General features: G+C 36.4%; 1 protein-coding gene, 2 non-coding genes and 1 pseudogene across 6 annotated transcripts; 2 read left to right on the top strand and 2 right to left on the bottom strand.

Moving 5' to 3' along the window:
• Positions 1 to 7,801: 7,801 nt before the first annotated feature.
• Pls3 (plastin 3) lies at positions 7,802 to 100,701 on the bottom strand. 4 transcript variants are annotated; one of them, XM_063246299.1, is made up of 17 exons: positions 100,549 to 100,701; positions 44,132 to 44,212; positions 33,043 to 33,206; positions 26,412 to 26,541; positions 25,837 to 25,969; positions 23,867 to 23,948; positions 22,960 to 23,125; positions 19,601 to 19,743; positions 16,021 to 16,047; positions 15,655 to 15,750; positions 13,988 to 14,183; positions 12,348 to 12,426; positions 11,706 to 11,820; positions 11,367 to 11,500; positions 10,823 to 10,946; positions 10,483 to 10,607; positions 7,802 to 9,036 (listed from the first exon to the last, which is right to left on the bottom strand). In XM_063246299.1, exons 2-17 carry the CDS (start codon positions 44,202 to 44,204, stop codon positions 8,904 to 8,906), a joined length of 1,920 nt encoding a protein of 639 aa, XP_063102369.1. In that variant the 5' UTR covers positions 44,205 to 44,212; positions 100,549 to 100,701; the 3' UTR covers positions 7,802 to 8,903. The 4 variants fall into 4 exon arrangements, with proteins under 4 accessions (XP_063102369.1, XP_063102370.1, XP_063102371.1 ...); XM_063246300.1 differs by lacking the exon at positions 100,549 to 100,701 and adding an exon at positions 58,874 to 59,012; XM_063246301.1 differs by lacking the exon at positions 100,549 to 100,701 and adding an exon at positions 58,895 to 58,913.
• LOC111756146 (small nucleolar RNA SNORA5) lies at positions 36,379 to 36,509 on the bottom strand. Its single transcript, XR_002790627.1, has one exon. It is a non-coding gene; the product is annotated as a small nucleolar RNA SNORA5 (small nucleolar RNA).
• Positions 40,649 to 40,778, top strand: LOC111756145 (small nucleolar RNA SNORA3/SNORA45 family). Its single transcript, XR_002790626.2, has one exon. It is a non-coding gene; the product is annotated as a small nucleolar RNA SNORA3/SNORA45 family (small nucleolar RNA).
• LOC111756161 (small nucleolar RNA U13) lies at positions 46,450 to 46,571 on the top strand (annotated as a pseudogene).
• Positions 100,702 to 116,746: the final 16,045 nt, after the last annotated feature.

The raw sequence follows: 116,746 nt of genomic DNA, 5'->3' as shown, positions 1-116,746 counted from the left end.
TGTGGTTTTATCAAACTTCTCCTAAGAAGTGGAGTCAGGGGTAATCCACGTCCTAGGTGTTTCCTCCTGTCCCTGTCAGGCATCCCCAGCTGCTTTATCCCTCAATTGGTATTTCTTCCTGTTAACCTCCATTGTTCCTAGAATTCATCAATTTTACAGAACACAAACAGGTTGAGAGTTATAATATTGCCCTTAGATTATATTTGGAGGTCTTGTTATCATTTCCTATATCAAAAGTACTATAACCTTGGTGGCTAAGAAACAACAGAAATTTATTTGTCACAGTTTTGGAGGCTGGGATCTGGGATAAACATGCCAGCATATTTGATTCTGGTGAGGGCGGTCTTCCAGGTTCCAGATTGTTGCTTGTGTACCTCACAAGTCATAAAAAGGCCAAACAGCACTGTATGTCTCCTTTAAAAGAGAATGATCCCATTTATGAGTGCTCCTAGAGGTCCCACCTCCTAATAAATACTGTCTCATTGAGAGCTATGATTTCATCATATGAATTTGAGACCGTGTATATGTGGGAGGGCACAAACATTTAGTGCATTGTTATAGCCTACTGGATTTTTTAGGAAACCTAGAGACATTTTAGGTATAAAAGACTTAATAGTTGCATAGTTCTGAATTTGCTGCCTGGATTTGAGAAAGGCAGAAGGGCAAGAATAAGTGTTAGAAGAGACAAGATATAAGTCAGAAATATATAAACAGGTCTATTTATAATTGACTGGGTGTTTAGATCAACAGTAGAGCATTTGCCAAGCATGCACAAGGCCCTGGGCACTTCCCCAGCCACAACAAACAAAACAAAAATGAAATCTTTGTTGTGGCTTATATCTAGATGTGCTCCCAAAGCCTAAAGTGCTCATAGTATTATATGCAGCTAAGTTAGGTAAATATATGATAGTCAGATAGGGCTAGTTGCAAAAACTGAAAACACATTGCAACTGTACCTGGAGGCTCATCTGTCCTAGGCCAAGTCACAAGATAAAGATAGAATGACCAGGTCTGTATGCCTCCCCAAGGAATAAGCAATAAGTTAAAGATTGTACTATTGGTTTTACCTGGTCCAATAAAATCTAGCTAGACATCAGTCACTCAGATGGGTTTTAGTTACCCAGGAGGCTGAAACAGAAAGATCCCAAGTCTGGGTATTAAGTTCCATTCATCTGAGTGACCATCACTTTGCCAATATCAAACTATGTTATAGTTAGTTACGTAGCAGGCCTTAAGTAGTTCTTTCCACTTTTCCTTTTTCCAAATTGTTTTAGCTTTCCTAGATTCTTGAACTACCCATATACATTTTAGAATAAACACAGCCCTCACCTCTGCCCTGCCTGGGCAACTTAGGGAGACCTCATCTCAAAAATAAAAAAGGCTGGGATGCAGTTCAGCCTCAGTGGTAAAGTGTCCCTGGCTTCAATCCCTAGTATTGAGAAAGAGAGAGAGAGAGAGAGAGAGAGAGAGAGAGAGAGAGATCGAAAGGACTCAATTCTCAGCAGTCCCAATGAAGTTCTAAAGTCTCTTTAACTTTACCTATTTAGTGAAGCCCACAGACTCTTACCATAAACTCATTTATACTAGGGTTTGTAAATATTTTTTCATTACAAAGAATGTATTTTCTTCTCTTTACAACCAATAATGGGGCATTCTACAACAAAACTCATCTAAACTCTTAAGGAATACCACCAGTGCAAAGATTAAAAGGCCAGGGATTGCTTTCTTATCTTAAATGTGCTCCCTCTCCCCATCCCGTGCCAGAGCTGGACTGCAGGGCCTCATGTATGCTAGGAAAGTGTTCCATCATTGAACTACACATCCAGCCTAGTGGTTTAAATCTTTTTTTTTTTTTTTTTGTACCAGGGATTGAACTCACAACCACACACTCACAAGGCAGACACTATGCCACTGAGCTAAATTCCCAGCCCCAGTGGTTTAAATCTTAATGGATAGTGCAGGGCCTTGACAATCAAATGCAATATGTAATTATTTATTGTATCATGGATTAAAAAGAGTTGGGTGTGATGGTGCATACCTGCAATCCCAGCACTCTGGGAAGCCAGGAAGGAGGATTCTAATTTCATGCCCAGCCTGGGCAACTTAGTGAGAACCTGTCTCAGAATAAAATGGAAGCTGGGGATGGAGCTCAGTGTGAAAGCCCTGGGTTCAATCCTCAGCATCAAAAAATGAAACAAACTACTATCTTTTGAATGTACCTTGTCCTCCAAGAGTTCAAGTGTTGGTTCCTGAGGCAATGAGGAGGTGGTGACCTCTTAGGGGTAGAGGCTAGTAGAAGGTCACAGGGCGTTTTGCCCTCTCCTGAGAGTTAACTGTTACAATGAACCTTGACAATCCTCTAGCTCCAGCATCTCATCTCCTATATGATCACTCTCTCTTAAATGCTCTTGCCATTGTGATTCTATCAATCAAGATGTGATACAGCCAAGAGGACTCTGGCGAGAACCAGCCCTATGCCTGAACTGAAAACTGCAAGGTAAACATTTCTTTATAAAGTATCCAGCCTCTGTGGGGAAAAAGGAACTCTCCTGCATTGCTGGTGGGAGTGTAGACTGGTACAGCCTTTGTGGAGATCTGTCTGGAGATTTCTCAAAAAGTTGGGACTGGAAATCCCATTTATTCCAGCTATCCCACTTCTAGGCATATTCCCAGAAGAACTGAAAGCATCATACCACAGTGATATATGTGCACCTATGTTTATAGCAGCACAATTTGTAATCGCCAGATCTTGGAAACAACCCAAGTGTCCATCAACTGAGGAATGGATAAAAAAGTTGTGATATTTGTATACAATGGAGTATTATTCAGCTATAAAGAAGGATCACATTGAGATATTTATCAATAAATGGGCGCAGCTTGAGACCATACTCATAAGTGAAATAAATCAATCTCACATGTGTGAATACCAAATAGTTTCCCTAATGTAAGTAATGATTCAAATATATAAAAATATGTGGTAATCATGATTCCCCATTATGTGGCCTTGAAGCCTTATAAAGTTTTCACTCATTAATTAGAAAGGCTTTATTCTGGGCTTCTTGATATGGAAATATTTGAAGCTAGAGTATATGAAGTTTTATCCAAATATTTCAAGGAAAAAGACAGACACTGTGGTAACTACTATTAAGTCGGGTTATATGGTGGTGAAGTACTAGGTTGCTGAAACAGTCATGCTTTGACCTCTATTGTTATATTGTTATGTCCTGTTTTATCTCAATCTCCCCCTTATTGTTTAAAAAAAATTATTTAGTCATTTCTTATGTTTGTCTTAATTAAAGAAAAAATTTTAAAAATTAGGATATATAAATAGTAACTCTTTATGATTTCCTATTTACTTGTTTTGAAGTCCTGTAGTACTCCCACGATCTTGTTTTGACTGATTAGACTCTGTTCCATTCTATATGATAGTATCAAGTTTGAAGACATAGGCAATTACTTTGAAGACAATAAGATTCACTAAGATACCCATTCTGGTTTGACTATTGTCTTCTTTGGAAGTCCTGTAATGTTTACAATGCCTAAGTTTTATTGGTCTTGTTCTCTACTGTTTTGTCCAACTTTATAATATCTAATGAGATAGACAATTCTTTTTAAGGAAACAAGGGACAACGTTGATAACCATTGTTGATAAACTTGTACTCTGTTCTACACCATGTGCTATGTCTATCCTTGGTATTGACTGACAGCTTTGTTTTGCCATATTTGACTGAATTCTCCCCCCCCCAAAAGTAATAAGCACTAAGGTGTAATAAAATCCAAAATGTGTAAATTTTGTTGTAAAAAAGAGAGGGAAAAAAAAGAAAAAGAGCTCTAATGGATATAACAGCAAGTGTGTTTAGGGGTGTTAAATAGCTGACTATATCAATGTTTTTGGATCATTGAACACAGCTGTTTGCAGTCTCCCTGTTTGAATGTCCACCTTGTATTCTTTGATACTGTGATTTGAGCAACTATTTTCAAGATGATAATATGTAATCTACTAACAGGTGATTTCTTACTGTTGTTTTTTTTTTGTTTTGTTTTGTTTTTTTGTAGTTCCGTATTACGTGTACCCTTACACCGCTTTGTTTTGTTTTGTGTTTTTCTCTTTTTCCTCTTAAATTAAAAAAAAATAAAGTATCCAGCCTCAAGTATTTTGTTATTGTAATGAAAACTGATTAATTTTAAGAATATTTTTTGAACAATTTGAAAAATCGAGACCTAGACTGTATATTATGTGTTATGTATATATTAAATTTGGGGAATGTGACACTTTTATTGTACTTATGTAGAATATTCTTTTTCTCAGGTGATCAATGCTGAAAAGTGCTTGTTTTGTTTACTGAGACGGTGGGTAGCTTTGTAGTTCAGGCTGGCTTTGATCTTGCTATGTAGGCCAGATTGGACCCAAATTTGTGACTCTCTTGCCTCAGCCTCTCAAAGTCTGGGATTACGGGCATGTACCACTATGCCTAATTTGATGCCGAAGTATGTAGGAGTGAAATGCCAAGATGCTTGCTACTTCTTTTCAAAGTATTCAGAAAGAACATAAATAAGGCAAATATGTGCAAGTGTAAATGCTAGTGATATAGATAATGTATTAGTGTAATTCTTTTAATTCCTTGCATTTAAAACATTTTTTGTACATTATTTGCCTGATTGCAGGAACAAATTTTTGTTTGTTTGTTTTTGTTCTTGGTATTGGAGATTGAACTCTGGACCTTTGCCTTGAGACTATACCTTAGCCCTGTTTTTTTTTTTTTTTTATAGTCAGATTCTTAGGCCAGGGATTTAGCTTAGTGAAATAAGCATCTGCCTAGCAAGCCTGAGGTCATGAGTGCAATCCCTGGTACAAAAAAACAAACAAACAAAAAAAAAAAGCAGGGTCTTAACAGGTTGCTAAGTTGTCCAGGAAGAGCTCAAATTTGTAAACTTCCTGCGTTAGCCTCTCAACTGCCAGGATTACAAGTGTGTAACACCACACTGGCTAGTAGTAATCATATATTTTCATTTTAAATTTCCCTTTTTACTTTCCTAATATTACTGAAATATGTAACAAAAAATGATAAACCTTTGTTGTTTATCCTACTTTCTCTACCCTATGGATTAGCCACATATATATATTTTTGTCCTCAAGAGGTTTTTTTTGTTGTTGTTGTTGTTGTTTTGGTCTTTTTGAGACAGGTTCAGGCTGGCCTTGGGCTTACTTTCTCGCCCAGGCTGATCTTGAACTTGCAAGGATCTTTCTACCTCAGCCTCCCGAGTGCTGGGATTACAGGAGTGCACCACCATGCCCAGCCTCAAGATTTTTTTAATTTGGTAATTTTTATAATCATGGTTTGGATCTTAAATATCCCTAAAGCTCATGTGCTGAAGGCGTGGCTCCCAACTCATGGCCTCATGGTTAGGAGGTTGTATGCTCTGAAAAGGTCGGAACTAACGGGAGGGAGTGGATCCTTTGGGGCTTTGTTTGGATCCTAGCCCTTTTTTATGTCTTGCTTTCAGGCCACCTTGAGGTGAGCAGCTATCCTCCACCATGCCCTTGCACCATGTTGTACTGCCTCATGTCAGGCCCAGAAACAATGGAATCCCCTACCCATAGACTGAACTCTTTGAAGTTGGGAACCAATATAAATATTTCCTCTCTTAAATTGTTCCTCTCACATATTTTTTCACAGTGACAAAGATGAATATATAATGTCATTTTCTAATATATCTTTCCATGTTATTATATAGGGTACCACAGCAGTGGCTATATGAATGGATCCTAACTCATTTTACCAATCCTTCCTTACAATATAAAATGTATCAAGGAACAGTGCTATACTTGCTGGCTGTAATGTTCACAGTTAAACTGATTTTTGTTTGATAATGATTTTCAGTTTGCTTTTTTGTGTGTGTGTTACCAGGAATTGAACTCATGACCTTGCGTTTGCCTGTCAGGCACTTATGCTCCTGAGCTAAATCCCTGGCCCAACTTTCTACAAAGTGTAAACTAATCACTTTTCATGTGTGATGTTATGGAACACCCATGTACCTATACCTTTATCAATATTAGATAAGTATCAGTTACTTAAGTTTTACCAACTTGACAGGTAAAACACGCAACATACATGCTCTGGGTGTTGTGACACAGGCTTATGATCTCAACACTTGGGAGGCCGAATCAGGATGATCCTGAGTTCAAGCAAACCTGGAATGCACAGTGAGACACTGTCTCAAAAAACAAAACAAAGCAAAAGAAAACCAGAAATGCAGTTTTATTATCATTATTACGATTTTAAAACAGGCAGTCCCCTCCTCTCCTTTTTGTGTTTTGAGACAGGACTTTGGTAAGCTGCCCAGGCTGAGTTTGGACTTCCCATCGTCCTATTTTACCTTCCCAAGTGCTGAGACTCCTGGTGTGTGCCATTGCACGTAACAAGGTATTTTTTTTTTTAAAGGTAGTTCTGTTTCTTCAAAATGCATATTACCAAGTGGAAGAAACCAATCTGAAAAGATTTCGTAGTGTATGTTTCCAACTCTATTACATTCTAGAAAAGGTAAAACTATGAAGTGCTAAGGGGTTGGCGAGAAGAAGGGATGAATGGGTAGAACACAAAGAATTTTTACAGCAGCGAAACTATTCTACATGTTAACACAAGGATGAATGTAAGTCATCACTCGTTTGTCCAACATGGAATATAAACCATCAAGAGTGAGGGCTAGGGATGTAGCTCAGTAGTAGAGGATTTGAGTAGCATGTTTAAGGCTCTGGGTTCAATTACCATTACTGCAAAAAAAAGTCCCCAAACCAGAGTGAATCCTAATGTGAAGTATGGACTTCAAGTGAAATGATGTGTCAGTGCAGATTCATTGACTGTAACAGATATACTGCTCAGATGCATGATGTTGACAGTGGTGGAGGCTGTGCACTTGAGGGGATAGGGACAGGGCTATGTGGGGAGCTCCACCTTCTGTTTAGTTATGCTCTGAATCTACAACTGCTCTAAAACATAAAGTATGTTTCTTTTTTTTTTAAAGCGGTTCTTGCTTTAAATTGCATAACCCTGCAATTCATTTCCTTTACTCAGTTTTCATGGAATTTGTACTGCATTTGGAAATGTCTTTCCTAATTTCAGATTAAAAATAGAAAACATTTTATAGTGTCAACATGTAACCTGATCTTCAAATTACTCCTGACATAAAGATTTAAAAGGGTACCATAAACAACTGGTTGTCAGCTAGGGATGATTTTGTGCCACAAGGGGACAACAGACCATGACTAGAAATAATTATAGTCAGCACAACTTGGCATATGCTGCTGCGATACAACTTGATCTCCCACAATGCACAGGACAGCCCCTCCTCCCACTTCCATGCGGAACTATCCAGTCTAAAATGTCAGTGGTGATGAGGTTGAGAAAATCTGCCCCCAGTCATTTCTTCTCCCTGGTTATTCAATTACCCTGTTCAGTGTCTGCATATCCGAGAATACAGGAAAGATTAAAGGAGATGGAAAAGAGAGAAAGGATGAATTAGATAAGGAAAGTTTTTTATACTCTGGGGATCTAACCCAGGGCATCATCTACAGCACGCTAGGCATATGCTCTCCCCCTAAGGTACATTCCCAGCCAAGGAAATTTTGGTTAAGTTTGAAAAAAATTTTTACCTCATTTATACTATTCTTAGTTCAGTACCTCTAATTCAGCTCCAAAAACTCAAATATAACACTGTTTTGTAGACTATATCAAATAAATAAGAAAAAGGAACCTGCTAAACAATGGAATACTAATAACAGACAGAATCATGAAGAGACTAGTTATTATGTAAATGCCTTTATTTGAACCACTACATTGCTACCAGATTACATCACTTTTCAGAGTTAGAATAACATAATGATCTTGAGAACTATAGCAAACAGCTTGACAAAGCAAGAATATGTTAAGTCCTACACGTAGACTTTTACTTTTTAGTGACCACATCTCGTTGTAGGTGTAAAATTAAAAAATATATTGTACACTTAGCATACTTGGCCTATCGTGTCCCATCTACACTCTGACTTCACTCTCTCCCCAATTGTCCTGTCCAACATTATTTTAAGTTTAAAGAGAGAGTTCGATGATGCAGGTTGTAAAACAAATAAGCATGTATAGAACCAAGTGACTTAAGACAAAATATGCATTTGTTTACATCCTGGGTGTGAGAGGGAAGGTGCAAATTTAGGGTACATGGTGCTTCTATCTATAATGTATGCTTTTGACTTACTTAAAGATCCCTTTAAAAAAGTAGCAAAATCAGCAGTCTTATTGAATGTAATCAAAATATTCTTAAATGTACAAAAAAGGATCATGTAGAAAGAATACTGTAAAAAGATACTGATTTTAAGAATAAAAGAATAAGAAAAGCTCTTACATTCTGCATAGCCAGTTACTTTGGCAAATTTTCAGTACTACAAAGTAAGCAAAGGATACTCATATCCAAATACCTTCTGACCACAGTTCCCGAGTAAGAACTAGCATCCTGGATGGAAAGGAAAATGACTGTCTAATAATATTAATTTCCAATAATCTAAGCAAGTCTCAGTAGATGGATGTTCTTAGAGGGAAAAAGACATGTAGAGAGAAATAACACACAGCAATGAGAAATATCAAGGGCAGCCTTCTAGGAGGAGAGAGTAAATAGTTTGGCTACAAGCACATTTTAGGTGTGCCTGACAAATACACCTCTGACTAAGGGAAAGAAAAGCTGTTTTCATTAAAACTCTTTCCCTTGAGGGCTCTCATGATAAGCTAGTCTTGTTAATCAAAACCAGTCCTTTAAATGATCAAGAATTCCTTAAGCCATGAGGACTTCACCTGGAAATAGCTGACTTGCTAATCATGCACCTGGGAACACGGTTGGTTTTATTCAGGTTGGTTATTTTACACTCGCTTCATCCCCCTTCCCATCAAACATGCAAATACAGTCATGACCATCTTGGGTTTTACTTCCACAAGGTCTTCAGGGAGAGCATACACTCTAGCTCCAATTCTTCTAGCCATTGACACAGCATACCTATTTTTGAGGAAACAAAAATTAAGATGAAATGTTTGTCATGGACACCATATAAGACATCAGTTTTCTCTTTTACAATCATATATCTGTGTTGAAGAAATTCCATACTGAAAGTGCTAATCAGAATGATTTCTCTTTTTGTTCTGCTTTATTTTGGGTCTGAGTTCACTTTTAAATTATACGCTCTGTTAGTTTTGCACTGATGTCATCTTTGAAGTGAGAGTTCAGCCTGTGGCACTAACTTCACATGAAAAAGAATTACATAGGTTGGTGGCAAAATCAATGGTTATACTCTCTTTGGGTAGGAAGTAAGATGACAGACTTGCTGACGTCATCTCAGAGATGTGGAGAGAATTATGCCAGATGCAAAAGCCCAGTTGTTAGGTAAATGCAGTGAATACTTTCACCAAATAGTCTAGGAAGTCTAGTACATGGGCTGGACCAATCACTGTAAAGGAGAGTCAAGAGAAGGAGGAAAGAACTGACATGCCTACCTAGAGAAATTTGAGGGAATATGCTTCAACTAATCCAGAGCCATATCCAGGTGCACTGTTACAGAAATCTTTAAAGATAATTAAATCAGGTCACAGGCTGGGCCTTCAATGAGGTAGGGAAAAGACCTTCTACATACTGTTGTAATACAACAAACTTTTAAGGCATGGTGTTCTGCTGAGGGCTAGCAAAAATCCTGCCAATGTGGGAACTGATGAAGATAAATTCAACATAACAAAGCCTCTAAAGTATCATTGTCCTCGGTTTACTGATGAGGAATCTGAGGTTCAGTGTTGTTTCGCTCATATGACTGAGACTGTACAGTATTTGTCTTTCTGTGTCTGACTTATTTCATGTAACATAATGTTCTCTAAGTTCACCCATATTGTTGCAAATGACAAGATCTGTCTTTTATAGGGCCTGAATAATATTCCACTGTCATATATGGACTCTAAAAAGCTTAGGACAGAGTAGAATCAAACAAAGGTTTGGGTAGTTTGGAGGGGCACGTGGGGAAAAATTTTGCTCAAAATGTATGTAGTTACTGTTAGATGAAAGAAGAAAAAGAGTCCAGGGTAGGCAAAAGTGAAGATGGAAGGGAGATTCATGGTTGCCTGGGGTCAGGGGACGGGGAACAGAGGACAGGAACTACTAATGGATGCAGGGTGTCTTTCTTGGATGATAAAAATATTCTAAAACTGATTGTGGTAAAAAATAAAATCGATTGTGTTAATGGTTGTGTAATTATACTAAAAATCATTGGATTATATACTTTAGTCAATTGTATGATATTTGAATTGTACCTTAGTAAAAGTGTTAGAAAAGTATTATAATCTTTTAAGAGTTAGTTTTCCCCAAGATGATACTATGCAAATGTTGCAGAACGTGAATAAGAATTTAGATATGTTGGGCTGCAAAACCTGTGTTCTCTCCGAATTACGCAACCTCTCTTACTTGGCATTGCTGTGCTTGTCATCTTCTGTTAGATTGCCACTCTTAACAAGATCATAGTTTATGCAGCCTGGTTGGATGGCATCAATTAAATCCACAACTGCCAAACTGGAGCTGATCGTCTTGTCCTAGTGTAGAGGGACAACAAGTCTAAGAATTTTCGTACATACAAAATAACATGTGCTTCATTTCATAAAGAGCCTAAAGCAAAGCCCAGAGAATTAAAAGAGAATTTTGCCATTAGCCCAACAATTCCTACTTGAAACTAAACCATAGATTGTCCTTCAAATTATAGATATTTTCTAGAAAGCATAATATTTAGTAGTCAAATATGGATTCTGACCTTAAAATTCTGGATGGAAGTTGATTTTCCAGCTTCATACAATGTCCTGTTCACCCAACTTACAATAATATCATCATTAGCTTTCTGACCCTCTCCCAGATCCTCCAGGACATTGAGAGTATATCTAAGAGAAACAGCAGAAGAAAATTTCACGATCTACTTTATGAAAAAAAATGCAAACACCAGAAAGATATTTTATCTTCCATTTCTTTTATTCTTTAGGTTTGAAAGACGACAGATTTTGTGGAAAGCAATTCACACTACGTGAAAAAATGATTTCAGGCAGTGGAGTTACTTATCAGTAATCTACCCTATATAGTGGTACAGGCAAGATCTCTTAAATAAAAGACATAATAGGAAACTGGGAGACTTATTTCACTAAACATCCAATATATATTCATGATTTAAATGTATTTCAGAGTCCAAATACAATAATGTTCAAAAATATAGTCACTGACATGCTTACTTATTACAAATAAAACAAGAGTGAAATCATAGATGTGTGTTATAGTGAAACTTAAACAGCTGAACATGTGAACTATACCTTCTCATCAGCTGCCAGATTAAAGCTAAGGTCAAGGTTTGGTTCCCGTCATTCAGGTCTTGTCCTCCAATGCCAACCAAAGAGAATTTAGCAGGATGCTTTCCTAATTCAACAGCGTAGTTGCAGTTTTCTAGCTGCAAACACACAAAAGTAAGTGAATGGTTAAAGATTTTCAATTGTTTAATTCGCACACATATGTGTATGTATTGTGTCATGCTAGGAACTTGTACACAGTTACTGGCCTCAAGAAGCTCAGGATCAAGAGTTTCCAAAATGTAACCAATCAACTAGAATATAAAAAAATTGGTAACAAAACATGCAGCAAATTAATTTATCTACCTTTTTCATGTTGGCTCCAAGTTTTGGGTATGGAGGTTTATTAACCTTACTCCAGTCCACAGGAACTTTAATTCTTTCATATAACTGTAAGATTACCAGGGCATCTTGCAGGTCACTAATGATTTAAAAATAATTTGATCAATGTTATCAGACAGAAGGGCTTTTTCTTTCCTTAAAAGCATTAACTCTAACACTGCCAAAGAAGATATATAAAGTCTCATGTTTTCTACTGGTTTGTGCTGAATACTGCTAAAATTGCCTGATTCACTAAAAGTGTGTATTGAGAGCTTATTACAGGGAAAGTACAGTTCTAAAATACTAGACATTATTGGACAAAAATCCTTGTCCTATGGGTCAAAAAGATGTACAATAAATGAGAACATGGATAAACAGATAATGTAATTCTGGTGTATATGTATAACATAAAGACATTTATACATCCTATCACAGTTGATGACTATGTAAAGGAAGATTTTAGCCTTTTACGTATTTCCAAAATGATGACAGAAACCATGACTCACATTCTCTAGAACGAATAATTGCTATAAATTAACATTTAGAAAATCTTTGGAACTGTCATCATTTACATAACATCCATTAGTGATGTTGGTAACTCTTTATAATAGAAATAGGATGGCTTACGCATAGAGATGGTTTACGTGGGGATTAACACCAAGAGAGTTCATCCAGTTACGGAAAGTTCTTTCTTCCCGAGTTTCTCCTATTAAGAATATTTTAAAAATGTATTCATTCATTAAACACTTTTTATACATGCATATAGCATCAACTTATGTATTTGTTTATTTTATTTGTTCTATTCCAATTAACAAGTATTTTGCAGTATGAATTCTCAAGCATTCTTTATAGATATATCCTTTTTATATTCATGTTTTAAAAAATTTCTGCGTTTATGTTACAATTAGAAATATAATCATACTTTAAATGCTTAAACCATTTAGGCTTTTTTTTTCGTCTTTTTCCTTTTTATTGGTACCAGGGATTGAACTAACGACCGCCTGCTTGCAAGGCAGGTGCTTATGCCGCTGAGCTAAATCCCCAGCCCCAAGGTTTTTTTTTTTTTTTTTTTTTTTTTTTTTTTTGGTGGTGGTGGTGCTCAAACCTAGGGCCTTGAGAAAGCTTGGTAAAGCCCTCTACCACTGATGTATACCCTCAGCCCCATAGAAATTTATAAACTAAAAATCTGCTCTTTATCGATATTTTCCCAATAGCTCCTTAAACTTGCGTACCTCAAAGTATCTGATGCTCTCAGTCTCGTTTATATTTTTAATACTTTATGATCATATAACTTATATTCTTATTAATGTATGTATGTTTTCTTCCACTCATTTAAGTAATGCCAAGCTATGCATGATTATTACTACAAATTTGTGTTAAAGTAACAAATAACTTGAAGTTTCTGGGGCTGAAGATATACCCCAGTGGTAGAGGCTTTGCCTAGTTTATGTAAGGGCAGCTTCCTTCCCCAGGACAACAAAGAAAAAAAAAAAAGCACAAATTTAAGATTTTATAGTGATGCTAGTAAATACTCACTGAACTACAATTTGCATTCATTAATTTTTATACACTATATTAAATATAAAATTCAGAATAGTCAAACTTTGCCTGTCTTAAATTTAAATAATTGCAATAGGTTAGCATTTTTTGTCACTTTGACTGTGGAAGAATGAAACATTAATGCTAAAAACTTACAGATCAAATTAAAGGTATATGTGCATTTTTTCTGGTGAGAGATTTAAAAAGTGGTCCAGCCCTGGATATTAAAACAATAACAAATGGTCTTATACTGAGTGATCCTAGGCTACTTTTCCTTATTTTATTCTTTAACTCTTATTTTTTCAGCAGTGCTTGGGATTGAACCCAGGGCCTTGTACATGGAAGGCAAGTTCTCAACCAGTCTACTTTATTGTGAAAGTTCACTGGTACCATCTCTTTCCACCAGTTGCCAGCTTTTACTCAGTACTGTGTCTACTTCTAACAGACACTTGCTAAAGCAAAGTGGACAAAGAAATTTCTTGGGTCAAGACTATGACATCATTACGGCCTCTGTATTTCTACTCTTTAGCCCACACATCAAAATTTTTAAAACTCACTAAGTGTGGTGTTGCACACCTGTAATCCTAGTATCAAGGAAGCTGAGGCAGGATAATTGCTATAAGTGTGAGGTGAGCTTGGGCTGCACAGTTAATTAAAGGCTAGCCTGAACGACATAGTAAGGCCCTGTCTTAAAAAAAAAAAAAAAAGAATCTGAACATTTTAGTTACCTTCTAATAGAGTCCAGTCAATATCCTGGTTCTCTGGCTTAGTTAGTGCTGGGTATTTATTAAACAAGTTAGCCACAAAGGCTAAATTCAGTTTGGGATTTCCACTGACAACATCAGCAGGGGTAACGAACTGTCTGCAACCTAATTTATCTGCCTGTTGGAGCATACTTTCAGCTCTCTTCAAATCATCTGTTTCCTGTTGAAGTAAAATAGAAGACATTTTAAAAGGCCATACTAAAATATAGAAGCTTTCCCTACAATCAAAGTCTTGAACATACAGTTCTACCTTCTGTGAGCCAACACATGGTACTTATTATAAAAGTGTTTTGAATGCAAAAAAGAAAAAAATTAAAAAAGGAGTTCCGTAGGATGTGCAATACCTTTAAAATACCATAGATGGCGCCCAAGCATATGTAACTACTGAGTACATTTAACTCAACAGGGATTACATCGCTCATACCAAATTGCATCAAGAAAAAAAGCTAAATTAGAAATATGCTTTTTAGAAAGAAAAGAAAATTTAAAAATATTAAAGTGGTTCACATATGACGAGTAGGTCATAAGAGGATGTATGACTGAAAAAAGTCATTGAAAACCAAGGAAAAAGTTAACAGAGGTGGGAAGTAAATAAAATGTTTGGAGAAGACTGAGACAGCTGGACTGTGGTGGGAAGGGAGGTTTGAGGGGCACAAACTTATGAAAAATTGCACCCATTTGGAGAAATGGAGCAAGATTGTCCAGTGCTTAAATCTAAGCAGAACATTTTAGATTGAATTGTAGAGTCAGTGGAGGAATCTTTAAAGTACTCCTACAAGGAAATACCAAAGAAAGAAGTGTTTTAGGAAGTTAACTTGTGGAGGATTGGCTAGAGAAAGGCTCCATCAGAATTAAGAGTCAGTAATACTGGTGCTGCTTACCCAGGCATATGATCACCTGACCAACCAAGAGTGACCTGAGCCCAGAGTCTTACATGTAACTCACGGACAGAAATAAAAGCATTCAAGACAGGTTCAAATTTAATTCAAGTAAGAGCAGAGCAAAATGGTTAAGTCAGTATAATCCAATTAATTCTATTGCATAGTAAGATACATGTATGCATTTTGTTAATTAGTAGAATGCATTTTTCATCTAATGGGTACAGAGAAACAAAGAATGCTAAAAACTTGGGACTAAATAGTCTAGTGCAGTTTTAGTGCAGTTCCTTTACTGATAGGCAGAGTAAGATTCAATTTTAGGAAGAAACTTGTCCAAAGTCACTGAAGAAATTAGGAACAACCAGGGGACAATAATTTCCTAATTAGGTCACATAGAACAAGATTTTGTAAACATATTCAAAACAGGAATATTGCTGATACAGATATGTATATGTAGTCATTAAATCAGTTATTATAATCCAAATGGGAAAAGGCTAGTTACTAGTGCTTATTCCCCATACTTTTGTCTGTTTTATGTCATCCATATAAACCCAATACTACCATAATTATGAAACTCACTAATAAACTATCAAAATAAAGTTATTTTTCCTCTGAGTTATATGTACAGTGATATTAAAAATAATGCTTAAAATGGTGAACATTACTATATGCAGTTACAAAAATCCTTAAGTTGTTAAAAAATAGACAATAATTTTGTAAGGCTATAGGATACAAAAGAGCATCTGTACTTACATTGAATCCTGACATGTTAATATCTATCCGTGGTTCACCTTCCTTTTGTCCTTTTGGTGCAATTTGATTGAGAAGATGGAAATAGGCTTTGGAATCCTACAAATGAATTGAAAATGCCAGTGAGATCACTTTTCCAAAGAATCAATGTCCCCTATTGTATCATGTTGGGGAGGATATTTGCATTAGTTTTGGTAAAGAATATATGGCACAAGTTCTTGTTTCCTAATGTAACAAGTGATGTCTCCCTAGAAAAGCCTATTTATTGGGCCTTATTTTTGTCTCACGTATAGATGAGCTAGATTTTGACATAACTTTACAACTTATTGAAGTCATTGATTAAAAAAGTGCTAATAAACATTTCTGTACCTTCACCGAATTACTGAAGTCAACAAGCTTGAATGATACACAACAAGCATGAAAAAATAGTACAGCAGAAATCCAGGAAGCATAAGAAAAGAGAAAATAAACAGGTTATATCACTACAGAATACAACATATACCATAAACTATGGAGAAGAGATCTGCTATGTCAAAAGTTATGTTTAATTATAAATGACACAATGTCTTAAACGAGAAACACTTCAGTTGAAAAAATAACAACGCTTAACTTTTAAAAACTAGAATATACCTAACAAAACAAGCCCACTCCCACCCTCGCCCCCTGGGCCCTGGTCCTATGGAGTGCTGGGGATTGAACCAAGGCTTCACACATGTTAGACAAGTACTCTACCACTGAGCAATGTATCCATACCTCCAGACCTCTCTTTCTGTTTTAAGTCTCTGGCCTCTTGAATACACAAAACAAAGTGGAGTTGCTCATTCGGGATTGGGATGGGTGATATAGGCTGCATGGAAACTCCACTGAACACACTGTATTAGTGCAAATACTAAGTGTCTTCACAGGCATCAAGTAAAATTATGCCTGTTTGTAATAGTAGAGGACAAGCTATTAAGTCAAGATGCCTCACTCTTGCCCTGTCTAAGATCACCTTTTCAATGATGGCAGTTTTCTATTACTGGGCCTTTAAAGTACAAATAGGCTAAAAAAATGTTTCTCACAGTAAAGTCCAGAGACATTGTGCATCTACTGCCCTGGGGAGTTGGGGATTATTGCATCTCTCCCTAGACCTTTCTGGAAGCTTCCTGGAGAGCTGTACTTTAAATGCTGTGAAGGGAGTTTGAAAGTTGGTACCATAAACGATCTTAAGAATGAAGAAAATAGGGTTGGAGATATAGCTTAGTAGCAGAACATTTGCCTGGCACGTGTGAGGCCCTGGGTTCAGTCCTCAGTAGAGGACGAAAAAAAAAAAAAAACTTGGGAAAATAATTGGGCAAAAGTCTTTATGGAGCAGTTCATTAAATGCCAGTTGAAATCCTATCATTAGAGGGCACATGGATTACCTTTCTAAAGAACAGCACATTGCAGCTGTGCAGTACCTTCATGTCCACTCACTGAAGGTATATGAGTAGTTTATAATTTATTTCTACACCCTTGAGAACAACAAGTGAAGAGCAGATGCAGCAGAGTCTGTATTTACTACTCTGAAAGGCACTAGATGGGAAAATTTGAATTTGAATATGAATAAATTGGAAATTCATTTTCATGTTATTAAAACACTCTTTGCTTTATACAAATATTCAAAACAAGCTTCATTTAAAAATAGATTTCATCTTGCATATTTAAAATGTATCCCAATACACGAATTCCATTTATAAATGCTTTTCAGGAATTCATGTAATGCAAAAAGAATTAAGCATGTTGGATAAGTTAAAAGAGAGAAGAGTTAGTCTTCTAATTTGGAAGCATCTTTAATTTTCACTGATAAAATCAGTAGGGCAAGTATCTCACTGCTTCCTGTCAAGCAGTTGGACAAGTTGATATGATCAGAGGATACTGTTTTCATAGAACTAATGGCCAGAGACCTCTAATAAAGACACTTGAGGTTGCCTTGTGCTATGATGCACACCTGGAATCCCAGGTACTCACAAGTTTGAGGCAAGCGGATTACAAACTTGAGGCCAGCCTGGCTTACTTAGTAAGACCCTTTCTTAAAAAATAAGGGCTGAGGGCCCCTATTTGCCTCAGTGGCCTATGCGCCTGCCTGGCAAACTCAAGGTCGTGATTGATCCTCATAACTGCCCAAAACAAAACAAAAACCTGAAAACTTCAAGTTATTTCCTTGTGTCTTTATATCTGCAATTTCAAGACAGTTGAAAATAGAACCACACAGCCAGGGATATAGCTCAGTGGCACAGTGCCTGTCAAGCATGACATGGTGGTTAGTTCGATCCCCAGTACGCAACAAAACAAAACAAAACAAAACAAAACAAAAAACCCCACACAGTTCTCTTTTAGCATTGTAGAGAGTTGGTTCCAGAATAATTCCTTCCCCCTACCCTGAGGACACCAAAATCTGAGAAGCTCAAATCCTATTATGTAAAATGGTATATCTGGTATAACATAAGCATATCAAGCACTTCAATTTTTAAATATAGTACTGATTATTGAACCCAGAGGTGCAACCCTCTATTTATTTAAATTTTATTTTGAGTCAGGGTCTCACTAAGTAAGTAAATTTCCCAGTATGGACTTCAAAATTGTCATCCACTTGTGTCAGCCTCCTAGAGTTCTGGGATTACAGGGTATGCCATTAGACCAGGGTTCCCTACACTTTAAATCATGTATTAGATACAGTTCAAATGCAACGTAAGTAGTTGTTGTACTGTATTAGGAAATAATGACAAGAAAAAAAGTCTATATGTTTAGTACCAATATAATCCACTCCCTCATAGGCATTCTATAGATGCAGAACCCAAGGATATGGAGGGTCAACTTATTTCTTATGGCAATTCAGTCTCTTTTTGTATGAGAAGCAAAAGACACTATAATGAGTAGTGAATGCCAAAATTCAATTTGACACAAGAAATATGTGAACGGCTCTTTTTTCTTAATGGTTTATAATACTGGGGCCTTTGCACTGAATTACATCTCCAGCCCTCTTTAAATTTTCAGACAGGGTTTTACTAAGTTGCTAAGTTACCCAAGCTGGGCTGAAACTTACAATCCTCCTGCCTCAGCTTCCCAGAGTGCTGGGATTACAGACACGAACCACACAGTAGAAAGCTCCCTTGAGGGGCTTTTATGTGACAAGTATTGTGTTAGAGGTAGACTTTAGTGGGAAGGTACTGGGGCAGGGATTGAGGTAGGAGAAATAGGTACAAACAAGCTCTCAGCAGTCCCTCAAGGAATTAAGTATTTAAAATTAAGCATATATGACAAGAGAGACATGAAGTTAGAAAGGTGACAGTAAACCCAGTACTCTAGGTGGCTGAGGCAAGAAGACTGCAAGTTTGAGCCAGCCTAAGCAACCTAATAACTTGGCAAGACTCGGTCAAAGTAAAAAGTTAAAGGGATTGAGGAATGTAGCTCTGTGTGAAGGTTCCGTTTTTATCCACAGCACCATGGGGATGGGTGGTGGTGGCTGTGTGTGTGACAGGGATTTTGAGGTCTTTCTTTTCCCAGGTCTTTACTAACAGGCACAATGAAGCTTGGGAAAGACAATTTGGACTACACAGTCATGTTCTATGCTTTTATCTTCCATTTTCAGCAATAGGATATAAAAAATACCAGCACTGTAATGCTTTGACCCTTTTCCATAAAATTGAGAGATTTAGTGCTCGTGCTCCTTACTTGGCTGTACTTCTATACTAAAATTTACCATCAGCAGAGCTAGGGATGTAGCTCAGTGATAGAGTGCTTGCTTAGCATGCACAAGGCTCTGGGTTGGTACTACATCTACCTGTGCAAAATAAATAAATACCACTAAGTAAAAAAAAAAAATAAAATCTGTCATCAGGGCTAAGGAGCATTTTCTCTGTGTTAAGCTGGAATAAAATCCCCAAGCCATTACATCCCTCAAAGGAGACAGAGCACTTTGCACAGTTACCTTGATGTCAGCACTAAAGTTGTTGATTTTTTGCCAGCCTGAGTTTTCCAAATGAAAGTTTGCCCATCTAAGCAGAAGCTCTTCTGGAGACAGTTTCATAAGCTCTTCCAACGTCTCACCATCTCGAAGTAAAGCAGCCAAGGCTGGAAAGAAAAAAAGCTCCAGTAATAAATATATGATACCATAATGGTCATGGCTTGTTCTTTTGACGATGTGTTAAGTAATAGAGATACAAGAATTAGTATGGCTGGGGATAGAGCTCTGTGGCATAAATGCCTGCCTGGAAAGCTCAAGGTCCTGAGTTCAGTTTCCAGTACACAAAACAAAACAAAATAAGTATTGGTATGATGTAGCTCCTGGTTTCAAGATACTCAGTCTAATCAAAAGATAAACAGATATGTACAAAGCTACTAAACAAGGTGATACTGTGAGACATATTACAAGAATGCACAGTAAATATTATGTAAGTTATATATTTATTTATTCTTTTATTATTCTTCACATTGCAAATACCAAATAATGCTATAGATTCTAAGTTTAATATTTTTACCTTGTTCTACGTTTACATGCATTTTTTATTATTTATATTTAAGCATAATTAATCAGTTACTTGACAAGTTGAACTTACTTTAAAAGGAGGGTTCCTCAATAATTTTGCTTTTGTTGAATTGAACGTATGGAAGAAGTCAGTCTCTTTTACTTTTTCTTTTCATGGTATTGGGGATTGAATCCATGGTCTCACACATGTAAAACACACATTCTGCCACTGAGCTATATCCCTGGCTCCAAAGCCTAGCTTTATATATTTTATTGATTTTTAGTAAATCATCCAATAGGTAATGAATAAAAGCTTACTGGGTGCTCACACAGAGAACTAACTAAATTTAAACAGTGTTTTAGGAAAATGTGTAGTTCTTATGCAATGTTACCTCTCATGAAATGAAAGGGGATTGGTATTGGACAAGGCAAACTGATTTCTGAAGAGATCCAAGTAATAACTAGGTAGAAAAATGTCATCTATCGTGGATGCCTGTCATTGTAGTGCTCATAGATTTGAGCCAGTGCGAAGACAACATCACCATTAACCCAGAGCCCCAATACTCCAATGTCTATGCACTTCATTTACTAAATAAGCCAGTGTCATTTTATGTTGTTTCTCCTTTCCTTTAACTCCTTTAAGCAAGACTAGCAGCACTGTGAAGAAAACCAGCAACTAGAACAATTTTATTTTATTCATCTACATGTAGAGCATCAGTGCAGGGTGAGGAGTAGGCACCTGCCATCCAGCTATTTGAAGACCACTTGAGCTCAAGTTCAAGACCAGACTGAGAAAAATAGCACGATGCAGACTCAAGAAAACAAAAGACAAAGGAAAAAATCGTAAGATTGAAAATGTAAATGTAACAATGGATCGGATAAGCAAAAACAGAACAACTGCCCCTGCTAAAACCTTATAATATGTAAAGTTATAAAATAAGATTAGCAGATATTATGAGATATTGAAAATACTGAGAATCGGGGCTGGGGATTTAGCTCAGTGGCATAAGCGCCTGCCTTGCAAGCAGGCAGTCGTGAGTTCTATCCCTGGTATTAATAAAAACAAAAAAGACCCCCCCAAAAAAAGAAAAAAGAAAATACTGAGAATCCCAAGTATATGCTCTTTTCCAAAAGTAATTGAAGATTGAAATGTGATGCTAGAGATCTCTGGAATAAAAGCATTTAGAGTTAATATTTTTGATTTTTTTCTATAGTGCTAGGGATCAAAAACAAGGTCTTACACATGCTAAGCAAACTGTACCAGTGGACATATAAAGCTTTATAAGGAGAGAATGATATAGTACTCCTAAGAACCCAGGGAAAATTTTATTTATTACATATATGCATATATCTTACAAATCAATGTGTGACAAAAATTTATGCTATAAAAGGATGAATATTTGCTGGTTCAGGAACTGTAGAACCATCAAGAGTAGGTTAGCAGGGCCGGGTATTTGGCTCATCAGCACTTGCCTTGCAAGAGCCAGTTCGTGAGTTCGATCCCCAGTACCACAAAAAGTAGGTTAGAATCTTTGTTTTGGGCTCTTTGTTATTGTCTGTTTTGTTTCTTGTTTTCCTTGTAATTTGTTTTGTTTTTCCCTCTAATACAGAAAGGGTAGATGAACATGTATAGCCTTATCCATGCTTAAAACTTCTCCTAAAGAATTTATAAGAATTGATTTTATTATGTGGGATGGTATGAACAGCTACTTTGAAAATGAGAAATTATGGTAGCCATTGCTGATTTCTTATCATCTTGTTGTGAAGTCCAGTAATGCTTTTATTCTTTGTTTTGATTGATTTTAGTCTGTTTTGTATTATTTAATTTCGATATGTGTGAAGGTATGGACAGCTATTTTGAAGAGAACAAGAGACATTATGGTAGCCATTGTTGATTTTCCTATTGTCTGGTGTTGAAGGCCTGTAATGCTTTAATTCTTTTGTTTTGGTTGGCTTTGCACTATTTTGTTTTGTTTGAATTAGTTGTGTGTGAATATATGGACAACTATTTCAAAGAAAACAAGAGACATTATGGTAACCACTATTGATTTCTTGTTGTCTTGTTTTGAAATCCTTTGTTGATTGCCCTTTTTTGTTCTGATCTGTTTTGTTCTGATTTGTTTTGTTTTATTATCTTTAAAATAAAAAAAATTAAAAAGGGAAAAATAGTATGTTAGAAGATTCTGGACCAGGTCTAAATTTTATGGTAGAATATGAAAGGTACTAAAAGTAACTGACAAGAAAGTACAAAGGAAATTATTAGATAAGAAGAGATTAAGAGGAAGGAGGAGGAGTATAAGGGCAGGTAATAGGGTGGCTGGATATACACAAAATATATGAATTGAAATTTCCCCAAAGTGTTCCACTGTGTGGAGGAAGGGTCATGGAGGTTTATGCAGGACAAATGATCAAAGTGTGTTATGTTCATGTATGAAACCCAGTAGCCTGTGTAATCAATAGAAAAGAGTGGGGAAAAAAGTAAAAGAAACCAAGAACAAAAGTAAATAACTTAGTATACAATGGTGATGGAGCAGGGGCTGTGTGGATACTAGCAAAAATATCAAGTTTGGGGGTGAGAAAGTTCATTAACCTCTCTGTGCTTTTGTATATTTATCATAAAGTAAAATGTAAAGTGTCAAATAAAAGTTAATTATGATTAAAGAAGAGCTACGATTAGGCTGTTTTCTTGAATAACTCTATAGCATTACCTTATGTTAATTCTGGTTATCATTTGATCATGCCAATCAAGTGAAAGCATGACAGTCTGCATGGCTAGAAGAAAAAAACCAATAACTTTCAAAATAATGACTGTTCTTTATTACCTTCATTCCTGCTTAATTCAATGTCGGCGAACAAACCAATCTTAATGATCTGCCAAAGCAGTCCCAAAACCAGGTGAGGTTTCCCAGCCCGCAAATCCTCTGCACCAATATTCACAACATGACATCCAATGGCAGAAGCAGAATTCAGTGCCAAGTTCAAGTTTTCCTGTAAGACAGGAAAATTATACAGTAGCTTCTTGACCTTTCCATTTTTTCAATCTACTTCTGCCTCTGCTGAAAATAAACCTCAATGAGAAAACACTCTGTTACATCCATATATAATTCACAGAAAACAAATTCCAAACTTCAGTGCTAAGTAGCATAGCTAAAACAAATCTCCATCTTATTGCTATTATCCTTTGCAGAATTCCATGGGAAGTTGATATTTTTGTTTCTTTCTGAAATATGCTGATACTAAAGGAAAAAGCTAGGACTAAAGTAAATATATCCTTGTGAGGAGAGTGTCATGCTACTAAAAATGCACAAAGACAGTCTAACAGTATGACATATATCCAAGTTCTAAAAACTATTGTTCTCCACATGCCAAGAGGTGTTCTTTCCTTAGGAAATTTTGCTACTAGTCTAATATTTGATGGAAAAGAAAAATGCTCCATTCCATAAGTAAATCAGTAAATTAAGAGTGTAAATGTTTTTGCCAAGTTTTTCAACACTTGAGCACATTATGCGATGAGAATAGGGCTTTGGTATTTGAACCTCACTTCCCATATTAACCTTAAGCAAGCTACCAATCCTGAGTCACAGATGACTTTGTGAAATCTGGATAATAGTCTCAAATTCAAAGTTGTTGTAGGAGAATTGATTGAGAAAACAGAGTGTAGAGCTTATGTCTGTCGAACAGGCCCTTACACAATAGTTTGTGGACTAGGAAGGGGAGAACAGTGCATACCTGAATGATGAAAGGTGTAAGTTTCTTTTTGTTGATTGCTCTTTCATCAATGGTATCAGGAACTGAAAGATTGATCATTTTACTGAAATAAAAATAAAAAGAATTGATTTACTTGTAGAGACTAAATATTCATAAATATTGCAAGGCTTCTCATAAGACACTTTTCATGTAATCTAAAAATAATTTCAGTAGGTGATTTTGATTACAAATCTGTGCATACAAAAACACAAACAAAAGCAAAAAAAGACCAGGGCTGAGAATACAACAGTGGAAGAGCAATTTTCTACCATGCCTGAGAACCTGAATTTGATCCTCACTACCATCAAAAACAATATCAACAACAAACACAATCAAAATGTTCATAGTGCTTAGGCCTCAGAATTGGGGCATGTTTTCATATTTTTGTATTCTTTACAATCTGTTACGAGAATGAATAAACTACACACTGAGAAAAACTTTACTAAATAATTGTTAAAAACAGGTTAAATCCCACATTGTTAAAAAAAGGAAAAATCCCCATATATTACATTAGATAATATAAATTACAATTAAAAATATCATCTCATTTTTTGCAGATTTTAAATATTAAATAAATAGTTCTGTATGTTTATCTCTATTAAAACAAATGGCAAATTATTTCTACTGCATATAGATGGACACAAAGGGCATAGCTCACACTTTTACAATCAGTTTTTCCAACAACCAAAATGATCATATTGCGAACAGAGGTATGTCATACACTATACTGTCATCTGACATACATCTGTTGTCTTGTTCTAGGTACTTTATAGGTAGCAACTTAATGCTGCAAAGCTAGCAAACCTTCTTTGAAATACTTCAGACCAGAAAGGTTTCAGATTTTGAAATAGACATATTTACAAAATTCTTTAAGAATTACATTCATGTTAGTATAGAACCCCATGTAATAAACCCCATAATTATATGTATTGCATCACATCCCTTACAGAGACAGAGACAAAGAAAGAGAGATGGAGATAGAGGCGGGGCAAGAGATTTCGGAGACTGGATTCAATTTTAAACAAATTTAATTTTATGCATCATATACATCTCATACACATAACCTGAAGGCAATATTTATTTTAATGCTTTATGGTACTGGGATCAAACCTAGGGACTCTCACATAACAGGCAAGCACTGTACCACTGAACTACATCCCCAGCCCAAAAGGTAATTTTATACAGTATTTTTTAGTGCACCTACATTTTGACTGTGACCTATCTCAAGACGTCAAGTGTGAAATTATTTACTTGCAATGCCATGTCAGGGCTCAATGTTTCATATTTTGGAGTATTTCAGAGATCATATTTTTGTATTAGGGATGCTTGATCTACACAACAACATGGGGATTATAGTAGATGGCAGTTGAAATGCTAAGAGGGTAAACTACTGGACCACACCCACACAGCTATGGAGAGGCAAGGTCTGAATATGAACCCAGGTTCACAGATTATGAAGCATCCTCTTAATCACTGTGCTACTATACTGCCCCTGCAGATAGTAGCAGCAAAAGAGAGTGTTGATAATCTTTCTGCCAACCTACAGAACTGCTGGCTCTGAGGAAGCTGCAGTGAAAAAAGCATTTTTCAGAAATAGGTCATTGGAGAGTAAGTACTGATGGGTAGTCTCTCTTTTTTTTTTCTTTAGACAAGACAGTACTTCAGAATAAATAGATACTGACACACTTAAGTTCAACAAAGTTGTGATGTTCTGCTTGCTAAATGAGACAAGAAACTGGATGCTGAGATCTTTGCCCCATAAAAATCCCCCAATCTATGCCTCAGAGTTTTACGTTCACGGACAGACTTAAGAGATGAAATGAAAAAGGTAAAACCTGCTAATCTTCCCCTGGATTTCCTGATATGAAGTTGTCAAGCATCCAGAAACAAATGTATCAATTACATGGAAGGTTGTTTTGGAAATCTGGATGTAAAACAGGCTAACGTCTTACCAAAGCACGATTCCATCACCAACAGCTTTGAACAGATCATCAGTATTTGGGTTCATAGGAATAACGTGTCTGCAATCAGGATCATTTTCCAAAGCTTTGTTTATCCAGTTAACAAAGGCATATTTTTCTTCTTCTAAAATTGTGTTAAATAAGAAGAAATTAGTTCATACTTTAGGTTAATTTTTAATGTCAAAGTCTATAATATTTGTAAAGCAAGGTTGAAAGCTAATGTGTCATAAACAAGTGGTTATCCTCTTTAGAAAGCCACAGGACTGGATACAACACAACAATGAGGAATCAAAAAATTAATAAACAGAGCAGGTAAACTGACCGTCAGAAAAATGAGTTATAAAATTCTTTAAAAACTACATTTATAGTAGTTGCAGGCAATAAAGCCTATTGTTATGTGTATCATATGATATCACTTACAAGCTAACAAAATCATATAATAAGTGCCTACAATGGCCTTTATAGCAGTATTAGTCCCAAGCCCAATAATATGTGTACAGCACCTGTGTAAGGGCATCTCCCTTACTCAGTCCAGTGTAACAGTCTACAGTAAGTGAACCAGTTACCTGAGTATGAATGCTGTGTTCCTTCACTAGACAGCTCTGAAGTTCCTCCTAGAGCACAAATCCCTTCTTTCCTGTTGATTGCTTTGCGGAAAGTTTTAGCGATATCACTGCTCTTTACCTCTTGAAAAATCTATCAATTAAAATAATTTAGTTGACTCACAATTCATTTTCAATTAGGCACAAAAAATGTTGATTTTTTTCATATCTTGGCCACCTGCATTATTTTCCATAGGTGAAGCGTGTTAAAAGGAAAACTGGGCTTGCAGTGTTGCAGTGCTAAACAAGTACATTGCTACTAATGAGGAAGCATCAATTGCACACTCTTGTAAGAAACAGTAAGTGCTACATGCATCGAATCTATTTGAAGCCAAAAACTAGTATGGTTCAAAGGCACAAGTAAATCTGTTAATTTTCTATCAAGGACAGCTTTATTCTTTTCTTGGAGAGAGGAAGGTCAAGGATTCCCCCATTTAATAACACAACTCATAATGAAAAGAAAGATAAAAATTTATGGCTCCATCAAAAAAGTATTTTGTGGTCAGGCATGGTGGTGCACACCACTCAAGAGGCTGAGGCAGGAGGATCACCATATATTTGAGGCCAGCCTGGCTACACAGTGAGTTCAGGCCAGCCTTAACTACACAGTGAGATTCTCTCACAAAAGAAAACAAAACAAAACACCCTATTTGTGAATGATGGAGTAACTCAGTAGAATTCAACCAAAAGTTACAGAATAACAAGGTGAAAATGGTGGCTTGTGCCTGTAATCCCAGCATTTAGAGGGCTGAAGTAGAATTACAAGTTTGAGCTCAGACTGGGCGATCGTTTCTCAAAAAGTGCTGGGGAAATAGCCCACTTTAAAGCTTGGGTTCAACCTTAGTACCATATACCATATACATATATGAGGAGAGGAGGGAGGGAGGGAGGGAGGGAGGGAGAGAGAGAGAGAGAGAGAGAGAGAGAAGAGCAAGAAGAAGAAGAAGAAGAAAGAACAAAAATATAGAGAGAAGGAGGAAGGGGAGGGAAAGAGAGAGGAAAAAGAAAGGAACGAGGGAAGGAGACAGAGAAAGTGTTTCAAATCAGCAGCAATAGAGAATGACTACATAGAATAGATGTTAAAAAAATTGGTTTTCCAGTGATTGTCTTGTTTGGACATTTATGTGTCCAGTTTTTCCTCACAGTAAGAAACCTGGCCAATGAAGTTAACTTGTACAACCTAACTGTAAAAAAGCTAGGAGTAACGAAGTGAAATTCACATTCTGGTAAAAGTGTCGTTGAATGGACATTCTAAACATCTCTCTCTATACATCCTAAATACTAGAATTTGTCAAATCCCCAAATTTGTTCTTTATGTATCAATGTGTGTAGCTAAATTAGCCAGTGCACAACAAATAGAAGCAAGATGTAGCTACTTTATAAAACTTTCTTTCAATGCTGTATAAAACTCATATTTAAGGGGACTCATTAAAAGAAACTTGAGGGCTGGGGATTTAGCTCAGCAGCATAAGTGCCTGCCTTGTAAATGCGTGGTCATGAGTTTGATCCCCAGTACTGATAAAAAAATTTAACAGAAACTTGCAAGATTATAATGGAAAATTTGTTGAACAAATGCAAAATAACTCAAAGGTCTTTGGTGTTGCTGACAAATACATACTCAAGTACTCATCCTAGGACATCATAAGTTTTGTCCTGAGGCTCACAGAAGATGGGTCACAATACAGAGCGGTTAACAGATCAGACAAATGTAGTTCATGTGACACTAAGCCTTGTACAACACTGTGTCAAGGTCTTTTACTATTTAGTCTTTCTAGAAGGGCGCTTTTCTGTAATTAGTCTACTAGAGAAAGTGACCTTTTGTTACTGGTAGAAATGTTGCTAAACAGTACAAACAAATGCAGTCAGTGGATCAAGCACCAAGTAATCTTTTCTTAAATCATGAATTTTGTTGGATCTGTAAATGTGGTGTGTGTGTGTGTGTGTGTGTGTGTGCGCGCGCGCGCGCGCATATGTATGTGCGTGTGCGTGTGCGTGTGCGTGTGTGTGTGTGTGTGTGTGTGTGTGTGTGTGTTATTGGGGATTGAACTAAGCGTCTTTGTACTCAGCTATATACCAGATTTTTTTTTATTTTTTTATTTTTTAGATGAAGGTCTTTCAAAGTTTGTCCAGGCTGGCCTCAAACTTGGATTCCTTTTGCCTCAACCTTCCATAGTACTGGAATTATAGGAATGTACCATTATTCCTGGCCTATAAACAATTTTATTTAAGAAAATAGTAAGCAGTGGCTGGGGATTTAGCTCAGCGGTATAAGTGCCTGCCTTGCAAGCAGGTGGTCGTGAGTTTGATCCCTGGTACCGATAAAAAAAAAAAAAAAAAAAAAAAAGCAATATTTTTACAAATTCAAGCTTGTTTCCAAAGCTGAAATTTTGTGCTATACCTGTAATTTTAGAAGCAATATTGTAGAATTGATGTGTGTGTGTACCTATGTCTATATACATATACACACATACACATTAACTCTTCTAAATATTGCATACAACCAATAAAATAACCTTTCCTCCACTATAGATATTATGCCAACTCTTGCAGTACAGGTAACTTTACAAGTATTAAAATTTTTGTTTATAATTGATTTTTTTCAGTCTAACCTTTATTTCATTTGGTTTGTCTTACACTTCCAAGCCAAGATTATACAATGAAATAGCTATGGGAATGTAGCAAAGACAACTGTAATGCATTCTAACCCCATAATTTTCCCTTTCTTAAGAATTCATCCACTCAGGGAAAACACAGAATTTACTAGTCTACCCCATTCTAAACTCTACCTTGTTTAGTAAAACACTATCAAATAAATTAAAATCTGATCATTGTGTATTTCCTCATATTGATGTACCATAAATCACTGCAATTACAAAATGTTACTGCCTCAGAATGAGACATAAAAGTGGGTGTTTTTGTTTCAAGCATCATTTACTTCTGAAAATTAGGTGGTTTCAATAATAACAAATTCAAATTTGTATGCTTCATAGAAAATTGGAATAATTCAAATGAAAAAATAATAAAAAAGAAAGTCTTTCCTATACAATATCCCAATGTAAGTTGGGTGTGATGGTACATGCCTGTAATCCCAGCATTAGGGAGGCTGGGGCAGGAGGATCATTGCAAGTTTGTGACCAGAGTGGGCCACAAAGTGAGTTCAAGGTCAGACTGAACTGTATAGTGAGACCCTGTCTCAAAAAAGACACACACACACACACATATATATATCTCCGAATGCAAATAAACTCTTGATGCTTGGAAATAATGAATAAAATTATAGTTAAATTTGTTAACTTTCAATTGTCTTTTACATTGTGTGTGTGTGTGTGTGTGTGTGTGTGTGTGTGTGTGTGGTGGGGGGGCAGGGATGTTCTGTGATTGAGACACATCCCTAGCTCATAAAAGTCTTTTATTTTTGAAGACAGGTTCTCTTCAAGTTGCTCAGGCTAACCTTAAACTTTAAGTCCAGCTTTCTGAGTGGCTCTCATTAGAAGCATACTCTATCACATGTGACTCTACATATTTTTAAATATTCATAAATTCTTTCAGTTAAGTTAAATTTTTTTTCAGTTTCATAGTATCTTCTTGTGCTCTTTAGACTTAAAAATTTTTCAAAGGATAAAATTTGCTTGTCTCTCAAGTTGATTCACTGCATGAGAATCTGCATTTTCCTTTCTGCTGTAGTAAATACATTGGTAGAATGGATGATAAAGCTATTTGAGTATAAGTTTTTTCTTAACAGGAATCTCCGAAACCAGAGACAGCACAAGGCAGACTACTGTGCTGCAGGCTTCTGAGTTCATCTTTTCCAAAGGTGCCTCAGTGACCCTAATGAGCTCATTCTTGTGGGCTGTCTTCCCCTCACTGGGAGCACTTTTTTTGTTATCTCTGAACAAACTGCTGGTATCCTCTGCAGGCAGCAACATCCATTCTCATTCCTGACACCATTTTCAGTCTCTTTTGTGGAATATATAATTCTTATTCCTTTCATAAGTTTCACTGGCTTTCTCCCAAAGACTTTCAGCAGCAACTAGCTAACTCCTCGTGACCCCAAAGTTAGCTGGCACAGGCCTAGTGGCCAAACCAAAACAATCCAGAAGCTTATGACTTAAGAAGGAAAGATTTCAGCCAAACTTGGAAAAAAAAAATCAACCAGTTTCCACTGTTTGGGGCTTACTTCCAAAGAAGCAGGTTGGAATTTTTCCTTTTTTTTGGAATTTGTTTTAAGCCCATACTTAGAAAGGAAAAGTAGAAAAGTAAGGAGCCAGAGCTACCAGATGTGGTGGCACATGCTTGTAATTCCAGCACTTTGGAGGCTGAGGCAGGCAGATTTTGAGTTCAAGGCCCAATCTCAATAAATAAAAATAGTAGCTGGGTGTGACAGCACAGGCATATAATTCCAGCTACTTCGTAAGCTGGACAGGAAAATCACTTTAGCCCAGGAGTTTGGGTTAGGGATGGGCAATGTAGTAAGGCTCCCATCTCAAAACAGAAAGAAAGAAAGAAAGGAAGAAAGAAAGAAAGAAAGAAAGAAAGAAAGAAAGAAAGAAAGAAAGAAAGAAAGAAAGAGAAAGAAAGAAAGAAAAAAAGAAAGAGAGAAAGAAAGAAAGAAAGAGAAAGGAAATCATCTCAACAACTAACACCTATGTAGCATTTACTACATGCCTAGCACTGTTCTAAGCATTTTACTTACTCTGTATGTATTACTTAAACCTGTAAACCCAGTACAAATGGTGAAACTCCTCAAAAAGGAAAATAACTTATCACTATGCAACAGCAAGTTTCTCATTGTGAAAATAATAATTCAATAGTCATTTCTTCCCAAAGAACTTACTGCCATACCAGCATTTCACAAGTGGAAGAAAAATATGCCTATTATCTTATAAGCATAAAAATTTAGTAATTTAATTTTGAAATACTTAGAAGAGACAAAAACAAACTGTTAAGTTTTTGCATTTGAAGTTTACATTTAATTGTGGTGGTTTTTCTGCTATATGTGCTCTCCAAGATTAATGTAAACTGATTTTGTTTGTAGCTTGGATTACAAGCAACACTTCTTAAGCTACAATTTAAAAAAACCTGACACGCAAGAGCATGTTTATTTCTCATCCCTCAAACTAATATCTAACAAGATAACACACTCCTCATTTCTTGACTAAACTCTACTCATACTTTGTTTGTATCAGAGCTAATCAGTCAGCATTCATTGCTACTTGGAGCTGCTTTAAATTTACAATTAAACATGCAGTCACAAAGGGAGCAAGTTATACATCGGAGGACATGCAAGTGCTCAAATTGCAAATCAACTGCAACTTACTATTGAATACAGAATTCAAAACAAAAGCCTTTGGCCATAACTGGAGATAAAAATAGTGGGAGGAAATCAGTATTTCAAAAGAAAAATGGCAAGAACTATATCATTACAATTATAACACAAGTCTGCATTTTAAGACAATAACACTAGCACAAAATGCTGACAGCTGACTAGACATCATTAGTCAATTCTCTTCTTGATCTTCTAGAGTTGTTTTGAAGGCATTAACTCTTAATCAGAGAGAACAAACTAAAATTTCACGTGCCATACTGAGCCACAGTTAACAAGTAGGAAAATGAGTTATAATTGCAGCTGTCTTGAGGCAAAAATAAGCCATGGAAAGGGAGGATAGAGGTACTGGCAAATTTATGAAAAATATTACACACTACTTTTTAGCTTGGAATAAATTAAAAGGAGTGTCCAATAAGAGGTAGTCAAACTCAGCCTTAAGTTAATAATAAGTAAATGAATAAAATCTTAATGATGTTCTTAGCTGAGGGAAGAAGCATAGCTATTCTTTATATTCCAAATAGCTTGTCAATAAATATAAACTGAAAATGACAGAAGTCTAGAAAATATAGAGTTAAACTGTTAGCAGCTGAAAGCGGTAGGCTTTGATAGGGAACCAAGTGCCTGCCATACATAGCCTTTCCAAGTACCAAGCGCAAAACACTAAAGTAAGTACTAGAAGGAGGAGTCAGGGCGGTTGTAAAACCAACTTGGAATCTTGAGGCACATTTGATGACACTAGAGAAAAAACCGAAAAATTTAAATGCCTCTTCCAATGGACTAAAAAGATATGCTTCTAACATTTAATTATCAAAATGATCGCCCTAGAGAAAATGGTAGACTTAAATACCACTACCACAGGAGGAGAAAGCATTTTTTAATCAGAAGGTTCAACTTAGGAAACTTCTAAGACTGTGAGTCAGCGTGTATCCTTAAAATTGTGGAGCATAGAATTCACTGCAGGAAAGAGAAGGAACGCTTCAAGGATGTCATTTAGCACCTTGAAGGATGCCCTGTAATGACGCCCCTGGAGTCTGTTCACCTTATACAATGAGCACTGTATTGTATCTTTGTTCTTTTCCTCAACTCTTACACGATATTTAGTGGCTGAAAGAACTAGTCAAATTGAGTGGGCAGGGCAACATAGATATTGTTAGTTATATGATTGATAACGTGGCATATTTAGCAACTTTATGTAATGTTATTTATAAGGTCCCACTAGACAAAGGAATACTTAATTACTCTAATAACTGTGGATTCTCACATACTTACATAAACAAATTCATCAAAACTTATCTTCCCATCTTTGTTTCTGTCACCATCCAGCATGAGTTTCTGAATAATTTCTCTCACTTTATATCCAGGCAATGGCATATTAGCTTCCTTGAAAAGTTCATGAAGTTCATAGTCACAAATGAATCCATTGCTGTTGAGATCTTTGTAACAAGGGAAAGCAATAAAAAAGGGGAAAAATAGAAGAAATGTGTTGATAAAGTGAAAGTATCTTTCTCCTTCATTTCTGGCTCAGTTCACAAGCTCACCTTATTACAATCTTCTATTTTTGGTGCCCAAAGATGTTTGAAAGGGAAATGCACATTTTAAGGGAAAGAACAAGGTTTTACATCACATACCCCGCACTTAAAACAGTACACAAGAAGCTTTACATAAAAATAGCATCCCTAATTTTAAGAAAATATTGTTAGTTAATATAACTATTATTAAGCTGCAGACCTAAGAGGACATTACAAAAGCGATACATTGTACACCAACGAAACACCGGCCTGGTACAACACAATTTTTACTGTGCATATTTAGGAGTTTTATGTTTTTGTTGCATTAATCTACATACAATAAGTTTTATGAATTAGCACTGATTCTATTCCAAAGTACACCTGAAATGAAGCAACCACTTCCAGGACCATTTGTTTTTTCAAGAGTTAATGTAAATAAACACTATTCCAAGACAAATATAACGTTCATAAAGATGAATGCAGTACTCAGTAAAGCAGATGTTCAATACATCTCTATAAATAACGTTTTTATTTTTGTGCTATTGCCGTTTTAGGAGAATATGTATAGAAGTACCGATTAAATGAGCAGTGCTTATTCTGAAACTGTTAGAAATGGCAGGGGAGAAAAAAACTAAGCTAGGGCGCAGCTCCGTGATAGTATGCTTGCTTCATGTGTATGAGGCCCTGTGTTCCAACCTTAGCACTACAAATAACAAAAACAAAACAAAACAATCCCGATCAATGACCAAAGGCTGATCTATTGAAAAGGAGGGCTAATGTCCTAAGGGTTATAAGCACTTAAGTATATTTGGTTTTTGTTTGTTTGGCTTTTTGTTGTTGTTCTTTTTGAAACAGAGTCTTGCTATAGAGTTCAGGCTGATGTTGAACTCACAGTATAGCTCAGGCTATACTTACAGGGATCCTCCTGTCTCAGTCTTGTAAGTGCTGGAATTACAGGTATGTGCCACCACACCTGGCTAGTATAAATATTCAGTGAATAGATTTTTACTTTCACCAGCAAATATCAAATGCAGAAATTAAATTATAATAGGTGAACTCAGGTACTGCCACATGTTGTAGTTCCAGCTACTTAGAAGTATGAAGCTAGAGGATCGCAAGTTTTAGGCCAGCTTGGGCAAGCTAGCCAGAGCCTGTCTTTTAAAAAAAAGCGGGGGAGCTAAGAATGTGGCCCTAGGTTTCACCCTAGTACTGAAAGAAAAGTTATAACTGAAAGATATAATTTGAATTTTGAACAGATAATGACTCAAGATGACTACAGCATCCTTCAAGGGAAGGTCTTTTAACTCAGTAATGTATTTGACATATCACTTCAAAGGTCTACCAGGTTCTACTGTTGGGACTAAGGATACAACAGACAAAAGACAGTCTTGTACTTGAGCTTACACACTAATCACAAAGCATAAAATAAAATATTACATGAGACATAAATATAAAATATAAAATAACAATATAAATGCTGTCAAAAAAATAAAGCAAGTTGAAGAGTTAGAGCAGAGGCTGCATTGCCCCTCTGAATCCCAGAGTCATTCAGAAATGAGTAGAGATATTTCTGATTGCTATGACTGGGCAGGGAGAAGATGCTCCTGGCATCCAATGGTACAGCCACGGGATGCTGCTAAACATCCTACAATGCATATGCTTCCCCTTATTATGCAATTCAGAGCTATGCAACCCAAAAGGTCAAGAGTGATTACATTAAGCAATCCTGGGTCATAGAGATGATGTAGAGGAATGCGATTTAGACAGAATGGTCAAGAAAGGCCACTTCGATGGGTTACATTTGAGTACAGATATGAGGTAAAGGAGAGAATCATGTGGCTATGTAGGGGAAGAAATTTAAGGTAGAGGAAATGGCAAATACAAAGTCTGGGATGAAGAAGTGCTTCTTGGGGGAATATTAGAGATCCAGCTTGCCCTGTGTAGAGCGAGCAAAGGGGAAAGTGCAAGGCAGCTTGTGTAGATTTCTAGACTATAGTACATATTTTGGATTTTAAGTGTTATCTAAATATAATCAAATTAGCTAATTTTGTCAATTACGAAATAGTAAATCTCCTACACGAAACCTCAGCAATACTTTGAAGGCTGATGAAATATGTGTGTGTGTGTGTGTGTGTGTGTGTGTGTGTGTATTTTTGTCCTGTTTTGTTTTTGTGGTGCTGAGGATTAAACTCACGGCCTTGAACATAAAAGGCAAATACTGTACCTCTGTATCTCCAGCCCAAAAGCTGATCAAATTTTGTGTTTAGTCACAATGGAGTGTACTTCTAGAGTCAAAGAGTCTTTTTTTCTCTACTGCTTGGAACTAAACACAGGCATGTGAAGAGCCTCATGCCCCCCAGTGATCTTTTCCTTCCTTCCTTCCTCCCTCCTTCCTTCCCTCTCTCCCTCCCTTCCTTCCTTCCTTTCTTTCAACTGTCTCCTTATGGAGTAACTCAGAGTCCAGCAGGCTGATGATCATCTGTCAGCATGTCATGTGCTGGGTTTACCACCAGGCACCATCACTCCCACCCAGCTCGTCAGACAGCCTTAAAAATTACTTACCACATTTTAAAAATCTATCAGTTAGTTGGGTAATGGCACACACCTGTAATCCCAGCTAGGTACTTGGGAGGCTGAGAAAGGAAATCACAAGTTGGTGGTCAACCTGGGCAATTTAGCAGGAGTTTGTCTCAAAAATAAAATTTAGAAAAGGGTGCAGGTAGAGCTGGGCGTGTAGCTCAGTGACTTGCCTGGCATGTTACAGGCCCTGAATCCAATTCCCAGTTCCACAAAATAAAACAAAAAGATAATAACAGCAAAGAAAAATTATCAATTAAAAATAGGTACTTTGGAAATATCAATTGTAGGCTACTCTATACTTCTGAAAATTATAGTTCCTTCAAGGTAAAGTATTCAATTTCCTGGGGGGCATATATTCACTTTCTTTGCTTTGAATTTATAAAAGGTCATATATCATGCTTTTCTATGTATAAACTGTTTAGATGTAGAAATCAAACAAGCAATATCTTGTTTGAACAAAGTAATCCACATAGCATTGTGGCAGAATTTGAGCAATCCTTTGATTTTTTTCTTTCTTAAATGTCTATGACCAAATTTATCCCCAGGTCCCAGGCAGAGGACTCAGAGTCCATGAACAGTAGAACAGTAGCAGCCATCTGGGCCAGACCACAGCATGATGAAATGAGGGCTGAATTTGACTTGACCGCAGGAGAGCAACTCTCGATATATGAGGAATCTTGGGTTCGCATATACCCACACCTGTGTAATGCCAATCTGTTTCTCCCATTTACTTTGTGAAGTTAATATGGACCTCAGTACTAGGAACTGAGTGTGACATAAATGAAAGGTACATAGCATAGTTGAAGGGACACGCAATGGGAGCAGTGTGACACAGGATGCAATTTCAACTTAGTACTACTTTGTGCAAGTCACCTCTCTAGATCTTAGTGTTCCTAGCTGTAAAAGGAGTGCTTTGGACCAAACATACAGTTTCTGATGTCCCTTTTGACTCACTGATTCTAAACCAGAACATGCAGGCTTTTATAGCCTTGTCCTCCCACACACATATTTTTGAAAACCAGAGACAGACTAATAATGCATATCAAAAACAGACCTAGTGATAATATTCGGATCACTACTATACCTCATTAGAGAAATATTATACTGTTTCATTTTAACTATCTTTAAAGAAGGAAATAGTTTACTCCTTTTAACTGTCAAAACTTCAGTGATTTTTGACGGAAAAATATTTTAAAATCTAGTCTCCCTTTCTGACTTCTGAAATGGCATAGCTGACAATAGTTAAATGTTTTGTTATTGACTCCAGTTTAGACCTGGCATAACAACGGAGTAGGTAGAGATATTTTAAGTTAAATAGTGGAAAACCAAAAGGGATTAAATCTACATGAAAGTGACCAAAGCACCAAGCCTCTATCTGGCAGTTTATTTGTATTAGGTGGAAATCAAGGGCTAGGATCAGGGAGCACTACTATTTGCATGAACTCTCTCTACAATAACCTCTCTTGAGCATTAATTAGAAGACAGCTTACTGATGTGATTAAAAGATGTCAGGAAGTAGCCACCCAAAAATATAACTAACATAAATTAACCACATGTGGAAGCTCCTTTTTTAAGTTAGAGCAGTAATAACAAATGTTTTTAAGTAAAGGACAGAAAAACATGAAAGGGTGTTGGAGTAATAAGAATTCGTTATTACACGAGAGTCTTTGTTATTAGGTTGCACATCTCCTGATTTAGATTTAGCCTTGCAAATAGGAAGCAATGCAAAAAAATATGTTTTTAGAATCACTGGTTGCCAGGCATTGACTGCAGGGGAAAAAAGCCTCTAATCCTGGATGACAGTTTTAAAACCAAAACTAAACAACTGACAAAATATACAGAAATAGCCCTAAAAAGACTGACTGGCAATTCATCAGGAAACCAAAACTTGACAGAAATATCCCTTAAATAACATTCAATCTCATTCCCTTTGTTCTAATCCTGTCCCCACTGGGCAGCTTTCAGATCTGTAATTTGGTTTTCTAAGTGAACACACCCACCAAGGAGGGCCCAAGTAGGCTAGCAAGGATGGCTCTCAGGTTGGGTTTCTTTCCAAATGTAGAAACCTGCTTTGATGTTGTTAACAATACCATGTACCGCCAGAGTGGGCGCATCTCTAGCCCAGCTACTCAGGAGGCTAAGGTAGGTTTGTTTGAGTCCAGGAGTTCAAGGCCAGCCTGGCAACATAGCAAGAAAATCCTGTCTCATCAAAATTAAAGTAAAATAAAATAAAGATATACTAAATACCCATGAATTGGCTTAGCTTAAATCAACCGCCCTGGCAAGCCGAGTATCTATTTGGTCACAGGCACTTCAGACCCCAAAGATGTAGAAATTAGACAAATCCCCTGAGTCTCACTTTAAATAGTATCTTTCAAATTCTTATAAAATATTTGAGTCACTTGGAAGACCTATCTTTTATATTCCCAAAGATAAGAAGAGCATGTGACATCTTTTAAAAGTTCTATCTAGACTTATACTTTCTTGTATTTCATCAGCAGATGTTAATCCACCTTATACTATCTCCTGCAATCAAAGATACTTTAGTGTTAGTGCTAGTAAATTATATCAAGCCATTCTTAGAGCTCCTAAATCACATATTTTGAAGAAAATAATTTAAATTTCAATAAGGCGGCAGAGAGAGCCTAAAATGGCAGCTAACAATTAATTTTATAAAATGTTCTCTCCCAGCTGGTCAAAGTACTTGAAAGACAAAATAGCATGCAATTACTTTTAAAGTACTTTTTATGTTAATTTTATTTCCAATCCCCAGTTAAAGCAAAGTAAAACCAAATGCATCCTTAAGCACTATCAGGGATCTGATGTGCTTTGAGAGGACAGAAAATGAGGTGGCATAATGGCATTTCAGAAGTGTCTCTCTCATCAGTAATATTAATCAGAAGCTCAAATTTGCATTAGAAGGTAAACTTTTCCTTTTGGAAATTTTGACATAAACATGGGAATTTAATAATGAATGAATCCAGAAAATACTGACCTACATTGAAAGCAATTTGAAAAACTGGGAACTAAGTCACAACCATCAAGCAAGATAGTGACCCTTTATTTTCTCATCAAAACTGTCAGAATTCTGGAAGCCATTTCTGGCTCATTTCCCACTTCTAACTATACATTGGCACAGGGTGGAAAAGCTCTGCATTTGGAAAATACATTTGTTTTAGCATTATATTTTCAACCAGCTGATAAAGCAGACATGAATGATCACTCAACCTATATTATCCAGGGCAGTCAAGGCTTCTGTCAGCACAAATCTCAAGTTTTTTGGTTCAGAAAATATGGTCAGTATGGGCAGACGTTAACAAGCACCAAGAAAAAGAAACACCACCTAACCACTGCACAAAATGCTGGCAGAAAATAAAGTGCTGACTTTTAATAAAAAGACCCAACATCCTTTAAGAAAAAGACAAACAAACAAAACAAAACAACTTTCATTACACTTTAAAAAATTCACTAAGTGCTCCCAATACAGCACAGACAGGCCCATCTTCTGTAGTGGTTACTGAATTCATCAGAAAAGAACCAACTGTTTGCTACAAGAAATTTTCTGTCTCTGTCTTTCTCAGATGACACATGTTAAACTCACATCTGCATTTTGTTTTAAAGGAAATCTCATTTTCTCTTATGAAGTATTATTTTAAATGCCAGTTACCTCTCCCCAACACCCTCCCTCAAGTAACCTCAGAATAAATAAACTTATTATACAGCCATGTTCCTGCAGAAGTTTGAATCACACCAAGAATGCATATCCTTAAAAGGAAATGTTTTCCCTCCCCTTGCATCCTGTTATTTAAGCTATTTTAAGGACTTGTCTGGAGAAAGCTGAGCCAGAATCCAAGTGGTTTTGATTTTAGCTGCTGTTTTATTGCCCTTGTCCAGGTGGTATGTGCTGCAATCTATCACTTCAAATACATCTTTTGGGGTGCAACTTTGTCTTATAAATCTGACAGTAGGAAAGACTAGAACTTCCTTTAACCCTCAGGTTGTGTGTGTGTGTGTGTGTGTGTGTGTGTGTGTGTGTGTGTGTGAGCATGTATGTACTGCTTTAACCATCCTTGTATCTATCTAAATCTGGAGCTGTTAGTTATAAAGAAGTCACATATTGTGTGCTCTCATCTGTGACACATATGCAGCCCCTTTATTAACTTAACTCTGGACAGTGCTCATTTAAGAATAAAAAAAGAAAACCAATCCAGTGCAGATTATATCCTTTTGGAAAAGCTGAATTTAAACATTTAGTTAGTGCAATATAATTCACTAATTTTTAGCCCCCCAAAATGACAACAGGAATCTAAATGTCTAACAATGGATTTGTACACACATAATCCTGAATGCTGATGAAAGTTTATAAAATATTGATGATTTAAAAGACTCAGGCAAAAGACTTTAGCAGAAGAATTTATATTCCACCCTGAGCTCCAAACAGTGAAGTCAAGCTTTCATTAGGCATTAAAAAGCAGCTGCTAAACATCTCCAGATGCTTAGCTAAATGCAGAGTTGGCCTTTCACAGCTTTTACCTTTTGAGGTAGCTCAGTGCAGCAAATAGAAGAGACAGTTTAATGAGTCCCAGCCAAAAGTAGACTAGGGCTTGCTACAATAAGAGTTCAATTGTGGATTCCTAAAGATAGAGGTCAAGTACAGCTGAAGACTGTATCGTTTAGAGGACTAAGACCAGGTAATCAAAAATGTTGCCTATCGATACTTTTTGCAACTATTTCTAGTAGTTCAGACATCATTTTTCACTAGGTGTTACTTCAAAAAAATGTACAAGATGAAGGCTAGAGTCATGCTTGACTGCTGGCTACTGCCTTAGTGTGCTACAGTTCTCAAAAAGTAACTGCTGACCTTATTCACTGACTGTGAGCTTTGTGGCACAGTCAGTTACTATGGCAGTAACATGTTAAAAAAATATCTCCACACATACCTCCCGGAGTGCGCTCCCAATCGCATGTGTGCTCTTGTTGTCTCCCACACATGTGTACTGTCTTCCATACTGTTGGTGCATGGTTTTCAGGCCATAATGAAATATCTTTTTTTTTTTTTTTTTTTGCCATACGAGGGATCAAACACTGAGTCTTGCATATGCCGGCCAAGCACTCAATGACTGAGCTACATCTCTACCTTTTTATTTTGAGGCAAGGTCTCACTTATGTTGTCCAGACAAGCCTTGCACTTGCAATGTTCCTGCCTTAGCCTCCCAAATATTGGATTTATAGGCCACACCACCATACTTAGTTCCAATACACATGCTTCTAATATTCCAGAGATAATTAACCTGATGGCACATTGAAAGACTACTGTTCGTTTATTTATTTAGTTGGGCTATAGCTTTTATTTTTAAGGCACCAACAAATGTGCATTGGCATAGTTCTATTTGATACTAAAAGTAAATTCAACTAAACCACCATTTTTTTGGTGGTATCACTTTGATGTGGCTTTTATATACTACATATTGGAAATTGGAAAAAAAAATCCTCAATATCCTGGGATGAGAGAAATCTGGTACAGCTAAAAATCACCACTACAAAAAATTTTTTGGCTTAGTTTGATAATTCTCATAGGACTACACCCACGCTATGTTTAGCCATTTAAGAACCCCATTATTCTTATATGTCAGAAGGGATGAATTTCATGTTAAAATTTCAGTGCAAATTTTCTTAGGAGACAAAAAAGTCCACTGGCAGGAATAAAGCAAAACTGAGTTTTATTGTATATGAACTTGTCCCTGTGGCAAGTAATAACCCAACTGATCACTAGCTTCTATAGCAAAATGACACTCTTAGAGTGCAAAAGACATTTTCTATTGGGTAAAATAATCAGTTCCTAACTGTTCTGAAAATTTTTAGCTTACCCTTTAAGAAAGAAGTTGTACAGAGTACTAGTATTTCAATTAAAACAAAAATTTAAAAGAGGAAGATGAGTTAAAGTTTGTGCTATTCAAACAGGAAATACTTGAAACAATTGTTGAGAAAATCGAAATAATTACATGAGACTGGAACTTAAAACTAAGCAGGTACAGAAAATGAGTGAGAAGGGACCTTTAAATCTTCATACTCAATATATTTCTAGTAAAGAGTTTTAAAGCACTATTAATTGATTGACCAAAACCTGTGATTAGTGGTAATTACAGAGATTTTCTCCACACGTTATGACTTTGCCAAATTTCTAAGGAGATAATCAAGGCTATTATTGTTAATAGATGGGGAAAATCATATAATGATTTCCATATTTTTTCACAATTGAGCTGAGGCAAAATTGTCCTCTCCATCCCTCTCTCCACAGGAGAGTATGTTAGAGTGTGTTTTAAAAATAAAGTTTCCCTGGATGAAAAAACAAAGTTCCATAACACCTTTGACAGTTGCCCAAAGGCTCTGCAATGAACAAGAACTAAAACTACAAAGATTCTAAAAGAAAATAAAAAATTCAGCTGGACTTTAAATGAATTTTTAAAAGACTGACTATATACAAGCCTATACACAGATATGCATATACATATTTAAGCATATACATACATATATATGTATAATGTGCTACAGTGTAATGAACAAAACTTTAAGGCTCTTTTGAATGTATAGGTGATGTGACAAAATCCCAATAAATCAAGATAATGTAAAGTTCCTTGTGATTCAATCAATATCATATTTACTGAGAACCTAACGTGTGTAGCATTGTACTAAATACTGAGAAGAGAATATAAAAGAGGAATGTTCAGAAAATGCCAAAATTTTGGACTCCAGCATTCTTATTTACAGCATATACATTAATAAGGATCTGAACATAGGAATATACGTCTGGTAGAGAATTCAGTAAGACTCATTCATGGTTTGATCTCCTGTCTTTGGTCAATTCTCTTTATATTTTTATGTTTTCAAGGAACAATTATGTTCTTTTACTGATAAGAGTATCCCAAGTTTTATCAGATAGAGTAATACTGGAATTAAATTTAAGAAGTATTGCATATAAGTATTTCCAGGATGCTGCCCTTGAGGACCAGGCCTATTCAACTAACAACAAACATTTGTCTTATAAGTCAAGCTTTGAAGAGTAAACAATCACAACATTAACAAGGTAAGGACCATACCCTAACATTTTATTCATAATGAAACAAATTAAGCTGTCCCCAACATTGAAAGATGAGTATATATAAAGCAAGAGGATCAGAGGAAATACATTTCCAAAACAGTTATAAGATTGGCAAGAATAACAGAGAAAGAAAAAAAGAACAAAGAAAATACCTCCTGTAGCCAAGAAATCACTTGCTGCTTTTCATAATTATTCTTATATCAGACTATGTAGTACTCTTCTACAGTAAGTCATATCTACTAAAATACTACTTGTTAAAAATGCATGCAAAATTGTGTTAGATTCAGGATTACTCCATTTTTTTTTTAGTTAGACTTCTGATGGAGTCGTGAATATACTCTGGCTGGAGTTATTTTTCCTAAGACATATTGTTATTATTAAATGCCTTTATAGAAAATGTTGACCATAAATATATGGCAGTAGAGATGTATCCTCCTTCTGTTTTCACTAATGAGATTTTTAGTGCAGTTTTAAGAATAAATTCTGATTTAAATAGCTAATCTTTATGATCCAACTTTATGATCTCTCCTTTAGTATATGTGACACTGAGCAGCCATAGTTGACCTCTCTAAGCACATAGTGACTCATACGGAGTAGCTCTTTAGAGAAACCCAGTTTTCTGTCTTCTACAGACTGTTTCCATAGCTGCTCAATTGTAAGACATGATATTAAAAAACAATCCAAATGGCATGTTGTGCCTTCATCTTATGTTGATGCTTTAATTTAACATGAAAAGGTAGAACAATCTGCATAATGCAAAGGCATGGAAGAACTAAGAGAGAAACAGTATAAGGAAGGATAAATACCGTTAGATAGTTTCAGAGGTCTCACATTCCTTTAGGAACAGGCAAAAGATTCAAATTCTCTCCTCAGAAAAGCATGATACCTAAAATACAGTAACATGTGCCACAAGAATCTTAGGAGCCATGGTGAGGCCTAATTAACAACTGGAACCCTGGACTACAAATTCTTGAACATATTAAATGCTTGATATAACTAGAAATAATATAGTTTTAAATGTAGCTTGCAGAACTTGATCCCAGCTACTTTAACTATCTTGCCCCAAGGCTTCTGATTAATATTCCATGCAGTTTTGTTTTAGAGAAATGACTGTTATTGAGACAAAACAAAAGATTGCCTTCTTAATAGTAATATTGTAAAACACACTCACCAACTTTTGCAAAGGCCTCTTTGAGTTCATCAAGCTCATCTTTGGAAATCTGAGTGGCAGCCATCTCATCCATTTAAAGATCTAAAGACAAGTCAAAGTTTTCAGACTTAAAAAGAGTTTGTGATGAGTATATTATAAGCACTCTTGCTAACTTCTCAGTTAGAAATATTTTGAACAAAATTGTAAACTACTGAGATAATTTAAACAAGTTAGGATATCTGTAGCTATATCCATAATAAAGAAAGACATGCGAATCCCTCATTTACTAAAAGTTATCAGAAAAATATTTCCAAATTTCCCTTTTAAGGACAAAAATCCTAAACTATGTGCAGTGTGTCAGGAGGGTCAAGGTACCCAGCAATGACAGGAAATAAACACATGATAGAAATTCTTCATCAAACAAGCCAAAGCTAAAGATGAAAATTACTTGACCAGTGATGTGTGTAAAATGTCATTTTCATATTAAGCCGCTTTCACAGTCATTCACTTAAAATAGCAATTTTCAAATAAGATACTGATATCTATTAACCACTTGTTTAAGGTGGGGTAAAGAGGAATCAAATAAAACAAATATGTTTGCTTTTAATATGGAAACCATATAACTGTGTTAATGCACTTTTTTTTTTTGCAGCTAACTGGTATTATCTGAGTTTCTACCCTTTCCACTTTAACCTTACTGGATATGTTTAAGCAGTACATCAGGGGTTTAACCAATAGAATAGACTGTAGGCCAACTGTGAGTTATCACTTGCTTTTGTATGATTCCCCAACCTAAGCAAGGTTTTTGCAGGAATTTTGCAGTCAATTTCAATCATAGAGCATATTGGAAAATACTATTCTTATCAGACTTGCATCACAAAATCATACCCCATTATTATTGTACTTTGAACTATGTCAATAAAAATTTATAGAAATATTTAGTACACTTAACTTCATCTCCTGACATGATATATATGATCTGGACCTTTAAAGAAAAGCTTTGTTGACCCCTGTAATAGAGCAGTCTGTATCACAATTGGTAGTCTCCAAATACAAACTGATTAACAATTTGGGACAATGGAAAAAGAAAATGAATATATGTTGCCATTTCATGTTCTTTTTTCTCTTAATTTCAAACAGACTTTTAGAAAAATTTAAGGGTCATAAGAAACTTAAGCAGAAAGTATAGAGAGCTCCCTACATACCCTGACTCCACATATGCATAGCCTCCCCATTACCAAAATTCTACCCTGTGCCGTACATTTGTTATAATTTATGAATCTACAATGACACATAATTATTACCCAAAATTTTTAATGTATACCATGATTCACTCTTGGTGTTACAGTCTATAGGTCTGAACAGATGTGTCTACCATTAGAGTATCAGAGTAGTTTCACTGACTTAAATGTTGTCTTTTCAAAATGGTATTTCAAGTGTTAAATTTCACAGACTATAAAAACGTAATTTTGGGGGGCTATGGATATAATTCAGTGGTGGAGCACTTGCCTAGATGTGAGGCATGAATTCTATCCCCATCACACACACACACACACACACACACACACACACACACACACACACCCCGTGTAAAAGCTAGGAGTCAGCCGTGTAATTGGGAAGCCAAGAGCTGTGACAATAGTTAGAAGCCAGCGAGGATTGAATGGTGAGACGCATCTTACAAAATCAAAAAAGAGTAGAGAATAGAAACACTTTAAATTCTTGTATGGATCCCTTTCAGATGTTTCTTTAAAAGCAGTAGAGTGTGGGGGCACAAGCCTGTGTTCCCAGCACTTTGTGAGACAGGAAGATAGTTGCTATGAGTCTGAGGTCAGCATGGCAAAACTATCTACATAAATAAATAAATGCAACAAACTATTCCCCAATTCTCTCTCATTCTCTCTCTCTCTCTCTCTCTCTCTCTCTCTCTCTCTCTCTCTCTCTCTCTCTCTCTCTTTCTCCAAAACGCACACTACTGACTGAGCCAGGGCAGTTCAGAGAGGGAAAGATTCTAAGACAGCCAGGCCATGTCTGTGTTTTGCACAGCATAGCTATTGTTTCTAGAACTTACCACAGTTCTGGGCACATGGCAAAACATTCAATAAAATAATACTTTAATAAAACTCATTCAATCAATGAACATACCAAGTAATAAGTTGAACAAGTTCATATACATGTTAATTGCCTGAACCTGCACAGTGGCCACATGAGGTAAATATTCTTAACCTTTCTTTAATTAGATGACTTCAGTTCAGCAGGATCATGAAATTGGAATCCAAACTCAGGTTCCTCAAATCCTAGGGAAATTTTAAAATAACCTTATGATACCATAAGCTTCCATCATAATACAACACATATATAATGACTGGTATTTTAAAAATTTAAGTAGGTTTCCAGGCCACTGTGTGAGATTTGCCTCCCTCAAATCTTGTTTTGACATCATCAGATTACTGGTTTGACATGAATAAAAATATATTTATGTCAGAACTTGTCTGCTCATAAACATGTCTTACCTATGATATTAAAATGCCACTAAAGACTGATAACTTGTCAGTAGATTTCAGAGGAATCTCATTAAAGAAAGATCTTCAATCAGATACAAATTTGGTCATTTTAAAGATTAAGAATAAGAAGAAATTTTTCATAATTTAAGGTGCAATCTCACAATAGTAATTCTAAAAGTAAGATTTCAAAAAGATGATATTTAATACTTTTGAATGGAAATATACTATGTAGGTCTTATTTTACCTTTCTTTATAAATACTTTAGGCAATTCTCATTTTAATATGAAATTATTACCCATCTCCATGAATTATATATATAATGCAGAAGAATGGCAAAGAAAGTTTGAAAGTGAGAAAACCCAAAACATGTGGCTTGTTTTTTATTTCTAAAAGTCCTTCCCAGTTTGGACAGTTTGAGTGCACAATAACTTAATTTTTTTTTTGTCTTTTTCCTTTTCATTGGTACCGGGGATTGAACTCATGACTGCCTGCTTACAAGGCAGGCGCTTATGTTGCTGAGCTAAACCTCCATCCCCGACTTAAAATATGTGCATAAAGCCCCTCAAAAACACCAAAAACTCTCCCTCACAACTGATTTTATTCTCATTTTGCCATTTCCTTTCTGCACAAAAGAGAAATTTTGAAAAAACTGGGTGAAAAAAAAACAACTCTGGTTATGTCCATAAAACATATCTAATTCCAACTGACTGGTAACTTAACTAAATCTTTCTCTTCCATCTCTCACCTCTATAGGCAGCAGGGCTGAATAAGGTTGAAATACCTCCAGCCCTCACGTCTACAGTCTTGCCATATTTCAAGCTTCTGTTATATGCCTAGTTCCTGCCGAAGAGGAATTTACAGTCTGGGGAGTCAAACGTGAATAATTATAACAGAGCATAAAGTAAACTAGTGGCTGCAATAAAAAGTACAAATGTCCATTTTCTATAGGGGAAAAAGTTGGAGACTTTAAGGACTATTAATTCCTTCTTGGGGAAATCAGGAAGGTATTTCTTTTGTTCTTCTTGCAGAAATGCTTAAGGCATCAGTTTACTCTAAAAAAGTAATAAAGTGTACTAAAAATATATACTTTTAAGTTTTCTAACTTTTTGTGTCTAATCGTCTTAATAAAAGCTGAAAGCAACTTATTTTAGGCTTTTAACTCAGATTTTTCCATCCAGAGATGTTAAGTGGAACATTGGAATAAGAATTAAAAAAATGGAATGTGTACATATCCCCAAGACAGCATTTCAAGGCAAGGCTGGTATGATATGTAGTTCAACATAGCATTCTCCCATATAAATAATCTCATGCATTTATTTATTCATCTGAAAGTAAAACAAAATGTTACAGGGAAATATCTCAGCTAAAACTAAAATTTGGAAATTCAAATTAATTTCATTTTTCTTTATAGATGGTGAGGACGGTACCCAGAGCCTCACACATGCTATGCACAACTCTCATCCCTACAAAGTCAAATTTAAGGGGCTCACAATATAACTTTACATGCTAAGCATCACAATTCCTAAAATTACTGTTTAAGTCCTTTTTTTTTTTGGTTGCAAGGTCTTGCTATGTATTTCTGGCAAGCTTTGAACTCACTGCTGTGAGTTGTTAGAATATTAATAAAATTATTTCTTGTAAGCCAGATGTGGTGATCCTAGCACACCTGTAACCCCAGCACTTACAAGGCTCAGGTCAGGCAGTCTGACCTACATAGTGAGACCCTGTCTCAAAACAAAACAAAACAACAAATTTCACGTAGAATTTTTTCTTGCTACAAATTAAAGAAAGGTTAGTCATTATGATTACTCATGGTTACTTAATGGTATTTTTAAGGAAATCAAAAAATGAAGAAAAATCTAGGAAAAAAGCATCAATAAAGAAACTTGGAAATGGCTGCAGATTTTAAAATATTAAAATCCTGTAAGTAAAAATAACAGAGGACCTATTCCTCTTCATGAACCATTCATTGCAGTATAGGTCCTTTTTCTCCCAAAGCAGTGAAAACACCCCAGAGCAGCTCACAAAATAAAAGTGAAGATCTGACATATTACTGCCCTACGGATCCTTCATTTCATCCTGAGTACTTATAATATCAAACTGTTTGCTGTTCCTCCCCCAAAGATGTACTAAAAATGTTTTAACAGAAAGACTCTCACCTATAGAATCAGAAGGCATCAATTAGTGCCTTGGTTCTACTATTTCCTAACAGGGTATCCATGAGCAAGTTTACTTAATCTCTGATCCTCAGTTTCCTCAACTGAAAATAGCAACAATACATTCCTCCCCTAGGTTCTCATGAAGATTAAAGATGTCACATTGTGAAGGCATATTGTAAACCACAAAGAATTATACAGTGACTACAAATCCTCAGTGAAAGAAAATGGGGAATTGTGAGAGGCTATATAAATATTAGGCATTAATTTCTCTAAGGGCCTTTTAAATAGAGCACATGAAAACTTTTCTCATCTTACCTGTAATTATTGACTACAGAGTGTAATAAGTCTCCCTCGCATATAAAAATTACAAGCCTGTAGTCAAAGTAATTTAAGAAGGATGGGCCTAAAGAAAACTCATCAGCTGCTTTTTAACCTATGACTCAATTTGGCTCCTACACAAGGCCAGTTTCTGTGCACAACCTGAAGAGCAGGCAAGTGATGAGTTAAAAGTAAAGAAACTCAAACTTAAGTAATTACACTTTAACTATTTCAGGATTCTTTTCCAAAGTAGCTGCAACATATCACTATTGCCACAGTCCTCTTAATTTGCACATTTTTCACAAACAATGCCAAACAAAAGGTAAAGAGTTGAAAAGTAAATAGCAATTGTTGAATGTATATTTAACCCCAATTTCTTAATAGATGATGGGTAAGCAAAAGGAAAGGCTGACTTTGAAATGTGTCTTTCTTTTTCCCCAGCTTAGCTTCCCACAAAAGTGAACTCTATTGTTATGACATGAGAAAGAACTGATAGTCAAAGGAATAGAAATATATTTTCCCTCCATTTCAATTCAGCAAATGAAACAGTAATCAACAATAAAACCTCCATGGGTTTCTAGATTTTTCTGAATTCTCTCAGCTGTGAAGTGCTTTGATCTACCCACAGTTCTGTTTTTTTCCCCAGCTCCTATGTCTGCCTGCTCCGTACAGGGAGAGCAGCAGGAAAAAAGAAAGCTCTCTGTCCCTAAACATCTAAGACACAGGAAAACAGATTTTCAACCAAGAGACTAAAACAAAAGCAAACGAAATCTTGTTTGTTTGCTTTTTTTTCATAAAAGGATATCGTGTACAACTGGGTATGAATTCAGGGCGTTACCCATAGAAGAATCTTATGCCTATGAAGTCATCCCTAATTGCGGCGTTTGACTAACAATACAACAATTATGAAACCGCTGTGCTGGTGCTGGAGCTTTTAACTATACGTAAATCCTGAACACAAGTCTCTGCTGAGAAGGGTGTATCGGCAACTACCTGAAACTATTACTCAAATTCTGAAACGAATTTGAAGGAGAAGGGGAGGGGTGGCTGTTTTCATTTCCGGAGGCACTCACCCTGAGGAATGCAGCTCCCTAAACAATGTGCGGACTAGTGTGTGTTACTCTGTACCAAGTCAGGGTCAGGAGGCAGGGCTAACACATTGAGAAACTCGTCTGTGGATGGTCAGCTTTGATTTTGAACTTTACATTCTGCCCCCTTGCCTTTCAAAATTGAAAGGCAGCTAAAGGATAGGAATGTGGGGTCTGCAGGAGATGTGGCTCAGTGTTAGAGTTTGCCTAACATGTGCTAAGCCTTGAGTTCAGTGTCCAGCACCACAGAAAAAGGAAAAAAAAAAACATCCAGGGAATACTCACTATAGACATTCCAGCCAGGAGCATGTTAGGTAAATAGAATTGGGAAAGAGAAGTTGATTACTTAAAGATTGGGTAACATGTACTTAGAAGTCCTATCATAAAGAAGAAAGCAACGAAGGGTGAACAAGACATGAAAGAATAAATTATTTCGCTATAAAAGGGAGAAAACCCCCAATAATCTAGCCACCATTATGTGTGAACAATTTAAGAGTGAGTAAGAGAAAAGGTCTATTATTTGTCACCTTCATCCATACAAAACAGACAGTGCTTTGGGACGCCCACACTTTAGGTATATACTTATTTGTGCCAGTAGAAACTTCCACCCTGCCTCCTCCCTAGTTAGGATAAGTCAACAACACTAGACTTCTAGTTGCATGGGCGTGTGACATTCTGTGAGCTAAAGCTCACCTACTCTTACTATTACTCAAGCTCTGCTGCCGTTTCCTAATGACTTCAAAAGGTTTCAACTGGAATGTCCTGCACATTCACTCAGTCATGTATATTCACCAAGTGTTCTTTGAGGGCTTACTATGTGCCAGACACTCCTTTTCTTTCTGGAAAAACTACTGTTTATTAGTGGAAACTGATGGAAAAGATACCATATCAGTGGTACTGTAATCATACATTGAGTGGTAGGTCAGAGAATCTTTCCCTAGAAGGTGACTTTCGAACTTTCTGAGAACAATCCTCAGGAATTTCTCAGATTAGACATCACTGGTGAAGGTAATCTCAGTTCAGAGACAAAAAGAGAACATGGCATCTGGAGCTGCAGAAAGAAAGCAGCTGGGACTTTGTGCTTCAGGTTAGTGACAGACACAATTACAGCAGGTCAGAGTCCAACTCAGAAGTGATCAAAGTCTTCAAGAGTGATTCAACTGAACTTCTTGCCACACTGCTACCTGTGTGGTGTGTGTATGAGTGTGTGGTATTCGGGATAGTGCCTTATACATGCCAGGCAAATACTTCCCCGCTAAACTACATCCCCAGTCCCTTTCCTTCCCCAACTCCTCCCTGGCCAAACCAAGTCTCACTTTCAGTTTACCTACTTTTTGAGTTTTCTGTATTCTCACTGAGAGCACAGTTTACAAAGAAGAAACAAAAGCAGGGTGGGTTAATCACCAAGCCCTCTGCTCTACTCCAAAACTCTTTTAGTCTACAGTGTTGTCTGGCTTCAGTATAATCATTCCAGCGCTCACTTCCTGAAGAGCAGATCTTATGCTTTCCCACAAAAGGAAGCCCTATCTTATTATCAAGGTATTCGAGGTCCTACACTCTTCTGAGTTGATATCTGCTTACCTTTCCAATATTCCTTTCTACATTACATGTACTGCACCCTCAAATCCTACACTCGAAAGATACCCTATTCCTGAAACAGGCCATGTCCTTTCCCACTTGGAGATCTCTTCTCTGGGGTTGTCTCTACCCATTCCTAACTATAATCACTGTCTGAAGGCCTGCTCGGATTAACCCCACAGAGAGAAGCTTTCTTAATTCCTGGGACTTTCTTAGAACAATGTGTTTTCTCCCATTGCAATCCAGCCCTGGATTCCCTCCCACGGCTCCAATTTTAAACATCTTGTTTCATTGCCAGGCCATATGCACCTTTTTCTTGACTTGGAAAATAGAGTCACTACAAGAATAGGATTTCATATTCTTACACAAAATTTTTTAATGGACAAGAACACATCTCATTCATCTTCATATTTCTATTCCTCATCACAGTTCCTGCTCAGAGTAGGTAATAATAATAATCATAATAACAGAAAAAATATATACATTATGTTTTATTTGCAATGCAGTCTTTATTTGCTTTGAGCATAGTGAACAAGTGTTGTACCACTGAGCTACCGTCCCAACCCCACTTACAAGTTTTGGCTTTTTTATTTCAGCAGCTAACCGTTGTGGAGGATTCAATTATTATGCTTTAGAACAACTGCTTTATATATATTATGTAAGTTATTTCTCAGGAAAACTATGAGCCTGATAATATTGCTATTACCATTTTAACAAAGAGCTATATCAGGCATAGCAAATTTGAGTAACCTTCCCCAAGTCACACAGCAAGAAAGAGCAAACTTGATCTTAACCCTAACCTGTTTGATACCAAAGTCAATATACTCAACCGTCAACCTACACAGCCTCCTCAACAACTTATTGAATTAATTTTCTTGCCCAATAAAACTTGCTAGAGTACAAAATACAGTTTACTCATTGCTGTATTCTCCACAGCATGAACACATGGTATGCTCTTAATAATTACCTTTTGAATTAAGAATAACCCAAAATCAACACCCAGGAACCTTTGATCACACCAGTCCCCCTTCAAGAAGCTATAACTGCTTATGTGTAAGTTAACTACCTAAACTCTGCCTTATAATCTTGGTCCCCCAGAGTGACCCAAGTACTCACACCTAGCCAGATTCACTTTTCAACAACACTCGGAAGCCTTTTTGATCATAACTTTCATCCTGAACATGTACTGTTAACTTCCGCATCAGTACATTTGGTTTTATCCTGTCCTTTTCTCTTTGACTCTCCCATTGTGACTTCCTCTTTCTGTATGGACTCTTCACACTTATCCAGGCCTCCTCTTTACTTTCCTTCTCTGCTATCCAAGTTATCCACACCCTGCAGTGTGTGGCAGTATCTGCTTCTTTTCCCAAAGCCTGTTTCCTAACTACTCCGCCTCTTGCCTCAGATATTTTTCTTCTCCTCTCTCTTTCTTTTTTTTTTTTTTTTTTTTTTTTGGTACCGGAAATCGAATTCACGACCTCACACTTGCTGGGCAGACGCTGTGCTGTTGAGCTATATTCTTGGCCTACAGATCTGTTTCTTCAACTCCCACAGCATTTAGAATCTTGCCACAAAATTTACTGATTTAGTTACAGAATTTGTCTTGTAGTTACATAAACTAGGATTATAGGATTATTGTAGTTACATAGCTAGGATATCTATCATCCTACTTGATTCAGTTCATCTGCCTCTTCTACATAGAAACTCAAACATTGGCAAAGAGTACTCTTTATTAAAAGACAGCCATTCTTTCATTGACAGCACACAAATACTGTCTAACTGTTTGCTTTGCAAGTCTTATTTCAAGATAGTTTGAGTAGGATGCAATGGTGCATATCTCTAATCCCAACTACTTAGGAAGGCTGAGGCAGGAGGATTGTGGGGTTGAGGCCTGCCTGCCTAACTTAGGGAGACCCTGCTTAAAAGGGGGAGGACAGCTGATCGGTGGTGGTACACTCATAGATTCAATCCCCAATATAGTAGAGGAAAACGTTTGTTTCTGGAGAACTGTTTCTAGAAATTTCCTTGTCATGCATATTCCCACCATACTTCACTCAGTTATAATAGTAAGAATTCCCAGTATGCTCAATGTCCAATGACCCCAGGAATTACAATTGGACAGCTGAATCTGTAGGAGTCCATAACTTCATTGCCTAAATTATACTGGGGAAGAAAGAAGTGTCTGGGATGGTTAAATGACTTTGCCTAAGACCCAGAGCTGTGCAGCAAATGTAAAATTAAACAATGTATGTGAGGGAAGATGGGAAGGTAATTAGCTACTCTTACCTGGAAAACAAAGAGGTGACACAAGCTTTGCTGAAAGCTATAACAGCCTATAGCAGCCTATAGGACACACAGTCCATACTCTTTGAAAATAAGCCTGCAGAGGCTAAGAATTTTGCTCATTGGTAGAGGATGTGCTTAGCATGCACAAAGCCCTGGAATTCCAACCCAAACACCAGAGCGAAAAAAAGGACATAACTGCTTCCCTTCTCTTGTGGTACATTTATTCTACATGCGATCAGCTTCTTTGTCATCATATTTAACATTGCTTAACTTCAACCTCTTGAATGCTAAGTATTATGAACAGCCATTCTCATAGTATCAGTGCTAATGTCGTACTATAAAGATAATCAATAGTCAAGTATGCATGTGATTTATTTTATATTTTAGGATTCTTTTTCTTACAGCATTTTTCTCATGGAGCAAGAGGTTTGAAGTTTTTTCTTTGTTTCCTTTTAAAAACCTTTCATGGAATCTTGGTAGAGTAGCATTTGGAATAGCTTAAGAGTCAGTAGGCATCATTCACATTTAATACTTTCAAAGTCCAAACAAGGAAGTCAAACCCTAAATGCCCTCACACTTGTCCTAGGTTTCCAGTGTGAGACTTTTTCTAAAAGTTGAAACAAATGATGATGAAGTATTTCACTCACTGTTCACTAATTTTAGTGCAGCAGCATTATTAAGAATTGCATGCTGTAGTCAATGTGCAGAAAAACCTTGTATGAACATGATATTCAACACACACACCAGGCCTCACTTAATGAGGTTATGTTTCAGGCTTAGAACTTCTGGTAAGCCTACTTGACATTTCAGCCATGAATTGTAAAACTAAACAAAGCACCCTCTACTCCCATGCTAGGGAAGAAACTAAGGTACTCATATTCACCACTGTGTGCTCTACCACTGTGCTACATTCCCAACCCCAGAGGACATCTTCAGATTCTCCAAATAGAACTGATAGTATTTTCTCATGAAGTATTAATGCAGACACTTGATTGGGTTATACAGTAGCAGGAACTAGGGAATAAAGCAAATAGCTAATGGAATGTAAGTCTGGATACATTTACCAATTATGTTTTTATAGTTCATTTTAATTAAAATATATAAACACAAAGACATATTTCAATTAACTTAGTGTAAGGTTTAAGGAACATTTGGTGAGATAACCTGAAGTGCATTATCTACTCTTTTCATGACAAAATACACTTCCAATTCCAAATGAATTGCAAAAATTAATGCTTTTTATTGAAGACTAACCTATCCTTTTGCAATCCCAAGTAGCTACCACATACAACTGCAATTTTGTCTTGGATTTATCCAAAACCTTTAATGAGACTTAAAGACCCATCAGTTTTTGAATGTGAAAAATAGATTATTGTCTCCTGCATGTAGGTTGCTTCATAATTCCTACTGATACACACAAGAAACGTATAAAGGTTTATTAGGAAAGCTGAGGGCAGTATCCTACTCCTGCAATCCCTGCTCATTAGCAGGGGATGCTGGGGATGTGATTCAGTGGTAGGGTGTACCTCGGTTCAATCCCCAGTTCTGAAAAAAAAAAAAAAGATTTATAAGGAAGGACCAGGGAACACAGATGGCCATTATTTGCAAGGTGAGTTAAATTGTAATCTTCTTTCTACTTGTGTAAATCAGTCAATGAAACCATCCCAGATTTTGTTTGTAACTGTTACCTCTTCTTTCTCTTTTAGTGTGATGATAATTGACTTCCTTTTCTGTCTCTACCTTTCTGAGACCTCCTTGAAAGAAGGGCTAGTATCATCTTTAACTTTGCATCTTGGCTCACGAGTGCCTACTAAATGCTGGTTGAAGAAAAAAACCTTGATGGAGGTGAATAGGGTCAGTGAGCAGACCTACACACCAGACAGTTTATCTAGCCATTTCATGTGGTTTTAAAAATGCATATGCTAGGCTAGTCATTTAGCTCCTTTTTTTTTTTTCCTTGGTATCGGGAATCAAACTCAGGACCTTGCACTTGCCAGGCAGGTGCTTATACCACTCACCTATATCCCTGGCCCCATTTAGTTCCACTTAAAGTGCTTGCCCAGCATAAATTGGGCCCTGGGTTCCTTCCTCAGCATCAAAAATGAAATAAATACACTGCATGTACTATTAGAGCAAACTGTGAACAAAATCGTCAGGACATAGTAATGTGCTCACATTCCTCACATGCAATTGGCCTGTTATCATACTTTACCTAGCTACTCTCAAATATTTAAAGACACTACAAAACTCAAGATGTTTGCAACCTGATCTTTGAATTTAATTGAAAGTCAAACTTTAGAAGTTTTTTTTAAAGAATTTTTACTGGCAACAATTTTGGCATACGGGCAGCACATTTTGCCTTCACAATAATGCACAACTTGGATAGCTCACATTTTGACAAGCGGCAAGTTATAGATAAAAATTAATGCTTACAAACAAATACAAATTGCCACAAGCTAAAGACATATTGCAGTTTTATATTATGAATACATTCAATCTTTGTCTTTTTTCATTTTTATCGGTACCAGGGATCGAACTCACGACTGCCTGCTTGCAAGGCAGGCGCTTATGCCGCTGAGCTAAATCCCCAGCCGCAATACATTCAATCTTTATGAAAGTAAAAGAATAGTACAACCAATATCCATAAACTCAAGATTTACCCACAATTACTAATCTTGCTTCCTGTTCTCTTTTCCCTTCCCCTCTTCCTATGTTTCTCTTCCTTGAATTATTTTCTTAATTCTTACAAGTGTCCTTTTATTTTTGAGAATTTTTCTTTAATGTAGTGTTGTACAAATATATTCAATTGGAGCTTATGGGGGAGAATTGGTGCGTTTGTAATCTCAGTTTGAAATATTTTTATTTTAAATTTTTATTAATCTTTTTGAGGCAGAGTCTTGCTATGTAATTCAGGCTGGCCTTGAACTCACCATGTAGCCCAGGCTGGCCTACTACTTCAGTCTCCAGAATGCTGGGATTATAGGCATGTGCCACCCAGCCCAACTTTTATTAATTATTTTAAAACAAACCCCAGACATCCCAACATTTTACTCATATATAGTTATTAAAAATGAATTCTTTTGCTGTAAGTATCTCTAGTCTATTCTAGAATACAGCATATGCTAGATGCTAATTGATTTTTTTCAGTACCAATAGGTATGAGTCATTGAATTACCAAAAGGTGCCCAATCCTGTGTCATTTCCTGGAGGAATATCAAATACTTCCATTTTAAGTAAAAATTTCCTTTTTTCTTTTTGTACTTAATAAACAAAACTCAAAGCCAATGGATATTTAAAAATAAATTCATAAATAACTTTCCTAATAATAGAAACATTTAATTTTACTTAAAATGGAGATAATATTTAAATACTTGCCAGGCAAAACTTTTTGTAATCTATTTAGTGCAAGTTTTAATAATGGTCTAGGCTGGGGGTTTAGCTCAGCGGCATAAGCGCCTGCCTTGCAAGCAGGCAGTCATGAGTTCAATCCCTGGTACCAATAAAAAAAGGAAAAAGACAAAAAAAATGGTCTAAAATGTCAAACTCAAAGACAATAGAAAGACCCTTTTCTTTCTCCTATCATACTAAGCTAAAGCTTCAATTAATTCCTTGGATTGAAAAATGGCACATTCCTTTTAGAATCTTTCATCTTTCCAAAGTTTCCATGAAAATTTTAGCACTTTCCAAAACAAATCTGAATAGATTATGGAAAAATAAATCTGCTGCTAATGAAATTAACTTTCATACCTGAGGGTTATTTCCAGTCTCCTTTCCTTTCAAAATTAACATGTTTAAGTGAAGCTAAGGGTAACCTTCAGGTGTGTGTGTTTGTGTGTGTGAATGAGTTTTTATACAAGATCAGACTAGTTATAATTAGTATGCTTCAACTCAAAACAAAAATACAATTAAAAATATCATGAAATATTATGGTCTGTCAACAGAAATCACTAGATACACAATTTCAGCTTCCACTTCAAGCTATTTTTTTGTCACTGAAAGTGCCTCCTGTGATATTGTATACTTGTTTATTAACTCTCAAATACTACACTTATTAATTGAAAAACTAGATTCTTATATTTCATATTTTACTCTTTACATCATACAGCTATACTATATATAACCAATCTGACAAAAAATGCTTCGTTCAAACTCAGAATTTATTATATAACTAACCATACTCCCCTTTGCTAGAAACTTAGAGAAATGAAAGTCCTATATCATATAATCTTCTCCTTTGTAGGACAGAAAATCCTGATGAATCTATGAACACTGGGAAACACTGCTATATGACAGTAATATCACCTGAATTTCATCACCAATGAGTTTCGTTTATGAGCATTAGTACAACTGTTTGACATAAGTTACTAACAGAGAATGTTAATCTAATTATAGTATGCTCTGTCATGACAGATACCTCAATTTCTGTTGCACGGAATTGGAAAAACCATTTAACAAAGATCAAAAGCATTTTTAAATCCACCTTCTCTTCTCCTCCAATATAGATAATTTCTACCATTTAAACTGTTGGGCACCTGACGACAAATACACAGCTATAATTAGGACTTCAAAACCAATTTTAAAAGTATAAAGTCCTTAGAACACTGCCAAAGTAAAGGGAAAAAAATCCCAGAATATACACAGATTAGGTTAGATTCTAAACTTGAAAAATGTCTCTTAAATTTGATTCTACTTGAACAAGTAGTATTGAGAAAGTAACTCCAAATGCTGACACAAATAATTAAGCATTTCAAGCTTTAAAAAATAAATTTTTTCTTAAATATTTAGTAACCTAGAAGTTAGAGCCTAATAAAATAACCTTAAAATAGTTACCCTTCCGCGACGAGAGCAAACCTGTTTCTTGTTTCTTTCCTTTTTCGCTGCACCAACCTTCTCCCACACCCAGAACTGGCAATCTGGAAACCCAACATTCTTCTTACAATTGCATCTTTAGAGAGCAAGTCACAACACTTCCTGCTAGCAAAAGAGAACGCCCTTGACAAAAGAATGATATAATACTTACGAATCCCTTCCTGTCAACCTTGTGGTCCTTTGCCAGAGGTTTAATAAATTCTAATTTAAACACAACATTGAGAGAATACGTTCCCCCACTCCTCATTTTAGTAACATTTAAAAACCATACGAAAACCATTCCCAAACTCAAGGGAATTTAAAGTTGGTTCGGGTCAAATAGTTACAACCATTATACCTATTTAGAGTTTGAACAGTAGCCAAGTAACCTGCTTATTTTAGAACACATAGAACAGCTTCTCTCCAGTGCCACTCATCCAGTCAGGCACATTACTCAGAGAGGCAAATTACTTGTCTCAGACCACTTATATTCTTTATTATTATTTTCGATTCATATACAAGATTTACACTCCATATTTTATGGTTGTAGCCTTTATTTCAATTACATAAATTTGGCTTCTGTTGAAAATGTAAGCTCCTCCTTGTAAGAACTGTATTTTCTACCAGCATAGCACCTAGAAGCTAAGCTAATGTTTGCTGAACTGAATACAATTGAGGCAGCACTGCATTGTAAAGAACTCTGGAGCTAGGTGAGGTTCAAACCTTGGCTCTACTATTTAGTAGTTGTGTGTATCTAGGGCAAGCTGCTTAAACTCTTTTGCATTGCAGAATGATGACAGCAGTAGCTACTTTAGGCAAAAGATAGTGCCTTCTACATTGTTGGGAGGCTTAAATGATTTAACAATATATACCACACATTTAGATCATAACTTAGCGCATGGTAAACACTAGATGTGATAACTGCTCTGCTGATCATTAAAATTTGCTTTTTAACTGCTCTAGCAGTCTAATCACTGGATTTTAAATTTAGCAATTGGTTGTGAGTGTTCTCCATGGGAGCAAAAGGAAAATCAATAGGTATAGGCCCTGGACATTCTGTCTATAAGGACAGAGGATAAGCTAATAAATCTGACAGGGACTGGGATACAATAGAAACATCAGGGTCTTGCGACTTTGACAGATTTCAAGTCTGTGTAATCTTCAACAAATTATTTAGCTTCTTTGGAGCCCAGGTTCAAATCTATAACAATGCAGTTAATTACAAATAATTTTAGGAAGCTGATAGGACATTTTAATGGAAAGCTGTAAGTACATATGAGTATTTGCGTCTAGCAAGGTGCTCAGTAAGTGGTAGACATTATTATCATTTGTATGGGACTAAATATGCATATTACCATCTGCTTCATGAAAAGACAGTTTTCAGAGGCAACACAAGCAAATCGCAGTGCATTCGCTTTGAAAAGCCATCCTCATTGGCCAGTCCTCAGGGTGAGGCAGTGTTCTGTCCTCATCACTAACCAAAGCTAGCAGACACTAGATTATGTTTTGTTGCCTTAACTGAAGTGTTTTAGGTTTTGCACCAATCATAAAACTGCATGGAATCTCAAAAGCTGATGCAATCCTGAACAGAAGGCTCAGAGCATAAGAAGGCACAAGACTTTTTTTAAAAAAATCTATCTTTGTGGCTGACTCACTACGTGAATGAAGCCTCTTCAACTTTCTCAATTTCTCCAACAAGTATATCACTCTGCCTGCGGCTGTCAAGTAATACAGGCAGGATTCAGAAATTATCAAGCTAATTGGATGGAAGAATATATGTGTATTCATTATCATACATTTTACTGACAGCAAAAACTGGAACACAGGTGACTGCACCAGATAAAAGAAGGCAGTATCAGTGTAGACCAGAAATGTTGGCTGTTTTTTCTCAGTCCAATCTTTTTTTCAACCATACCTTATGCCTCAAACTACTTAGATGGCTCTATCCCACAGTGCCATGTAATAATCCTTTACAGATTCATAGCATTATCAGTGAAGAAATTAATATTTTAAAAATATAATATTCTACTTTGGGTACAAGTTTTACAGATCATTATAGCAGGGCTACTTCAAAACTACTTGCTAACCACAGCATGATGGCACATACCTGTAAGTTCCAGTTGTGCTAGACGCTCAGAAAGGAAGATGTAAGTTTAAGGCTAGCTTGGGTACCTCAGTGAGACAATGTCTTAAAAAAAAGAGGGCTGGGGATACAGCTCAGTGACACAGCACTTGCCTAGCAAATGTGAGGTACTGAGTTTGATTCCCAAAAACAAACCAAAACAAAACAAAAAATGGCTGGGGTAGAATACTTGCCTAACACCTTAAAGGCCTTAGGTTCAAGTCCTACAACTGAAAAAAAAAAAGTTTCCTGATTTCCTCTTTATTAGTATGTTTAGAATACATGATTACATATATCATGGGGAATTGGTACACATACATACATAAAAGATCTTAAATTTTCTTTCATTCTTTGCAATCAGCTCTCTCCATTTCATGATACAATTTCCTTTTGCAAAGGAACTATCTCCTTATTTTCCATTATCTATCTTTTATTTTACTCTTTAATTATAGTCTGGCTTTCTCATAAGAGATAACTTGTTATATTTAAGCTTGTATGTCTGATTTATTTCACTTAACCTTTTGTTCTCCAGATGTATCTATATCCTTACAAGTATACCTCAAGTTGAACCTTCATAATGGTAGACGAGTATTCATTCCATTGTGTATAAATATAACATTTTCTTCATCCATTTATCTGTTGTTGGGCATGTGGGCTGCTTTCAAGGTTTAGCTATTATGAATTGTGCTGTTCACAAACATGCACATGCTTGTGTCACTGTAATATGACATCTTTAACACTTTCAGGAAGATGTCTTCCTGATCTCTGGGTCCAATAGCATTTCTATTTTTAGTTTTTAAAGGAAATTCTATACTGACTTCTGTAGTGGTTGTATTAGTTTACATTCTCAGCAGCAATTGAGAAGATTTCCTTTTTTCCCACAGCCTTACCAGCATTTGTTATTATTTGATTTCTTGATGATAGTGATTCTTTCTGGAATAAGATGGAATCTGTGTCACTTTAATTTGCATTTCTGTAATGGCCACAGACATTGAACATATTTTTCATGTATGTATTTATTAGATATTTGTATTTCTTTTCCTAAAAAGTATTTATTCATTTAAGTTGCTCATTTTTGGATTGGGGTTTTCATTTTGGGGGAATCTTTTTTTTTAAAGTTCTTTACATAGTCTACATAGTAGTCCTTTGTCTGAGGAATGGTTAGCAAAAATTTTCCCATTCCATAGGTTGCTCTTTACTCTGTTGGTTGTTTCCTTTGTGGTAGAGAAGATTTTAAGTTTTATACGATCATGTTTATTGATTCTTGATGTAATTTGTTGTGAAGTTGGGGTTCTTTCCAGAAAGGCCTTACTTTATGTCTGTCTTTAAGAGTTTTATCTATTTTACCTTCCAGAATATTAAGTGTTTCGTCTGATTTTAGTTTACTACATGAGAGATATGTGTCTAGAATCAACCTTTTGCTTGTGGATGGCCAGTTTCTGCAGAACCACTTGTTAAATAGATTATTTTTCCTCCAGGGCATGTTTTTCACACCTTTGTCAAAGATCAGATAGCTGAATGTGCCTGAGGTTGTTTCTACATCTTGTATTCGGCTCTATTGATCCACATGTCTGCTTGTGTGTTTTTTTTTAAATCACTGTAGCTTTGTAACATAACTTGAAGTCCAGGATTATGATGTCTCCTGCTTTGCTCTTGTTGTCCAGTACTGCTTTTGCTATTCTAGATCTCTTTTGGCTGTATATTAGACTTAGGATTGTTTTCTCTGTTGGTACATTGATTGTGAGTGCATTAAATCTATATATTAGTTTTGGAAGGATGTACATTTTTATTACATTGGTTGTTCCTATCATCCAGGAACAATGTTTCCATTTTTTGATGTCCTCTCTTTAATCTCCTTTTGTTCAGAATATTGTAGTTTACATCATAGAGATCTTTCAGTTCCTTGGTTAGCTTAATTCCTAAGTATGAATTTTTCTTGATGCTATTGTGAATGGAATTGTTAGTTTCTTTTTCAGTGAGTTCATTATTGTTGTATAGGAACACTATTGATTGATTGATTGTGTGTGTATTGATTTTGTATCCTGCTAGTTGCTGAATTCAGTTATTAACTCCAGAAATTTATGGTGGAATTTTCGGGTCCTTTATGTAGAGGACCATGTCTGTCATCTGCAAATAATAATTTTAGTTTTTTCTCTTATGTATCCCTTTTATTGCTTTGTCTTACTTGATTGTTTTGTGTACTATATTGAATAGGAATAATGATAGTGGACATCCTTGTCTTGTTCCTGATTTCAGGGAGAAAGTTTTTACCCATTTAGTATGCTGTTGTTAGGATATCTGTCTTAAGTGGCTTTTATGAGATTGAAATAAGTTCCTTTTATACCTATTTTCTTTACATCTTCTTTGTCTTCGTCTTTGTCTTTTTCTTTTCTTTTTTGTACTGGAGATCAAACTCATGACCCTGCACTTGCCAGGCATGTGCTTACGCTGCTGAGCTAAATACTCACTAATTTTTTTTATTATGAATGAATGTTGGATTTTGTCTAAGGCTTTTTCTGCATTTGTTGTGATTATCATATGGTTTATTGTTCTTGCTTCTGTGTATCTCTTAATATGTAGCCCCTGGCATCAGCTCTGTCTTCTAATTCAGACATTCTTGTGCTCACATTAGTCACTTCTCTTGCCCATACTTTCAATAGTTTCTTTGTGGACTCTATTACTACCTGCTAGTTAATATTATTAGTAACATTATTTCCACTTATTTGCTAAATTGGTCATTCATGATTCATATCATTTTTGTTAGGGTCAACTAGCTTTGTATTAGTTTCTTCTATAAACTTATCAATTGTTTTGTTCATTTAGTCCAGTGTCTGTTTATTTGTATCTTCTTTGAATTCATGAAGCACTTTTGTTACGTTTTGTGTCTAGATGTCCTCCCAAAACCTCCTGCATACATGGGGGGCAGACTTTTCAGAGGTGGCTGAATCTAAAGTGTGTGACTGATTCTTAGAGCAATGCTGAGATTAAGGGTATGAGTGCTACACTTGCCTCAGGGTGGGTAGTCTCTATAGCTTGCATACAATGTAAGGCACAGAAAGAGTCTGAGTCTCTCTCTCTCTCTCTCTCTCTCTCTCTCTCTCTCTCTCTCTCTGATTGCTTTTGCTGTCTTTCTCTGCCATGAATGGTTGCCTTTTTGCCACATGCCACTGCTGTGAAGCCATCAGACTGAAACCTCTACAAACTGTGAGCTAAATAAACCTTTCTCCCTTAGTTTTGAGTGTCAGGTATTTTATCTCAGAAATGAGAAAAATAACTATGACAATGTCATTTACATTTTTTGATCTCCTCTTCTATCATTTTTTTCTTTTAAAGAGATTAAGACGAGAGGACATAACAAAGCAGATCAGATCAGAACAAAGCAAGTAACACAGCATTTTACCACAAGACAACCCATAATTAACAGTAACTACCATAATGTCTCTTTCTTTGAAATAGTTGAGCATAGCTTCATATATGATAGTATCAAGCATAACAAAACAGTATTAAGCCATTCAAGAGAATGAAAGCATTACGGGGCTTTCAGAACCAAATAGCAGAGAACAAACAATGGCTCCTATGTTATTTCATTTTCCATAGAAAATTTGTTTATACTATCACACATAATAATATCCAATAAGATATAACAAGACAGAACCAAAGGCAACAGAAAAACAAAAGCATAGTAGGACTTCAGAGTAAGATGATACTAAATCAGCTCTGGCTATTCTGATGTCTTCTTTTCTTTAAAATAGCTGTTTATACTATCACATCTTCTACTATTTGAATAATTCAGCTGTTTGGCTTTTGAGTCCTCTATAGTTCCCCTATGGATCAGCTATAGGGTAGTTGCAAGTTGTTGGAGGCATTTTGTTGCCATGTCTTCTCATGTTTAAATTGTATTGTATTGTATTGTATTTAATGTACTCAGGTTTTGTGGATCAATTATAGTGGAAATATTTTTGAGGCTATTATAGAAATATCTGTAGTCAGTGCCTGTTTTTCAACAATGTACTCTGGGCATGGTTAATTACTGGCTTCTGCCTCTGCCCCAAGGTCTAATTTCTTCCATTAGTTTGGGAGGGAAGGGTTCTGTTTAATTGGCAAAGCACTCAATTTCTATAGGAATGGATTGCAACACAGACATAAAGGCAATCCAGATATTGGCGCACAGAAAATCCAATTAATAGCAAGAACTGTGTCAACATGGTGATACAACAAAATCAGCAACGATCATACTGTTAAAGACAAAGTGGATATTGACATAGTATATGAGCTAATAATATATCACTCTTAATTGTAGAAAAGAGCTCTAAATCTCTAGTAGATGCACAAAAACAAACTGAATATTGACACAGAGTAAATATCTACTAAATACAACAACATACCACCACTAACAATAGAAAATAATTCAGTAGGAATAGTATAAGGCTAATTAAATATCTAAAAATTATTAAATCTTAATGGTTATCATAGTAAATGCAAAGGGGTTAGGAACAAGACAATGAAAGAAGTAAAATTTGAAAAATAAAGGAGCAGAAGATGAGGATAGAAATGTGAGCTAAAGAATCCTTTTAAAAACTAAAAGGAAACCTGTGGTACAGTTGCTCTGTGGCTCAGGTGTAAGCCATTAATCTTTCCCAAACTCCTGATTAAACATCCTCAAATATGGCAGGCACTGCACTGGATTTCTCCTCCATCTGTAGCCAGTCTAGTGGAAAGACTCACTTTGAAAGTAAAATCCCATGCTATTTTTCAGTTTACAATAGCTGTGAGCTTTTCTTGAGGCTATAACTGCTGTTTCTTCCTGGAGCTGCTGACCCTCAGTGGATTCCTCTTAGAGGAGACAGGTTCCTCTCCCCAGGAACTATGATTACTCCTCCACATTGTTCCCTTATTTTCTCTGCACAGAGCTCTGTTTTTCCATCTTCTCTGTAGTTTCTAGTTTTCCTTTCACTCCCCCCCAAGCCATGAACATCTACTTCATTTTTTCTCATCACCAAATTATTGTTTTCTAGGTATCTTGATTCCAGGTTCCAAAAAAGGTTATATTGTGCTGCTGTTGTCTAGTTCTCTATTTAAAATTCTTCCTTTGGCTTTCTCTTTCTTGATCACCTGGAATGTGTATGCTTTTCAGCTTTCCCAACTGAAACGCTAATCTTAGGTCACAGTAAAATCTGTCATCATCAAGTGCATAACATTACAGAATTGATTTTAATTATAAAACATTTAGTCAAAGTTCTTGGAATGGATATTCCCTTTAAAAATGCACCTCTTTTGGCTAAGAGTATTACACATCAGACATAGAACACTTTCCTAGCATGGGCAAGTCTCTGGGTTTGATCCCCAGCACTGACAAGAAATCTTTTTAGCAAATGCTAGGTAGAGCATTTCCTAAATAATAGAACTAGCACATCAGAGTACAACCAATTTTTGTCAGTTGCTTTTTTTTTATTTTTTTTTAAATTTTATTTAAGGAGAAAAGAAAAAAAAAAGGGAAAGGGTACAAGTTATGCAGATTTACAGAAAAAAAATGAACAGTAGGAAATCACTAGTTAATGGATTACATATTGTCATCTTAGAAATAATTGTTCAAGTCACAAAATTAAAGCTTGTAAAGTGGACATTCCATCAATGATACTGCAAACAGTTCTGTTCATTGATCCAATAAAACTCTGTGATATCATTTTCTATCTTATACACTTAAATATACATGCAGTTATATAGTTTGGAGCACTTTCTTTTCCTCTCTTTTGTACCATGACTATTACACATTTTGGGTTTCATTTATAAACTACTTCTATGTTACTCACTATCTGATGTGTGTAGCGGTGTGTGGGGAGAAGGGAAAGGGTGTCTGTGTTTGCATATTTGCGTGAGTGTGACTGTGTGAACAGAATATGTTTTTACTATGGGTTATGAAAATTGCCTTTGGAATAGAAGATGATGGGAAAGGTTGTATAATAAGCTTTACATTTTTACAAGGAGTCTAGAGAAGAAAAACAACTTTTACATTGCTTTCCAAAGTCATCATAATGAATTTATGCTAAGGAAAGCCAGTGCAAATCAAGCTGTCTATCTCTTGGATGTTACAAACAATACAATAAACTCACACATGCACCCCTGTGGACATACACACCTTTCTAGGTGGAAATGAAAAGGGTTCACCCAAAAAGCACATGAGAGTTTCATAGACACATCATTGTAATAAGCAGTTAGAACATTAGATCTAGACAAAGTAGTTTTAAGGTCTCTCAACTTTCATCCAAATATCACACTTTCCACCACACCCAGCACTAGGCATACTCTTTCCCTTTGTGGCATGTACACTGAAGGGCTCCTCTTCTGTGCTAAATGACACACCTCATGAACACTATTTTCCTTTCATGTGTTAGGATTTTTCCTATGTTTTTTAGTTAAAAACAAAGCCATGGCTTGGGTTAGTGTGTAGCTCAGTGGTACAGAGTGTGTTTGGCATGTAGGAAGCTTTGGATTCTACTGTGTCGCAAGTAGACAAAAACAAGAATTATACAAAAAGCAAAGAGCTAACACCACAGTGAGTGAAGCATAAAATCTAATATAAAACAGGTACCAAATAAGCTTGCAGGAAATAGCTACTGTAATTTTGAACCATATTTGAGAGTTTAGAAAATTTCTACTGGAAGCAGTGTCAGACATACAAACTCTTTATTGCACAGATGTATCAATTTTAATAATCAAGTAGATCTGGTTTCTGTAACTTTTTGGACAAAACTCAAGGCCTTGCACTTGCTGCATAAGTACTTTGTCACTGAGCTATAACCCCTGTAATTTTGTTTTTTTGCGTTAAGGAAAAATACATACTGAAAAAGTCTTCATTTCAATATTTCAAGTGATGTCTTTCTGACCGTATGTATCTATTGGCTTTGTTTGTATAACAAAGTAATTGGAATTTTAAAGGAGATTCTGAATTTACATTAAAGTATATAATTTAACCTAATGCATTAAAAAGAAAAAAGTGAAATAAATTTATGACAATTTTTAATATGTGTTCTCCAAAAGTCTTTAACCGAAGTATACTTGGTGCAGGGAGTAATTCAAAAGACATGTATATTTTTCTGAAAGCTAATGAAAATATACAAAGAAACAACACACATGCTCTACATCTTTCTATCTGGAGGGTCTCTTATTAAAAAAAAAAAAAGAAAGGGATAAGGGAACCGAAAGGAGGAGAGGTGGAGAGGGAAATAATAGGAAACCTAAATAATTTAGCAGCTCCTAAGCCTTTTGGCATCAGAATTTGAAGACTCCAAAAAACTTTCTGATACATAAATTAGCTCTATCAGTGTATCTTATTAGAAATTGCAACTGGGTAGCTCAGCAGCACAACCACCTGTCTGGGAAGTGGAAGCCCTGAGTTTGATGCAAAAAAACGCCACCAAAACAAAAAACAATAAGCATAAAAAAAGAAAAAAACGAAAACAAAAAAATTGTAAAAATCCACAATATACAAGACTTTGTTATTTATTTAAAAATCACTGTAAGCTCATTACGTGTTAGCATAAATAACATTTTTAATGAAAAATAATTGTTTTCAAAAACAAATTTAAGGTGGGCATGGTGGTACACACCTGTAATCCCAGCAAACTGAGGACACTGAGGCAGAAGAATTGAAACTTTGAGGCCAAACTGGGAAAACTTGGTGAGACCCTGACTACGATGAACATTTTATCCTTTCTAAATTTTTATTTCTCTTCGTATTTGAGACAGGGTCTAGTTATGTAATCCTCCCATCTCAGTCTCCTGAGTAAGTGGGTTTATAGGCTTGCATCACCATGCCAGGCATCAAAATAAAAATTTAAGAAAATTTAAAAATTGTAAAAAAAAATTCCACTAAGCTTGGGATTTAGCTTAGTGGTAGAACACTTGGCTTAACAGACACTAAGTCTAATGTTGAATCCTCAGTTCCACAAAAGTGGAAAAGAAAAGAAAGAAGAAATTTAGTGAGCAAAGGAGCATTGTTTACACAGTTGCACTTAGTTTGACATCTGTTGCATATTGTTTACATTATTTAACTTAATACAGACAGTTGGATTTTCCTATCTGTTCTTGCATCCAGTCTGTTGCAATGTGTAGTCAGCCTGGGATACATGAAGAAAACCTGGCCTCCCACAGATATACAATTTTAAATGGAAGAAATATTTTAAAAGCTTTTCCAGATAACTAAAGGTATTTTTCTTTACTACTACTATTACTACACCAGAACTTTAGAAGAGGTAGGTTTTTTTATTTTTATGGAAAAGAAGTAAAGCAAAATTTCATTACAAAATAATAAGGGAACAATAATAGTTAATATATTGACTATTGTTATCTTCAAATTAATCACAGTGTACAAGATATGGGCTTATAAAAGTTTTCAAGTAATATTATTACTAAACTTGAGAAGACATAGTTTTTTAAAAATTTGGTTACAATGTGGAATATGATACGTTTCAATCTCTTTTTCATATTGTTACTTTAAAATTCTTTGATCTATGTTTGTTTTTTTTTTTTGCGACAAAGTCTCACTAAGTAGTTCAGGTTGGCCTTGAACTCACTACGAGCTCAAGTTTGCCTCAAACTCATAGTGTGATTCTCCTGCCTCAGTCTCCCAATCTCTAGGATAACAGCTCTGTACTACCATACCCAGCTTATGTTGCAATTTGAATGGGCCTTTGGCTTGTTCTTGTTTTTGTTATATTATGAATTGGTCACTCGGAAAACTACTGCTTCAATAAATTATGCAAATGTTCAACACACTTCTCATACAACATCTAACAAATGACATTCATTGTTTTTCTGGACGTCATTGGAAAAATCTAAATACTGATGGGGCTGAGGACATAGCTTTATATGGAGCACCTTATTAGCAGGTGTGAGGTCCTGGGTCCATCTCTGTGGGGGAGAGACAGAAACAGACAGAGGGGGAGAGAGAAAGAAAGAGAGAGAGACAGAGGGACAGAGGGAGAGCGAGAGAAAGAAAGACAGAGGAAGAGTGAGACAGAGACAGAGAGAGACAAACTGATAGAGACAGACAGACAGAGTAAGGCAGATATCCAAGTACCAAAATTAGTTCATAGTGATCAAACAAACTTTCGATTCCTGTCTCTACCCATGTTCCTGGGTATGGAAATCACAGCCTAGAGCAGTTAGCTCATGCTCAATACCTGAACTATACCCCGAGACCCTTAAAGTTCTAATTTTATCTTTAGGACCAAATACTATTAGTTGCTTTCTTTTAGTGAGACATACTTGATTCACTTTTGGTAAAATATTTCAAGTAAATAATTAATTTAATATTTCAAGAAAAATGGGTTTTGATTTTGAAAAGGCAGCTATTTTAGCCTACAACTCAATCAACTGTGCAGTACTTTTCCTTAAGACAGCTGTTTAAATCCATAAGCTGTATAGGTCTATTCCACCTCCTCATACAGAGCTTTAAAAAGATGCATCCCTGAGAGTTGGAACTTAATAAACTTATTTTTTCCTGTGTCATCAAGTATATTCATAAGTGAAATACACATTGTAGGTTTCATCTGTTAATAGTGAGGATAAGGGGTTAAGAAATAAAACCACTGTTAATACAGCATGCTGTCCTCACCTTGATTTTCATGAACACTCTGGCAGTTTTTGTACTATTGGTGCAAATGTCAACATAGCAAAAAAGCAACTAACATCTTAGTATTCCCAAATGGGCATTCTGACTCCCCAGAGCTCATGCATCACACTTTTGAGAACTGGTGCTTTATCGATGATATTTATCATAGAGCCATCGAATTGTAAACACAAAAACATAAGGTGTGTAAATTTCAACAAGAATTTTCAAATCAAGAATAAAATTATTGGGGCAAAGGATTTAGCTCAGTGGTGTGAGTGCCTGTCTGGCAAGCATGAGGTCATGAGTTTGATCCCCAGTACAAAAAAAAAGAATAAAATACCAAAGTTACATGTCTAGGTTTTAATCTGAGTTCTATGCTATTAAACTATAAAAAATGAAACCATCAATTATTATTGATCAGTATCAATTCTGAGGGCCAATTTATAGTTAATCTAGTCCAGGGCACATTTTCATGAATTGGACTCATGTCCAAAAGACATGACCAACATGTATGTATCCATATGTAGTGTAGTTTAGAAACTTATTTAATAAGTTTTTACAAGACTAAGAAACGAAATATAAATGTTACAAAGTAACACCAATTTCATATGCAGCACATGTCCATTTTTCTTCTGATGAGCAGTACGAATTTCCTTCTCTGGCATAAAGTAGCATAGAAATGTTTGAAAGTGAAATCCCATGTACAGCACAAAAATTATCTTAAAAATATTAAAAACCAAGAATACTATAATATTTACAGTTAAAACAGTATATGAATTATTCTAAAGCAATTTTAGAAAAAAAGAAAAAGAATAAAAAATGAGATAAGAACATCAAGGACTGAGATGTAGCTGAGTGGTAGAGCACTTGCATAACATGTATGAGGCCATGGTTCCATCCCTACCACTAAAAAAATAAATAAGCAAATAAAATTGAAAAAAACCAAACATCAATGACTATTAAAATTGGGGGTTCACTACAATATTTTATTTTGTATATGAACATGTCCATAAAATTAAATTTTAAAAAGTTTCTACATAAAAATACGAAGTATTTTGGAAACAAAAACTAAAATTTCTGGCTTATATTCATTCAACAGATAAATACTGTTTATCATCCACCCTGTAATAGGCACTATATTAGACATCAGTATTTATGAAAGATGTCATCTTTAAGACTCTCAAGCAGCACAGAGTAGCTGTGTCCATGGAGTCTAATATTATTGACATTTGATAATAGTAATAAATCTTCCTGAAAATGGGCATGATACCTCTACTGTGAGCATTGTTAGGGGCACTTATGCTATTACAAAGCAGTGATTTGCAAATTATAATGGAATTTTAAGAAAAAGGGAAAGAAATATGGCATGAAAAAGAAAATACAGAAAGGAAACTTAAAAATAAAGAAATAAGACTCTCCTTGGTTTTCCTCTATAAAAGGAAATGAGCAAGAGATGTGAACAAATATGGGCCTGGCCACATCATTTCCACCATAACCGTCATCTCATTTCACTTCAGGACAGGAACCATCATGTCATGTCCTTTGAGTCAGCTCTTATACTACTCACATAGGCAAAAATAGCTGAGCAATATGCTCATTCCTCCTAGTGAGCATTTGAAACATTTAAGTGCTTTGTAGTTCATTAAATGACAGATTCACTTACAAATGTCATGACTTTCAATTAAATATGAAGCCACCATATCATTTCACACTCCCTCAAAGTAAGCACACGAAAATAGTAAGTCTACAAGTTAAACTACTAACATTCCTCAATTATGCAAGCAGTTTAAGTGAAATGTAACAGTCAGAATCCAAAAATATTTACTTTAGTGATTAGCTTCTAGTTTATTGCCCTTCAATTTTTCAAACCTGAGATAACATGTGCAAAAGGTCTGAAAACTTGCTGCATAATGGTCTTTAAAAGTTGAGTGACAGCATGAAATGATTTTAAAATGCTCTGTAGCTTTCATATATATTACAGTCTATGAGGGCAGTGATTTTTATGTGTTTCATTTAGCATCTAGTGAATGAGCACTCAACAAGTCAGACTTGCGATCCACAAAAAGAAAAATCTTGTTTAGCTGTCAATATCTTGGAAAAGCTGCTTTAGCTTCCCAGACTTTAAAATGACTTTTTTTTTTTTTTAAACTTCATCCGGAATAACACAAGAAACCTTCAAAAGAAAAAGCCGCTTTAGCATTTCCTGCCAGCCTGCTCTAGTCCAAGATTAACCTTGTCAGGTCGTCGAAAGACACATAAATAAAATCCCCTTTAAATGATTAATTCAGATGAAGTGGTAACATGAAGCCATAGATTTTAAGAAGCTGCTTTCTACTTGTTACCAGATGTTGCTATTATTTCAAAGTGTTAAATGCATCCATTAAAGTGTTTTAGATATAATTTGCATGTGAAATATTTCCTGACATATGCTACTATTCTACAGAAAAGTTCACAGAGAAAAATTATTATCTCAGTGTCTAACAAAACATCCTGAAGATTGTTAATATTCATTTCAAGGACCACCAACTACTATGTTAGTCTAATTCTCTCATGTAATTCTTTTTTCCCCACTCAGATACTGTGGATTGAATGCAGGATCTTGCATGTGTGAAGGAAGCCTTCTACCACTGAGCTACTGTCCCAGCCCTCTCTTGTGTACTTCTTGAAAGCACGTATATGCATTTTCAAAACACAATATAAGTAAATTTCATTTTGCTGGGCGTCGGCCATCAACAGCCTGTTTTGTAGTATCTATCTTGAATTTTTTTGGTTCTTTTACAAGAATGTTCAGCTGAGAGATCCAAAATGTGTTGTGAATACACTTTTAGAATTACTGTACTCTTCTAGACAAGTAAACAGAACCCAGATTTCTTCCTTCTATATAGTTCAGGGCTGCTTTGCCAGGTATAATTCAACATTACCCCCATGTTGTTTCTAACCACTCATCCCTGGTTAATTTTGTTTTGCTTATGTTCCCACTAAGGTTTTGTTAGCTTAATTTATTTTTTTAAATCTCCAGAGAGTTTAGCCTGACAACAATGGCTGCTATTTTCTACACATAATAGTCATTGTTAAATTTGGCCAAACACAGAATTGTGAACACAATGTGGATTTATTCTTAGGAGTGGCTGCACAAATACTATAGTTTCAACGTTGCTATATGCCCTTACTATTCAAATTACGAGAGACGTCTTACACATTTTGTGGTATTTCTGATGAGATACTTTATTGTAGTTCTTTGGGAACAGGATAGAAACAATAAACATAACACTATGCTGGCTCAAATTACTGACGACTGAATTGTAACTGGCCAGTTTTGCTTGTTTGGTATTTTATTTGGCAATCTGTTACTTGGTACAGCCAAAAGACCTCATTATAATGAATTTTGCTATAAGTCAAAAGGCTTTCATGATCTTCACTTGCTAAAAAATCATTATCATTAGCAAAAAGGGTAACCAACATCATATCATTTCTCTACCATCTTATTACCTCAGAAATTGGCTAAAGCCACTAGCAGAGAGACTTTCTAGACTCACTGGCTTTGTGAGTTCACTGCTTCTGAGAATGAGCTTCCAAAGACCAAGTTGAAGGGTTGGAGATGTGGTTCAGTGTGTAGAAGCTCTGGTTTCAGAAAAAAAAAATATCAACATAAAAGAGCAAATACATTACATATGAAGAAAAAAGAGTCACATACTTGGTGGCACATACTTGTAATCCAAATACTCTAGCACTCAGGAGGCTGAGGCAGGAGGATTGTGAGTTTGAGGCCAACCAAGCCACAAAGAAAGACCCTGTCTAAAAAATAAAGAATAAATAAATAAATTTGAATGTTGGTTTATGAAAAGTCTCATTGTATCATATTCTTTTTTTTCCTTCTCATCTTTTGTGATACTAGGGATTGAACCAAGGCCCTGAATAAAGGTAAGCAATCTATCATTGAGTTGCCCTCCCACTCATATGTTTCTTTATATTGCATTTGTTTTTTAATTACAGAATAGTCTTTTCTGTAGCTGTAGCCATCACCTAAACAGAGTTAGTAGTAAGCAGGCAAGAAACAAATCAATGATAGGTAATATTACTAGTCATGTGTTGTAACTTAGGGAATTTATCATTGTAGAAAAGGATTTCTGCTGACTCTGTTTATGGAAGTACATCTGGATTGTGCTTTTCTTATTCCTGCTAAGTCCTTCCACTTAATTCCATATTCACAATGTTATAGGCCAATAGTTGTATGTTTTATTAAAGCAATAAAAGCCAATGTAGAATATAAACAAGATGGGAAAAAGAACCAGAAGGTTTTCTTTTGTGTCTCCCACCCTGAATCACTAAGCAAAAAGTATAGAAAAGCTTTATCTTGAGAAAGCAAGATAGGAATGAGGGCACCATGTCATTTCATGTTTCTTCACCCAAAATCAACAATGTGGCATTTTCTGTTTTGTTCTAACTAAGCAATAATCAGGCTGACATCCTCCCTTTGCTCTTTTTTATAACCTGACAGTACACTGTCCAAGTTTTTTTTAAAGTTAAGAACTTTACCAGATGGTTTTGTAACTTTAAAGATTTTATTTTGCAGAATCAGTAATCAAAACATGAGACTACACAAGTGTTTTCACATAAAAACTGTTGATTTACTGTTCGTGGATAGCAAACATAGTCCAAACTCCAATATCCTAAATTCTAGTCCTTTAATAATATTACATTCCATTTTGTTACTTTTGAAAATGAACTTGTTTGAGACAACAGAAAGGGTAAAGCATATTTTCCTTAGGCAGAACAATAAGTTTGGGATTCTTATAACAAATAAAAAGAATCTTGAACTGAACCTTTACATCATATGCAAAAATGAACTCAAAATGGATCAAAAGCCTAAATGTAAAATTAGTACCACAAAATTTTAAGAAAGAAAATTCTTCAGGAATCAGATTTCATGATGAGTCTTTAGAAGTGACCCCCCAAAAGAAAATACATAAAAGGAAATATTGATAAATTAAGCCTCATTGAAATACTTTTGTCCTGCAAAATAACTAATACAAAATATTTGTATGCCACATGTCTGACAAATGACTGGTATTGAGAATGTATAAATATCTCTTAAAATTTAACATAAAGATCCAACTGTAAAATAGGCAAAATACATGAAAATATGTTTCACTAAAGAGGATATCCAGGTGGGAAATAAGAAAATGAAAAGATGGTTAGTATTACTAGACATTAGGGAAATGAAAACTGAAGCTCAATGAAATATCTTTATACACTCATTGGAATGACTAAATAACACCACCACCAAAGGCTGGCAAAGATTTGAAGAATCTGGATCACTCATGGGTTACTGGTAGAAGCACATAATCATACAGCTGCCACATGATAACATTTAGGCAGTTTCTTTTGAAATAAGTAATGTGCAACTCCAATAAAATCCAGTAATTATACTCATTGAGCATTAATCCCAAAGCAATGAAAACTTACATTCACAAAAATGCCTGCTCAAAATGTTTCTAGTAATTTTATTTGTGACAGTTAAAAGTCTGGAAATGGACTGAGAATACACTGCTATGTCCAAAATACACAGTGAATGCTGCTGCTGACTGCCATCCAATGAAAGATCAGTTTATGAAAACATTATGGTGTGGTCCTCATCTTTCCTATTCAGGGATCTGGCACCATGCAACTTATGGTTCTTCCTCATGGTCAAAATAACCACGAAGGGATTCTGCTCAGAACACTGAGGCAGCGATGACAGTAAAGATATTCATGAAAGAGTACTCCCAGAACTGCTTGGGAAAGTGGCAAGAATAATGGGATAAGTATGTCCCAAGCAAGGAAAAGTACTTTTGTGAGGGATTAATGACAATATGTCCTTCACTGTAATAATTTTAAAATTTATACATTCCTTGTATTTTTCAATCATACCTCATAGCTTGGGGGTAGAGTGTGTGCTTTGCATATACAAGGTGCTAGATTGAATCTCCAGTACCACAAAAACTAAAATGACTCATATGTCCTTTAATGGGTGAATGGCAAAATAAATTGTGGTACATTTCACACCATGGAATACTTTTAAGCAATGAACAGTGAAGTATTGATAAAAAAATTGGATGAATCTACAAAGAACTGTGCTGAGCGAAAAAGGCAATCTCCAAAAGTTATATTATATAATATAATAGAAATGACAAAATTATATAAACTTAGAATAGGCTAGCCCTGTTGTCACATTCCTGTAATCTCAGCTGAGGCAAGATCATTACCAGGACTTTCATGGCCAGCATGGGCTACATAGTGAGTTCAAGACCAGTATGAACTTCATAGTGAGAGCCTGATTCAAAAAAAACAAACAATAACAAAATAAGAAATTGAGAGCAGATTAGTAGAATGGAGGCAAGGAAAGGAGACGTGTTTTCAGGTTCTAAATGGACAGAATAAAAGGGATAGGTTTAGTGGCGATGCGATGTTCTGCATCTTAACTGTGTGGATGTCAGTTTCCTGTTTTTTTTTTTTTTTTTTTTCTTTTTTGTCTTTTTCCTTTTTATAGGTACTGGGGATCGAACTCGTGACTGCCTGCTTGCAAGGTAGGCGCTTATGCCGCTGAGCTAAACCTCCAGCCCAGTATCCTGGTTTTGATACATTACTGTATTTTGACAAGAGGATACCTTTGAGGGAAACTGGCTAAGTGTATACAGAATCTCTCTGTACAGTTTTTTACAATTGTATGTGAACCCTCAATTATTTCAGAATTAACAGTTTCATAAAAATCTAATTCACAATAGAGTATACAGGATATAGTATAATTAAATTAACAGGGAAATATACTTGTATTAACCCCACAACTCAGTTTAAACGTTGCTCCATACTAACTTTTCCAAAACATTATTAGCCCTGCCTACATAATATTCTTAGCACATGTAGTTGATTTATGACTCCATTAGAGAATTTGATCTGTGTAAAATATTTTTTTCTGTTCAATGCCAAAATGAAAAAGAGCCAAGAAAAAAGAATTTCAGGGCTAAAATCCATCAATGCATGCTGATTTACGTATCTGTTATTAGAAATAGTTTTTACTTGTTCAAATGACTTTTTTTCCCACATAATCATGTGAGTCACTCCTTGATCTCTCTGTGTCTTGCCTGAAATATTTCTCAGTGAACCCTTCTGTGACCACAGGATTCAAAATGGCAATACTATTCTCCACACTTCCTATATCTTTAATCCTGCTTTAATTTTCTCTATGATATATTAGGAGTTAATATATTACATCACTGAGTTTTTCACATGTCTGCAATAGAATTTCAGTTTCATAAGTGTTTTCATTTGTTAAATTTACAGTTGTAATCACCAATGATTAGAATGATGCTAGACATATGTAAGATGCTCAGTAACCTTGTGAATAAAAGAAGGAATAACTGAATGAAATAGGAATTTTTTCTTGGTGAAGAGTAATACAGAGAGGAAAGGTTAACTCCATCACCATGGAAAATCAAATTAAGAGGAAATCACAGGAGTGACAAATCCTATAATGTACACTCAATATTTTGGATTTTCAAAGTCTTCTGAATGCATGATGATATAGGAAACACTTTAAAGTCAGTGATATTACTTAAATTTTGTTAGTATGTAAGTATTCTAGATTCATGACATGACCTAGAAAAAACATTTCACCACTGTACAGGTACTGTATTACTAATGCATTTCCATTAGATAGGGAATAGCTGGCAAGACCCGACCTGTTTTAGCTATAGGCAATGTAGAATTTCAGAGGCTTCATGGCAATTTTAAGGACATGGCACCTGCATTTTGTTAATATCTGAAAGGATATAACAGAATACACTGATTCACGGAAGAAAAAGTGCTGCTACTAAATAAACTTAGAACCTGGATGCGACATTTAAATGTACATTGGGAAGAGTGAAAGCATTAGGCCCATTACTAAAATTTAATCTCCAGTAATGGAGATGCAGTCCTTCATCAATGTTCTTGCCCACTGAATGTTGGGAAAAGTAAAAAAAAAAAAAATCTCAACTGGGCATGGTCTCACACATTTGTAGTACAATCAGTCTGGGAGGCTGAGGCGGGATGATCACGAGTTCAAGCTCAACAAGAGCAATTTAGTGACTTAGTTAGACCCTGTCCAAAATAAAAACTAAAAACGGGATGGAAGTGCAGCTTAGTGCAAAGGCCTTTGGTTCAGTCCTTAGCGCCAGAGAGTGGAAAGCTCAAACTTCATCTGCCTGTCAGTAAAGTCGGTGGCTGAGTTAGACTGAATTAGAATTGTTTTCTTAGTGTGCTAGGCACATTACTGAGAATCAACAAGACCTTGTTGAAATAATTGATTATACAGAAAGTTCTAAATGGGTCTCCAGGAAATGTGCACCTTTATTTATTTTTCAGTGCTGGGCTAGGAAAGTGCTCTGCCACTGAGTTCCACTTTGGGTCTTTTTCTGTGGGTTGAATCCTGAAGATAGCAGAGTAGAGTTTTATTAGCTACTTTCACCTGATTTTAGGTGGATCTGAGGTCAAGAATGCTTAAATGTGCTGTGACTCTTCATGGTCCTTTGAAAATCTGTCACTTTGTGTTTACTCCTAAAAAGTAACCACTGGTGTTTATTCATTGTATCTGCATCTTAGTACTGCTTCCCTTTGTATTGAGTGCTCAAAAAATGAGATTAAATATATGTTTAACAGAATTTTGTAAATACCTGATATATAACAAATTTCAGAAAAGGTGATTTTACAGCTCTTAGGGACTTACCATCATTTAAAGAAAAATGTATTGGGAACAAGCTTGCAATAATAAGCCAGTAAGCATCAGGAAACAAGAAATTTAGTGGGAAAATTAGTGCTCAGGGTTAATCAAAGCAAGGATTTGTGTTAACAGCAGAGTAGTAATAAATGTTATCTTGTCGGTATCCCTTCCTTAGCTAACTTGTAGCTAAACATTTAATACCGAGGTGTTCCATTATTCATAATAGCCAAAATATAGGAGCAAGCCAAATGTCCATCAATGAACAAAAGACCAAGTTCATCCATACAAAAGATGAAGTATTAATATACAGCTACAGTGTGAGTGAATCTTGAAACTATCATGCTACATCAAAATGTTAATATACAAAACACCACATACTATATACTTCCATTCATAAAACAGTCTAGCACATGAACCAAGTATGGTGACACATGACTCTAATCCCAGTTACATGGGAGTCTGAGGCATGAGGATCACCTGACCTCAAATTAAAAACAAAAGGGGCTGGGGATTTAGCTCAGTGGCATTAGCACCTGCCTTGCAAGTAGGCAGTTGTAAGTTCGATCCTCAGTAGCGATAAAAAGGAAAAAGACAAAAAAAAAAAATTAAAAACAAAAAAGCATGAAAATATAGCTCTGTTCCTTGATTCAACCCAAGTACCATGAAGAAAAATACAGAATTTATGCCTTTGTTACTCAGAATTATTTTTGCTATTCCAGGTCTCTTCTGATTCCAAATGAATTTTACGATTGTTTTCACTAATCTGAGATACACTATTGATATTTTTATCATTACATTTGTGTAACAATTTTGGGAGTATGGTCATTTTCACTATGTTGGTTCCTTTTACCCAAGAGCAAGGGATATCTGTCCATTTTCTGATATCCCATTTAATCTCCTTTTTCAAAGTACTGCAGTTTTCAATACAAAGATTTTGTACTTTATTAAATCGATTACTAAGTAATTCATTTTTTTTGGATGTTACTATGAAAGGTATGGTTTCTCTAGTTTATTGCACATAAGATCCTGTCTTTCCAACCTGTCTTTCCAGTCAGGTGTTGGTCGAGTTGCCCCTATTTCTCTCTGGTTCTCTGTCACATAGAGCATTGTTTTTCTCATATTCGATTTTTGGCTCATAAACCCTTTTTCAGGTTAATTATATTTCCTATACAGAGCGTCTTGGTGGACCTTACCTCTTGATCTACTCTGCCTGTTTCTTTGTGTGTGTGAGTGTGTGTATATCAATGTCATCTTCTATGTTAGAGATTATAGCCAACCTTCTCTGCCTCATTTTTTTTTTGTCTTTTTGAGACAGGATCTCTCTATACAGTTCAGGCTGATCTTGAGCTCACTTTGTAGGCTAGGCTGGCCTCTAACTCACAACAATCCTCCTGCCTCAGCCTCCCGAGTGCTGGGATTACAGGCGTGAGCCACTACACCCCACTCTCTGCCTTATTTCTGCTATGCTATTTTTTCTGCCATTGGTTGTCTACTTTTCTCCTTCATTCCACTGTGTGCTCCATTCATTGAGGCCTCTCTGCCCCTATTTCTGATATCCTGGTATTTTTTTTATCTCTCTCTAGAATGTCCTTCAGTATTCTCTGTAGGGTTGAATTGGTGGTCGTGAATTCCCCCAGTTCCTCTTTGTCTTGGAAGCATCTTGTTTCTCCATTAATTTCTAGAGACAGTTTTTCAGGGTACATCAATCTGGGCTGGAGGTTATTTTCTTTTAGGGTTTGGAATACTTCAAGCTCTTCTTGATTTTATGGTTTGTGTCGAGAAGACTGCCATGATTTTTATGGGTTTTCCTTTATAGGTGATGTTTCTTTTCTTTGATGACTTTTAATATTCAGTTCTTATATTGAATTTCTGGGATCTTGATTATTAAATGTCTGGGTGTGGCTCTGTTTTGGTTGTAGGTGACTGGAGTTCTGTATGTCTCATATATCTGAATATCATTTTTTTCCTATGCTTTGGAAGTTTTCCTTAATTATTTCTGTGAATAGCCTTTGTATTTCCTTTGTTTTTACCCTGATTCTTCATTCATATTTTTTATTCTTAAGTTATAGATCTTCTTATCTTCTAGCCTTTGTATTATTACTGCCTGTTTCCTTGTTATTTTTGAGAAATCTTTCTTTTCATGATCACACATTGCAAACCTGTCTTCAAGTTTTGATAGTCCATCCTTAGTTTCTTTCAAGCAGTGTTGCCAGCTTTCAATGGAGTTCTTAATTTCCTGGTAATCTCTTTGAATCTGCTTCATGTATTCTATGTTTTCTTTATATTCTTCATCAAGTGTTTCTCTTCTTTTGTGTGTGTTCCTCCATTCTTCTGTGTCTTCTTGAGAGGTACTTATCATTTCTTTTATCAATCTACATATATCTTGCTTTACTTGAATTAATATTTCACTTTTGAGCTCATCTATGAGGTTCCAATGATATCCATTTCCACTGATGCCATGTCTGATATTGCATGCTGGCTGCCCTCAATCTCTTTTGTATTTACTTCTCGTGGATCAATATTCTCAGGGTTGGGGGCTGGGCGAATTTTCTTATTTCTAGTTCTTGTCATGTTTTTGGTTTTTTCCTTATAGATGTATAGTGGAGGTCCCAGCTCCTTTCCTTGTTGGTTATAGTTCTTCTGAAGCATGCTGGCTAGGGATTTCTACCCTCTCTAGTTTGCTGTTGGTCATTGAGGTGCAAGCAGGAGTGGTGTATGCTGGCCACTCCCCTCCAGGCCAGTCAATCTGTGTGGGCCTTCACCAAGTTAGTGTGTGCTGAGTGTACGGAATTGGTTTGGGAGGCCTTATTGGGTCCCAGCCAGTGTCATGATCCAGGCCAAGCATATCCCACCAATCTGTTCTGGGAAGGGTTCAACCATCTGAAGTCACTGCCATTCCTTGCTCCTTCCAGTCCTGCCCGATTCTAACATGTCGTCCAGTTGGTCACCCCTTTCCTGTGAGACAGTCTTATTTCCTGCACTCACCACGGGTTAATGCAGGTCTCCACATTGACTATGTTCTCGTTCGGCCTGGCAATCTCCAACTTAAGGGCGACTGCAGATCCGGTGGATCACAGAAGTGCTTGTTCTGGTGGCTCCAGCGAGTCGCACTGGCATGAGTTCAGCCGACTCTGGCAAGTCATGGTGGTACGAGTTCGGGCCACTCCAGCGAGACAGCCATGGCTGCTAATCTTAGCTCCAATGATAGGTCTAGGACTGTATGTTTGACCAGCTCTTTTCCCTTTAGTTTCTTCCTGGGTCAAGAGGGTATATCTCCCATTGTCTGGACCTCTCCAGGATGTTTTATTCTGGCATCTGAGTTGTCTCTCTCAGGGATCCTCTGTATGCTGCTGCTTACTGGTGTGCCATCTTTGTGAGAGCTCTCTTATTGATATTGAGTGTTGACGTTGTATGCAGATGTGCTGCTGAATTGGTTACTAACTCTAGGTATCTTTTGGTGGAGTTTTTGGGTTCTTCTATGTAGAGTATCGTGTCATTTGTGAATAATAATAATATAACTTCTTTCTTTCCTATCTTTATTCCTGTTATTTCTTTCTCTTTTCTAATTGCTTTAGCTGTACTTAGAACTATATTGAAAAAGAACATTGATAGTGGATATCCTTGGCTTGTTCCTTATTTAGAGTAAAGCTTTCAGTTTTTGACTACTTATTATGATGCTGGCTGTTGAACTGTCATCAGATGGCTTTTATCAGATTGAGATAAAGACCATCTATTCCAATTTTCTGTAGGATTTTTTTTATCATGAATGGATGTTCACTAAACAGTGTGATACTGGCAAACAAGCAAACAAACAAACCAGACTAAAGATTATTGGAATAGATTAGAAGACATAGAAGCAACTCCAAACATACTAAGCCACCTTATCTTTGAAAAAAGGGACCGATCACCTTCACTAGAATAAAAGATAGCCTCTTTAATAAATGGTGTTGGGAAAACTGGCTTTCTCCTTGATGATGGCTAAAACTAGACCCATGTCTTTCACTAGGCACTAAGCTAAAATCAAAATGGATCAAAGATCTAAATGTTAAAACACTAAATCTAATACAATAAATAGAATTCTTGAAGACATATGTGTAGGCAAAGACTTCATGAACAAAATCCTGTTTTCATGGGAAATATTACAAAGAATCAACAACTGGGATATCAGCTTATTAAAAAGTTTTTGCACAGTAAAAGACATCACCAACCAAGTGAAAAGACAACCTACAGAGTAGGAAAAATTTTTGTCCTCTGTTCCTCAGACAAAGGACTAATATCTAGAATGTAGTAAGAACTCAAAAAATATCAGACCACTCAAATTTAAAGATCCAATCCAAAAATGGTTACCTGAAATGAGCACACAATTTTCAAATGAAGAAATACAAATGGAAAATACATAGATGAAATAATATTTGTCATCATGGATCATTCAAAAGATGCAAATTAGAACAATACTGAGATTCCATCTTACTCCAGAAACAATGACTATTATCAAGAAATCAACCAGTAGAAAGATGGTGGACTGATGAGTAGCACAGAAAAAGCCTGTCTGGGATTTGCTGCCCACACACTGGAATATGGCAACATGAGGAAGAGAAGGGATGAAATGTGTCACCTGGACCCAGGAAGGATCTGAAGTCAGAACTGAAGCTCACAGCAGAGAAAAGAATTTCAATGAAGAGGGTAGTGGGTAGTGCGTTCTCCTTGAATTGGGACCAACTGCACAGGAGGAACAGTTCAAACCTGTGGACATGCAGTGACTGCTGGCAATTCCAGAGGTCTCCATTGAGAGATTCAGCAGTGAAACAGAGGCATGGATGCTGTGAACTGCACTGGCTGGTGAGTGGAGCAGATCAGGCTGTCCCACCGGAGAGGGTGATTGGCCATGAGCCCTCTTAGGGAGGAGCCAATTTAACTCTAAACTCAGAACAATGAATGGCTGGCTCTATCTAGAGGCTTCCAGGTGAGTTCAAGCCCAAAGAAGGTAGGCTGACTGCTGCAGGCTGATTGGCTCTGGTTCCACCCTAATGGCCAGAAATCAGCCAAAACTTCAAGGGAAGTAAAGGTAATACCTTGCTGAGATTATCCACTACCCTGCCATAAAGTTATTACTGGCTTTCTGGGATAAATCAACCTGGATCTGGACATTGTCTCCACATGTTGCGTACCAGTGACAGCAGAGACAAACCTGGAAGTGGACATTTATTTCCTCTCTTGGTCTTCTTGATGTTTATTTTGTTTTGTTTTCATTATTTGATCTTGTTTTTATATGTGTGAATATGGTTTCTAGTTTAGTCATGGTTGTTCCATTCTGTTTAGTTGTGGTTGTTCCTTTTGTTTCTTCTTTTTCTCTTTCCCTCCTGTCCTCTGTAACACTTTCCCAAAATTTGCGTGATCCTTCTTTGTGCTGTAGCCTTGCTTCTAATCTTTTTTTTTTTTTTTATCAGTCCCAGGGATCAAACTCACGACCACTTGCCTGCAAGGCAGGTGCTTATGCTGCTGAGCTAAATCCCCAGCCCCTTTGCTTCTAATCTTTTCCTCTTCTTATATTTCTTTATTTTTTCCCTTAACCCCTTTTAAATTTTCTCCCACATGAGTAAAATAGGCATATTGGGGGCTTATTTATTGTATACAATTTTTGTGTTGTTTTCAATTTTGTTACATAACCATACATTTATTTTATGTGGTTAAAGGTGGCAATTAATAGTTACCACAGTTTGTCATTTTCTAGGATGTGTTTCATGATATTGTTTTTACTGATTGTACCATTTTAGACAAAGTGACATAATTGTTCTAGAGTAGCTGCTCTTCCTGGTATACCAAGACTAAGACTGCCTAAGAGTCATAGAAAATACTGTGGGCCAGTTGGACTGGGTCAAGTAGGCAACAACTTCTCATCTCCAGTAAATTTAAGTGGTAGGATCTTACAACAGATTCAAAACCCAAAATCCAGCCAGGCGTAGTGGCTCATGCCTGTAATCCCAGCATTTGGAGGGCTGAGGCGGGAAGATTGTTGGGAGTTTGAAACCAGCCTGGGCTACAAAGTGAGCTCAAGCCCCGCCTGAACTGCATAGCGAGACCCTGTCTCAAAAAGATTAAAAAAAAATAGAGGAACTGAGGAAAATGATGGAAACTGTGTATGCTCAACATAGGAAAGAAATAGAATCCATAAATCAGATTCAAGCAAATATTTAGGAGACTAAAAATTCCACTAAAAATATCTGCAGCAGAATAAACTGACATGAGAATAGAATCTCAGACACATAAGACAGATTTGCTACTAGCAATCATGAAAAGAAAGATTTCTTAAATATAGCTAGGAATCATGAGAAATCAATCTAGATGCAGCTGCTAGATGATGCAAAGAAGAGAAACAAGATTGACTGATTGGAGTCAATGAAAAAGCAGGAGATAGCACAAATGATATAATAAATTAACCAGTAACAAGTGCTGGCAGGCTATGGGGAAAGAGGAACCATTTTCCACTGTTGATGAGAATGTAGACTGGTGCAGTCACTGTGGAAATTACTGTGAAGTATCCTCAAAATCTATTACTAGAGGTCCCATTTGACCCAGGTATTTTCCTTCTTCGTATCTTCCTGAAAGAATTAAAAGCATCATTCCACAGTGATATGTGCACACCCATGTTTATAGCAGCATAGGTTTTAACAGCAAAATTTTGGAAACAGCTCTAATGTTCACCAAATCGATAAATAGATAAAGAAGATGTGGGATTTTTTCCATAGAATGCAGTACTCCTCAGTCATAAAGAAGTAAAAACTTGAGACGTTTTTAGCTAAATGGATGCACCCTGAGACCATACTCTTAAGTGAAATAAATTGAACACATATGTGTAAATATCACATTGTTTCTCTGGTGTGAGATATCAAATGTGTAAATAAGGACAAAATGTATGACAGATATTGCAAAATAGGAAGAAAATGGCTCAAATAGGAAGGGGGACTAGGGAGAAGGGAGAGAAATGAAAAGGAAAAAACAATGAGCAAGGAAGGAAGAAATGGAAACAAAGCTTTAGTAAGTAAGAAGAGGAGGGGTTGAAGGGAGGGAAGGGGAAGAGGGAAAAAGATGAATCAAGATGTATCATGTAAAGGCACAAATTCCCTATGATGAATATGATAATTATTTCTAAAATGTACCAATAAGCTTAAAAAAGTAAAGAAAGTCGTTTGTTTAGGGTTCTCATAGTCTTGCATCATTATATATTTTATTTAATGGAATTTATAAGTTGCTAAATTCTGTTTAGTTGTTTTCACTTCAATACGTTCTTTCATTCTTCCTTCCTTCCTTTCTTTCTTTCTTTTTCTTTCGTGCTAGGGGTGGAACCCACTGTTTCCAGCAGGCAAGGTACAACCCCAACTCTTTAATGTAATCTTTATCAGTATGAATAATACATTAGCCATCTAATGTTGCTATGTAGTCCAGGTTGGCCTTGAACTCAAGATATTTCTGCCTCAGCCTCTCATGTGGTGGGATGTACCATGCTGTCCAGCTAACCTTTTTTGGGGAAAAATATGCCTGCAGATTCTACATCTGTGCATTGAGATAATAGTAGATCAAAAATATTCAGAAAAAACAGGAAACAAAGTCAGCACACAATTACCAATAGCTTTACAATATGTCAATAATGAACTTTCTGATAAAGAAATCAAAAACATAATTCCATTTATAGTAGCCTTAAAGAAAGCTAAGAATCATCCTAATTAAGAAGGTAATAAAAATTGCAGAACAATGAAGAAAGAATTTGAGTTAGTTGGGCATGGTGGTGCATGCCTGTAACTCCAGTGTTTGGGAGGCTGAGGCAGGAGGATAGCTGCAACTTCAAGGTCAGCCTTGGCTACAAAGTGAGTTCAAGGCCAGCCTGAACTACATAGGGAAAACCTGTCTCAAAAAAATTGAGTAAGATATTAGGAAATGGAAAGATGTCTATTGTTTATGTTTCAGCAAAACTAATATTGTTAAAATCTCCATATTACCAAAAGCACTACAGATTCGATGCAATTCCTATAAAAATACCAACAAACATCTTCTCAATCTCAAAATTCTTATGTATGCATACACGACCCAGAGTACTCCAAACAATTTTGAGTAAAAGGAGCAAGATGCAAAGCATTACAGTGTTGGATTTCTTATACTACAAAGTCATAGAAACGAAAACAAAGTAGTGCTGGCACAAAAACAGACATGCAGACCAATGAAACAGTATAGAATGCTCAAAATAATCCAGTCAATACATGGGCAAATGAATTGAACACGCACTTCTCAAAAGTACAAACAGCTATTAAGTATATATGAAAATATGTTCACCATCTTTTGCCATTAGAGAAATGCAAATAAAAAACTATATTGACATTTTACCGCACACCAGTTAAAATGGTTATCATCAAGAGCCCAAAAAGTAGCAAGTGCTGCCAAGAATAGCAGGGGTGTCTTCCTTCAGTGTTAGTGGGAATGTAAATTAGTATAACTACTATGGAAATCAGTATGGAAATTTCTAAAGAAAATAAAAATACAAATTCCATTCAACCCAGTTATTTCTCTTCAAGATATCTTCCCCAAAAAGTCTAAGACATCATATCAGAGTGATATATGCATACCCACATTTATAGCAGCATAATTCTCAATAGCTAAGCTGTGGAAACAGCATAGATGCCTATCAACAGATGAATGGATAAAGAAAATATGATGCAGTACTTTTAAGCAACAAAGAGATAAATTATGTCATCTCTAAGAAGATGGATGGAACTGGAGATCATTATTTTAAGCAAATTTAGCTTGTTTTAGAAATTTAAATATCATGTTTTCTCTGATATGAACAATCTAGAAGTTAATTAACAAATTAAAGGTAATAATGATAAGAAAAAATCTGTACATGTTAAGTACAGATATAAATTTATTTTTTAAGAAAAATTAAGCTTTTATTGTTGGTATATAACATTTATTGTTGGTGTATAACATTTATTTTTACTTTTTATTAAGCATTAAGCAATATAGAGATAATTTTAAGTAGTGGGAGAGTGCTGAAGAGATAATTTAAGGTACAGCACATGGTTAATATATGGAAGGACCTATGGTCAATTTGTAGCACCAAGGACAATAGTACACAAGAGGATGTATGTAGCTAATATGTATATGCCACATCTTTTTCCAGCCAGTATTGGAGATTGAACCTGGAGCTACATCCTCAGATCTTTTTTAATTTTTTTAAATCTTGAGACACTATCTCACTAAGTTTCTAAATTGCCCAGACTAGGCTTAAAGTCATAATCTTCCTATCTCAACCTCCCAGAGAGCTGAGATTACAGGCATGTGTACCACTATACCTGAGGCACCGTTTCATATGAAGGACTTGGTACCTGTTTTTGTCACCTTTTCCATTGCTGAGATAAAATAGCCAATACTCACAACTTAAAAAGGAGAAGTTTATTTGGTTCATGGTTTCAGAGGTTTCAGTCCATGATTGGTTGGCTCCAGAAAGGCAGGACATCATGGCAGAAGCATATGGCCAAATGAAGATGGAAACAGAAAAAGAGGCAGTGCCACAGAAGAAGGGGCTATGGCTCATATAATCCAAGGTCACACCTCCATGACCCACCCCGAATGACCCAGATGCCTGCTTTACTAACTCCCTGGATGGCTTCCCAGCCAATCAAGTTGACAGTGAAGCTTAACTGTCATCACATTTGAGAATTTTGGTGTACAAAGGTGTTCCTGGAGCTAATTCCCTGTGGATATTTGCTGGGTGCTAGGCCTCTATGAAGGAACTAGTGGAACAGTGTTTTTCCTCAATCCTCAGAAGCACAGCTCTTTTCCACAGTATATGGCAGGAATTTATTACTGCTCTTAAAGAAAACCATATTCAGCAGCAGAGGACAGTGCTTTGATCCCTTTTTACCAGATGAAACAATCATCAGACTTGAAATTCTAGATGTTCTTGTCCCGTTTAATGTTTATGGCAATCATGAAGTTCAAGGCAGGAAATTAAGGCACCAGCTATCCATATAGTTACTTGTTACCCACGAAGCAGATAAAACTGAGCAGAATAGCACACCACAAAGTCTGAGATCTTCTGTGCAAGTAACGGCAAGTAGAATTGTTTTTTAGGGCTTCTGCATACATGGAGATTTCCACAGCTGCAGAATGAACTACTGCAGAAGTACATGCTGTGCACAACATCTACAATTTAGTAAAGCTGGAAAGAATTTTATTTTTGTAAAAACGAAATGGGGTGTGGCTCATTTTCTTGCCAAAGGGCTATTTTATTCCAAGACACTGGTGTCTGCTGACCTTCATTTATAGGCTGAGCAATGTCCTATTTAAGTAAAATTAACTCACAGTGGACTCTTTTTCTTTTCTTTTTTTTAGTATACAATAATTATTGCAAAGAAATAACAATGTTTAAATGAGAGTTGTTCTTAGTTTAGATTTGATTATGTTGGGGTACAAGTGAATGTCTTAGTTTGTACATATTTTAAATTTAGAAATTATTTTATGTTAAGAGAAAAAGATCATGTTTAAGCTCATTTTTGACATGTAAGTATATTTTTAGGTTTCATGAGAACTGATATTACTTTTGAGCATTTCTCTTCTGCTAGATGGCAGGAGTATATTATCTATATTTTTAGCCTAAGCACCTAACAGTCCTGTAATCTCAGTTATTCTGAAGACTGAAGTTTGAAGCCAACCTAGGCAACTTATTGAGGCATCGATTAAAATAAAAAAAAATAAGGGCAAGAATGTATCTCAGCAGGAAGGTCTTGGGTACAATCCTCATTAACGGGGCAAGCGGGAGGGAGAGACAGAGACAGAGCCAGAGAGAGATTGTTAGTTGAATGAATGATGAAACCATTTATAAATAGACAAAGGTATTGCCTGTGTTGCCCCTTGCTTAATTACTGTTCTGTCTGATAGTACCTAAGTACTATCTCAATATGTACTTGAGAATTCTTGGCACATTTAAAAGTTTTCCTGACTTTTATATCTATTTTATCAAAGGTATATAGGTCTTCTTTTATATAATACGTATTTTCAAGGGGTACTATACCAACATATTATTGTTCTCTTCATCCTTACACAAATCTCTTAAGGAATTTTTGCCCTTCTGTTAGCACCTATAAATATAGTCTAGCTTGCTTTTTTCTGAGAACAAACTAAAGCCAGAACATCACTTTGATTTAGAATAAAATACCAAATGCATCATTTGGCTTGTATTTTTGAGGATGTACATCTGTCGGTATGTTTTTTGTTGTCTACATTTAATGAAAATTTGGTTCTATTTGCTTTTAAATTATATTATAGAATAAAATATAAAATTCTATTCATAACAACTTGTAAAAATGACTCAACTTTAGCTTTAAGCTGGAAATCTACAAGTTGCTTAAAATACTTGTTGACTGTGTCAATATGCTTCATTTTCTGGTTTTTGTTTTTGAAAGCTTCCATTAGAGAAAACGGAAATCATAAATTAAAGATTAATATGTTCTAGATTCACCCATTTCCAAAGTCCACATGTCATCTTGGAATAATATTGACCTAATTTATAACCTCTGCCTTCCCCAGTGTTTTATATTTTCAGTATTGTCTGTTTTCCTATTTTTATCCAGAAGTGAACTTTCTAACATTTGCATTTCTACTATTTATCTTGTGAAAACACTGAAATATTGAAACTGCCCCCCTCCTCCTAAATCATGCATAGACACTACCTATTACCTTTCATCTTATTTAAGCTGTATTTGTTAGTGGCAGTGCGTTTACAATGGTTTCTGTAACTTATTAAGAGTCATGTTTCCAATTTTCCCTTGAAGAGTAGTTCTTTAAACTGTTGGATGGCATATTCTCACAAAAAAATGAATTAAATGATAAACAGGTTTCTGAGCTAAGCAAGAAAGGTCCTGTAATCCAAAACACTGCTAAAACCTTCTACATTCACAATGAAAAGAAATAGAAAGCACTATTTTCATGATGCTATCAAATTAAACAAAAAGTTAACTATTTTCTTTATCTCATGGTGATATTTGGGGGAAAAGAGATCAAATTAGAAAAATGCAGAAGTAGAGATTATCTGACAAAGATCACCTAAAACAATGTACCTGGCCTATAAATGTAATCATTTAATGAGCACCTACTATATAATTAACTACTTTATATATGTTTCATTTAATTGTAAGATAAACAATGAAAATCAAGTGGTATTATCTCCATTTTATGGATGGGGAAACTGAGGTTTAGTAGAGTTACAAAATCTCTCCTATGCCAAAGAAGTGTGACATGGCAAAGTCATTGGAACTAATATTTTATGTTAAAATCCATTCTATGAAACATAGCATATACATGATCCTCCTAACAAGAGCAAAACCAAAAAGCTGATGCTAACAATGTGCTTTTGGGTCTGGCAAACCTTCTTCTGTGTCACCATGGAGTGTCAAGACCAATGAGGTCCTTAGCTAAGTTGATGAACTATACAGGAAGAGAGGAAACACCAGGGAAGAGTCTGTGGAGCCTTTAGGGTAAGCTGAGGGGTGATATGCAATGTAAAATGAATCATTCAAATACACAAATATTTGTCACTTGCTTGTAATTGAGTGAGTCACCATATGTACTGACACTAGGAACAAAGTAAGTAGCAACATCAGAATTTTTATAATTATCTATCTTGTTATATTTTTTTTTAAACCTGAATACCCAGCTCTTAAGAGGCTCGGGCAGGAGAATCACCATTAGTTGGAGGCCATCCTGGGCTACATAGTGAGTTCAGGGTCAGTCTAAACTACATAGCAAGACCCTGTTTCACAAAGAAAAGGAAAAAAGAAAGAAAAAAAGAAAAAAGAAACCTGAATGAAATAAGTAATATCAAAGTAATTTGAGAGATCAATTGCCTGAGCCAAAAGGACCTATCAACAGTCATATAACTAACTCCGGGATAAAATTGTCTCTAGGATACTGTACTGAAGTTTTATAGCAACTTGATATGTGAAGACTACTTAAAAACAGATCTGTCTCCCTTCCTCCATTAACAGTTCCTTTCCAAAAATAGAATTTCCTATAATTGCATATTCCACAGGAGTCTACTTCATCTTGCTATGCACTTGTTAACTGATTCAGAGGAAACCAAAACATTTCAAGACACAAACTTCATCTAAACCAGGTTCAGCTTAAAGTCACATATGATAGAGCATACTACATAAGGAACAGCCTTTTTTTTTATAGTGCTGGAGGTTGAACCCAGGTCATCACTTATGCTAGACAAGTGCTCCACCACTGAGCTATACCTCAACCCAATGCTTTCTTTTTGTTTAAACCAGTGTTTAAATTTTAAATACCATCAAAAGAATTCATCTTTAAAATGATCTTGGCAATTTTTCTTCTATAACATAATCAACTAGCTGCACAAGTATTTATGCCCCAAGATGTTCACATAAGCATTATCAATAAGAACTGGAAACAGCTTATATGCACTAAAAACTTAATAAAATTATTAAGTGTTCATTATGTAGCATATTATACAGTAAATATTCATTATATAGTATATCATAGGGTAATTTTATAATACTTTCAAAAATATTTAATTACGTGAAAAAATGTTTACAAGATCATGCACTTGCTTAGTATGTGTGAGCCCCTGGATTTGAGCTCAAGCACTTAAAAATTATAATGCACAACTTACATACTCTTATTTTTTTTCCCTTTCTTTTCCTTGAAAAGGAGACTGGAATATGAACAGGTCTTCATTTGCACTAGGCAAGTACTGATATCACTGAGCTATTATATGCTTAGTATGCAATTTTTAAAAATATTTCTCCATATGTGAAATGAATACACAAAAATATAAACAGATATACAATTGTAGTTTCATTTTCTTTACTAAAAACTCATGCTTTCCTCTAATTTTCACAATGATCTTTTATTTTTACAATCCAAAGCAAAAGTATTAAACATATCTTAAGTAGCCAGGCACAGTGGCACATGCCTGTAACCCTGGCACTCTAGCTGGAGCCTAAGGCAGGAGGATCATGTGGAGTTCAAAGTCACTCTCTGAGTTCAAGACTGGCTTGGACTACATAGTAAGATCCTGTCCCAAAACTATAGAAAAAATACATAGCCCCCCAAGTGCACTACTTATGATACTTTGCTAGCAGATTAATTCCAACATAGCATATACTAGGGCAATAAAATGCACTCTAGGAAAAACTTCATATCATCACCTTTGGGCAACACTTTGCAACCTAAACTTGAGCTGATATACTAGCTCAAAAATATCAAAAAGAACAAATAAATGGCAAAATTTGATACAAACAAATTAAGACACACTAAAACTTAAAAATTATACTCATCTTGGCTGGAATTGCAGCTCAGTAGTAGAGCATGTATGTAGCACGAATGAGCCCTGAGTTCAACATCTAAAAATTACACAATGAAAGACAATGTATTATCTAGTGCAAGAATGACTAAATGCAACACTAGGTAGTTAGAACATATAATGTACAAAACAATAATATGAATATTAAAGGCTATTATACTGCCTTAATATTTTATTTTATGGCTAGTAAAACATACAAACACATACATGCATGTCTATGTGTATATCATAGGTGAAGATATTTAAAGTTCTATTTTCAATGAATGGGATACAATATTGTAAATATTTTTTCTACTGAACCTTTTAAACCAGAGATAGTAAAAATAAGAGATCAGACTTTACAAAAGAATGATTTCTAGCAGAACAATGAACCTACTCTATAGAACTCCTCATGATACCTGGTTATTTTCTAGTCATTTAACTCAAGGACTTTGCCTAGTTTGTGTTAATTAAGTACTCTTACTTGACAAATGATACTGTACCAAATGTTGTTAAATATAATTTTAACTGGCAAAATAAAAAGCACAATAATTCAAAGAATGGTAGTTATAGAACCATCATATAATTTGCAAAATGAGAATATTGCAAATTAACTCCAAGCTAACAATTTTGAGTGTGGAGGTTGAAAATAATCTCAGAATTGATCTAATTCAATACGTATGTATTTTAAATAGAAAATTCACATTAACTTGTCACATTTGCTGTTACTGATAGCATACCACTGAAATATAGATTATCTCCTCCTGATGCACTTCTCCATACTTATATCTTATCCCTTTTCGAATGCAATTATGAAGAGAAATTCTTGAATTTTCATGAGCAGTTTTGTACACCTATCATGGGAAATTATAAAACTAAGAATAAAATATGACAAGCTAATAGACTGTAATGATTACCAGTGGAGGCCAAAATATTGCTTAGTAAAAATAACCACCAAATTAATGACTCTACTGGGCTTCTTTGTATAATATTTGATGCAAGAGATGTAAGAACATATTACATGTAGATTTCTATTCTCATCTATTCCTCTTATTTTTTAATTGCATCATAACTGGCATTATTTTGCCTTTGTTTTATTTTTTTGTACGAGGAATCGAATTCAGGACATTGTACTTGCCAGGTAGACACTGTGCCACTTAACTACATCCCTGCCTTCCCTTTGCTTTTACAATTTTTTTTTTTTTTTTTTTTGGTCTTTTTCCTTTTTATCGGTACCGGGGATCGAACTCACGACTGCCTGCTTGCAAGGCAGGCGCTTATGCCGCTGAGCTAAATCCCCAGCCCCTGCTTTTACAATTTGATGGCTGGAAAATTTTTACAGACACGTAAAAATGTGGCAAGAGAAATGATGAGAACACTGCCATTTCTGTAAACACTCTTCTTCTCCTCTTCCTTCTTTTTCTCCTCCTCCTCCTCCCTTTTCCTCTTCCATTTCCTCTTCCCCCTCCTCCTCTTCCTCTTCTTTTTCAAGTGGTATTGGGGATTAAACCCAGGACTTGCCTATGCCAGAGCATTAGGCCACACACAGTGCCTCTCTGAAAACTCTTGTTAAGGCGTCGGTATTGGTATGATATACTACTACAGTACGTTAAATTTATATAGCACCTGTCTGCCAAAGAGTCAAAACTTCACAGAGCTCACTTATCCTGTCAGCATGACTGTGAAGTGTGTAGATTGGAAACAGATGACTTCAAAATAAAGCAAAATCCAGATAAGACCACAGAGAACTGCAATGATTTACTGAAGATGAACTATTTGTCCAGGCTGCAGAAGCCTAAAAGATTCCAAATTCCATACCCAATACTTTTTTCAACTAATAGCACTACCTTCTCATCAAGCACATTTCTAAGCTTTTAAGAAAATTTCAGCTTTCTCACATCATAATATCAGCAAATTTACTGCACCAAGAGTCTAATGGTACATCCATATTTTATAGAACTGACATCAGTCATAGATAAGTCTCTGGAAATCACCTTCCCTCAATAGCCATCAATTTGTCAATAAGCTATTTAGCTTAGTTTGATAGAGTTTCATCAAAATATGGAAAAGCAAGGTCTGGGGGGATGTAAATTGGTGGTAAAGCACCTGCCTAGCATGAGCGAGGGCCTGGTTCCATCTCCAGTACTGCAAAGGAAAAAATCAACTAATAAATACAACTGGAAAATTCAGATTATAAGTAGTTTAAAAAACAATTTTAGCCAACCAAAATCCTTGACTCTTATTCTATGAATGAGAACATGCTTGTTATCTGGTACATACATATACTCAATGTAAGCTATCAATATAATAATTTTCAGTGACTTTGTCAAGGTCAAACTCTGAGTCAGTGGCAGAGCCATGTATAAAATCTAGTTCCTCTGAAACCAAGTCCAACATTCATCTGTCTCCCTTAGTATTTTCATATAATCACCGATGCTACCTCATCCCTGAAACAGCTTATATTTACACTTTTCTTTCAAGTGCTAATATGGCAAAATTCAGCACTGCAGAATAAAATTTACTGTAAATTTTTGAAATTGTCTATCCCTAAGTAAAATAAATCAATCCCGTAAGACCCATAAGACTGACTTTTAATGATTAGAGTTTCCATAACCTTAACCAAAGCCTTGTCATAACTAAAAACAGTGGTAACTACTGGTATCTAAAAGAGATTCCAAAGAGCAGTGGTAATGAGCACCTGTAATCCCAGCACTCGGAGGCTGAGGCAGGAGGATCACAAGTTAGAGGCCTTCCTCGGCTACACAGTGAGTTCCAAGTTAGCCTAAACTACATAGTGAGACCCTGTCTCAAAAAAAAAAAACCCTATAATAAACAAATAAACATACTTCCAACACTGTAATACAATCAGAATGTTTTTGAAGCCTCAAACACATTGAAGGTACATTACATGGTAGATTGCACTTTAGAGTAATTATGCAGACTCAAAACATAACCCAGCTGTTTTCTTCTAACCTGAGCTTTATTATTTTCACAGATCAAAATTTTTTCCCTCTAGATCACTTTTCACCGAAAGGAAAACTGTCATATGAGGTAGTATGAAATGATTCTAAAAACAGATTGTCCTGTTATTGATAGATGTTCATTTTTAAATTTTATTTTATACTAGTTATTTTTAGAATCTGTACCAAACAGCAAAATCAGGGTATGGTGTGAAATATACATTTTATCTAGATTATACCAGATCAAACACACATTCATATCTTTATCATGTGCTAAAACTATTATGTCAATAAATTTTGTGCAAAGTCAAGTAGAAATAATGCCTAAATCATAATTATGCAATAACAGTAAGTGGGCTTTCTTTTTTTCCCTGTCAGTTTCACCAAACAGAATTACTGTAGTACTTAGAGTACCATGATCAAGCTGCCCTTTTCAGCAACAGTCATATTGTTTGCCTAGGAGAAAAGTTTCATTGGGTTTCTGATAGTGCCCGGGATACTGACATTGTGCCAATATAAATAGTCACAGTCAAGTTTAATATGCCTATTACCATTTGTAGAGGAGACTTAACTTCACAGTATTACACATCAGTTATAATTAATTCTTCTCCCCAAAATGCCATAAGCTTGGCTGTTTTTAGCAAGTACATATACAGAGCATCAGGCTAAAGACTTTGGACTTTAATGCTGGTTATATTAAGTCGAGGCATAATAAACTGTATTCACCTTCCCATCCCAGGTAAAGAAAGGGGTTGGGCTATATCTAACAGTAGAAATGAAGAATTAGACTCACAATTCACTAAATTTCCTATGTACCTCTGAAAAATGAAGTCAGGAATACTGAAGGAGTTTTTAATTTTTGTTTGGTTGATCTTTGATTTTTTTGGCAGAGCTGGGAATTGAACCCAGCACCTTGCACATGCCAAACAGGTGCTCTACCACTGACTCCCGCCCTTGAGAGTGGTATTAAACCAATGATCACCCCAAGACAATGCTATAGCCTAGTGATGATTCTGTTTTGATATGATTTCACAACATTTGAAAAAGAACTTATCTCTTGGGACTGGGGGTGTAGCTCAGTAGTAGAGTGCTTGACTGAATGTACAAGGCCTCGAATTTCATCTCCAGTACCAAAAAACAAAACAAAATAAAAGTAAAAAGAAAAGGAAAGGAAAGAGAAAGAAAAAAAGAAAGAATTTATTTCTCTACTACTGAAGCCTAGTTGGATAGTACCACCTTGATTTAAGGTTAAACATTTATTAGGAGTTCAGTCGAAAATTATGTTGTCACCTCACATCCACTTGAGGTGATCTATCTACTAGTGTGGTTAGCTCTAGTAGTTCAGGTACAGTTTAAATTCTTTTACAGCCAATCTGTGCCATTAGGTTAGCATGGGGTTCAGAACTACGTGTTTTTAGGTAGTTTTTGCCTTCAGGCTCAGAAACCTATGCACAGCAAGAAAATGAAGTCCTCAAGTCATTCAGAAGTGACTATTGTAAATATAAAGGACTTGGGGCAACAAAACAAAAAATACAAAGCCAACTCTCTTAAATAGTCCCAGTTTTGTTTTTATAGTTTCTGTGCTAGTTGTTTTCAAGACTGTGTATTAACAGGATCCATTTTTTTGTAATTAAGTAAAGCTTTTAAATTCCTGCTCATGGAGATTCCTCTGCCTGTTTCCTTAATCTGCAGTATGTAATCTAAATAGCAAAAGTACCATGTTTTCCCAGCAATAATCTTAATTTGGGCCTCATGGATGGGTATAGGATAACATGGGAATGTTGTTTTGGGTCCTCTCTTTATTCTAACCAAAGCATGGACAAGCATAAAAAGCCCAACCAACTTTATTTGTCAAATCTAGTGTCAACTGTTTTTGGCTACAATTTCTGATTTGGTTTATTCCAAACCACAAATAACTGATGGTTAATTTTAGTCGAGAAATTATCCATCACCTATAAGCAAATGCCCAATATGTAGAATGGTTTACTTAAAATACAGGCCAGGCCAAGGAATATGCATAAAGCCCTTGAAAAGGAAAACTCTGTCTTATGGAATATTGCTCCAAATCTAGCATTTAGTAACGTAATGGGCCAGGGTAGAAGAACAACTTTTCCTAGAGAATAATTCAAAAGATATTTTTAAAATTTCAAAAAGCCATAAAGAGATTTCAGGGGGACTAAGGAATAATGTGTCTGTCCCACCACAAAAAAAGTGTCAAGACTTTATCTTAAAAACAGCTCCTGTTTTCATTTTGGATAAAATTGGAGCATCAAATTCCCTTTCTGTTCAATCATCCAAAGGCAAGAATTCCCCTGAGTGGAGGCTAGGTCACCCATCCCCACTTTGTGGAGTTTTTGGAATATGGGCCTCAGCCATTACATTCCATTTTTAAAGTCAAATGAAGTCATGTGACCATTACCCTACGGGGATCAGAGACTTGGGGCACGTGATGCCAACTGACCTGTGTGTGGAACTTGGCCTCTTAGCTGGAATTCACAGTAAACTGCACCTCAGACATCAAGCTTAGGCTCCTAAATACAGTACATTTTGTCATTCAAGTGTACGAAGTGCTTACTCCTCAATAGGTTCTAATTTCACTTGCATTTCCTACCTACTGTGGCAAACCACGTTCCCCTTTTCTCTCCACATCCACCCCCAGCAGGCTGGGCACTCCCATTGTCAGGCGTCTGATCCCCAAAGGCGAGGTTCCCGAACTCAATTCCAAGCTGGTCCTTCTGCACTTCTGCGGATGCTGAACACCTCAGGTGAGAAGGAACATCGCGGACGGGAAGTGTCAGCTGCTGTTAACCCACTCCACCTTCCCAGCTAGGACAGGCTCCCGAAGGGAGCCTGGCTAGCTGTAGGAACCGCCAGCACTTTACGGCAGCTGCGGCGGTGGCGGCGGCAACTTTGGGACTGGCGAGAAGCCAAGTCGGGGGCGGTCGGCGCCCCCAGTCCTTCAGAGCGCTTAAGTACTGCGGGTGGAGAAAAGCAAACACTGGCCGAGCGCAGCTGTGCGGGGGAAGGGGCGACTTAACCCCCTCCCTTCTGTTCAGCTTCCTAGGGAGCCCCATAGGTCTTGGGCTGCTGCAGCCGCGACCGTGCGCTCTGGGCGGCAGAGCCAAAGGAGCTGGGCATGGGGCAGACACGCGGCATGGGGTCCGGGGAGAGGAGAATGGAAAAGTGCTGCCCTGGTGGCCCGAGCATGTTGTGCTACTGAAAGAAAAAAAGTGCTTACTCATAGGAGACGCGGTGCGATCACGACGCTCTGGGTATTGGCAAGGGAGGGAAGCAGGCAGAAGGCAGGCGACTCAAGCCAAGTTCCTTTCCCCGGCCCTGGCACTCCACCCCCGCCCCGCTCCAAGCCTCGGGGTCGGCGCAGACCCGCCGGGACACCAAGGCCGGCTTGTGGGAGAATGGGGACTTTGCGGGCTGCCGGCTCCGGGATTTTCTGAGTCTGGGCGGGCGGCAGGGGGTAGCAGTGGCTGGAAAAGGACAGCAGAGGGAAGTTAGGCACTCGGTTTACACTTCTGGGCCAAGGCGGGGGAAGGTAATCTGGGCAAGGGTTGGCGTCAGCGACTCCAGACCAAGGTGGGCAACAAGTTAAGAGCAACTAGAGAGAAAGCATCGTCTTCTATAGTGGAGGAGTGCTTGCGGCGAGGAGCCCTCGGTCACTCCCTCCCAGCTCCGTAGCGAGTGATAGCCAGAGCGCCCAAGGGCTCCGACCGCAAAGTCTCCGACCTCTGTCTGGTCCCTGTCCCCATTCCCCAGTGCGAGGCACGTTTCTGTTGAGTTTCTCTGAGATGCTCTCCTCAGTACCCACTCCCGCCCATGCCCAGGAAAGTCGCTTCCCGGACTTGCAAACCACTTACGTAGAGTCACAGAATCCCCCGGTCTGGCCCGACAACCTCCGACCAGCGCACTCACGCAACTTCTGCCCCTTGGAATCTTTGCAGCTGCGGTTCTAAAGCCAGCGCTCCCTCCCCTCCTGCCAGCCCCCTCCGCCCTTCGGCCGCCGCCATTGGCTCGGGTGGTGCAGGCAGTCGGCCTGGGAACCAGGAAGGGGATTGGGCCACGAGCCTGTCATATCAACTGGGTGGGGAGCTGGGAGAATGGGCACCGGGTTAGGCAGCCGAAAGGATGGGAACTGTATGTAACTCTGAGGCAGGGAGCAGCTGTACTGATTCTCAGCACCTAATTCTCCTCTCTCTGCTTGGGCTAAGAAAAAGAAGTTCGCAGTGCTTGGCTTGGAGTACAAGTTCAAAAAAAATGTTTGGAAGAACCGAAAATATGGAAATGTCGGTACTCAAATTTGAACACGGTCTGTGGAGGAGGGAAAAACACAATTGCTCCTGGAATCATGAACAGAATCACCCATGGGAAGGGAGGGGCATTGCTAGTTTCATCTGCTTTCATCTGCCTAGGTGCCAAAGGACTCCTAGGGAAATCTCAGGAACTGTCCCTTTCTTTGAGAAGTGAAGAGAGCACAACAGGCAGGGCAAGGCTCTCCCGCTTTTGGCTTCCACTCAGGTAAATTGTTGACCAAAATATTTGTCTGAGAGATTTGTTCAGGAAAGGATTGAGAGGTGGAGGTGAAAGTAACTTGATTCCACTCTTTGATTCCAGTCGATTTCCATCAGTTTTCTTCAGAGAAAACCTGGAGACTGCTCCAATTTACCAGCATACCATTTCCTCTATTCCTCTGCCTAAGAGACTGCCGCCTTGTCATAGCTGACTTCTTTCATTAATGCATTCAGAGGTTTCCCCTCCTTATCTGCATTCCAATCCTTTGGCTCATCCCAGTTCCAAAATCAGCTTGGGAGGACCAGTGTCTGAGGCATTCTTCAGGGTCAGGTCAAGTCGCTGACTTGTGGGACAGCTGTAGGAAACAAGTCTAAGCTCTTTCCTGTTGCAGTCGCAACCAGTTTTGTTGAGGAAATATGTGCTTCGGAAGTTTTGTAAAGTTTAAAGTTGCTTCAGTTAAGGCCAATTTTACATACAGCAGGAAAATGCTAAATTAAGAGAAATGTAAAGATTGACTGCTCTTGTAAAGGAAGCTCTCACCTGATCTTCTATTATGCCTTTTCTTAGAGAAATGTACCGATAGTGAGGGTTAGGGCTTCCCAAAGGAGGAACAGAGGAATTCACACACTGCTGAAAGGCCAGACTAGCAGAGAAGGTTTGGGCATTAGGAAAAAGTCTCATTAAATATTAATTAATGATTAACCCACTGGATGAACTTATGAAAGGCACAGGAAGGTGAAAAAGAAATGAAAGGGCAATCATGCTTTCAGAAACATTAAATTTGTGTTTGAGAGATTTTGTACTGGGTCAGGTTTGGGTCAGTATATAAACACCAACCTCAACATGTTGGCATTGAACTGAACATGCAGGACGTTGTGGCACACATTCACAGTGGTCTGTGAAATGAGATTTCTAGTTTTCAGGAATTGGACCAAGGCTTGGAGTAGTTTTAGGAATTCTTTACACAAAATTTCTAGCTCCACTAAATAGAGAGACAGTGTTTCACCCTTTTGGTATCTGCCAGCCACGCTTAGAGAACTTCTACCGTTTTAAAATGTTAATTATAGTAGCTGTAGCATAAAGGGGCTGCTGGTCTCCCAGTGCAAACTTATTTGTATCTTTTTTATTTGTTTTTTAAGTTTTAGCATTTATAGTAAGTCAAAATATAAAAATTCCACTCATATACCATTGACATGTTCCTGTTTTTTACTTAGAAGAGCTTACATGGAAGCTCTGGTTTAACAAAAGTCTTTGATCATCACTAACACTGAAGATGTTAGGCTTCAAATTCTATTTTAATAGTAAGTACTACCACCCATAATTTCACAGCTCTGGAGTCTCCAGGGGATAGAACTACCTATTGTTTCAGTAACTTTGCAGCAGATAAAGTGTACCTTACACACAGAAGCATGTATTTGAATTCTAGTTAAGATTCCTGTTTAACAAGTCTAACAATATAATCCAGGTAGAACTCCTTTTTAATGAGTACTATTAAGATAGCCAATTTGATGTTAACTAAGCTACCTTTGTGTTGTCCAAAAGCTAAAGACTCATAGTCCAGCATTTTCCTCTTTAATAAAACTGACAAAATTCTAGATTCCATTTCTTTATGATCTCTCAAACCATCAATTTAATTCACTTAGGATCAGCCAAAAAATAACCCAAAACTGATAATTTTCTTAGTTACATAAAAAGCTTCCACAGATGATCTTTAGGATCTCTTCCAGCTTTTTATAGACAAGTTATAGACTCTAATTTTTCTTTACCACATCTTGTATAATTCCCCACAACTAGGAGTTCAGCAGATGTTCGTTGAACTAATGGTTATTTTATGGATCTATTATTGTAATACAATAGCAACAGCTATATATAGGTCTCTCATAGACTCTAAAAAATTGCACCTTTTGTTTCCATCTGCAGCTTTTATTCTCACATGTCTTTGTAATGAATGACCTTAAATAAGTCGCAAAAATGTTTCTAGAGTAAGATGGATTCTCAGTACTGTTTTAATTTCGTTTCTCCCAAATGGCCAGCAGTGTTGAACATTTCTTCATGTAATTATTGGCCAGTTGTACTTCTTCATCTGAGAAGTGTCTATTCATTTCAGATGCCCAGTTTTTGACTGAGACTTTAAATATAGGAAGTCTAATTTTTTTTAATTCTTTAAGTATTCTAAACATTAGTAGTCCTTTGTGTAAGGAGTAGCTGTCAAATATTTTTCCCTATGCTGTAGGTTGTCTATTCACTCTGTTGGTGGTTTCTTTTGCTGCACAGAAGTTTTTAAATTCGATGTGATGCCATTTGTTGATTTTTGGTATTATTTCTTGTGCAGATGCAGTTCTGTACAGAAAATTTGCCTACTTTTGTATCTTCAAGAGTTTTAATAATTTTTTTCTTCCAGCAGATTTTTTCTGCTTTAATATTTAGACCTTTGATTCATTTTTATTTTTGTTTATTGCATGGTAAGAGATATGGGTCTAGCTTCAATCTTCACTTTTGCAAATATAAGTTAGCAGAAGGTGCCTACAGTTGTTTCTACATCCTCTATTCCGTTGCCTGGAGTTATTTCTACATTCCTCTCTTCTGTTACATTGATCTACAAGTTTGTTTTGGTTTGTTTTGCTTTGTTTTTGTCAATACCATTCTGATTTTTATCACTGCAGCTTTGTAGTGTAATTTGAAGTCTGAGATTTTGATGTCACCGTGACTTGCCTTAGTTACCCTGAATTGCTTTAGCTAGTCTCTGTATCTTCTGGCTCCATATGAATTTTAGGGTTGCTTTCTCTAGTTCTTTTAGATATGTAAATTTTACCCAGCTGTTTTCCTCTTGGGCATCTTCTGAAAAGAATTAAAAGCATCATGTCACAGCAATAGATGCACTCTCATGTTTATAGCAGCAGTTTCTAATAGCCAAATCCTGGAAACAGTCAAATGCCTGTCATTTGAGAACTGGAGAAAGAAGGTGTGGTTATTTTAAAAATACAAATGGAGTACTACTTTGCTACAAAGAAGGATAAGCTTGAGATATTCCTAGGTAAACAGATGCACCTTGAGACCATGCTGTTAAGTGAAACAAATTGGGCACACATATGTAAGTACCACATTGTTTCTCTGATGTGAGAAACTTTAAGTGTAAATAGAGATCAAAATATATATTAGGTATTGTGAAATAGGAAAAATGTTTGAATGGGGACAGGAAACAAGGGAGGGAAGGGTAAAAAAAGTGAGAAAATAAGGAAAATTGGAAACAAAACTTCTGTAGAAGAGGCATGGAGGATGGGTTAAAGGGAGGGTAGGGGAATGGGAAAAAAGAATCAAGTTATATCATGCACAGGTACAAATTCTCTATGATGAATGTGATCATTATGTGTATCTGAAATGTGCCAATAAAATATGAGTGTGGAAAAAATACTATTGATTTTTGATTGTGATTAGGGAAAATATGTGTAACAATTTTGGAATTATGGCCATTTTGACTATACTGGTTCTGCTTATCCAGGAGCAGAGAATATCTTTTCATTTTCTGATGTCCTCTTCAATCTCTTTTCCTTTTTTTAAAAACAGTAATGTAGTTTTCCTTGTGAAAGTCTTTCCTTTCTTGGATAGGTTAATTCATAAGTATTTCATTGTTTTGATGCAATTGTGAAAGGTATCAGTTCTCTAATTTTATTTCCTGTGAGTTTATTACTGGTGTACAGAAATGTTATTGAGTTTCGAGTGTTGGCTTTGTATCCTGTGATGTTGCTGAATTTTATTAATTCTAGATGTGTTTGATGGAGTTTTTGGGTTCTTCTGTGTAGAGAATCACGTCACCTGTAAATAATGATAATTGACTTTTTCCTTGTCTATCATATCTCTTTTATTGCTTTCTCTTGTCTAACTGCTCTGGCTAACATTTCAAGAACTATATTGAACAGCAGTGCTAATAGTCGATATTTTAACTTGTTCCTGATTTTAGAAAGAAAGTTTCCAAATTCTCACCATTTAGTATGATGTTGAATGTTGGTTTGTTATAGGTGGCTTTTATCAGATTGAGATGAAGTCTTTCTATATCTATTTGCTTCAAAGTCTTCGTCCATGAATGAATATTGGATTTTATCAAGCTCTTTTTGCATCTAAAGGGATAATCATGGTGTTTGTTTGTTTGTCTTTCTGAGACAAGGTTTCACAACCCAGTTCAGGCTAAACTCACTTTTCAAGGCCAGGTTGGCCTTGAACTCAGAGTGATCCTTTTGGCTCAGTCTCCTAATTGCTGGGATTACAAGAGTGCACCACCACACCCTGCTGGCTAATCGTGTGGGTTTTATTTTTTGGCTCCAGTTTATGTGGTATATTATGTGTATTGATTTGTATATATTAAATCATCTCTGCATACCTGGAAAGAATCTTACTTAGTCATGATGAATGATCTTTTTGATGATTTGCTGCACTCTGTTTGCCAGTGTCTTACTGAGGATTTTTCGCATCCATATTTATCAAAGAGTTTGACCTATAGTTTTCTTTTTTTGGTTGGACCTTCTTCTGGTTTTGGAATCAGGATAATATTGCTTCCAGGAATGAATCTGAGTGTACTGCTTCCATTTCAATTTAATTAAAGAGTTTAAAAAGTATTGGCATTAGATCTTTTCCAAAGTCCTTGTACAATTCCAAGGTGAATCTATAGGGACCTGGGATTTTCTTAGTTGACAGGGTTTTTTTTTTCCTTAATTACTTCTTTAATATTGCTGACTGATAATATATTCTTCAGGATTTTTTTTTGGCTCAGCTTTAGTAGTTCATATGTATGTAGAACTTATTTATTTCTAGAGGGCATGTTCTCAAAATAGTCAGCAGTGATCTGATTTTTCAGAATATGTTGTGATTTTATCTTATTTCATTAATTTTTTATATTGAAGAGAATAAAAACAAATGAGACAAAACAAAATAGAGTTAACCAAAACAAAAGGATGGACATTGTACGTGACTTAAAAACAAAATACAAGGAGATCAATAATGGCTACCATAATGCCTCTTGTCATCTTCCAAAGAATTGCCCATGTCATCAGGCATAATAAAATTGAACAAAACAGTATAGAAAAAAAACATTTAAAACAAAACATTGGAGATATTATAAAACATCAAAAGAAGATAATAGTCAAACCAAAATGGGTATCTTAGTGTATCTTACTGTTTTCAAAGTAGTTGCCTATACCATCATACTTGATACTATCAAACAAAACAGAATAGAATAAAATCAATTCAAAGCAAAACAATGAAAACAATACAGGGCTTTAAATCAAGCTAATAGGAAATCAAAAATGGTTATCATAATATATCCTGTTATCTTTGTAATAGCTGTCCATACCATCAAATCTAATACAAGCAGACAAACTAAAACAGAATAAAACCAATCTAAACAGAACAATGAAAACACTATGGTCTTCAAATCATGATAATAGATTAACAGTTGCCACTGTCTTCCCTTTTTAGACAATTCCTCCACTTTCACTTTCCCAGGTTGTATTGTATATTTTGAATCCCACAAACTCCTTTAGTTTTTATATTAAGGAGGCAATCTTCCATTCACCTAAGTGATTCTGAATCTTTTTACCCCTGAGCATGATCTCAAATTGTATCTATTTAACTAACTTACAAAAGCCTCAAGGTTTTCTTTCTTTCTTTCTTTCTTTCTTTTTTCTTTTTCTTTTTTTGTACTGGGGATCTAACTCAACCTTGCACTTGCCAGGCAAGTGTTTAGGCCACTGAGCTAAATCCCTGGCAACGTTTTCTTTCTTTAGAGTTGAGTAGTTTTCCCTTATATAATGGTGTTAAGGCTTTCTAACCTATCTGCAGCTGATGGGCAAGCTATCCCCACTTTCTTTGGTTCCCTTTTACATAGAACATTATTTTCTCGTTTTTGACTTTCAGTCTACAAAACTACCTTTTGGGTTAAATGTATTTCTTTTATAAAGCATATTGATGGGTCTTATTTCCTGATCCTTTCTGCCTGACATTCTTTTTATTGGTGAATTGAGGCCATCTATATTAGTAATTATGGCCAACCTTCTCTGCCCTGTTATTTTTCTGCCATTGATTGCCTACTTTTTCCCTTTATTCCATTGTCTGCCCCATTCAGTGAGCTCCCTCTGCCATTGTTCCTGAAACCATGGTCTTTTTTTCTAGAACTCCCTTCAGTATTTTTTGTAGGGTTGGTGTGATGGTCATGAACTCCTCCAATTCCTCTTTGTGTTTCTCCATCTTGTTTCACCATTAATTTTGAGAGACAGTTTTGCAGGTTACATCAGTCTGGGTTGGAGGTTACTTTCTTCAGGACTTGGAATACTTCACTCCAAGCTCTTCTTGATTTGATGGCATGTGTTGAGAAGTCTGTCATGATTTTGATGGGTTTTCCTTTATAGGTGATCTTTTTCTTTTCTCTGACAGCTTTTAATATTCTGTTCCTGTGTTGAATATCTAGAATCTTGATTATTATATGTCTGGTGTAGGTCTGGCTTGAGTTCTGTACACCTCATATATCTGCATATCACTACTCTTTCCGATGGTTGGGAAGTTTTCTTTAATTAGTTCTGCAAATAGTTTGTATTTGATTTGTGTTTACCCCTGCTTCTTCACTCACATTTCTTATTCTTAAGTTATAGATCCTCTTGTCATCTTCTAGCCTTTGTGTTGTTACTTCCTGGTTCCTTATTTTTAAGAGATCTTTCTTTTCACAATTGCAAGGTGCAAACCTGTCTTCAAGGTTTGATAATCTATCTTTAGTTTCTTTCAAGCAGTTTTTCCAGTTTTCAGTGGAGTTTTTAATTTCCTGGTAATCTCTTTGAATCTGTTTCATGTATTCTAAATCTTTTTTATATTCTTCACTGAAGGTTTGCCTTATTTTTCTATGTTCCTCTATTCTTCAATCTGTGTCTTCTTTAGAGGTGCTTAGCAATTATTTTATTGTTTATCATTTCTTTTATTATTTATCATCTTTTATGATTTATCATTTCTTCTCTTCCATGAGATAGTATTTCTGTTCTAAGTTCTTTTATAGCCTCTTGAAGTTGTTTCTTTATTTCAATTGCTGTTGTTTTAGAAACTTTAGTTGTATGACTCCTGATATCTTCTGTGTTTATCTCTCCTGGACTAGTACTGCTTGGGTTGGAGGCTAGAGCCTACAATTTGCTTCTTCTCCTTGTTGTGTTCCTAGTTTCTTCTGGAGAAGTGGATTGTGGGGTACCTGGCACTTCCTGTGTTGGTAACAATTTCTCTGAAAGGAGATTGTTTGCTTTTTCCAGCCTGTGCTGGGTAGGGATATCTGATGCTGATCATTCGGTGAGCTGGTGTTGGGCTATCAGTGGCTGGTGGAGTGCAACCAGGGGTGGGGCAGGCTGCTGCCTCCCTCCCAGCCTGGTTAACTGCAGGGAGCCCTTACCAGATATACTATGCACAGTAGTGCAGGACTGTTTGAGGATAGCTTTAGGGAAACATCATCAATGGCTGTTGGACTGCGTACAAGGGTGGGACTTAGTTCAAGCAATTTCTACTAGTTTGCTCAGAGATAGGAGTGGCTGAATGAAGCTAGTTGCAGTTCTGGCTCTGGGCTTATCCTGCCCGACTCCAAAAATGGCCCCTGGCCAATGGCCCACTGCTGCAGGAGGACTGAGTCCCCCACACTTACTGCCAGGCAGTGCAGTTCTCTGGTCTGCTACTCTCCTCTGCCACCATGTCTCCCTGCAGCGGCCTTCAGGCTTGCAGTCCACCAGCTTCACTGTGACTGTGCTTCCAGGTTTTAACAGCTCTTCTTGCATGGTGATTCCCTCTCTGGATGAAAGCGCCACCAGCTACCACCTTCTCCTTTTAAGTTTTTCTTTTTTTAAAATTCTCTCTGTGGGCTTCAATTCTCACTTTAGGTTCTTCTTGGGTCAAGGGTACCAACTTCCTTCCTTCTTGTCTTCAGAATTCTATATTCCTGCATCTGGACTGTTTCTCTCAGAGAGGGTATTTACTCTGCTGCTTGCTGTTCCACCATCTTCCCAGGATCCCTTTTGTTTTTTTTATTTTTATTTTTTTTTATCTTTTGAGATAGGATCTGGCTGTGTAGTTTGGGCTGGCCTTGAGTTAACTATGTAGCCCAGGAAGGCCTTACTCTTGTCAATCCTCTTACCTCAGCCTCCCAAGTGCTGGGATTATAAGCATGCGCCACCATTTCCGGATTCTTTTTTTATTTTAAACAAAATAAAACAGAATAAAGAAAATCAAAACAAACCAGTGTAAGTGACATAGCATTTCAAAACAGTAGGAAATCAACAATGGTTATCATACTCCATCGTGTTGTCCTCAATATAGTTGCAGATACCTTCAGACATAGTAAAAAAATCAAGCAAAATAGAACAGAATAGAACCAATAAAAACAAAACAATAAATGCGATAAAGGACTTCAGAACAAGATAATAGTAAATCCAAAATGGCTACCATAATATATTTTGTTATTTTTGAAACAGCTGCCCCTGCCATCACATATAATAAAATCAAACAAAACAAAGGAGGATTAAACCCAACCCAACAAACCAATGAAAATGAAATAGGATTTCAAAACAAGATAACAGAGAATTAACAATGGCTAACAGCTTCAGAAAGAGGTCCCCATAGATGCCACACTGCATATTTTATCCTGTGAATAGATGATCAGCTTTAGACCTACAAATTCAGTGAAACATTAAACACTACAAGCATTAAATTGTGTTTTACCTCAAAAGCTATCATCACAGCCTGTGCTTCTCCCAATCAGGCAGTCACTTATCATGGGGTTGGGGTGGCTCTTCTTGTTTCTCAGCCTATGTGCTGAAAGGCTCTGGGATCTGGTTCTCCCTCCAGTGGCCCAACATGGCACCAATTTGCAGGGAGAGCTTGTTTCTTGGTGACTTCTTGTTCTCTTGCTCCACCATCTGTGAATGATGCTGACTCATGGGAAAAGGCAGATGTCTTGCTGTCCCCTCAGTGGCCTGCACATGCACTGATTTGCAGAGATGGCTTGCTTCTCGATGATTTTTTTTCCCTTTTCTGAAGCCCATGAATGGCCACTTTAAAAAAATTTTCTAATTGTATGGACTTGGCCTTTTCTTTCTTTTGGTATAATTGACTAAGGGTTTGTCTATTTTGCTTGTGCTTTCAAAGAATAAACTCTTAGATTCACTGATTGTATTTTTTTGTCTCAATGTCATTCATTTCTGATCTGATATTTTTAATTTCCTTTTTCGTGCTAATTTGGGGTATAAGTTACTCTTGTTTTTCTAGGACTTTGAGATGCATCATTATGTTATTTATTTTAGCTCAATATGTTTTCTGATGCAAAGTCTCAAAATTTTGAAATCATTTCTTATTCCTGTCCTCCATGAATATTAACTGAAGTTCCCACTGCCCAACCTCCTCTCTGTCCTTCATACCTTTCTTTCCACATGCACATGCTCTTTTTCATCTTTCCTATTATTTTTTCCAGCATTCTCCTCAGTCCAGCTCACAGTTTTACAGGTATACAGCCTAAGAAATTTTTTAAAGTAAGTTGTCAGTTTCTTTTTATTCAATTTTTAAAATGTCCTTTCTATAGGTTAATAAAATTTGATTTTGTTATAAACTTTATATAAGGAAGAAATGAATAGGTTATATGCAAACACTACCATTTTACTTAAGAATCTTGATCAATTCAATATTAAATCATCTTCTAACTCAACCAGTTTTGGTAGTCTGCAAATGTACATTTTTGTGCTATTGTATTTTTGTTTTTTGTTTTTTGGTACTGGGGATCAAACTGACAACCTGGAGCTTACCAGGTGAGTACTTAAGCTGCTGAGTTAAATCCTCAGCCTTGTTTTATTTTGTTGAGACAGGATCTCACTATGTAGCCTTGCATGGCCTCAAACTCAACCATTCTATTTCAGTCTCCAAGAGCTGGGATTATAGGCATGTGCCACCGTGCTCAGTTCTTGATTGATACTTGATTCTTGTTTTTATTCAACATGCTGTGACCTTAAATTTTCACTAACATAACAAGTATGGAGGAAATCTTGGTAGACCTGTGAAATTGTTTAAAATTTTTTGAACCCGAAGATAAAAACTTGAACAGTTATCACCATTGCTTACTAAATGAGGAATTTGTTTATGTTTCCATCTCAAAATATACACATATATAACACACAAATGCTAATTCCTTGAATAGGCACTTATGAAATGAAATATTTTTCACATGAGTCTGAATGTCTAATGAGTCAGGTCAATTATTTTACAAACAAGTCTAAAGAAATTATTGTGCATACCCAAGGTAATTTCAGATTTGCATATGTTAGAAAGAATGAAAGGCAAAAAATCATTTGAAATGTATTTAATAGGATTTGGGCATAATTAATCAATATTAACTTTCTACTTTTTTTGGTACTTTAAAAGGCTAAATAGGAATAGAGAGCATTCCATTCCTGAGAGAAAACAAAAGGGAAAGTTTTCAGATGAGTTTGTGGGGTTAGGCTTTTTTTCTGGGATACTATTTAATCATCTGAATAAAATGACATAGGCGATACCTAAAAATCAAGGTCAGTTATAACATCAGTAGGAAGGAGGGTTGGTTGTGATGTCCTCTACTTAATTCATTTAAAGATAAAATGCACACTGGAGATGTAGCTGGATAGCCGAATACTTGCTAGCATATGGGGCTCCTTGTGTTCCATACCTAGAACCATGAAAAAAACAAAAACAGAAAACCACAAAAAAAAAATAACTCTCCAAAATAAAAAGTGGAAACAAAGAACCAAACAGGAAAAAAGATATTCATGCCTTTGTCTTCTGCCAGATTCTACCAATCATGGATAGACAATATTTTTTTTAAAAAAATAGAGTCCTTCTTGAATATGGACAGACTCTTAACTGCTGTTTATCTATATTTACATTGTATTTTAAGTCATCTAGTGATGGTTTAAAGTATGCAGGATAATGTGCATAGGTTACATATAAACACTATCATTTTACCTAAAAGTCTTGAACAGCCATAGGTTTCGTACCCACAGTTTCAGGGGTCATCAATACTGGGGGAGAACTCTATTTCTCATACTTATTTTAGAGACTGAAAAGATTTGCGACATGTCATAAAAACTGAACTACAACTTGTGGGAAGTCTTGCTTTGGTCACCTAAATTTTGACACTTACTTTAGACCCCACCTCCCTAACACTCATGATGTCAACACAAAGGGCAACCTAACTTACAGAAATGTTGAGGTAGGTGAGTGCACTAGCTTACACACACATCTTGATTTTATCATTTTCTAGATCTGGGTGTTAAAGAATTATTTTTGCAAAATAACCAACTTAAATATTCATCAGAAAGTAATTTCAAAACGGATTTGTTAAAGATGTGCTAAAATTTTTCAGAATAAATTGTAGAATACATTTCAAAATTTATAAGAATTATCGATGATTCTCCATACCTCTAATCAGACTCCTATAGGAACAGACATATCCAGTCTATCATTTTTGATAGTTTATCTTCAGACTATGTTAAACAAGAATTTGGTGTATTTAAAAATACATACCTGAGAGTGTCTCCGTATATGAGGGTGTGATACACAATCTCAAAGTCAGAGAGACAGAAAGAGGAAACAAAGAAAAAGTAATCACTTGTTAAAATGCTATTACTATTTATTCTTCCAAGAGTGATCATAGTTAAGTTTGAGTCTGTGTCTATTAAATATGCAAAATGTGACTTTATTTATTTATTTTTGGGGGCAAAATATGACTTTAAAAAAAGATTGACAATGTTACAACACAATTGGAACTTTAAAACATTTTGCTAAGTTAAAGAGCCATTTAGGGGCTGGTGATTTAGCTCAGCGGCATAAGCGCCTGCCTTGCAAGCAGGCAATCGTGAGTTCGATCCCCGGTACCGATAAAAAGGAAAAAGAAAAAAAAAAAGAGCCATTTAAAAAAACCACATATCATATGAATCGATTCATATAAAATATACAAAAGTGGCAAATCCAAAGAGAATGAAAGTCGATTAGTGCTTGCCAGGCACCAGGGAGGAAAGGAGTTGGAGAAAAACAGAGAGTTATTGCTAATGGAAGTGAAGTCCTTTTGGGTGGGTGATGAAAATCTTCTAAAAGCAATTGTGTTGGCTTCCTAGCTTTATGAATTCACTAAAAGCCATTGAATTTCACCATTTAAATGACTAAACTCTATGGTATGAAAATTATATCTTACTAATGCTGTTATTCAAAAAACAGGATTGACAGAATTAAGCACATGGAAATTCTCACTAATTAGGATATGACTTGTGATGGTAAAAAACAAGTAGGAAAAGGATGTGTAATTGCAGGAAACAAACTAAACTGATAGAATTCAAAAGGACCTTGAAAGATGAAATAATCTCTCTAGGTCACTGTGATCCCTTCTTTGTTATCGTTATTGAAAGAAGGACAAACATTTCAAATTACCACAAAAATTTAAATGAAATGTAACAAAAACACTTTAAATCATATAAGCCAGAAACGGGATTGAGATAGCAAAAGATGATACATTTCTTCTTTAATACTTTCAGAAAGTTTTGAATTGCATTATGAAAATTGATCTTGGTATTTAAATCATGGCATGATTTATTTTAATTTTTTATAAATTGAAAGTTAATTTATTTCATTTAAAATTAAGTTATGTTATGTTGTATTTTTATTTTACTTTATTTGTCTTTTTGAGACGGGGTCTCAATATGCAGTTCAGGCTGAACTTGAGCTCACTTTGTAACCCAAGCTGATCTTGAACTTGCAACAATCCTCCTGCCTCAGCCTCTCAACTGCTAGGATTACAGGAGTGTGCAACCACACCCGGGTTGTTCATTTATTTTTGAGGCAGGATTTTGCTATGTACCACAGGCTGGCCTTGAACTTTTGGTGACCCTCTTGTCTCAATCTCCTGAGTGCTGGGATTATAGATGTGCACCACCATGCCTGTTGAAAATAATTTTTTGAGACAGGCTTTTTTTGAAATTTAGGCTGGTCTTGAGCACACTATGTAGTCCAGGCTGGCCTCAAACTCACAGCAATTCTCCTGCCTCAGCCTCATGAGTGCTGGAATTATAAGTATGCATCATGATGCCTGGCCTACAGTGTGGTTTAATTATAAATAAACAGCGAAATAGAAGTTAGTTAAAAGGAAGTAGGGAGACAGATCTTACTCGGGTGGGAAGGGGATCAAGAAATGGAGGGAGGGAGTAGGGATATAAAAAGGAACTGGAGGTGTTCAGTGCATGTGTGAACTCTATACAAGTAAAGGAAACATTATGTACTGCCAATACACACTAATAAAAATTAAAACAATAATAAACTGAATACCTTCAAAGGCAAAAATTAACTGGATATTAACATTTAAAGATAGGCTGTTTCCTTTGAATCAACAAATGTCTCTGACAATTGACTCGTTTGTCAGTGTCACTGTATCATATGAACAGAGTGCAAAAAAACCAAGAAGTGACCATCAGAAAAGCATTCCCTTTCACACAAAGAGCAGCATTATGCTTCAATAAATCCTACTTACTGGATGGAATGGAGAAAGACTGTAACTATATTTAATAAAGATTTAAAATTTTTTTTAACAGATTTGAAAGTCTTCTGCGAAACGAGATCACAGTACTAAGGACCAGTCAGCAAATATTGTCTATAAAGAACTGAATAGGGGAAACATGTTTTTTTTTTTTCTTTTTATTCAGTGCTGAGGATGAAACCTTCATGCATTGGAAGCAAGTACATTACCACTGAACCACTCCCATAGGGCAGGGACAGTAAAGGATTTTTGCATATAAGTCATGCAGTCTCCTTTGCAGTTATACAACTCTGCTGTTGTAGAATGGAGACATCCATAGAAAACAAACAAATAGGCATTGTGGTTTGCAACTGAAACTTTAATTACAAGAATAGGAAGGAGTCTATAAGCTATGCTTTGTCAACCACTGTCTAAATTCCAGTATAGGTTTGGAATCTGGATGAAATTTGTTCTTTTTTTATATTTACTGTTGAATTCTTTTTTTTTTTCAGTACTGAGGATTGATCCCAGGGCCTCATAGATATTATGCAGGTGCATAGCCATTAAGCTTTATTCCCAGTATGACCTAGACATTGCAATCCACCTGCCTCAGTCTCCTGAGTAGGTGGAATTACAGATGTGTACCACTGTGTCCAAAGGACTTATTTTTTTAAGGGATAGTTAAGTAAGAGCTGCTTCATGAATGAAAGTATGAAAACAAAATAGAAACTAGCATGCTTCCATTATTACATCTTAGGTCTTCACAATCTTCAATAATAAGCAACTATTCATTTTTCTTTTTCACTTTTTGAAAAGTAATCATAACAAAATTCTACTGGGAAATAGGCATAAAAATGGCAACTATAGGAGTGTTGCTTATTGAGTTGTTTCTATTTGGCAGATCTCCTCCTATCAATTTTATACATCTTATCTCATTTAATGCTAATTGGTCTTCAATGAATAGGAACATTATTTCTTTTCATTTTCACACAAGGAAGGAGTGCTCACTGAATAAGTCATTCCCTGCCCACCACCACAAAGTCATTTTAGCTAATGATGCAGGAGCTGATATGTGTTGGAGGGATGACTGAATCTCATATCGAATTCTGAAGTCTGTGATTACAGCAATAGGATTTTATAGGAAACATTTACTGTACATTTCTTAAATGCAAGAAATGAAGCACAGATGGCAACATTGCTCATGACTTCACTTTTCTTCCCTTTTCCATTGAAAATTAGCCCACCATCAGTATATTTCTTAGATAAGCAGGCACATGTATTTCTTGCTATGGTGTGAATGTCTGTGACCCCCTCAATAAATTCATATGTTGAAAGCTATTCGCCAAAGCGTTGATATTAAGATGTGGGGTCTGATCCGGTCTGAAAATGGCGGCGAGCTAGGGGATCGAGCGAAGAGTCTCTCCAGAGAATTCAAACTCAAAGCTAAAAAAAAGACAGCATGGAGAGGACCAGACAAATCGATAGCAATTCTTATTAACCAAGACAGTACAGCTGGAGGATTTAAAGTCGTGCTGAGACCGGAGGCTGCAAATCCCGCGCCCTTAAATCAACAAACAGACTCGTGGACCCAGCACAAAAAGCTGAGTTGCTTTTGGGGACTGCGGGAAACTGAGACCCAGATCGAGACTCCAAGTAGCAGCCAGTTCTGCACCGCTGCACCAGAATGGATGTACAAAGCTCTGGCGTTTCAAATCTAAATGGTACACAGAAATCTGACCGGTCAGCGCTGAGCCGCGAGTGGGGGAAAAGTGGACAGCTTGGTGTGCGGCGGTCCCGGAACGAGGACTTGCACCGGACTCTGGTGAGTACAGAAAACCCCGCGGCTGCTGGGTTTGGCCAGAGAACAGCTGGCCCGCCACCATGGGGAAATCAATAACACAGAGTCTGGTGCAGTCATATTAGCCTGGCAGCAGAAACCACAGCTTGGTGACATCACCAGGTCCCCCTGTAGGGAGGGCTGGTGGAAGACATCTTGAGTCCTGGCAGAGCCT

This window comes from Cavia porcellus, unplaced genomic scaffold (assembly GCF_034190915.1).
Source record: "Cavia porcellus strain 051 isolate PalLab524CR breed Dunkin Hartley unplaced genomic scaffold, mCavPor4.1 scaffold_3, whole genome shotgun sequence".
In the NCBI taxonomy this organism is placed as follows: domain Eukaryota; kingdom Metazoa; phylum Chordata; class Mammalia; order Rodentia; family Caviidae; genus Cavia; species Cavia porcellus.
Note: the sequence above shows the minus strand (reverse complement) of the source record. Positions and strands in the feature narration are given on the sequence as shown.

Coding starts and splice junctions, on each gene's coding strand:
- Pls3 (XM_063246299.1), bottom strand. CDS start 44,204: ATGGATGAGATGGCTGCCACTCAGATTTCCAAAGATGAGCTTGATGAA. Junction 26,542..33,042: donor GTTTTGATGAATTTGTTTAT/GTAAGTATGTGA, acceptor TTTAATTGATAG/ATTTTTCAAGAGGTAAAGAG. Junction 16,048..19,600: donor ACTTTAGTGCTGACATCAAG/GTAACTGTGCAA, acceptor GTATCATTCAAG/CTTGTTGACTTCAGTAATTC.